At 32.0% G+C, this 144179-nt stretch overlaps 2 protein-coding genes and 1 long non-coding RNA gene across 12 annotated transcripts; 2 read left to right on the plus strand and 1 right to left on the minus strand.

Annotated features, from left to right (window-relative positions):
- The first annotated feature begins 33120 nt into the window (after window positions 1-33120).
- On the plus strand, window positions 33121-39675 carry LOC148284793 (uncharacterized). 9 transcript variants are annotated; one of them, XR_015823782.1, is made up of 5 exons: window positions 33121-33822; window positions 35432-35552; window positions 36558-37156; window positions 37365-37485; window positions 38475-38743. It is a non-coding gene; the product is annotated as an uncharacterized LOC148284793 (long non-coding RNA). The 9 variants fall into 9 exon arrangements; XR_015823773.1 differs by adding an exon at window positions 39473-39675 and having other exon boundaries at window positions 35432-37485; window positions 38475-38655; XR_015823779.1 differs by having other exon boundaries at window positions 35432-37156.
- Window positions 39676-42999: 3324 nt separating this feature from the next.
- AcCoAS (acetyl coenzyme A synthase) lies at window positions 43000-116070 on the plus strand. Its single transcript, XM_088234524.1, has 9 exons — window positions 43000-43400; window positions 91432-91627; window positions 99331-99561; window positions 100080-100195; window positions 106063-106255; window positions 108241-108374; window positions 109384-109573; window positions 114116-114305; window positions 115450-116070. Exons 1-9 carry the CDS (start codon window positions 43087-43089, stop codon window positions 115887-115889), a joined length of 2004 nt encoding a protein of 667 aa, XP_088090650.1. The 5' UTR covers window positions 43000-43086; the 3' UTR covers window positions 115890-116070.
- A 6556-nt stretch (window positions 116071-122626) lies between these two features.
- On the minus strand, window positions 122627-142223 carry Mcad (Medium-chain acyl-CoA dehydrogenase). Of its 2 annotated transcripts, XM_088234507.1 has the most exons (9): window positions 142000-142223; window positions 141808-141904; window positions 136034-136201; window positions 134379-134479; window positions 132836-132916; window positions 128850-129089; window positions 125921-126061; window positions 124576-124765; window positions 122627-123144 (listed from the first exon to the last, which is right to left on the minus strand). In XM_088234507.1, exons 1-9 carry the CDS (start codon window positions 142015-142017, stop codon window positions 122912-122914), a joined length of 1269 nt encoding a protein of 422 aa, XP_088090633.1. In that variant the 5' UTR covers window positions 142018-142223; the 3' UTR covers window positions 122627-122911. The 2 variants fall into 2 exon arrangements, with proteins under 2 accessions (XP_088090633.1, XP_088090641.1); XM_088234515.1 differs by lacking the exons at window positions 122627-123144; window positions 124576-124765; window positions 125921-126061; window positions 128850-129089 and adding an exon at window positions 132235-132452.
- Window positions 142224-144179: the final 1956 nt, after the last annotated feature.

Raw genomic sequence — 144179 nt, forward strand, 5'->3', positions numbered from 1 at the left:
TTTTATTAGTAGTAACTTGTTAAACATTGCATACTTGTTTAAAATAAATTCACGGTTTATTTAAATATTACTACATTACTTAAAAGTATGCATTAATCATAAATGTTATTTATTTGTCTTGAAAATGAGGACTTTTGTTTCAACAGATAAACAAGTCAATCTAGAAGTATTGTTTACTTAATTATTGTTGTTTTTTCCACAATAAACAAAGGTGGATCCTATTTAATTTGAATGTAAAAATTATGCTTAATTGAAATTTTCATTATATAATATTAATGGCAGCCAGCATGCATTAAAAAAGGTGCCTTAAAAGCATTAATTCTAAATGACTTATTACTGCTTTCATTTTCCAATATTTTATATGCCATTCTGCATGATAACGAAGTTTTAATATCAATTGCGATTCCATACCATACCATAGGCCTTATCTATAAACCTGGTACAAAGTTATGCCTAGGCTTATAAGTAAAGACCCATAAGTTTAGTCGTTTTAAAGAGAAAACAACTACTTACAAAACAAGTAGTCTTCTGATTTATTCTATAGTCGAATGATTTACGTTAAGTTGAAATTCCTTAGTGTTTTGTACCCAATATATTTATAAAATTATGTGCATGTTAAGCTTTTAAAATAATAGTTAAGGATTTTTTAGATTTTTATTAATTTACCATTTCTATCCTCAGTTTGGCTGTAAACTTAAATATATTTAAGCAGTATTTTTCAGTTAATATTATTAACATATTCCGATAATTGTATCAAACTTTTCAATTAATTCAATTCAGTATTTGGAAATACTCAAAGTATTATAGATGAGTTTATTTTAATTATTTTAAAAAGTATTATTTGAGATCAAAATGTATGGATTATTATAAAAATGTGAATAATTGCACAAAGACTGAGAGTTCTTTATTTAAACAAATTTAACTAATATTCGGAGAAAAAAAAACTTTTGATAGAAATGAATGTCGAAAGTCATCTTACAATTTAATTCTGTGATATTTTGGTGTATGTACATAATTATATTTAAAAAAAAACAAGTTTTATATAAATGAAATAAATTGTGTTTGTGATGTGTTTTATATATATATATCTTGGTAAAACTCCGCCACAATTTTAACTGGTTTTTAAGTATCAATCAGATGCCCTTGTTTTTACCATTTCTTCATTGACTACCTACTTACGCAGGTAGAAACTTGTGAAAGTAACTTTTTTTCCTTTTTTATGTGAACAGTTTACCGATAATATGTAATACCTGCGAAATGCCTGCTTGGCTGAAAACTCATCGGAAAGAATAAAACTAAGGACTTTGATTTATGCTTTGCTCAAAATTTTTAGCATTGTATTTATACAAAGAGTATTAGCATAATGTGACCTACCATTACCTACCAGTGGAGCATTTTGAATGTCCTTATTGATCGAATCAAAAATTAGAGTTGAGTGGAGGTAGAATATTTTTAATAATTTGAAATTGAATTTAAAATGCAGGAGATGCCCTAAATCAGCGGTCTCAAACTTCAAATTTGTGCATTCTGCAAAATATGTCAATTTTAAACTACAGTATAGTTAAATTTTGCGAAAGATAACAAAAATCTGCCTATTTATCTATGCCCTTAAATGTATACATTCATGGAGTGCAATATACATGGTTAATTCTCATTGCCATTTTTTACATTGAATAAATTTGAGTTAATATTCAAAGTGCATTGCGTAGTATGAATCAGGGTTCTTAACCAAAAATTACAAATATCAGTTTACTAAGGAATATTTTATTTAAATTCTTTAAAATAAAATAAAGTAACATTTACATTTCTTTAGAAGTATGTACATACATGCCTAGTTTAAGAATTTTTTGATCAAAGACTGCAAACCATATTAGAAATACTTTAGACCAGAATATTTTTGCATGATGGTATGAGCAGATGATAAACATTCCAATTGAGTACATATTTCCATTTTTCTCTATTTAAAAGGTAGAAAAAACTTATATTATACTTAATTTAATGTTTTACCAGTCATATGGTTTAATGCTCACTTTGTTATAACAAGTGATTTTTAGATTATTTTATAGCACTAGAAGCATCAGTCAATCATTTGTGATTTAGATTGAATCAACTATATCTATGGTGAAAGGCTCAAACTCAATATATCTTAATCTCGTTATAGTAATGGAAAGTCACTGTTGTTGTATTTTTAGTTGTTTTATTTTACCTGATAACTAATACTGCGAAGTGTTTTTTATTATTAGAATTATAGAATGAATAATTTTGTCGTTATTTCGAGAATAATTATAACGCAAATAGAAGATCTAGTAGAGAAAAGCGTATATTTTTTATTGTTTTCTGATACCGTAATAATCAAAAATCATTTTTTATCTGTATCATATATCACTATGGAGATTTTTATGCTATAAATGCCAAAGAAAAACTCGTAAAAGTGACCGTTAAAATGAAATGCTACACATGCCGAAGATCGTAAAATCAATAAAGATGAAGACGTATCGCTTACGATGTCTACAAATAGTCAAGTGATGATATTATTTTGCATAAAGAAGTTAGTCGAGTAATTAAATATTTACGTTTTTGATCTCGAATATGTTTTAAAACATTGCATGAACACCATTCGATGTTATTCACTTTGTATATGTTAAACTTTACACTTTAAATGTCTCATGTGAGTTCAAAATTTTAGTTTTAATATTCACGGAAAATACTTAAACAGCTATTAAAAAATTCAGCGTCTTATTTTAGAAAATGTGTAATATAGATTTAAGGAAATCACCTATCATAATGTGCAATAACTTTATTTAACATTATACGAGGGGGGCATCCAGAATATAGCGAACTTGTATATTTTTTAAATATTTCATTAATAATTTTACAAAAAAACCTGTAATTCCCTTTAAAGGACTCTCCATTGGACCGAATCCACTTGTCCAATCTTTTATTCCATCGTTGGAAACATTTGGTACTGCAAAAACTCTACTTACCACAACGATTAGTTCAGTTTCTTTTGGGTACCCCCCCCTCCACTTATGCGGTGAATATTTTTTGTATTATTTTCTATATGTTTTGTTTTGGCAATGTGTCTCAAATTTTTCATCTTTTATAAATATAAGATGAAAAATTGGAATATTGGAATATTCTCAATACAATATTGTAAATTTGGCTACGCGATTTATTATTCTCGGCTTAGCATTGCATTGTAAATATTCTGTATGCGAGAGGTAAACTACGTTAACTCCAAATGTGATGAAATTGAGTTATTACTATCTCGAAATAAAAATTTTCACCCTCTATTAAATGGTCAATGGCATTAACTCCTAATTTATTGATTGATTTGGTGTTTATTTTGTAGAACTCCATATTTAAACTTATAATTAGAAATCAAACAATGATTTGAGTCTACTGAACACTTTATTTTATTTTTACAAATATAAACATATAAAGATAGAAACTTCGTGACAATTGTTTCGCCTTATTAGGGCATTTTCAAACGAATGTGAAGATTATTTGGATTGAATGTCCAACAATTGTCACAATGTTTTTATTTTTATATGTTTATATTTGTAAAAATAAAATAAAGTGTTCAGTAGACTCAAATCAGTGTTTGGTTTCTAATTATAAACTCCCAATTTCTTTAATAACAAAGATAGTTGAATTGTAAAAGTTCTAACTCCACGCCAGATTAGAGAGGTTAAGGACAGTGAAAACATACAGTACTCCCGAAGATATTTTAAATGCGTATTTTTGTAATGCGAATCAATAGTAAAACCACGTCTTACGTTCCTCGATTTTACGTTTTCCCCTTTTCACACCGAAATATTTAGGTCCATTTTTTTTTCCATACATTCTCATTAAAATATACCCCCAATTAACGTTTTTTACGTTTTTCTTAACCCCGCTTTTTCATAACTCATTCGATCCGTCAAAAGACGAGTCGCGCGCCGCCATGTGAATGGAGAATAAAATCGAGGTAAATAAAAAAATACATAAATTTTTGTCTCAAACTAAATTCAAAGTAGGTGCAGTGTAATTGACCATTTTGTTTGAGTGTCTAATTTTGTCATTTTACTAAATAGTGGCATGCGGTTGACGCATGCTCAGGAAGAATAAAGTATTCACATCAATAAATTATGGTGCAGAAAGTTAAAAATTGGCAACAGAAATTTCGTGGTGCCATACTAAAAAAGGTGATCCCATATAAATAAAAATTCCCAATATTGAGAGAAAAAATCGTTGTATGCATTTTATGATGGTTGAAATTTTAATTTTCGCGTTTTTAAGGTTAAGTACCCACATAAAATTATTCATGCATGCATTTTTTTTATACAATAAAAAATGCACATTGCAGTATTGTTTGAAAAAATACAAAATATTTCTAATTATAATATCATTGGTAAATATGAATAATCCCCAATCGTGACAGTCCTTACAATTTTTCTGCAGTATATTTAGCTTAGTCTTATACAATTAGTATATTTTGATGAAATTTCATTTTTTCCATACATTTTTCATTTCCTCACTTTAAAGTTTGCCTCGGGTTTACACTTTTTTAGTTGCTCTCTTGAAAAACGTAAAACAGGGGTTTTACTGTACTTCAGAAAACCAGTTTACTTCAAAAGCCTCTCATCGAAAAATACAACGTATGAAAAATCACCTATCGGTCTCTCCTGAAAAGTTGGGTTTTTTGAGATACTGTAAACCTCTTGCATACAGAATTATTTTTCAGGCAAAATAAAATGCCTGTGATTTTTATACACATCCACTACACAGTGAGAGATTTGTAAGGTAATTTGATTTCTTTTTCCCTTAATAAAATAAACATTTCTACCTTTTATTTTTATCTATAATTAGGAAGTTCAGTGCTACGGGGAATTCGTTCCAAAAAATGTTTTCTTACGTGCGGTAAAAATTAGAGCATTAAATTGTACGATGAAGTTTCTTAAAAATGTATGGAAAAAAAATTAACTACTTCGAACGACGTCACTAATTCTTCCGAATTTACCATAGATAGGGTGTTGTGGTAGATTTCCGGTTTACGGAAAGCCAATTCACCAATCAGCATAACTCGCCTAAAAGAACTTGCGACGGCACACATGGAATAATTTTAAATTACAAAATTAAGCGCTGATAGGTAATACAATACACAAAAACGTTTTTTTTTTAGATTTGGCTAAGTTTAATAGTCTAGTAAAAAATAATAAAACCACTGAACTTCCTCATTGCGAAAGCACTACAATCAATCATATAAAGCATAAATATGTACGTCGAGATCCTTAATTAATACCTTGTTAGTAACCATGGAAAGGGTTGTCCCTGGTCGTAGGATGTTAAAAATTAATGTGCCGCATAAAATTATTGTAAATATTATGACCAAGGCGTTATTTCAATTTTTCATAAAGATATTTGTTATTAACTTTATAAGAAAATAAAATTTGTGATTTTGTTAATTTGTTGTTTTTTCATTTTATTTCCAAACTTTTCAACTTCATCGTTGTACAAAACAAATACAGACGCGTCGCAAGTTTTTGACAGAATGAAATTTAATAGAGATGATGAACCCCTTTCGGGAAAGGTAATATGGAAGTTTAGACATTTAAAGGGCTTATGATCTGTCATCGGCCGATCAAAATCACTTTATTGACAATTCTGCCTGTGTTTGAATACATCGATTGCCTAAAAATCCATATAACTGTCTGAAAAGAGTTCTCAATCTCATTAAAATCACTGATAAGAGGTTAAATTATTCATCATAAATGTCAATATGACCGATTGACCCAAACTAATTCAACCACCCTAAGCCGGAGTAAACGAGCGGCAGACATCATTGCGCCTTCTGAGTTCAATGTTCTTGTTTACGAGGCTTTCTGCGAGGATGACTGCAGCCCCTTCGTCGTGGCGGGTCCTGCTGGCGATGATGTTATTTCTCTCAGGACTGAGATGAAGACAAAACATCCGTCTAAAATGAGAGATAGGAAACACGTGTGACCATGATCCATCGGGAATTTGTGTTCCCAATCTTGGAGGAGCATTTCGGGGAGGGTAGATGCGATTACAGTATAGACTATGTTGGTAAAAATTTTAACCTGATAAACAAATTTGTCTTCAGTGTACTGTCACTATTATTTACTTCTAGTATAAAATTGTCGATATTTACATACAAGGAATTTCCATCCTTATATTTTTCTGAATATTGGACACAATTTCTCCAGTTTTCAATGGTAATAAAATCCACGTATTGTGTCACGAGTTCTTCGACATTGTTTCCACCCTTGTGTTTCATTGAGCGACCTTCGGTTTTGCAAAAGCATGTATTAATTACTTTTATGGGATTTAGGTAACTGTGATAAAATCACAGTGTTACCATCTTTCTCCTTTATGAGTATTTAATATATAGGTGAAAATTGGGACGCTAGCCAACATTAACTGAGAAGGCTCCCTTAATAATGAATCAAAAGGAATGTTAATTTATAGCATCTAATATTTAACACTTCAGTGCCTGGGTTCGGTCACAGCGACCGCATTATGGCTGCAGAGTTTGTGTTACCTCCCTATTGCCCTTTCCTACTTTTGAATTATCATCACTTCAGTACTAGTAAATAAAAAAATATTGTCGTTTTAAATTCGCGGGCTGTCTCTGTGACCGCACCTGAGTTAAAAATTTAATTTCATCACGTTACTAAATTTGGATTTTACTTCTTTTAGTTTCGTTTTGTAAATGGACCCCACAGATGAAAAAGAGCCAATGCCAACGCCAACGGTTACAATCATGGCACTTTATAAGTTATCGTTATCCGTAAAAATAAAAAACATATTATGTTATTTAGGACACAAATGAATTATTATAGAAATGTAGAAATGTTTGTCCGCCTCGTCGCGTAATGGCCAGCGCGTTAGCCTACCATGCGAGAGGTCTCAGGTTCGATTCCCGAGATAGTTGATATGAAATATTTATTTAAAAGGTGTTGTTCACACTAGAATATTTCATAGTCCCCGGACCGGTACCTGAAGCGTAAGACCGATCATCTTACCTTTTAGTAACAAACAAATATTAATATACGCTGCGATTGGTGTACTGGTGCAGTGCCCTATGCACCATTAGGTGTGGAAAGGGAAGGATGATTATGATGATATTTGAACATGAAGCATTTAAAGGAATTTTAAAAAACGAGTATCAACAAAATATAACATTTTGGGCTATTATTAAATGTTACCTGGAAATTGAAAAATACTGCCGGTAAAAAGAATTCAGAGATACATTTATTATAGTAATAATAATACATTATATATTTATATATATATTTGGATAATTTGTAAAGCGCCGTTTTTGTGAAAATCACCTCAAGGGCTCTGTACATTAAATAAATATCCCACCACGTCTTGCAGCTACAGAGCGCATAGATAATAAGAAATCTAGCCCCTATTTACAAGTTAAGAGATTTAGTGATATTTAAAAAAAAATATATATTACAAACAAATTTATAAACATTGAAGTTAGATAACAACAAGTCTTGCAGCTACCGAGCGCATGGACGGTTGAAATTCTAGACCTCATTAACTAAATTTGTATATTTGATAGTTGATAACATTTACCTATTGAAGCTAGATTACTAATCGTCTGGCAGCTACAAAGTGCATGGACGAGTGAAATTCTGGCAACTTAAAATTATCAATAAATTTACAAAAACAAACATTGAGCATAATAGTCAATTTGTAAGGTGTTCGTGCTAAAAAGTAAACAATAAAAAACTAAACAGATAAAGCACTTCAACACTATGGATGACAGACCGGTAAAAATATCCGAAGGGTAGCCCTCGTAGATGTTCGGTAGTCACTAGTCACTGTTGCAGTATCGCACATGTGCAAACACATGTTTATTCTAAATTCCTAGAAGATGGTCCGGTCCACGTGTAGTTGCCGAAGGGGGGAAAGAAGTTTATTGTTCCAACGACTTTGTATCCATTTCAGTCTGTATTATTTCGTTTTATAATGAGAATGAAATTCCCGCTCAATTTTATTTATTTTTTACATTATTATTAGACAAACGGGTGTATGAGAGTGGTTCGAGGATTGACGTATCATTTTGTGTGTACGAGCATATTGGAAAGAATATTTTAAATCTATTGAGTATTTATCAATAAGTTCACTTTTGGTAGCACTGTTGTAATTCATCGTGGGAGGTAGTATTCTAGATAGTTAAATCTTGGTACATTCGCATCGCAAATTAATACATTCTTAAACGATTTCAATGGGTTCGTGTACTTTTCTATGATTTTAAAGTAGGCGCACTGTTGTTTGAAAGTTTCCGTTATTCACTACTTGTCACATATTTTAGTAAGAAAAAAGCGCAAAATAATGCTTTAAAATGAATAGTCTTCTTTTTCCACTTTTGTTTACACACCGACCACTTATAAACACTAACACAATGTTTGTTTAGCAGTTTACAATTTAATTTCGAATTTTAAGCTAAGATTGGAGAGATAAACTATAATTCACGCCCAGCCGGTGCGGAGGCTGAGCGCGAAGTGTCTCTCATAAATCTTAAATTTATAATTTATCACTATGGTAAATATTGCGACCCAGAAAATAATAATCATGGTCAGTATGCCAGGACGAAGAAGCAGAGGCAGAGCTGCAGCTCGATGAATCGACTAGGTGAAAAGGCGACCCCGCATGGAGCTGCGGAGAGGGCACAGAGCCGTGAAGGGTGGAAACGCATTGTCAATGGAATGGCTAGAGAAAGTACCGACGATCACGACCCTCAGAATCGAAGAACGACAGAGAAGATGAAATATTGTAATATCAATACAAATATAGAGAGAATGACTATTTATCTCTCGGCACATTGCACGGTTAACATAAACTGGTTAATAAGTAAAAAGGGTCAACTCATCTGTCAAACTATTCAATTGAAGTCTCAACTTTTTCGTATTGATAATTTATTTAAATATCCATTCTAAGAGTCTTAGCTTACGGGGATTAAATTATTATGCGGATAATGTGCGGGTATTCACATTTTTTCAAAGCAGATTTTTAATGCAAATGGAAAAAAATATCTTATAAAATGTAAAAATCAACGATGGGCCTCTAGCCTTAAATGAATAACTGACCAAATTAATAAGTTATTCCACAATCAGATTGATATTTTAAGTTTTTAACATTTTTTCATTTGTTATTTTTTCTATTTGAATTATTTATCTTCGAAAGTAATATTTCAATCGCTATTTGTTTTAAGTTACTTTATAGTTTTTATGCTAATTATTATGGTTTAACACGGGCTCAGCATAAAAAACCGTAAAAGGTTAGTGAATATGTACCCATGTTAACGACTGTAATTATTGAATCGACTAACTGGTAAAAGAAGAGGAGTATAAAAATAGGACAATTGTTTTCAGGCGTTGCCTAGTAGGTGGTGAATCGGCTCAGCCGGGTGAATCAGACCCACACGATAAAGGTTTCAGCTCTTTAACTTCACATAGGTGGAAGAGTACCGAATAGAGTAAACGTGGAAGTTCAAACATAGGCAGAATGGTGAGTGATACACAGTGTGTAAAGTGGCCACTTAAACCAGCCAATGACAGGTCATAAGCCATGTTGATGCCTAGACTTCCATATTCCCTTCTCAAAAATGTTTTCCCTCTCTGTTGCAACAAAGTTAGATATTTTGCACTTCCGAATAATAAAATTGAATGAAAATAAAATTCATTTCCATTGCTTTCGATCTTTTTAATAATAGAATATTTCGATTATTTTAATTCGATTATGCCCACCGACGGCGACGGTTAGAGTATAATTTGACATTTGAGCGCTGCAATCAGTGTTTCGTCAGTCGCCTGGTTCGTCTGTAGGCCTGTCGTTTCGAAGCAGATTTTTAACTTTCAATTTTTCTTCATTTACCAATAATTAGATTTTTCATATTTACGAAAAAATCCGTTGGTTGCCCGCCCAGGTCGCTTCGGTATTTTACAGGTAAATACATTCGTCACTGTAATTTACTTTAACCGTGTTAATATTGTGCTTTTTAAATTTTGTTTCAAAAATACAATGATGGTTATCTGTCGGTTTTATGGTGTGATTCTAAAAAGCGTATAATGTGTTTGTTATTTCTACGAGCCGACGAAAGGGCATCGAGTCCTTTTAAGGGACAACCATTCTTCAAACTCGTTTTCGATAATATTTTCTTGGGAAATGTTGTCTGTCTGCGCCACGAGGCAGCTCAACAGGTCTTCAGCTATGTTTCAGGTTTTCAGTTTTAAAGTTTGGTTATCGGCTCCAATGATTGCCACGTTGTCCGCTGGTGTTTAATACTTTCAGCTAGGTGTAGTGTTATTGTAATCAGTCAAAGAAGTTATTTTCTAAAATAATGATTAAATACTATTATAACTACCTCGAATGATTGTGTATTTAAAATATTTTTTCTGTTGTACTTAAAGACGTGGAAATAACGTGAGAAATTAGATATTTAGACGGTGACGGTCTCTTAGGCGTATCTGATGACGTACACATGATTCGTCTATGTGCCTAGGAGAAGAGAGAGAAAACAAGGATTGCAAGTGTTCATTTGAAGAATAAATAGCGTTTTCGGAACCTTTTTCTCAGCCACTATTCAATTTGTTTTCAGCTTTTGACGAATTGGACTAGAATTTAAAATGAATTCTTCCAAAGAAAGCAAGCCCAAGAAGATTCCGAGTAGACCCGACAGTATTATGGAAGGACCCTCCTCGGTTTGTATAACAATACTTTTTTCAAACAATGCACCTAATGCATGGTCTCAAAAATGTGAAAATCTTTCGATTTTTTAAAATAATTATTCAAAATGATGAGAATGTGTTTCTGCGAGTACCTATGCTAGAATTTTTTTGCACTTTCATAAAGGAAAATGTCACAAAAATGTATGTGATTTAAAACGCTTGTATTTCTTTTCAAAAACGAAAAATTAACATTTGGCCGCCGCCACTTTCATGTTTAATTATTATCTTCAAATTATTAAGACAAATTTTAGTTCAATACTCAGTTTTTATTGAGATCCCAGATACCTAAGTTCATTTTAATTTTGAAATGGCGTAATCTGCCGGTCATAAAGTTATTATATTTAAACCTTTAAAAAAAATGTTTTTATCTAATTCGTATTTTTATATTTTTTTATTATTGCGCGTTAAAAAAAAACATTCGTTTTAAAATGGAAAAATCGTGTGATTTTCTAATTTTGCGTTCGTTTTACCAGACTTCAGCCTTAAGCAATATCTCATTGTTAATTGGGGATTGTCAGGATTAACCACGCGACCAATATAAAAATATAAATATTTAAAAAATCAAATGACCTCAAAAATAATTTCAAGAAATAAAATTTAACAGTGTTTTGAGTATGTCCAAATGTTTGCTGACAGGCTGGATTTATCTTCTCAAAAATGTTCTCCCTCTATGTAGCAACAAATTTAAATAAAATTTATGCCACACCACACCACTGATTTTTTTAAATGTCAAGTATAATTTATTATTTGTCTCGATTGTCAATTCGTTTTCCTGAAACCGGTACATCTTAGTATGATTCAGTTGTATGTAAAAATAAAGTTATTTTTAATTATATGTGTTATAGGTTTTATTTTTACCAATTTATAGTTGAAACCGTGCACGTGTGAAAATATTGAGCAGTGTGTTTATTAAGGTTTAACTAAAGATTGTAATTTTAAATGGGATGTACATATTAGAAAATTGTGTAAGCGATTAAGAGCAATGAGTAATAGAATGTACATATTAAAATATTATGTCCCCGTTAATAATTTACGAATTATTTATTTATCTCTCTCTGAATCAATTATACGATACGCCATAACTTCCTGGGGGTTATCAAGTGAAACTAATCTTAATTTTATTCAAACCTTGCAAAATTCTATGATCAAATCTCTACTACATAAAGATGTATACCGCCGGAGACACGATATTTCAATATCATTGATGTATAAATCTGTAAATAAATTATGTGTTAAGGCTCTACTTTGGTACAAATTAATTTCTCAGCATGCGTCGCACTCCGAGTATAAACACAAGTTGGTACATGATTACAACACCAGGTTTAATAGTGTGGAAGGGCTAGCCGTTCCTAGATATTGCAATAAATATGGCAAAAGGACACTGCAATACAGGATACCTAAAATATTTAACATGTTACCAAACAATATTAAAAATGCTGCAAATGAGTTAAATGCAGGAGTGAGACGTTTGCTCAAATTATGGTTATTAGAAAAAAGTTTTTTGTATTAGTAATAGTTTTTAATTTTTCATAATGTAATATGTAATTGTTTTTCAAGTAAAATTATTGTTAATGTAGGTTAAGTGTAAATAATCGATGTAATTTATAAGAACCTGCTGACGAGTTGTATGTATGCAACTCAGCGGGACTTTAATTTTTGACTATTTTGTAAATATTTTTGAAAAATAAATTTAAAAAAACAATTTGTAGGTATGTTCGTTCATATTTAGTATTTCATTTTCAGTATTCATATTCAGTGTTTAATCATGTCAATAAGGTTAAAAATGATTTTAGTATGATTTGACATGATTTTTTATTAGTTTTTTTCTCTCTTATAATATGATGCATTTATGTGTTCATTACTTAGGTATCTATTTTGTTTCAGTCGCAGCCCACCAAGTCGCAACCACCGAGTTATGGAATCCACTCTGAAAACGTACGGTTTATTTTTTACTCAAACTAATCTCTGAATGTATTCTTGGTGCATTGGACAATGCATTAATACATCAATATTGCGGCTATCTTGATAAATGCAAAATTGTCAAGCCAGGGCTGGGCGTTTATTGAATATTGCAACAAAAAAACCCAATTCAAATCATTATTATTTCATGGCCACAAAAAATAATATGGTAGCAAATGTTGTATCCATTTCAGTTTAAATATAATTTAGTAAATTGGTACAATTTAATTTTCAGGTATATCTTCAAAGACGAGCTTTAGAACTGAAAAGACAAATTAATGAAAGAGAAGAGGAACTATCGCAGCTTCGTATTTTAGAACATGAAGTTTTGAAAGGTAAAATGAAACCTACAACCCATAGTCTTCCTTCTCAGAAAAAGACTTCTCACAAAACAGACTTAAGTGACAGTGATGATTATGAACTTTACAGCCATTCTGCCGTAGTGAAAGATAATTCACATTCTATTAAAAACCGTTCTGAACACAAAAAATATATCGACACTAAAAAAATAAAATCAACACCGAGTTTAGACCATAATGCGGATAATTTTTTCTTAAGAGCTCCGTCGGCACCAAAAAAGTCTGAAGAAAGGACAAAAAGAAAAGAGAAAATGCCTCGTCCGCAATCCCGTTGCTATCCGTGCTACCAACCACAGAATGATAGCAATATTGATGCTTATGACTTAGCCAGTTCTTGCTGCGAGCCCCGTCACTTAACCACGCATAGAAAATATACGAAACGTCCAGAATGTACGAATAAGTCCCGCTGTCTTAAAAGAGAATATGTAAAAAAAAGCTGTGATGAATCATGTGATTCCAACCCAGGTGTATGGGGTGTACATCGACGCTACATGGCTATAGACATGTTTGGAAACACAGAATGCATAGCCGAATCGTTCACTTCAAGTGAAAAAATTAACCGCAATTGTGAAGGAAGTTCATCCTCTTACAGCACCGACAAACTATTTATCGAAGACCCTCCGAAAACCAAAGTTGTACAGCACAAGAGATCGTCCGGTTTAACAAAATCATCCAAGTCATCCAAGATCATCCAAGTCCTAACAAAATCATCCAAAGGTACGAACACAGAGCACCACTCGCACCACCCTACTAAATCTACTGAGAATCTGTTGGTAAATGCGGAATATCAGGACCTCGATGTGTCTAACCCCAGTGTCTCGTACGATTGCTTAAGTAACATCCACATGAAATCGTTTATCAAGCGAGGAGGAGAAAAGTACCACTTGGCTGATGGTGGGGCGGAATCTTTCAATCACTCGTCTAGACCAAAAATTGTTCTTAAGAGCTTTAGAAAAAGGCGCTCTTACAGTGCTGAAGCCATGCGAAATTGAAATTTAAGTTCAAATGGGCTCATGTTTATTTTGCAAATTATGAGCAAGACAAGTCAGATATAAATTACATTGGTAGTGATTTTGTGGCGATAAATCTAGTATTTAACTGATTTGGCTTCTACTCGGACATTCTTATAATACTGAATATTTAATTTTTTTAAATCTTGAATTTCATTAAAGTATGTGGAAACACTTTCCTATTTTTTACCCAAACTGAAGACTCTTCATTTGGAACATTTTTTATTAGTAGTAACTTGTTAAACATCGCATACTTGTTTAAAATAAATTCACGGTTTATTTAATATTACTACATTACTTAAAAGTATGCATTAATCATAAATGTTATTTATTTGTCTTGAAAATGAGGACTTTTGTTTCAACAGATAAACAAGTCAATCTAGAAGTATTGTTTACTTGATTATTGTTGTTTTTTTCCACAATAAACAAAGGTGGATCCTATTTAATTTGAATGTAAAAATTATGCTTAATTGAAATTTTTATTATATAATATTAATGGCAGCCAGCATGCATTAAAAAAGGTGCCTTAAAAGCATTAATTCTAAATGACTTATTACTGCTTTCATTTTCCAATATTTCATATGCCATTCTGCATGATAACGAAGTTTTAATATCAAGTGCGATTCCATACCATAACATAGGCCTTATCTATAAACCTGGTACAAAGTTATGCCTAGGCTTATAAGTAAAGCCCCATTAGTTTAGTCGTTTTAAAGAAAAAACAACTACTTTCAAAACAACTAGTCTTCAGATTTATTCTATAGTCGAATGATTTACGTTAAGTTGAAATTCCTTAGTGTTTTGTACCCAATATATTTATAAAATTATGTGCATGTTAAGCTTTTAAAATAATAGTATAGGATTTTTTAGATTTTTATTAGTTTGCCATTTCTATCCTCAGTTTGGCAGTAAACTTAAATATATTTAACCAGTATTTTTCAATTAATATTATCAAGTGATGACATTATTTTGCATAAAGAAGTTAGTCGAGTAATTAAATATTTACGTTTTTGATCTCGAATATGTTTTAAAACATTGCATGAACACCATTCGATGTTATTCACTCTGTATATGTTAAACTTTACACTTTAAATGTCTCATGTGAGTTCAAAATTTTAGTTTTAATATTCACGGAAAATACTTAAACAGCTATTAAAAAATTCAGCGTCTTATTTTAGAAAATGTGTAATATAGATTTAAGGAAATCACCTATCATAATGTGCAATAACTTTATTTAACATTATACGAGGGGGGCATCCAGAATATAGCGAACTTGTATATGTTTTAAATATTTCATTAATAATTTTACAAAAAAACCTGTAATTCCCTTTAAAGGACTCTCCATTGGACCGAATCCACTTGTCCAATCTTTTATTCCATCGTTGGAAACATTTGGTACTGCAAAAACTCTACTTACCACAACGATTAGTTCAGTTTCTTTTGGGTACCCCCCCCCTCCACTTATGCGGTGAATATTTTTTGTATTATTTTCTATATGTTTTGTTTTGGCAATGTGTCTCAAATTTTTCATCTTATATAAATATAAGATGAAAAATTGGAATATTGGAATATTCTCAATACAATATTGTAAATTTGGCTACGCGATTTATTATTCTCGGCTTAGCATTGCATTGTAAATATTCTGTATGCGAGAGGTAAACTACGTTAACTCCAAATGTGATGAAATTGAGTTATTACTATCTCGAAATAAAAATTTTCACCCTCTATTAAATGGTAAATGGCATTAACTCCTAATTTATTGATTGATTTGGTGTTTATTTTGTAGAACTCCATATTTAAACTTATAATTAGAAATCAAACAATGATTTGAGTCTACTGAACACTTTCTTTTATTTTTACAAATATAAACATATAAAGATAGAAACTTCGTGACAATTGTTTCGCCTTATTAGGGCATTTTCAAACGAATGTGAAGATTATTTGGATTGAATGTCCAACAATTGTCACAATGTTTTTATTTTTATATGTTTATATTTGTAAAAATAAAATAAAGTGTTCAGTAGACTCAAATCAGTGTTTGATTTCTAATTATAAACTCCTAATTTCTTTAATAACAAAGATAGTTGAATTGTAAAAATTCTAACTCCACGCCAGATTAGAGAGGTTTTTTTTTTTTATATGGGAGTTGCTTTATTATTTACCTTGCTTATAATATACAAGGTTAATATTTCAAAAAGTGGATTTTTCTGCAATTATTTCTTGGTGCCATACTAAAAAAGGTGATCCCATATAAATAAATTTTCCCAATATTGAGGGAAAAAATTGTTGTATGCATTTTATGATAGTTGAAATTTTAATTTTCGCGTTTTTAAGGTTAAGTACCCACATAAAATTATTCATGCATGCATTTTTTTTTATACAATAAAAAAAACACATTGCAGTATTGTTTGAAAAAATATAAAATATTTTTAAATTTAAAAGTATATATGAATAATCCCCAATCGTGACAGTCCTTACAATTTTTCTGCAGTATATTTTGCTTAGTCTTATACGATTAGTATATTTTGATGAAATTTCATTTTTTCCATACATTTTTCATTTCCTCACTTTAAAGTTTTCCTCGGTTTTACACTTTTTTAGTTGCTCTCTTGAAAAACGTAAAACAGGGGTTTTACTGTACTTCAGAAAACCAGTTTACTTCAAAAGCCTCTCATCGAAAAATACAACGTATGAAAAATCACCTATCGGTCTCTCCTGAAAAGTTGGGTTTTTTGAGATACTGTAAACCTCTTGCATACGGAATTATTTTTCAGGCAGAATAAAATGCCTGTGATTTTTATACACGTCCACTACACCGTGAGAGATTTGTAAGGTAATTTGATTTCTTTTTCCCTAAATATAATAAGCATTTCTACCTTTCATTTTTATCTATAAATAGGAAGTTAAGTGCTACGGGGAATTCGTTCCAAAAAATGTTTTCTTACGTGCGGTAAAAATTAGAGCATTAAATTGTACGATGAAGTTTCTTAAAAATGTATGGAAAAAAATTAACTACTTCGAACGACGTCACTAGTTCTTCCGAATTTACCATAGATAGGGTGTTGTGGTAGATTTCCGGTTGACGGAAAGCCATTTCACCAATCAGCGTAACTCGCCTAAAAGAACTTGCGACGGCACACATGGAATAATTTTAAATTACAAAATTAAGCGCTGATAGGTAATACAATACACAAAAACGTTTTTTTTTTAGATTTGGCTAAGTTTAATAGTCTAGTAACAAATAATAAAACCACTGAACTTCCTCATTGCGAAAGCACTACAATCAATCATATAAAGTATAAATATGTACGTCGAGATCCTTAATTAATACCTTGTTAGTAACCATGGAAAGGGTTGTCCCTGGTCGTAGGATGTTAAAAATTAATGTGCCGCATAAAATTATTGTAAATATTATGACCAAGGCGTTATTTCGATTTTTCATAAAGATATTTGTTATTAACTTTATAAGAAAATAAAATTTGTGATTTTGTTAATTTGTTGTTTTTTCATTTTATTTCCAAAAGTTTTCAACTTCATCATTTTTCATTTTCAACAAAATCACTTTATTAACAATACACCGATTGCCTAAAAATCCATACAACTGTCTGAAAAGAGTTCTCAATCTCATTAAAATCACTGATAAGAGGTTAAATTATTCATCATAAATGTCAATATGACCGATTGACCCAAACTAATTCAACCACCCTAAGCCGGAGTAAACGAGCGGCAGACATCATTGCGCCTTCTGAGTTCAATGTTCTTGTTTACGAGGCTTTCTGCGAGGATGACTGCAGCCCCTTCGTCGTGGCGGGTCCTGCTAGCGATGATGTTATTTCTCTCAGGACTGAGATGAAGACAAAACATCCGTCTAAAATGAGAGATAGGAAACACGTGTGACCATGATCCATCGGGAATTTGTGTTCCCAATCTCGGAGGAGCATTTCGGGGAGGGTAGATGCGATTACAGTATAGAATATGTTGGTAAAAATTTTAACCTGATAAACAAATTTGTCTTCAGTGTACTGTCACTATTATTTACTTCTAGTATAAAATTATCGATATTTACATACAAGGAATTTCCATCCTTATATTTTTCTGAATATTGGACACAATTTCTCCAGTTTTCAATGGTAATAAAATCCACGTATTGTGTCATGAGTTCTTCGACATTGTTTCCACCCTTGTGTTTCATTGAGCGACCTTCGGTTTCGCAAAAGCATGTATTAATTACTTTTATGGGATTTAGGTAACTGTGATAAAATCACAGTGTTACCATCTTTCTCCTTTATGAGTATTTAATATATAGGTGAAAATTGGGACGCTAGCCAACATTAACTGAGAAGGCTCCCTTAATAATGAATCAAAAGGAATGTTAATTTATAGCATCTAATATTTAACACTTCAGTGCCTGGGTTCGGTCACAGCGACCGCATTATGGCTGCAGAGTTTGTGTTTCACTATGTCAGAAATGTGTTACCTCCCTATTGCCCTTTCCTACTTTTGAATTATCATCACTTCAGTACTAGTAAATAAAAAAATATTGTCGTTTTAAATTCGCGAGCTGTCTCTGTGACCGCACCTGAGTTAAAAATTTAATTTCATCACGTTACTATATTTGGGTTTTACTTCTTTTAGTTTCGTTTTGTAAATGGACCCCACAGATGAAAAAGAGCCAATGCCAACGGTTACAATCCTGGCACTTTATAAGTTATCGTTATCCGTAAAAATAAAAGACATATTATGTTATTTAGGACACAAATGAATTATTTTCGAAATGTATAAATGTTTGTCCGCCTCGTCGCGTAATGGCCAGCGCGTTAGCCTACCATGCGAGAGGTCTCAGGTTCGATTCCCGAGATAGTTGACATGAAATATTTATTTAAAAGGTGTTGTTCACACTAGAATATTTCATAGTCCCCGGACCGGTACCTGAAGCGTAAGACCGATCATCTTACCTTTTAGTAACAAACAAATATGAATATACGCTGCGATTGGTGTACTGACGCAGTGCCCTATGCACCATTAGGTGCGGAAAGGGAATGATGATTATGATGATTTTTGAACATGAAGCATTTACAGGAATTTTAAAATACGAGTATCAACAAAATATAACATTTTGGGCTATTATTAAATGTTACCTCGAAATTGAAAAATACTGCCGGTAAAAAGAATTCAGAGATACATTTATTATAGTAATAATAATACATTATATATTTGGATAATTTATATAGCGCCGTTTTTGTGAAAATCACCTCAAGGGCGCTGTACAGTAAATAAATATCCCACCACGTCTTGCAGCTACAGAGCGCATGGACGGTTGGGATTCTTGTTCCTCGTCTCCAATTATGATATACAGGAGCTAGATTACAGCACGTCTTGCAGCTACAGAGCGCATAGATAATAAGAAATCTAGCCCCTATTTACAAGTTAAGAGATTTAGTGATGTTTAAAAATATGTATTACAAACAAATTTATAAAAATAGAAGTTAGATAACAACAAGTCTTGCAGCTACTGAGCGCATGGACGGTTGGAATTCTGGACCTCATTAACTAAATTTGTATATTTGATAGTTGATAACATTTACCTATTGAAGCTAGATTACTAATCGTCTGGCAGCTACAAAGTGCATGGACGAGTGAAATTCTGGCAACTTAAAATTATCAATAAATTTACAAAAACAAACATTGAGCATAATAGTCAATTTGTAAGGTGTTCGTGCTAAAAAGTAAACAATAAAAAACTAAACAGATAAAACACTTCAACACTATGGATGACATAACAGATGAAAATATCCGAAGGGTAGCCCTCGTAGATGTTCGGTAGTCACTAGTCACTGTTGCAGTATCGCACATGTGCAAACACATGTTTTTTCTAAATTCCTAGAAGATGGTCCGGTCCACGTGTAGTTGCCGAAGGGGGGAAAGAAGTTTATTGTTCCAACGACTTTGTATCCATTTCAGTCTGTATTATTTCGTTTTATAATGAGAATGAAATTCCCGCTCAATTTTATTTATTTTTTACATTATTATTGGACAAACGGGTGTATGAGAGTGGTTCGAGGATTGACGCATCATTTTGTATGTACGAGCATATTGGAAAGAATATTTTTAATCTATTGAGTATTTATCAATAAGTTCACTTTTGGTAGCACTGTTGTTGTAATTCATCGTGGGAGGTAGTATTCTATTCTATAATACATTCTTAGACGATTTCAATGGGTTCGTGTACTTTTCTATGATTTTAAAGTAGGCGCACTGTTGTTTGAAAGTTTCCGTTATTCACTACTTGTCACATATTTTAGTAAGAAAAAAGCGCAAAATAATGCTTTAAAATGAATAGTCTTCTTTTTCCACTTTTTGTTTACACACCGACCACTTATAAACACTAACACAATGTTTGTTTAGCAGTTTACAATTTAATTTCGAATTTTAAGCTAAGATTGGAGAGATAAACTATAATTCACGCCCAGCCGGTGCGGAGGCTGAGCGCGAAGTGTCTCTCATAAATCTTAAATTTATAATTTATCACTATGGTAAATATTGCGACCCAGAAAATAATAATCATGGTCAGTATGCCAGGACGAAGAAGCAGAGGCAGAGCTGCAGCTCGATGAATCGACTAGGTGAAAAGGCGACCCCGCATGGAGCTGCGGAGAGGGCACAGAGCCGTGAAGGGTGGAAACGCATTATCAATGGAATGGCTAGAGAAAGTACCGACGATCACGACCCTCAGAATCGAAGAACGACAGAGAAGATGAAATATTGTAATATCAATACAAATATAGAGAGAATGACTATTTATCTCTCGGCACATTGCACGGTTAACATAAACTGGTTAATAAGTAAAAAGGGTCAACTCATCTGTCAAACTATTCAATTGAAGTCTCAACTTTTTCGTATTGATAATTTATTTAAATATCCATTCTAAGAGTCTTAGCTTACGGGGATTAAATTATTATGCGGATAATGTGCGGGTATTCACATTTTTTCAAAGCAGATTTTTAATGCAAATGGAAAAAAATATCTTAATAAAATGTAAAAATCAACGATGGGCCTCTAGCCTCAAATGAATAACTGACCAAATTAACAAGTTATTCCACAATCAGATTAATATTTTAAGTTTTTAACATTTATTTATTTGTTATTTTTTCTATTTGAATTATTAATCTTCGATAGTAATATTTCAATCGCTATTTGTTTTAAGTTACTTTATGGTTTTTATGCTTATTATTATGGTTTAACACGGGCTCAGCATAAAAAAGCGTAAAAGGTTAGTGAATATGTACCCATGTTAACGACTGTAATTATTGAATCAACTAACTGGTAAAAGAAGAGGAGTATAAAAATTGGACAATTGTTTTCAGGCGTTGCCTAGTAGGTGGTGAATCGGCTCAGCCGGGTGAATCAGACCCACACGATAAAGGTTTCAGCTCTTTAACTTCACATAGGTGGAAGAGTACCGAATAGAGTAAACGTGGAAGTTCAATCATAGGCAGAATGGTGAGTGATACACAGTGTGTAAAGTGGCCACTTAAACCAGCCAATGACAGGTCATAAGCCATGTTAATGCCTAGACTTCCATATTCCCTTCTCAAAAATGTTTTCCCTCTCTGTTGCAACAAAGTTAGATATTTTGCACTTCCGAATAATAAAATTGAATGAAAATAAAATTCATTTCCATTACTTTCGATCTTTTTAATAAAAGAATATGTCGATTATTTTAATTCGATTATGCCCACCGATGGTTAGAGTATAATTTGACATTTGAGCGCTGCAATCAGTGTTTCGTCAGTCGCCTGGTTCGTCTGTAGGCCTGTCGTTTCGAAGCAGATTTTTAACTTTCAATTTTTCTTCATTTACCAATAATTAGATTTTTCATATTTACGAAAAAATCCGTTGGTTGCCCGCCCAGGTCGCTTCGGTATTTTACAGGTAAATACATTCGTCACTGTAATTTACTTTAACCGTGTTAATATTGTGCTTTTTAAATTTTGTTTCAAAAATACAATGATGGTTATCTGTCGGTTTTATGGTGTGATTCTAAAAAGCGTATAATGTGTTTGTTATTTCTACAGTCCTTTTAAGGGACAACCATTCTTCAAACTCGTTTTCGATAATATTTTCTTGGGAAATGTTGTCTGTCTGCGCCACGAGGCAGCTCAACAGGTCTTCAGCTATGTTTCAGGTTTTCAGTTTTAAAGTTTGGTTATCGGCTCCAATGATTGCCACGTTGTCCGCTGGTGTTTAATACTTTCAGCTAGGTGTAGTGTTATTGTAATCAGTCAAAGAAGTTATTTTCTAAAATAATGATTAAATACTATTATAACTACCTCGAATGATTGTGTATTTAAAATATTTTTTCTGTTGTACTTAAAGACGTGGAAATAACGTGAGAAATTAGATATTTAGACGGTGACGGTCTCTTAGGCGTATCTGATGACGTACACATGATTCGTCTATGTGCCTAGGAGAAGAGAGAGAAAACGAGGATTGCAAGTGTTCATTTGAAGAATCAATAGCGTTTTCGGAACTTATTTCTCAGCCACTATTCAATTTGTTTTCAGCTTTTGACGAATTGGACTAGAATTTAAAATGAATTCTTCCAAATCATGTTACGAGCCAGCAGAAAGCAAGCCCAAGAAGATTCCGAGTAGACCCGACAGTATTATGGAAGGACCCTCCTCGGTTTGTATAACAATACTTTTTTCAAACAATGCACCTAATGCATGGTCTCAAAAATGTGAAAATCTTTCGATTTTTAAAAATAATTATCCAAAATGATGAGAATGTGTTTCTGCGAGTACCTATGCTAGTTTTTTTTTGCACTTTCATAAAGGAAAATGTCACAAAAATGTATGTGATTTAAAACGCTTGTATTTCTTTTCAAAAACGAAAAATTAACATTTGGCCGCCGCCACTTTCATGTTTAATTATTATCTTCAAATTATTAAGACAAATTTTAGTTCAATACTCAGTCTTTATTGAGATCCCAGATACCTAAGTTCATTTAAATTTTGAAATGGCGTAATCTGCCGGTCTAAAAGTTATTATATTTAAACCTTTAAAAAAAATGTTTTTATGTAATTCATATTTTTATATTTTTTTATTATTGCGCGTTAAAAAAAAAATTCGTTTTAAAATGGAAAAGTCGTATGATTTCCTAATTTTGCGTTCGTTTTACCAGACTTCAGCCTTAAGCAATATCTCATTGTTAATTGGGGATTGTCAGGATTAACAACGCGACCAATATTAAAATATAAATATTTAAAAAATCAAATGACCTCAAATATAATTTCAAGAAATAAAATTTAACAGTGTTTTGAGTATGTCCAAATGTTTGCTGACAGGCTGGATTTATCTTCTCAAAAATGTTCTCCCTCTATGTAGCAACAAATTTAAATAAAATTTATGCCACACCACACCACTGATTTTTTTAAATGTCAAGTATAATTTATTATTTGTCTCGATTGTCAATTCGTTTTCCTGAAACCGGTACATCTTAGTATGATTCAGTTGTATGTAAAAATAAAGTTATTTTTAATTATATGTGTTATAGGTTTTATTTTTACCAATTTATAGTTGAAACCGTGCACGTGTGAAAATATTGAGCAGTGTGTTTATTAAGGTTTAACTATAGATTGTAATTTTAAACGGGATGTACATATTAGAAAATTGTGTAAGCGATTAAGAGCAATAAGTTATAGAATGTACATATTAAAATATTATGTCCCCGTTAATAATTTACGAATTATTTATTTATCTCTCTCTGAATCAATTATACGATACGCCATAACTTCCTGGGGGTTATCAAGTGAAACTAATCTTAATTTTATTCAAACCTTGCAAAATTCTATGATCAAATCTCTACTACATAAAGATGTATACCGCCGGAGACACGATATTTCAATATCATTGATGTATAAATCTGTAAATAAATTATGTGTTAAGGCTCTACTTTGGTACAAATTAATTTCTCAGCATGCGTCGCACTCCGAGTATAAACACAAGTTGGTACATGATTACAACACCGGGTTTAATAGTATGGAAGGGCTAGCCGTTCCTAGATATTGCAATAAATATGGCAAAAGGACACTGCAATACAGTATACCTAAAATATTTAACATGTTACTTTGTTTAATTTAAGACTATTTTGTAAATATTTTTGAAAAATAAATTTAAAATAACAATTTGTAGGTATGTTCGTTCATATTTAGTATTTCATTTTCAGTATTCATATTCAGTGTTTAATCATGTCAATAAGGTTAAAAATGATTTTAGTATGATTTGACATGATTTTTTATTAGTTTTTTTCTCTCTTATAATATGATGCATTTATGTGTTCATTACTTAGGTATCTATTTTGTTTCAGTCGCAGCCCACCAAGTCGCAACCACCGAGTTATGGAATCCACTCTGAAAACGTACGGTTTATTTTTTACTCAAACTAATTTCCATGTTTTCGTAATATGCGAATCTGATACAAATATCGTCATGATCATAGAACAACGACGCATATGATTTTCTTCTTAATTTTTCTTTTACACTTGTATGTCACAACTCAATAAGTACAAAAGCATGTATTTTTATTGACAAAATGGACTGCTTTTACGATACAAAACTGACTGAATTAAATTCATAATGATCTTTATCAATCTCGCATTTGAAATATTTTCATAAATAAAAAAAATGTTCTATAATATAATTAAAATTATAATAAATTTGATTGATTTATTTCTCCACTCGTGAAATCGTTAACGTTTACAATTTATACAAAGTAAGAAATAAGATTTGACCGGTTTTTGCTTTTCATAATAATGTATTCTTGGTGCATTGGACAATGCATTAATACATCAATATTGCGGCTATCTTGATAAATGCAAAATTGTCAAGCCAGGGCTGGGCGTTTATTGAATATTGCAACAAAAAAACCCAATTCAAATCATTATTATTTCATGGACACAAAAAATAGTATGGTAGAAAATGTTGTATCCAATTCAGTTCAAACATAATTAATTAAATTGTTGTCATTCAATTTTCAGGTAAATCATCAAAGACGAGCTTACGGACCGAAGAGACAAATCAATGAAAGAGTGGAGGAACTATCGCAGCTGTGTCACTTAAATGTCCACAGTAAATCTAAGAAAAATACAGAATTAACAAAAAAGTCCGGTCTAGATTTTACCACGGTCGCATTTGGAGGATTTGGCTCCATTAGTCACACCCACAATCCGAAAGTCGTTACAAAATCTACTGAGAATCTGTCGGTAAATGCGGAATATCAGGACCTCGACGTATCTAACCCCAGTGTCTCGTACGGTTGCTTGAATAACATCCGCATAAAATCTTTCGCTAAGCGAGGAGAAAAATACCACTTGGCTGATGGTGGAGCGGAATCGTTCAATCGCTCGTCTAGGCCAAAAATCGTTCTTAAGAGCTTCAGGAAAAGGCGCTCTTACAGTGCTGAAGCCATGCGAAATTGAAATTTAAGTTCAAATGCGAAATAATTGGGCGATAACACATTGTTTTTTTTATTTTTTAAATTTCATTATATAACATTAATGGCAGCCAGCATGCATTCAAAAAGGTGCCTTTATTTTTAAATATTTCATATCCCATTCTGCATGATAACGAGTAAGCTTTTAAAATAATAGTTAAGTATTTTTAAGATGTTTATTACTTTACCATTTCTATCCTCAGTTTGGCAGTAAACTTAAATATTTTTAAGCAGTTGTATACATGCAGTTGTTTTGTATACATTCATTGAGTGCAATATACATGGTTAATTCTCATTGCCATTTTTTTACATTTAATGAATTTGAGTTAGTACATTACGTAGTATGAATCAGGGTTATTAACCAAAAATTACAAATATCAGTTTACTAAGGAATATTTTATTTAAATTCTTTAAAATAAAATAAAGTAACATTTACATTTCTTTAAAAGTATGTACATACATGCCTAGTTTAAGAATTTTTTGATCAAAGACTGCAAACCATATTAGAAATACTTTAGACTAGAATATGTTTGCATGATGGTATGAGCAGATGATAAACATTACAATTGAGTACATATTTCCATTTGGCTCTATTTAAAAGGTAGAAAAAACTTAGATTATGCTTAATTTAATGTTTTACCGGTGATATGGTTTACTGCTCACTTTGTTGTAACAAGTGATTTTTGGATTAATTTATAGCACTAGAAGCATCAGTCAATCATTTGTGATTTAGATTGAATCAACTTTGTCCATGGTGAAAGGCTCAAACTCAATATATCTTAATCTCGTTATAGTAATGGAAAGTCACTGCTGTTGTATTTTTAGTTGTATTATTTTACCTGATAACTAATACTGCGGAGTGATTTTTATTATTAGAATTATAGAATGAATAATTTTGTTGTTATTTCGAGTATAATTATAACGCAAATAGAAGATCTAGTAGAGAAAAGCGTATATTTTTTATTGTTTTCTGATACCGTAATAATCAAAAATCATTTATTATCTATATCATATATCACTATGGAGATTTTTATGCTTTAAATGCCAAAGAAAAACTCGTAAAAGTGACAGTGAGGAAATCTGTGATTACAGTAAGTAATGAAGATGTAATGCCTTGCATGGTTACATTTACATACTTATAGAACAGCAGTTGGAAAATTATCCAAACAATGTGAAAATTGAGCAATACTCAATAGTACAATATGTAAAGTGGTGGTCAGAAAATAATATCTGAAATTTGAACACATCTGAAAGAGCCCTCCAAATATATAAACATTTCTGTTAAATCCAGAAATTAAAATTATTAGTCGTTAAAATGAAATGCTACACATGCCGAAGATCGTAAAATCAAAATACAAAATATTTTTAATTATAATATCCTTGGTAAATATGAATAATCCCCAATCGTGACAGTCCTTACAGTTTTTCTGCAGTATATTTAGCTTAGTCTTGTACAATTAGTATATTTTGATGAAATTTCATTTTTTCTATACATTTTTCATTTCCTTACTTTGAAGTTTTCCTCAGTTTTACACTTTTTTTGTTGCTCCCTTGAAAAACGAAAAAAAGGGGTTTTACTGTACTTCAGAAAACCAATTTACTTCAAAAGCCTCTTATCGAAAAATACAACGTATGAAAAATCACCTATCGGTCTCTCCTGAAAAGTTGGGTTTTTTGAGATACTGTAAACCTCTTGCATACAGAATTATTTTTCAAGCAGAATAAAATGCCTCTGATTTTTATACACATCCACTACACCGTGAGAGATTTGTAAGGTAATTTGATTTCTTTTTCCCTAAATAAAATAAACATTTCTACCTTTTATTTTTATCTATAATTAGGAAGTTCAGTGCTACGGGGAATTCGTTCTAAAAAATGTTTTTTTACGTGCGGTAAAAATTCGAGCATTAAATTGTACGATGAAGTTTCTTAAAAATGTATGAAAAAAAAATTAACTACTTCGAACGACGTCACTAGTTCTTCCGAATTTACCATAGATAGGGTGTTGTGGTCGATTTCCGGTTTACGGAAAGCCAATTCACCAATCAGCATAACTCGCCTAAAAGAACTTGCGACGGCACACATGGAATAATTTTAAATTACAAAATTTAGCGCTGATAGGTAATACAATACACAAAAACGTTTTTTTTTTTAGATTTGGCTAAGTTTAATAGTCTAGTAACAAATAATAAAACCACTGAACTTCCTCATTGCGAAAGCACTACAATCAATCATATAAAGCATAAATATGTACGTCGAGATCCTTAATTAATACCTTGTTAGTAACCATGGAAAGGGTTGTCCCTGGTCGTAGGATGTTAAAAATTAATGTGCCGCATAAAATTATTGTAAATATTATGTCCAAGGCGTTATTTCGATTTTTCATAAAGATATTTGTTATTAACTTTATAAGAAAATAAAATTTGTGATTTTGTTAATTTGTTGTTTTTTCATTTTATTTCCAAAAGTTTTCAACTTCATCAATTTTCATTTTCAACAAAATCACTTTATTAACAATACACCGATTGCCTAAAAATCCATATAACTGTCTGAAAAGAGTTCTCAATCTCATTAAAATCACTGATAAGAGGTTAAATTATTCATCATAAATGTCAATATGACCGATTGACCCAAACTAATTCAACCACCCTAAGCCGGAGTAAACGAGCGGCAGACATCATTGCGCCTTCTGAGTTCAATGTTCTTGTTTACGAGGCTTTCTGCGAGGATGACTGCAGCCCCTTCGTCGTGGCGGGTCCTGCTGGCGATGATGTTATTTCTCTCAGGACTGAGATGAAGACAAAACATCCGTCTAAAATGAGAGATAGGAAACACGTGTGACCATGATCCATCGGGAATTTGTGTTCCCAATCTTGGAGGAGCATTTCGGGGAGGGTAGATGCGATTACAGTATAGACTATGTTGGTAAAAATTTTAACCTGATAAACAAATTTGTCTTCAGTGTACTGTCACTATTATTTACTTCTAGTATAAAATTGTCGATATTTACATACAAGGAATTTCCATCCTTATATTTTTCTGAATATTGGACACAATTTCTCCAGTTTTCAATGGTAATAAAATCCACGTATTGTGTCATGAGTTCTTCGACATTGTTTCCACCCTTGTGTTTCATTGAGCGACCTTCGGTTTCGCAAAAGCATGTATTAATTACTTTTATGGGATTTAGGTAACTGTGATAAAATAACAGTGTTACCATATTTCTCCTTTATGAGTATTTAATATATAGGTGAAAATTGGGACGCTAGCCAACATTAACTGAGAAGGCTCCCTTAATAATGAATCAAAAGGAATGTTAATTTATGGCATTGAATATTTAACACTTCAGTGCCTGGGTTCGGTCACAGCGACCGCATTATGGCTGCAGAGTTTGTGTTTCACTATGTCAGAAATGTGTTGCCTCCCTATTGCCCTTTCCTACTTTTGAATTATCATCACTTCAGTACTAGTAAATAAAAAAATATTGTCGTTTTAAATTCGCGGGCTGTCTCTGTGACCGCACCTGAGTTAAAAATTTAATTTCATCACGTTACTAAATTTGGATTTTACTTCTTTTAAGCTAGGGTTTCCTAGGACAGCGGTGCCCGTATCTTTACGGCCGTAGTGAACGGCGATGCGGTGGACAGCTGTCGTAGAGGTGGCTAGAGAGTGGTTTTATTTTTTAACGGTGTTATCAACACCGTTTTCCTAGGAAACAACTCTCTAGTCACCGTTACGACGGCTGTCCACCGCATCACCGTTCACTACGGCCGTTAAGATACGGACACCGCTGTCCTAGGAAACCCTAGCTTTAGTTTCGTTTTGTAAATGGACCCCACAGATGAAAAAGAGCTAATGCCAACGCCAACGGCTACAATCCTGGCACTTTATAAGTTATCGTTATCCGTAAAAATAAAAGACATATTATGTTATTTAGGACACAAATGAATTATTTTAGAAATGTAGAAATGTTTGTCCGCCTCGTCGCGTAATGGCCAGCGCGTTAGCCTACCATGCGAGAGGTCTCAGGTTCGATTCCCGAGATAGTTGATATGAAATATTTATTTAAAAGGTGTTGTTCACACTAGAATATTTCATAGTCCCCGGACCGGTACCTGAAGCGTAAGACCGATCATCTTACCTTTTAGTAACAAACAAATATGAATATACGCTGCGATTGGTGTACTGACGCAGTGCCCTATGCACCATTAGGTGCGGAAAGGGAATGATGATTATGATGATATTTGAACATGAAGCATTTGAAGGAATTTTAAAATACGAGTCTCAACAAAATATAACATTTTGGGCTATTATTAAATGTTACCTCGAAATTGAAAAATACTGCCGGTAAAAAGAATTCAGAGATACATTTATTATAGTAATAATAATACATTATATATTTGGATAATTTATATAGCGCCGTTTTTGTGAAAATCACCTCAAGGGCGCTGTACAGTAAATAAATATCCCACCACGTCTTGCAGCTACAGAGCGCATGGACGGTTGGGATTCTTGTTCCTCGTCTCCAATTATGATATACAGGAGCTAGATTACAGCACGTCTTGCAGCTACAGAGCGCATAGATAATAAGAAATCTAGCCCCTATTTACAAGTTAAGAGATTTAGTGATGTTTAAAAATATGTATTACAAACAAATTTATAAAAATAGAAGTTAGATAACAACAAGTCTTGCAGCTACTGAGCGCATGGACGGTTGGAATTCTGGACCTCATTAACTAAATTTGTATATTTGATAGTTGATAACATTTACCTATTGAAGCTAGATTACTAATCGTCTGGCAGCTACAAAGTGCATGGACGAGTGAAATTCTGGCAACTTAAAATTATCAATAAATTTACGAAAACAAACATTGAGCATAATAGTCAATTTGTAAGGTGTTCGTGCTAAAAAGTAAACAATAAAAAACTAAACAGATAAAGCACTTCAACACTATGGATGACATAACAGATAAAAATATCCGAAGGGTAGCCCTCGTAGATGTTCGGTAGTCACTAGTCACTGTTGCAGTATCGCACATGTGCAAACACATGTTTTTTCTAAATTCCTAGAAGATGGTCCGGTCCACGTGTAGTTGCCGAAGGGGGGAAAGAAGTTTATTGTTCCAACGACTTTGTATCCATTTCAGTCTGTATTATTTCGTTTTATAATGAGAATGAAATTCCCGCTCAATTTTATTTATTTTTTACATTATTATTAGACAAACGGATGTATGAGAGTGGTTCGAGGATTGACGTATCATTTTGTGTGTACGAGCATATTGGAAAGAATATTTTAAATCTATTGAGTATTTATCAATAAGTTCACTTTTGGTAGCACTGTTGTAATTCGTCGTGGGAGGTAGTATTCTAGATAGTTAAATCTTGGTACATTCGCATCGCAAATTAATACATTCTTAAACGATTTCAATGGGTTCATGTACTTTTCTATGATTTTAAAGTAGGCGCACTGTTGTTTGAAAGTTTCCGTTATTCACTACTTGTCACATATTTTTTTAGCAAGAAAAAAGCGCAAAATAATGATTAAAAATTAATAGTCTTCATTTTCCACTTTTTGTTTACACACCGACCACTTATAAACACTAACACAATGTTTGTTTAGCAGTTTACAATTTCATTTCAAATTTTAAGCTACGATTGGAGAGAGAAACTATAATTCACGCCCAGCCGGTACGGAGGCTGAGCGCGAAGTGTCTCTCATAAATCTTAAATTTATAATTTATCACTATGGTAAATATTGCGACCCAGAAAATAATAATCATGGTCAGTATGCCAGGACGAAGAAGCAGAGGCAGAGCTGCAGCTCGATGAATCGACAAGGTGAAAAGGCGACCCCGCATGGAGCTGAGGAGAGGGCACAGAGCCGTGAAGGGTGGAAACGCATTGTCAATGGAATGGCTAGAGAAAGTACCGACGATCACGACCCTCAGAATCGAAGAACGACAGAGAAGATGAAATATTGTAATAACAATACAAATATAGAGAGAATTATTATTTATCGGTTAAAGTGTAGGGGAGACCGGGTCTAGTAGGTGATCTTTTAGTGTTTTTGTTAATAAAAATAAATTATAAAGATGGAGAATATGGAATTGGTTTACTCGCCCAATCACTTGGGAGTATTTCTACATGTAAAAAAAGTACTTATTCATTTTATTTAAGATTTTATGGATGTTTAAGTAAAGTAATTGGAGTTCGCCTACTTACCCCATGCCAGGGGTTAGTTGGCGAACGGTATGGGGCAAGTAGGCGAGAACATTTGGGGTCTAATCTAAAGTATGATTTATTGCAAGAAAAAACATTTATTAAAAAAAGTTAATTACAAAGGTTTAATTGTTATACTAACATCTAATAAAACAGGTAAATAAGAAGCTAAAATCAGAAATATGGAAGAATTAATAAGTGAGATAAAACAAAAAATCACATTCTCTGTGGGCCCACATTTTGCAGCTCATGCACTGAATTCAGTTTTCTCCAGATCTACTGCAGCTAAAAGTAGCCATGCAAACTAAGCAAAAAGTATCTTCTTCGTCATTTTCAGACTCAGAAGTTTTACGAGATTTTTTAGTGGTTTCTCTTTCTTTTAAGCTTTTTGGGACAACTCTTTTGACATTCCTTTTTTGTTCCATTAAGGCTTTTTTTTCTGGGGTGTCGGTATAAATAGCAGAATTTCGTTTCCTCTTACTAACAGCGGTTTTCCGTGGCCCTGCTTTGGGAAATGGACGAATTACTTCCGGACATTGAATAATGGGGATATTCTGGATCCCCGATGGTCCTGCAGCTTCACTCGTCTCAGGCACAAATGTTTGTAGTGCCCTTGTTGGATTAAGTGTATCTTCATTCAAATGTTGTTGCATATTATTGTCGTCGACTGCATTAATTTCCTGTAAAGGAAGCGGTCAATCTGTTACATACCCAGCCATAAACTCACTTTCAGGAAATATATCAGGGTTAAGAGGACAAATTCCCGAAATCCTGAATCCCGACGTGATGTTATTTGGATTAGTCGCAAGTGGCAATGCAACTCGAAAGATTCCAGGAATATCATAAATACACATAATTTTCCCTGGATCGTTCGTCATCCATGCATCACAGCCTGTATTGACATATTTTTTTAGCGGACAAAGGCTGAAGCTTGTGAGAACAATGCGGCGGAAAGGATAGAATAGTGACTCCGTTTTCTTTGCAGTGGTCCAATTCTTTAATCGACAAATGAGAATCATGGTTATCCAGTAACAGAAGGTTTGGGCGATCTTTTGAGCACTTCGTGAGTTTAACGAAGTGTTTAAGAAAAATTACGAAATTGTCCTCTTTCATCCACCCTGGAGGATTACTTGACCCAGCGCAACCTGGAGGTCCATCAGAGATAAAATAATCTCTAAAATGTACTCTGGGGAAAACAAAGAATGGTGGAACTGTATTCCCTGTTGCTTACACTGCTAATTCCATTGTCACTAGAGTACCTCTTTCTTGTGAAGTTATTCTTCCAACTTGTCTGTAACCTCTTCTGGCTACGACTTTATTCGGTTTCTGCAGTGGTATTCTGATCACTCTCGACACCCACGAGATGATCTCGACTTTCGGACGAGAATATAACGTGGTGTAATTTAGGGATTTTTATTTTTTGAACGCGGTTAAACTTGGTTTTCTATATGGCAATTCTGATGATTACATGTCAAATTACGTAAATGAATTCGAACACATAAAACCAAAAATAATGATTTTCAATAGAAACATTATTGTGACCTTAAGAATGACCCAAAATACTTAATTATGTTGAATTTACCAAACCTCAATCGTTATTTCTCGTTATTTAGACGGTTTTATAATTGACATTTCATAGTTCGATATCTAACCGCAAAAGCGTGAGTGTCGAAAATGAGAAAAAATACTCGTGCGCATGCGTCACTGACGAGATGAATATACCTATTACAAAATATAACGCTTTTGCTATCCTGATGAAAAATTATAACGTTTGCCATATGGGGTATTTATTTTTTCTACACGTCAAACTGTACTTTTTATATTGCAACAATGCAAAACATAAACAAACATACAGTGACAGTTCAACTACTTTTGTAAATGATAAGTATGCCCCGGATCTACATGTCCTTAGGGATTTTGTTTATTTTTATAGAACCTCTGTGAAATACCTACTGTACTCTATAGAAACTTGCATACGAACCACAGCGTCCCTAAATGTACATCTTGCGCGACAACAGGAATCATCATTTGAAGGTATGTTTATCTAATTCGGTATTTTAATCAAACTTATATATTGTGTACAGTTTAAACCTACCATACGAGTTTTTTCTCAAGTTGTTAATCATTATAATATTTATAAATTGTAAAAGGTTAAGAATAAGCTAGTGTTAGTAAAAGATAAACAAACCACCAAGCCGTTTTCCCGGGGACAGCCAGAGGATATACAACACACATGCGTTTGCAGTCATACAAAATCTCATGCATGTGTGCTGATTTTTCCAACTTTTGAAGTATTACCATATCCGCAGTGGTACTGCAATACCGCTACTGCGAACTGTTAGTTTTAATTGTTGATATTCGTAATGTAAATAATAATTATGTATGTAAATACTTATCGTTTCAGCGGTATTTTTGTTTGGTTAAAATTGCAAGTAATATATTAACAGCTTTTATGTTCCCCTTTATTTTTTTTTTGATAATTAGGCTTCCCGCCCACTAGGCAGCCAGGCTGCCGCAGTCAAAATTTTGCGCAGCCAGTTAAAGCAGCCAGCCTGACGGCCAGTCCAAATAAAATGGATGTGGAAGATGTTTTTGTTTACATTTCATCTCGTAAGAAACGCAATCCAAAAAGAAGATATTGAATTCATCCTTTACTTGAAAGGGTTCATTTCAAAATTATTTTATGGATCTTCTGTATCGAAAGTCATTGCAAATTCGTTTCATAAAATACCTCTGGCTGCTACAACAAGTGCGCGGAGACTGAAGCAGTCACATACATTTGCTTTGTCTCGTTCTGGCTGCAGGCAGCCAGTTGGCTGCCGTGCACGTCAAACGCGTTCTAATGGCTGCCGCAGCCAGGAATTCTTGGCTGCCTAGTGTGCGGTATCTAATAAGCCGTCATATGTAGTATTAGCTGCCGCAGCCAGGCTGCCTAGTGGGAGGGGAGCCTTACAAAGTATTGCCGTACCGCCCGTACCACTGATGAGATCCTTCTCAAACAATTTGTTGGGTTCGGTCATGCCATCTCTTTCTTGGTCTTCTTTGTTCATTAGTCTTCCTCATAATTAATATTTATTTTATTAGTGGTTTAGTGGTGGTATTTCAATTTTATTTATTCATATATATGTACATTACAAAATAGAACATCTTAATTTACACATATAGAAATAATGAAAATAAAAAGGTAAAATTAGGTATTTATAAAAATAACACAGGTATACATAATATCCAGAAAATAATATTTTAAAAAAGTAAGAGAATCTTGTAGTGACAAACTCCCTCAGAGACGTGAAAAATTACAAATGTTTATTAAGGAATAATGAAAGACAATTGGACATGCATACACATAAGATATTTAATTTTGCTAAACCCATCACCCTTTATAATATCTCACAGCATGTGTTATAAAAAGGATACAATATTATTAACGTTATTGTAATATAATATAATTTATGTTATGAATAGTGGTGTTTAAATATACCTTTGTACTAAAACAAATATTGTATCAATATTAATAATAATAGTAGTAAATAGTAAGCTCTATAAATGTCTAGACTTTTAATGATATTATCTTCTAAAAAAAATCTCATTCTCTTTTAGAACATCTGTAAATAATTTAACCTTTAGAAGTGTATTTTTTCAGATTATATTAAACCAGTAAAGCGGATCCTTCGAAGGGATGATATCGATTGGCTCTTTAAATTTATGCTGTAATGGAATATATGGATATTAAACTATAGGATATATTCGTCATCTGCTTGGAGGTGGGACACGTTGTTTATTAAGTAATTCAAGTTTTTTTGCACTCTTGAAAATTCTCATTTTAAATTGTAATTTACTAAAAAATGAATCAGTAGCAAGATTCGTCGCTACACCTTTATGACTGATATCTTTATTATAAAGATAAATCTAAATAAAAAAGGATACAATACTTCAGTTATTATTATATAAATTGTAATATATATATTTTTATAGTTAAGATACCAGTCTGGGTATTAAAGATGTTGTAAAAACAATGAAATATCACTACCTACACAGTTATTATACATTTGTATATTTAAATATCAATCATAAATTATTTCTATATTAAACTATTTATTAGATTTGCTTTAAATAATACCCAATTTGTTATTTTTTCAAATGTTTTTTTATTACCAAACAGATTAAGAGCCAAAGTACATAAGAATTTTTTTAAAATAAAGTAAGTACTATTAAAATATCTTGTATTAGTTTAAAATTCATATTATATTAAATATTTTCTCTACAGCTCACGTTGGCATGTCCTAACAAAAGGAAATTTGTCACCATATGGAAAATACAAAGTTATACCATTACATATGACACCGCTTATATCATTTTGAATATTTAGAATTAATCAGCTTACACATATTTGAATTGCAATATCATAATCACAATACCTACAGACAACTTTAAAAATATTACCTTTACTGCATAATAATTTGCTCTGAGAAATAAAACATATAAATCACAAAATATAGCCTTCAAAGTTTTCTTTTTAAAAGGTTTAACAATATGCAGAATAATTAAGGTGTTTGATTCTTGTGTGTACTGATGAACTTTTGTACAATATACAAAAATATGTATATTGGCAGGTTTATTGCAATACCTGATGAATAACTTCCAACTTACCTAAATAAGATATATTTTACTATTTTAAGTGCTTATTTTAGTATGTCATTTTGTACTAAATATAAATGTAATTAAAAATGTATTGTAAATTATATAATTTTTTGTTTTTTTATTTTTAGCAAAGAGGAAATATCAAAGGTTGCAATTTGGTGTCAATTTTTAACCGGTGTGCGGTATTTAATAAGCTGTTATATGTAGTATTAGCTGCCGCGGCCTGGCTGCCTAGTGGGCGGGGAGCCTTACGTAGTATTGCCGTACCGCCCGTACCACTGATGAGATCCTTCTCAAACAATTTGTTGGGTTCGGTCACGCCATGTCTTTCTTGGTCTTCTTTGTTCATTAGTCTTCCTCATAATGAATATTTATGTATTTATTTTATTAGTGGTGGTATTTCAATTTTATTTATTCATAAATATGTGCATTACAAAATAGAATATTTTAATTCACACATAAAAAATAATGAATATAAAAAGGTAAAATTAGGTATTTATAAATATAACACAGGTATACATAATATCCAGGAAATAATATGTTTAAAAAGTAAGAGAATCTTGTAACGACAAACTCCCTCAGAGACGTGAAAAATTACAAATGTTTATTAAGGAATAATGAAAGACAATTGGACATGCATACACAAAAGATATTTAATTTTGCTAAACCCATCACCCTTTATAATAGCTCACAGCATGTGTTATAAAAAGGATACAATATTATTAAGGTTATTGTAATATAATATAATTTATGTTATGAATAGTGGTGTTTAAATATACCTTTGTACTAAAACAAATATTATATCAATAATAATAATAGTAAAGAGTTAACTCTATAAATGTCTAGACTTTTAATAATATTATCTTCTAAAAAAAATCTCATTCTCTTTTAGAACATCTGTAAATAATTTAACCTTTAGAAGTGTATTTTTTCAGATTATATTAAACCAGTAAAGCGGATCCTTCAAAGGGATGATGTCGATTGGCTCTTTAAATTTATGCTGTAATGGAATATGTGGATATCAAACTATAGGATATATTCATCATCTGCTTGCAGGTGGGACACGTTTATTAAGTAATTCAAGTTTTTTTTGCACTCTTGAAAATTACATTTGTATATTTAAATGTCAATCATCATTTATTTCTATATTAAACTATTTATTAGATTTGCTTTAAATAATACCCAATTTGTTATTTTTTCAAATGTTTTTTACCACAAAACAGATTAATACCTGTATGCAGAGACAAACCTTAAGGTGAGGAGAGTACATTCTATTGTCTTCACCTGCGGGTTATTCTCTGCATTTGAAATTAGAATGTACTTTCCTCACCTTAAGTTTTGTGGGGAGAGTACATTCTATTGTCTTTACCTGCGGGTTATTCTCTGCATTTGAAATTAGAATGTACTTTCCTCACCTTAAGTTTTGTCTCTGCATACGGGTATAAGAGTCGAAGTACATTAGAATTTTTTTATAATAAAGTACTATTAAAATATCTTGTATTAGTTTAAAATTCATATTATATTAAATATTTTCTCTACAGCTTACGTTGGCATGTCCTAACAAAAGGAAATTTGTCACCATATGGAAAATACAAAGTTATACCATTACATATGACACCGCTTATATCATTTTGAATATTTAGAATTAATCAGCTTACACATATTTGAATTGCAATATCATAATCACAATACCTACAGACAACTTAAAAAATATTACCTTTACTGCATAATAATTTGCTCCGAGAAATAAAACATATAAATCACAAAATATAGCCTTCAAAGTTTTCTTCTTAAAAGGTTCAAATTGTTCAAATTATTGCGGAATAATTAAGGTGTTTGATTCTTGCGTGTACTGATGAACTTTTGTACAATATACAAAAATATGTATATTGGCAGGTTTATTGCAATACCTGATGAATAACTTCCAACTAACCTAAATAAGATATATTTTACTATTTTAAGTGCTTATTTTAGTATGTCATTTTGTAATAAATGTTATTAAAAATGTATTGTAAATTATATAATTTTTTGTTTTTTTATTTTAGCAAAGAGGAAATATCAAATGTTGCAATTTGGTGTCAATTTTTAGCACCTTTTCGATCATCTGAGAAAATGGGAGCAAATATGTGGCAGAGCAGAAAAGCGGACTACAGAAATGAGTCTACAACAACTACATTAACCACTCAAACCTTTTCTCACAAATGTAGAGCATTAGCTAAAATTCTAGTTAGTTTTTTGTAGTCCTTTTTTATTATTTTATACCTAAAGACTTTTACATATGAACTACAGTGCAATTACTGTTATTGAAAAAATATTTTGGTGTTTTAGTTTCCTTTTCACACGTAATTAAAATATAGTCATATCTCACACATAAATATTTAAACACATATTTCAAATATAAGGAACCTTAATGTGATCACTTTCATCGGAAGAAATAATGGCTTTGGCCAAGAATTGTATTTACTTTAGTTTTAGTTATTTAGTTTTACGAACATTTAAAATTGTATTTTCACACCCTCTCAACGCGTTTGCTTATCATGCAAGAGGTCTCAGGTTCAGTTCCTGACATGTTAGACATAAAATATTTATTTTAAAGGGTGATTTTACAGTACAATATTTCATAGTCCCTCGACTGGCACATAAAGTGTACGATTGATCATCTTTTCTTTAAGTAACAAAAATATCAAGATACGCTGCGATTGGTGTACCAATGCAGTGCCCTATGCAATTAGGTGCGGAATTTAAACGATGATGATGATTACCTACATTTATTTATTCTACGGTACAAAAATTCACTATATATTTATATATTTTTTTAAAAGAGATTTGTGTTCTTATGATTTACTTAAAAATTTAATTTTGAGGGCCATTTTCGACGAGTTGTAAATAACTCTCTATTAGAAAATAGGAATCAAGTTGGGATGGAGTGGGATTCGAACCACGAACCTTTGAGCCGTGAGTCTGTGACACTAGCCATAGGATCACAACCCGATTTAACTCAATTGATTAACAGTTTACATATTAATGTACTATTTTTTTTTAGGCTGTTGCCGTGTTATGCCATAAAAATTAGCATAGGAGAAAAAATCAAGTAAAATTAAAAAAACAATATTGAAGTCCAAAAAAAAAAGTGAAATACACATAAAAAATATAAAAAGTTACAAAAATTAAATTTAGTTGATTAAAAAAAGAGTTTTTTTTTTACTTCTTTATTAATTATTTGTGCATGTTGTGTTCACACTTAATTCATGAACAATTTCTAAACATAACAAATTGTGATTATTTTACCAATTTATTGTATTGTTCATTATTTGTAAGCCATAAAAAATAAAATAAAAACAATCTCAACTGTTAATATGCATATTCAACATAAACTTTTAATAAAAATAATACAGACTTTATGGATATGGTACCATAGTGAAAATAAATAAAACAATCTTATGAGTACGTGCAAATACTTGCGGACTGGCTGGATTTCCTCCCTAGGGATGAATAATTTAATAAAAATTTTTTTTTTGCAACAGAGAGGGAAAACATTTTTGAGAAGGGAATATGGAAGTATATGCATTTACAGAGCTTATGACCTGTCATTCATATCATCCGGCTGAACCAAATTCCCTACTAGGCAGCACCTAAAAAAACAATTTTCCAATTCTTATTTTATTTTATTTTTATTTTATTTTATTTAGAAAACATACAGTCATACAAAATAAGTACTAAAAACAACAATTTTTAACATAAAAAGACCAATTAAGTATACTTATACTTCTTCTTTTACCAGTTAGTTATTCAACAATGTTTTGAGAATTTTGCGGACTGGCTGGATTTCCTACCTAGGGAGTTATTCCAATCTAAATTTGTTGCTGGATGGATAAATCTCACCTGCATGATAAAGGTTTCAGCTCTTTTACTTCACAAAAGTCAACAGATGGAAGAGTTGAGGAAATGTGGGTGTTTAAACATAGGCAGAATGGTGAATGTTACAAAATAATTCAAGTGGCCGCTTAAACCAGCCAATGACAGGTCATAAGCCCTGTAAATGCCCATACTTCCATATTCCCTTCTCAAAAATGTTTTCCCTCTCTGTTGCAAAAAATTTAGAATAAGTTGATTAAATATATTATGCTCTATTATTCCTTTATGGCAACCAACAATGAACTCAAATTTTGGGAAACATAATATTGCATACCCTTTGTCCGTGTCCAAGCTGACAAAGGAAACAGTTCTGTTTGAGAAATGAAAGCAGAACCCTGGGCGAGCGTTTTCGGCTTTATGTCAACTCTTATGTAAATCCTGGAAAAGGAAATTGGGTAGAGATATGTCTGCCTCGTAAGGTAGTAGTCGGAGCGTTCGCCGACCGTGCTTGAGGTCTCAAGTTCGATTCCTGGCAGGATCAACAGAAAATTTTCTTTTTTTCACTTCAGGTGCTATTTCAGTCCCTGGAATAGCACCTGAAGTGTAAGATTGATCACCTTACCTTCATGTAACTGATGATGAAATATGCTGCATTTGATGCGCCACATGGTGAGGATAGGGAAATGATGAGATACCTTACACAACCTTAATGAAAATAATTAGTTACTTTATTTTTTGGTTTGACACCTTTTAGTAATTGAGAATGTCAGAAGAATAAGTATATTTCAACAATATGGGATCAAACAAACAGATCTTGCACAGGTTCATTTTGTACTCACACATTCAGAGATTGTGACATCAAATCTGAAAATAAGGATTTAAAATTTATATGCATTTTGATTTGATATTTAAACCTTACAGCTACAATTGTAATTTGAGCAAAAATTGTTCTTGCATGTAATTGTTCTTCCTTCCATTAACTGTGTATTTCATTTACCAGTTGTTGCAATTAAGCATTCATTTGACAGAGGTTCTGAGTGATATTCAATTAACTCATTAACATCTTCATTGTTGAAGTCCTATACTATATCATCTGTGATAGCTTCCAGAGTTTCTTCAAAATTCATAAAATCCATCGTTTGCGGGCATTATTGTTTACAGGAACCTTTCATTTTTTATTTCATCCCACAAGTATCCAATATTGCTTATTGCATTCCATATATTATAATTCTACTGAAATTGTCTTAATGTAGGCACACCTTCCTTGTCAGTTTCCTTAATGACCTGATTCATTATTTTCCTCATAACATATTATCTTAACATAGTTATCACTAGTTAACCGAGGGAGCACCTGCATGCAAGCGAATAATTTTAGCATTATTGATAAAAATCTGTAAAAAACATAATTTATTTAAATGCCTGAAATAGTGAATTACGCAAAAGTAGAAAGTGCAAAAGCCGACGGCCGACCGTATGTCTTAGGGAATACTAAACAATCAATCAATGCATCGTCTTGTCATTCAATTAGCTTCAATATGGCAATCTTTAGGAACCTTTATAGCATGATTAAGATGCATTAAATGTGTATCCCGAGTTCCCTTTGATAATGTATGTATATTTATAAATTAATAATTAATATAAATTAGAAACGAATTTAGTGTTGAAATATAATCAACACCGACTGACATACTCGAACTGTGCCAGATCTAGATCGAGGAAAAAAGACCTCAAATCGATCTGACTAATATTTTGACAATATATTACGTGTTTAAATTGATTAAATTTTATTAATTGCGATTACTTACCTGTATTAACTCCGTTATTTTTGACAAAGACTAAAAATGTCCCGACAAATTAAAAAAAACTTACGAACCTCCAATTTATGAGCACAAATGGATTTGTCGTAATTTGTATAATGGCGTCTTTTGAGTTTTTACAGATGACGCAATATATTTAATTGCCAATTTAGTAGCTCACAATAAAAAATAAACATACATTTTTAAAAACGAAACATCTCGCGGGTCGCATGTTTGACGTTTGCCAGATTTACAAGGTTAGTTTATTTGTATGCTGTGCGCATGCGTGGTTTTAACGATACCTATTACGAGATTCGTTCAGGGCTGGTATTCCGAACGCGTTTTCAGCGCGCTATAATGCGTATTTAGTACGTAAAAACGCGCTATACCGCGCTATAATTTCGTTTGGAATACCAGCCCAGGATACCAAAATGATTTTAACATGGTAGAGGCCCACGAGAGTGGTTCAGAATACCACCCCTGGGCCGCGATTATGAACGGCTATCTTTATCGGTATATACTGAGACGGTATAAGCTAAAATCGATATTTATGTAAGAAAGTGTGTATATTTGTATGAAAATTCAAAGTATCTTTGTCGGTAACCGGTCATTTAACATGTTAATACAGAAAAATTGTAAAAATATTTTATTTTTCATAGAGAAAACTTAGTTTTACTTTGTAGATAATATTGAAGATAAACTTTAACTTCCCATCAGAATACGTACCCTGGAGATACCAACTGAGGCATTATTATTCAACATGTATTTGACGATTTGAAATCGACATTATTTGACTCAACTTCGGTTGAGAATTTTCAGTTGGTAGACGTATATTTATTTCCCCGCAAAGGTGGTTGCCTTGTTCATTTCCACGTATTTCAAGTCCTACCGACGAATACGAGATTCGCGCGCCGTATTTCATTTTCATTCCGCTTGTCGCATTCGCCGCGTGAGCACGTCGCGTGGCTTTCCGTTCATTTCGGTACGTTTTCCGTTGGCTTTCGACATGCCGTCCGACGTAGGGTATGTTTTCAAACCAGACCCTTTGGTAACTAAAAGTTCGTACATAACGTCCATGAAGCAGTACGAGGATATGCACCAGAAAAGCATGCAGGACCCTGAAGGTTTTTGGGGGGAGATTGCGGACCAGTTTCACTGGGAAAAGCCGATGGAAGCTGGGAAAATTTGTTCCTATAATTTCGACATCTCAAAAGGACCTGTTTTTGTAAATTGGATGAAAGGTTCCAAAACCAACATTTGCTACAACGTCCTGGACAGGAACATTAGGGATGGTAACGGAAATAAAGTAGCCTTTTACTGGTAAGTCAAAACTTCATTTTTAAACTTCCTGTTTTAATTTTTTCGTTTCGGTTTTTAAAACGGATTTAATGAATAAAAACTCTTTTAAATTGGGGCGTATTTATAAGATTTCTGGGGCGCGTTAAGTTGTGTAAAATCATTCAATACATTTGACTGAGGCAATGATGTTTTTGTTTAACTGCTGTGTTTTGTTTTTTGGCACTAAAATACACTTCCCTTACTCTAATCAATACAAGATTATAGGTCATGGATGCAGAGGGAAAGAGAAAGAATACTTCTGCCCACCTACAACTTTACTGTATATTGATCCAATCCCGAGATGGTTTTAGGAAATACTCCAAGTTTTCACAAATCACGAGATTTCAAAATGTACATTTATCACGCGAAACGTTCCACTAAATTAATATTACACAGTAGATACTCTTTTTGGCAAATCGCGTTTAAACTATCGTTCGTTTATAACGTTGTAAACATTCATTTATGAAAAATGTGCATGCCTAGCTTTTTTTATATCTTTTCCATGAATATACATAGTTTGTACATGCACTTTAATTTCCGTTCGCTCGTGATCTATTTTCGGGAGTTATTGTAATAATCGGGCGGTCCCGCGGTGCAATGGTTGAGACGCTTGCCTCGCGCACGGAGTGTTCCGGGTTCGATTCTCGGGGAGATAAAAAAAACTCGATACTGGGTGTTCTGTGCGGTAATTCACCACTGTGGTTGGGGCATGTTGTGCAAAAAAAACAAATTAGGTTTGTCAAATCTGAAACGTAAAAAATAAAAAAGTTGAACTTGAAAAACCTAAGTTATTCGAAAGCAAATTTGTTGTAACAAAGAGAAAGCATTTTTGAGGAGGGAATGTGGAAGTCTAGGCGTTTACAGGGCTTATGACCTGTCATTGGCCGGTTTAAGTGGCCACTTTACACATTGTGTAACACAAACCATTATGTCTATGTTTAAACTTCTACACATGGTAGTGAAATATTGGCGTTTTAACAACCTTCAAAATCGATATTTCGTGTCCTGCCGGGAATCGAACCCAGAACCTCAAGAATGATAAGCTAACTCGCAAACCGCTACGCAACGAGGCGGACTTATCTCCACTTGATATCCTCATTCTGGGCTTTAACCTGAAAGCAGCAATACAAAAAACTCATTATCATCATATCTCTGTCCGCGCCCGATAGTGCACTGCATTAGTCCATTAAATGCAGCGTACATTTATCACATGTTATCTGAAGGAACATGAAATATTGCAATGTAGAACCACCTTTTAAATCAATATTTTATATCAACCATCCCAGGAATCGAACCCGGGACCTCAAGCGTGTTAGGCGAACGCATCACCCACTACACAACGAGACGGACTCATCTCCGCTCGATTTCTTTATTCAGAATTTTTACCCGAGAGCAGCCATACAAAAATAAAACCTGTATTATAATCCAATAAAAATATTATCACTAGCAGGCTACAGGCCCCTGTTGCCGACTGTTACATGCTCGAAAATTCGGCGCTCCGGGCTTCGTTTTATCGGCCCTACGAGCCTCAGTTGATCGGCCCTTCGGGCCTCGGTTGATTTATTGGTAAATATTATTGTTATACACGAATAGAGAGATTATTATTATTATTTTATATCTCTCCGCTGCGTACACCCGACCGGATGCACGTACAAAAATGGCCAATAAGTAAAAAGGTCAACACATCTTTTAAATTTTTCAATTCACATTTTCAACATTTTAGCTTAAACCTTTATTTCACTATCCTTTCTCTGAGTTTGAGGTAACGGGGGGCAAATGCGCATGCTTGAAAGAGACACGAATCACCAAATAAAAAAATCCTGGAAGAAATCATACAAAAAATGGACCTATTGCATTATTCGTGTGAAGCAAAGCGTCATGTTCTAACTCCATTAAACTTCTGTCTCGTGCCAGGCAGCTGGAGGGCAAAATAAATGCACTAAATTAACATAAAATCAAAAGAATGCTTTACAAATATTTCAACAAAGAAACATAAAGCTTTAAGAATATGAGGAAGTCTAGACACACAGGACCTGTCATTGGCTGGTTAAACTGATAAATGTATGCACTACATAACATTCATAATATGTTTGAACACAATTATTTTGTTATTTATTATGAAGTAAAAAAGCTGAAACTGAAACACTTAGTTGACAACGCCTGAAAAATGTTAATTATATGTCCGGGTGGATGGAGAATACATGTCTGTTTGTAAAATAGAACTAGAATCCTGGAGTTGTGTTTTCGACTCTATGACTTCTCTCAGGTAAAAATCCTTAAAAAAGACATTGCGCGGAGATTTGTCCGCCTCGTGGTTGTCGTGTTCGCCTTGTTCGAGGCTCCGGGTTCTCTTGGCAAGGTCGACACAAAATATAAGTTTAAGAGGCGGATTACATCAGCCCTTAGGACTTTTCATACCATGGTAATAATTCACATGTCACGATAAAATAACATACTATAGGGTATTTACTGTATATAATTTATGTCGGTGTCATGATTCAATGGTCCACGCGTTTGCCTACCACGCAAGAGGTCTCAGATTCGATTCTCGACATGGTTAATATGAAATATTTATTTAAAAATGTGTTTTCACACTAGAATATTTTATAGTCCCTGGACTGGTACCTGAAGCGTAAAACTGATCTGACTGATAAAAACTATCACGATACGCTGCGATTGGTGTACCAATGCAGTGCCCTATGCACCATTAGGTGCGGAAAGGGAACGATAATGAATTATGTATTTGCTTTTAAGTATAATATCCACTTGATTTCTTTTTGCAGAAATTTTACCTAAAATTAGTCGCTGAATAATTTTTTTATAAATATAAAATAATATAATCAATGTCAAGCCACCCTACTTTTACCGTGCCGTGTGGATTCGTACGATGGGTAAATGAGGGATTTTATCTTGTATCCATATTTTGAATCTCCTGTGCGTTAATAATATCAAATATCCTTCTTTCGTGAGAGAATACGTGGTGTTTCAGAAATTTTATCGATAGGTATTTATTTAAGTTTTTCCGTCACTCTTCTGCGAGAGACGCATCTGCATGCCTCCCCGATATTGAGTGAAAAATACAAGTGCACGTTGGACTGATTATGCCAAACTAAAATCGAACTGAACAAAAACTGAACCAATTAGATTTTTTTTTAAAAAGAAAATCGTATCATCATAGAATTACGAATAGTCCAGAAACCGCATACGCACATCAAACAGAAGGCGACTCAACTACTCATAAATGAGTAGGTTTACGTTTTGACTCATTAGTTTCTTTGTAGACGTCGCTCAGTACGCAACTCCTGATTCGAATTTAACCATGCCGTGTTGTGTCCTTTTAAAGTGGAGAAATATTGCTAGGATCTTAAAGAAACAGGATGCAATCACATTTCATGTGTAATTATCAAATAAATGTGATTGTCACAAATGCATTTCGTAAAAATTGAATTATTTTTCCATCTCTCAGATTGTCGAACTAACAAAATGGAATTTTCGTTAGTGTTGCCTGGGTAAAAAAAATGTGACCCTACTTTACTCATATAATAAAAAAAATAATGAAAATTGAACCTCTGATTAAACAACGCCGTAGTGGACATTTGGCCGACATTATCTTTAAAACATAAAATATTATTTAACAAGATATAAAAATATCCGTTTTATGTCAAATAAAATTTGTTTTATATTTTAAATTCAAAGTTCATTAATTCAATTACTCCTATTAAATGACCCTTTACTTATCTACTCTGTTGTGTCAATCAATGTTTCCGGGTGCACAATAAAATTTTAGAAAAATTAACTAATTGTTTTTTTTTACCTTACATTTGTGTTATGGTTATATTCTTCACGTTCTGACAATATTATTCGGTGACTTCAGGTATGCGCGCGGCGAAAGTGTGTCTAATTGGGGAACTTATTGGACACAGTCCGATGTATTCAAATATGATTCTACGCTTCTTATGGACTATTTTTAATTCTATGCGTATCAGAATGAAATTTTCTGTGTCGGTACTTTTTCAGTTTTAAAAAAATATTTGTCATATTTGTTAGCCCTAATCCAAAACGAAATAAAAAAGAACACAAAAACCAAGGTGAGAAACTTCACAACGTCAATAAAGGAGGGTTGGCTAACTAAAAACATATTTCAAAAAATAAAAATCAAGTTTATAAAAAAATATTTAAAGAAAGAAATAACAGTCAACTTGTAACCGAACTAAAAGATATTCAAAAAGATTTAAGCAATGAAATCAGAAAATCAAAAAAACAATATTACCAGAATTATATAAAATCAGCAGAAGGCAGCAGCAATAAACTTTGGAAAATAATAAAAAATATCAAGTCTGGATAAAAATTACAGTCAGCTAATATAAAAGAAATAAACATAAAAGATGGGATTCCCACAAATGATGAAGAAGAAATATTAAATATTATCAATGAATAATACTCTAATGTTACCTTGCAAGTAAATTAGATGGACCATGTCTAAACATATCAGAAAAACGAAGAAGAAAAATAAATAGTACCTTTTTTCTTAGACCAACAACGACAAAAGAAGTGTGTAAAATAATTGACAATCTTTAAAAAAATGCATCGCCAGGATATGATAAAATCAAACCTTCACTCAAAGATATTTTAAGCCCGGTCATATCAAAATTAATTAACATGCGTATAAAGTTAGGAATCTACCCGGAAGAATTAAAGACTGCAAGAATAACTCCTATATTTAAAGGTGGAGATCGAACGGAACCGAATAACTATAGACCTTTATATAGCAAATTTAACTGTATTTAATAAAATCTTTGAAAAATATATTCATAAACGATTAATGGGACATATAAAAAATCTCAATATAATATGCTTAAACCAACATAGTTTTCAAGAAAAAAAAGGAACTGGAACCGCTCTAGTAAATTTAATTAATTATATTCAAACAAATATGGATGCTAAAATTCTAACCACAGAAGTAATATTAGATTTTAAAAAATCTTTTGATTGAGAGTAAAATCTCAAGAATGCAAACTATTAAAATCATACTTAACAAATCGGAAGCAGTATACCTTTGTAAATGAAAAAACAAGTAAAATACAAACAGTAAATTTTGGAGTCCCACAAGGATCTATTTTGGGTCCACTATTATATATTTTATATATTAATGACTTATCACTGTATAATTTTAAAGGGAAAATTATTATGTATGCCGACGACTTTGGACTATTCTATAAAAATCAAACAGACGTATTAACAAACAATGACATAAACGAAGACCTTACTATGCTGACTAAATGGACAAACACAAACTTACTTACACTTAATGAAAAAAAATGCAATATTATCCATTTTGAATCTAGAAAAAAATGTCACAAAGTAGATGCTTACGTAAATAATGAACGACTAACTGAAATTGAACATGTTAAATACTTAGGACTAACAATAGACAGACAATTGACATGGACAATTCATATCAACAATTTAATTAGCAAAGTGGCGACTTTATCGAGTCTATTTTTTTAAATCAAAAACTATGTTCCAATAAAGGGAAAAAAAATGTATGAAGCCTATGTAAAAACTAAAATATGTTATATGCAACTACTATGGGGAACAGGAAATCAAAATGACATAAACAGACTACAAAGACAGCAAAATAAAATATTAAAGTTAGTATATGACCTTCCCTATCTAACAGCAACTAAAGAACCTTTTGAACAAACTAAACAATTGTAACTGAACTCTTTAAACTAGAATCTTTAAAATTTATTCATAAATTAGCCACTGATGTAATTGTAGACGGAAGAATTAAAACTTGAAAAAAACTGTAGTAAACATGAACACAATACGAGAATATCAGAAAAATATCATATACAATCTTTTAAAACGAGAAAAGAACAATCGAGACTAATAAACCATGGACTGAAATTATACAATAAACTACCAGACAAAACTAAACAAAAGACTCAGACAACCTTTACAAAAGATGTTAAAAATATTATTATTAACAGTAGAATGTGAATTTTAAAAGTGAAAATATTTTGTTAAATGTATGTAACCCGTAAGGGTTTATCAATGAAATTTAAATTTTTTTAAAAAATCCCGGTGAGAACACAAAAATTAAAATGTGATTTTTCTCAAGCCTGGGTGTTCTGTGATGTAATTCACCACTATAATTGGGCCTACTGGCCTGTTGTGGTGCAAAAAAATCAAATGAAATATTGTGTGCTAAAAATCACTGCGCTAGCGGCAAAACCCTTTATAAAAATACGGAAATACGTCTGTATAAAGAAAAGTTAGACCGCGTTTCCTCTTTTTCAACGTAAAAAATATGAATAAATCTTATACTAAATGTTATTAAATATTTGTATAAAACCACTTACCGACTTTTCTATATCTACCGGTTTCGAGACGTACCCGTCTCTTCGTCAGGACACCAAACAAACCAACATGCTATCCAACATGCAAAACCTAGACATAGAAAAGTCGGTAAGTGGTTTTATACAAATATTTAATAACATTTAGTAAAATGTTTGACCACAAAGTTAATGCTTTAAATATTAATAAAAATAATTATTTGATTAAGATTCTCGCCTCGCACACGGAGGGTCCTTGGTTCAATTGAGATCACAGTGAGTGACAAAAAAATAATGTGATTTTTCTCAAACCTTGTTGCTCGGTACTGAAATTCACAACTTTTGACCCCACAATAATTATTGTTCAAAAACCTGAGTAAGAACTTGCACAAGATCTTGTACCATTTTATATCCAAATCAAAACGGCCTTCAGTACAGGTAAACGTCGTTTGGTGCTGGTTCGATTTACGCCGATTTACAATTACGCCGGTTGGTCCAGCGTGGGATTCCGGGTGTAGCGGCCTCCGTGGTGTAGTGGTCAAGACGCTTGACTCACGCACGGAAGGTTCCGGGTTCGATTCGCGGTGAGAACACAAAAAATTAAAATGTGATTTTTCTCAAGCCTGGGTGCTCTGTGATGTAATTCACCACTGTAATTAGACCTCCTGGCCTGTTGTGGTGCAAAAAAAAATAAAAATATTTAAGAATATTTTAAAATTCCCCGGTTCGCCGACACCAGACGACAGTTGGTGCCGCGATTCTAAAAGCAGTCACTTTTACACGTTGTTTTCTTTTAATACCGTGTACTTGAGCAGCCTATTGTATGTGTGAAATTGTTTCCGAGTTAGTTTTCATTTTGTTTTTTAAAAAAATAAAAATGTATGTTCATATTTTTTATTTCATTTTTATTAAAATTAAGAGAATATTGAAATATTTGTAGTTTTATGATTCTGCAAGAAAGAAAGCAAATAAAGTTGGATGCTTTTTTCAAAAAAGTGTGGAAATTTAATTTAGCATCGACGAACTGGTGAGTTATAAAAAAGTTATTGCCATAAAAAAAATCTTTATTTATTTCAAGATATTATTATTTATTTTGTAAACTAATTTAAACTGTATTTATATAATACATGTATAATTTATTTTGAATTTTCATTGGATAAAAATAAATAAACAGGTTAGATTATTCTTAGAATTTTGACACGGAACCTAACCTTATATTTTTTATTTTTTTTACAATATACATAAGAGTAAAACAGAGTATTAAAAAATAAAGGATAAATACATACCAATGAATTACATATTAATAGTAAAAATAGTGAACAAAAATATCCCACAAAGGCATAGCCTGTTCGTGGGTATATAAGAAAGAGAAAATAAAATATTCTGTAAAAGATTATTTGGTATTTTTTTTGTAATTTAAAAAGGAAATAAAAAATATATAAAAACATAAAAATATTCCTAACTATAATATCTTCTATTATATTTGTGTTCATTTTACGCCGGTGTATCTTAAAACGCAACCCCGGCGTAAAACGACGTTTGCCTGTACTTTTTTTTTCGTTATTTTTAGCCACTTTAAAAAATATTTTTTTTGGACTTCAAAGGTCTTCCTTTGTAAATTTCACAATTTTTAAAAATTGTATTTAAAAGGAGGTTAGAAATTACATTATAGTACTAACTTGTGCTCCTGAGTTCCCTTAAGAATTATGTAATTTTACAATCACGAAACTCGCCATTGTTGTAGCTCCAAGCAACCTGGCAACAGTGCGGAGGAATAGTTTTTCTAGAAATATTAGAAATTACTATGACATGAATTTGAAATATCTTGACGTTACATGATTGATTTGTTGAATGTGCCCTTGGATGATAGGAACTGACTACTTACATTGAATATTCAACACAACTTTTCATGTTCGATATACATACATACAAATTTTTTGACCTCTTATTCGTTATATCGACCCCGCGAAGAAATATGAAAAATTATTTCTTGGCCCGTATTGCGATGAGAGGGTAAGAAATTTATCGATATTTGACGAAACAGCAAACCCAAATTTTTCGTAGGAAAATTATTTTTAACTAAATGTGGATAAAACCAAATATATTACGTTTAGTATTGGATACAGATCATCACCTGAATCTCATCTTGATCTAGAAATAAAATTCGATTGTTTTGCCAGATTTTAAAACCAGTTGAGGACATTAAATATCTGGGAATAATTATTGACGAAAATCTACGATGGGAGGTTCAGGTCCAATCGCTGGGTTCCAGAGTAAGAAAGGTGTGTCATGCATTCTGCTTACTTAGAAATTTCTTGGACAATGGCTCTCTCAGAACTATGAATATTGCTCTTTTCCAGTCAGTGGGAACCTATGGTAAAGTGGGCTGGGGAGGTTGCACTGCGTCTTTCATGAACGTACAAAAATTACTACTAAGAGTGATGCTGCGTTGTCCCCCCACTTTCCCATCTGAGACATTGCTCCGATTCCTGAAGGTACTTGACATTAGACTTTCTTTTTTAAAACAGTCATTGACACATTTCTGGTCATGCGGCTACAAGAGTAGATCCCATCAGAATGCTCGTGCGAGGTATTCTTGTAAGTTGAATTATTTAATTCCAAAATCTCGTACGACGTTTGCTCAGAGGAATTTCTCTTTTGTGGCCCCAAGAGTGTTCACTGTCTTGGATGAACATTTTAAGTTCTCCAAAACGAAATCCATTTTCAGTAGGAGTGTACAAGTCTTAATGATGTCTAAGGGAAGAGACCATTGCAGGAGACTGCTGCGAGATATTGCATAGATTTATATACTATTAAGCGTGTTGTCCAGATGTCCTTTAAAATGTATGAATGTTTATGTAATAATATTTCATTTATATTTTTTACTATCATTTAATTATGTCCGTGCTTCCACTTTCCATCATGTTGTATCCCAACTATGGATGTTAAATTACGTAATTTTACCAAAAGTCGCGATAAAATACCGTAATTTACGGTATTTTACGGTAATTTTCGGTTAGAAATGAATTTGACGTACTTATTTTTATTTTTGAAAGATATTACAAGTAGCTTTGTTTTACGACGCTTTACATGACTGCAAAAACCAGGATTAGATCCATCTGGTGGTTGTCGAGATTTATTAGAAGTATGGGTACGTTCAAGGTCATTCGGTGTGTATTTTTTTCACTTTTTTTTATAAAAAGGGTTATTATGTTCTGAAACTTAACAGGATCGGTGGACATAAGGTCCTTGGTAAAACCTTAAGTTTGTTACCTTAAACGACCACCGCTTATGCTGCGATTTTGAAAAAATGGTGCTTAAAATCAGTTTTTTGGGTATAATTACGTCCCTGAAGATTTTATAGAAAAAAAATGTTCAAACGTGTATCTTGGAAAGTATTGATCCAACGAAAAATAATACGATAGTACGATTTTTAAGTAAATTTTATTTTCTCAGACTTTCATTTTTTTTTTCCATATAACCTTCAGGGACGTAATTATACACAAAAAAACTGATTTAAGCACCAATTTTTTAAAATCGCGGCATGAGCGGTGGTCGTTCAAGGTCACAAACTTAAGGTTTAACCAAGGACCCTATGTCCACCGATCCTGTTAAGTTTCAAAACATAATAACCCTTTTTATAAAAAAAAGTGAAAAAAGTACATACCGAATGACCTTAAACGTCCCATACTTCTAATAAATCTCGACAACCACCGGATGGATCTAAACCTGGTTTTTGCAGTCATGTAAAGTGTCGTAAAACAAAGCTACTCGAGTTTGTAATATCTTTCAAAAATAAAAATAAGTACGTCAAATTCGTTTCTCTCCGAAAATTACCGTAAAATACCAAAAAATACCGTATTTTACCAAAATCTGGTAAAATTCCCGTAAAATACCGCGGTAATTTTACCGCCTTGCATCTCTAATCCCAACTCAACACAGGGCCCTTGGACTCATAGAGTTTGGGATACGTTGTTATTGTATTTTTTTGTAATATGTTTGTATCTGTATGAATAAAAATAATAAAAAAATATTAAAAAATAAAAAAATATCGGGTTCCTTACTTTTACTATATAAATGACAAAGGAAACATTTTTTTATGCAAGCATTTTAATTTATAAACGCGAGCGCTCTATATCTACAAACGTCGATAAACTTAAATGTATTCTTCGGCACGGGATGTCCCAGTGAGTATAGTAGAGAATACATTATTACCAAATCGTATTATATTCGTAACTGAGAAATACTTCATCATCGTCATACCCTTATCCGCATCTGTTGGTGCATAGGGCACTTCATTGGTTAAAAAATGTGGCGTATCTCGATCATGTCGGTGATCAGTCTTACGCTTCAGGTGCCAGTCGATGCTTTTGTTGCGACAAAAATACTGCAGTAAAAACAATCCTTCCACATACCGAAAACCGTTTTAAAAACCGCAAGTCTTTCGACCAGTTTCAATAATACTATAAAAAAAAAATTTTGTCCATTAGGAAGTTCAGTGTTTTTTTTTATTTTTTTTATTTGTCAATAAACTATTAAACTTAATTAAATATATAAAAAATCGTTATCGTTTTATCAGCGCTTGAATCGAATCCGAGAAGCTTGGTATGTACATTATTGAACAGACTTATCTTCACTCGATTTACCTTTTCAGGATTTTTACCTGCAAGTAGTCTTCGTACTAAATAAATAAATGCCTGCTAAATATTCGCTGTCACATGTCATGTTTTTATTTACAAATATGTTGTTGGCAATCAATTAAATTTGAATACTAAACTCTTTGATCCCTCCTGAGCATAGATTTAGTAGAGTTTTGGATCTTTTGGTTTTTATTTTCAAATTATGTTATTTATAATAAAATAAATAAAACAACTTTGTTTTTAACCACAAATTTTTTTTTCGCCGACCGGTTTCAAAGCAAAAAAGCTTCTTCGTCAAGGTTTACGTAACTAAAAATATAACGTAAGGTTTTTTAGGTTAACGTAAAAAAATGAATAAATAAATTTAAAAAATTATATATTATTTATAGCTTGAAAACGATTATTATTTTTTCCTATTTTTTTAGACGCCATAAAAAAAAAGTTGTTTAAATTTACATCGTCGGGGATTTGCAATAAAGAAAGTTGTTATTTGGTAGATACGATGTATTTAAAAAAAAACATTTTAAAAACCGACATCAAAATCAAACTACAATTATGATAAATATTGCAAAAAAGAACTTAGTTGTCATCGTAATTATAATATTGAAGTTTGTAAAGGGGTAGTAATTTTACACAACTAAACGGGTGACAGCTCTACGCAAAACTGATCCCCTGGGCCTCGATTATGATGGGTAGATAAAGACACCTTCACCTTGACGGTATAGTTAGAGATAAATTCCTTCTAGCGATTATAAAGATATCATACCGACCCCCCACCTTCAATTTTTGGGTGGGTACATCGATATGAATCAAGCCGAAGCGTACGTCACGGTACACATATCTACGCTCTAAAATGACATAGCTTCAGTATGACGTCATAGTTGAAGATAAAAGTCTCCCGACCGACTACAAAGGTATAGTACCGATACCCCCCACCATCAAGTTTTCAAGGGTCTAGAACCCGTCTATACGTTTATCTATTAATAGTGTCAAAAAATTTGTTCTACCGAGGAAATTTTCCTTTAATTATGATTCATTAAAACTTTAATCGTTTTGAGGTTGGCCATTTTTTCCTTAAAAGCCTATTAAAAATATGAGAGATAAATAAATAAGTTTTGAAGTGGAATTAAATTGCGACATAACTGTCACTGTAATAAAACAAATGCCTAGATGTGAAAATAATGCCGCTAGATTCTCTTCTATCAACAAATAAAAGTATCTAGACGTCAGACACAGATTATATGCGTCAGAAAGTTACCACTCTAACAAAAATCATTTAGTTATTTTATTTTTTCCATCTGTTTTACTATCTTTCCGAGTGTATGTATCGAGACGTAATAGGAGCCGGCTTTGTAGTCGATCGGTAGATACATACCGACGATCGTTAAGCGTACCGTCTAGGCGATTTCCAAGTCATGCTAGCGCATGTTCAAGCAAGCATTTTTTGCTTGAATTATTATTTATTAAAGTTTATAATCGCTTTGAAGTGAACACGTTTTACTACAGAAGCCTATTTAAAATATAAATAAGAACTATTTTAAATGTTATTGACGTAAGGAACGCGGACTAATTGTTTGCGGTCATTCCATTGGCTTGTTTCGATCATATGATGTCGATATGACAAATAGGTAGAACATACCGAAGTAAGATACAGAGTGTACAGAAGTTAAGTATACCGTCTCGTTATATACAGATAAAGATAGCGTTCATAATCGAGGCACAGGGGTGCAATTTGTAAATATTTATTTTTTCCATGCTACTAATTTTTACTTCATATATGGCCACATTGATGATTAAACGGTTAAGCATTACCAAAAACACTAAATAAGGTTGAATTGACCGAACCGTATTAGTTTTATTTCCGTTTTTGAAATACACAATTTGACGTTTAATTTCTGTCGCATCAAAAAAATTAAAATCTACAGATCAAACGCTCACTAGGGGGGTAGAGATGATTTAGAATACCACCACAGGAGTCTTTTTTAAACAAATTACTTTAAAATCGCCGCAACAATTAAAAAATGACTAAATGTGTCCCGACAGCAATTAGCAACATCAAATGCATTCTCTTAATAAACGGGTTTTCAGGGCCAGACCACGAAATTTCAGTGGAACATTCCTCATGGTAAGCTTTGAAAAAAATCCTGATAAAATTTTTCCAAAAAAACATTTAAAAAAAAAATTATGATCTCAAAATGGAGTAAATATACCCCTCCCCGACAAAAAAAATGCGATAAAAACGTATTTGACCAACGAGCGATACGCACCAGACGCAGACAAGGGAAGCGGGTGGGTAGGAGAAGGGTAGGGATTTGTGAAGGGACTGCTTGTCCGAGAAATTAAGAATTTATTTCATTTTAAGATTACACTAATTTTTTTTAATGACTTTTTAGAAAAACATTATTAAGATTTTTTTTAAAGCTTACCGTGAAGAATGTTCCTCTGAAGTTTCGCTGTCTGGCCCTAAAACCCGTGTTTATGATATAAATGAGTTATTTTACACCAGGACAAATTTGTACCGTCAAGAAACAAAGGGTCAATACCCGCGTTTGTAAGTCACAATGATGTATTTACATATTTGTTGTTCGTCTTTAAAATGTTAAAATTTGTTCGTTTTATAAATTGTATTTCTAATATGTTTGATTTTTACGCGAATCTGCACGGCATTATCTTTTAGGCTTAGGTTAATAAGCGAGATAATATCGAATTTCTGTCGAAATGGGTCGAAAGCATTAAGTGACGTCACGAAGTTAGTTTTTTTTTTTATGGGAGTGGCATATTTTTTGCCTTGCTTATTATGTACAAGGCTTATATTAAAGCAAAAGGTATCTTCCTTTTAATTATTCTATCTGTAAGGATCAGTGGCTCAATCACAAATAACTATCGACGTGCGCGTGATAACAATTTCTCCTGCTGCACAAAATCACATATTTAAATTTTACACGTGTAAATATGGAAAATATTCCAAAACTGCTATTTTCATTTATTTATTTATTATTGATCATGCCATTTATTACATTTAGCCTGCGGTTGGCTAACAAAATGTCAAGAAAAGCAGTCGCCATTGTAATTTAATTTTTATTTTTTTGTATTACATACTCCTTATTTTTTTGCAAGTGCATTATAATGTTTTATTTTTTATAGTTAACGCCGATTTTTCGGCAATGAACTGTATTTATTTACGAGGGAAACAAAAAAACAAACCGAAACGAGCCTTGACTTGGAGATTACACACGCGTTGACTTACGACTGCGATAACTTAAACATGTTCACTGTGATCGCTCAAATGCTAAGCATGTTTTTAAGCACGTCGATAGTTATTTGTGATTGAGCTTCTGGTGGGATAATCGGCTGTGGCCTTGTAAAGGGACTTCTCCGCATTTGCTTTAAGAAGAGGAAATTCAGGAGAAGCCGGACTATTGACGGACATCAACAGACCTTCCGATAGGGCTTTGTTGTACGAGGACTCACCTTGCGAGAATTGGTGTCTTTGACTCCCCCATTTGCAATTGTCGTTTCGAAGAAGAAGATCTCAACCACTTATTCTTTGTTTGCCCAATAAATGACCAAATGCCAACCTGTTTCGAGACTTTGGCTCCACTCATTTCCCTTCCTACAAATATCCAGCTCATCTTAGCGAGCAGGAATCCATCTTTATACAACATTTTGCTTATTTTTTTTTTAAATAACGGAATCGATTTGTAGTGCTCGACTGGGGCCTGGGCTGGTATTCCGAATGCGTTTACAGCGCGCTATAATGCGAATTTAGTACGTAAAAACGCGCTATACCGCGCTATAATTTCGTTTGGAATACCAGCCCTGTTATTGGATCGATGACGGTAGCATGAGTATGGGTGGAGGATCGATCGTTTGGTGGAGGGATTCTCTTTTTTAGTTTTTAAACGAGAAAGGAGAGATCTTTCTCGGAACTGATAGACTTCCCTATGTCTATGTTGCTTGCGGACCCGACGGTTGGGCCAGCCTAGTTGGGTTGCTGGTTGCGTACTGCAAACCAGTTTGTTAATAAAATAATTCAAAATGACATTGGCATACAATTTATTATGCAACGCCATTTTTTTATTTTTTTTAAACAGACCTTCCGTTCCACTTTGACAGAGTTCGACATTTTGTGTCCTATGTTTATTTATTTCGACAATTACCTTTACTATTTTTACCATGCGTGATGAGTCCTTATGACTTGTTACTGTTACGATATCTTCCAGATCCTCATACAGACTTCTATGTCGCGCATGAAGTTAGTTCGTGTGTGTATTTAGCACTTGCACAAGACGAGAACAACAATAAAATAATTTAATGTACATGCTCAGAACGCTATAAAAACAATACTAAACTGGCCATTTACGACATGCAGTTTTCGTAAATAAAATTAAAATTAACATAACGTCTGTGAGAAGTGCCGTATTGACGACTGCTCACCTGCTGATAAAAATAGCGAAATTACTGCTTCGATGCCGACGTTACTATTGAGCTAGATAATAATAACATGTGTAATAGGGTGAACCGATATTTGTTTTTCAGAATTTCGAAATGAATGAGGGGTCTAAAAAGTTGCCTCTTGGATTACTCGCAATGCAGAAAATATTAAAAAAAAATTGGATAATACTTTTGGCCCTCAACCAGAGCTTGAAGTTTTCGAAAAATACGATTTTTGCGCTAAACCGGCTGTCATTTTGTATTTAAGTAAGAAAATCAGTCCAATAAAATTTTATAATTAATAAGCATCTAAGGGCGTGAGTTGCACTCTGTTTTGTAAAAAATGGGTAGCATTGTTTTAATGAGTACTGGTTTTCGTCAATATTAGCAAGGCGCTCAACGGAATCAGTTCCGCGGAGTGTAAACTTTTTGCATTTCGGAAGTTTTAAAACGTTTTCAAATTTGTAATTTTATTAAATTATTTCTTTACTAACAAAAACGTAATTTTATCAATATAGATAATTACAAAATGTTCAAACAGTTGTAAACTTCAAACCTCGGTTGAAGGTTAAAAATAGTATGGAATATTTTTTTTAATAATCCTTACGTTCAATGTGATCCAAAATGAAACTTTTTAGACCCCTTTTACTTTGATGTCTAAAAAATAAAAAACTTCAAACATCATCGGCCCACTCTAATGTATAATCACCTGATTCTTTTTTTTAAATTAATTTAAATAATACATTTGTACAAACCAATTTAATTTTGAATTGTACGTCGACCGATTTCGAGATTATTGTCTCATCACCCAGATTTATAATTAATGTTACATTAATGAATGAATTAAAATTACACGCATTACTAATTATTACATTCTAAAATATCGGGGGAGGGGCTATTAAATCATGTGTTTAATTTAAATCCTCTTAAAATATATTTCCATTATGATTCACATGTCTTATTTCTTTCTCTCTTCCGTTTTCTTTTTACAAGCATTTCGTAACAATTATCTGATTTACTAAATGAATCACTTCACCGTTATCGTTCGAGGACGAAGCTTCACTTTTGTTTGCTCACCTTTAAAAGAAAATCTTTTAGACTCGTTAATTTGAGTCATTATATTTTTTATTAACATTCTGAAATCCCGTATGTTAAGGGGAAATCCCCAGTCCCCACATTTTACTATCTCTTGGTAAATAAAATTTTCCTTCTGTTCTGTAAAACTGGCTAAAATACTTTTAAGGATGTTTAGCTTTGTATTATTTATTGTGTAGTGTTTCAAATAATATTTGGTAATGGTTGGAAGCAGCTCAAATTTTTATAACAGCTTTTCCTAGTATTTGAGCAAAATATTTTTTTGTAGGCCCTGTTTCAAAACTTTTAATAATGAGTTCGAATCATGTCGCTCGCAAAAAAAAGATGCATGTAAAATGATTGATTTCAGCTCATTTTAGAAAACTTCTTATTATTCGTTAAATAAAAATTAAAATATGAAAACAATCATAATAATGTATACTCGGTGATATAAATACCAGTGATGTCTAGACAATGCAAATTACACAAAATTACTTTTATCATTAAATAAATAGTCTATCACTAAATAAAAATAAAAAAATAGCTTGTCGATTCTTACTTCAAATAAAGTTATATAACAATTGCATTTTTTTTTTTTTTTTAAAAAGGAATAACCCGCTAAGCCTCTATTTTGAGGCTTGTCAGCAGGTGGGATAGAGGTGATATGGAAGGAGGTAATGAAAAATACACTACTACAACACCCAGACCAATTGAGAAAAAAAACTCTTTCTTGGATTTTTTTCTTGCAACTGGCGGGAATCGAACCCGCGACGCCAGTTTCACAGTTGACCGTCTAACCAACTGCGCCACGGCGCGGCGCCTGTCAAAATTTAAAGCGTATTCCGTATTACCATAAAAAAAACAGTTAAAATTGTCCGAAATTTATTAATGATCAGAAGTTATAGAGATAAATATAAACAATATATCCGCAGATCAAAGTCGCCTTACGATTTAAATGTCGCCCCATTTTAGGGTCGCCATTTATTTCAAGGTTGGCTAAAGAGGGGGAAAAATCATAAACAACAATACGCGTCGCTTGAATTTCTTTTCGGTACTACCAACATTTCAAACAAATTCACGATTCGTGGTGTACTGTTGGGTGAATTTGGATGATCGAATTAATTACCAACCGAATAAAATAGCTTTTCAGAGATCTTGAAAATAGTAAACGAAATTTATGAATGAAATTATTAATTATTGGAGCTTTTACGAACACTAAAAGAGTCTTTGAGTAATCCTTTATATGTGCAACATGTTAAATCCGATATTCCTCCCGGCTGATAATACAGTATTAATTTTATTGCCGAGTTTTGTAAATATTGAATTTTTTAATGTTGGTTTTACAAGGAACGCCCCAACTGGTAATACCATACCTAATAATTGATTCCGCTAATGATTGATAAATAAGTCTTAATATTTTTAAGGTACAAAATATTTTATTCTAAACATGCTGCCTATAACTGTCCTTAATCTTTTACATAATTTGGTAATATGTTTATCCCATTAAATAAAAATTATCAATAGTAATGCCCATATTCATTAACTACACCAATGTTTTCACTTTTACATAATATGACAATACCACACATAACTGTACGTATTCTTTATCCGCCTGGACTCGGAATAAATTAGTTTGTATTTTTTGCACACACCCACATTACGTCAATAAATGAGTCTTGTAGTGGTAGTACGACTCGCTTCAATTAATGTCAGCGTTAAATGAAGTAATATGGCGGTTGGTGATAATATGGATAATTCTCATAATCGGTCAATTGTAGTTAATAATTGTTAATGTAGCCTGTTTCTACATCACATTGTCATAAACAATATTTACCTTTCCATCGTCAACCGTGATTTGAAATAATATATATATTATGTATTCTAGTAGGTGTGCCACATTTTTGGTGGTCGTCTTTATGTACCTAACTGCCCTCACTAATCATTTGAACTGTATTAGGTATTCATTATTTTATTTATTTAAATCTTCAACTACAAAGAATAAGTACTTTGGCGGTCTTCTTGCTGAAAGCAGTATCTTCCAATCAACCAGAAAAACAGACTGGTCAAAAAAAGAGTTGATAAAAAACGGAAATTCGTATGAAAAGAAAAATTAAAAAATATATATTTATAAATAGCAATCATGAAGTTTCGCATTATATTAGGTAAATTGTCTATGTTTTATGAATGTACGTATGTGTATGCACATGGGTGTATGTATCTATATATATATATGTGTGTGTATATATATATATAAACATATACAGGTGTTCTTTAAACCCTGTCACATCTGAAACCACGATGATCAGTACGAACAAGAAGACATATTGGCATATATAGTTTTTCGTATTTTTTTATTTTCTCTCATTGGGAGTACCACAGGGATCAGTTTTTGGCCCTATACTATTTATTATTTACATTAATGACTTGGTGAAAATTCTTAAATACTGTAAAATAAGATTACTTGCGGATGATGCCCTGGTATATATTGCAGGAGTAGATTATAAATCCATAGCACATCAACTAAAATATGACCTTAAAAATATCGAAATATGGTTGAAAAAGAATAAACTTAAGCTGAATACAGATAAAACTAAGTTTATGAACATAGGAAATAAAAAAATCCTATTTCACCAACAATAATGATGGATGAAGAAATATTAAAGGAAGTGAAAGAGATAAAATATTTGGGGATTATAATAGATTCTAGATTGACTTTTTCCCAGAATACAAGATATGTGAAAAATAAGATAGCAAGGAAGGTTTCTCTTATGGGAAGAATCAGAAGATATATAACTGCAGATTCGTGCAGGATGATTTATAACTCCATAATTGTGCCTCGTATAAATTATTGAAATAGTATTTTGTTTTTGGCAACTGAAGGGGAAAAAATAAACTTACTGTTCTGCAGAATGGCTATGAGAGTAATTTTGAGAAAAAATAAATACACCAGAATAAAGTTGATGCTGAAACAAGCAAAAATTATGACAGTACGTCAACTAATATATTTTAATGTAATGTTTTTTGTTCATAAAATGATTAATGGTTATACCTCAAAAGAGTTGACTCAAAAGGTTTTTTCTAATCAATGTGAACATGTATATAAAACAAGAAATAAACATGAAGTAAGACTACCATTTCGTAGGAAAACAACTACACAGAACTCATTGATGCACCGAGCCGTACAGTTATATTATAAGGAAATACCATTAAAAATAAGAGAGGAAAAAAATATTATTTCGTTTAAATGTCAATTAAAAAAACATGTGTTTAGCAGATAAGTTTTAAAAAAGTAATCTTATTCATGTTAGCTTTATAGAAGTTTTCTTTTTAAGTGTACGTATATCGTTTGAAAAATGTTAATAATTAGTATATGTTTTTAATAATAATTAGATATAAGTTAATATTAGGACATTCATTTATTATGTTTGTACTATTTAAAGATAAAATAAAGAAAATAAAAAAATAAAAATATTAAACACAACAAATGGTTGCTGATTTCTGCAGAGGAGAAGCGAGGGGAGCGCAGCCGCGCATTTTTAGCGTATCAGACTTCCCCTCCCCCCCTACTTGCAGAAGTCAGAAACCATTTGCTTTTTCTGATATTATATTTTTTTAAATTTTATTATTTCTAAAAATTTATTTTTATTTTATTTTTTATTTTATTTTATTTTTGCACCACAACTGGCTAAGAGGGCCAATTACAGCGGTGAATTACATCACAGAACACCCAGGCTTGAGAAAAATCACATTTAATTTTTGTGTTCTCACCGGGAATCGAACCCGGAACCTTCCGTCTGTGAGTCAAGCGTCTTGACCACTACACCACGGAGGCCGCTGCTATTATTATTTATTCTTAATTAAATCTACTCCCATAACTCAGATAACATACTCGCCACATTCCACGCCCTTTATTCCACATACCACGACTCCAAACTCACAAAACAATAACAACATGAACACAAATAATGTCATCTGTACATATTCTCATTACTTTCTTCTTAGAAATTTGTATTTCATACCGTGTTGTGTACGTAATTGGTGCGGTATTTAGGTTTATGTTTTTTGTAATAATTTATATATATATATATATATAAAATACATTTACATATATAGATTTACAAAACCAACATAACACTGTGTGCACAACAATAATTTTAATTAAAATATTTTTAAAAAAACGTTTCCAGCGTACACATTATTAAGTCAGGATTTCGTTAGTTGTAGACAAAAATCCATGCCATGCACAATATGTACATTGTACATGCTAGAAAATTACAAAATAAAATAATTTTCTATTGAGAGCATGGCTGCAATCTAATTGTGTAATAATGCAGAATTGTTTGGTTGGAAAAATAAGCTTTTCGATCGACTGAATGAATTCGTAATGACTCTCGACCTTACTGGGCATAACTACCTGAGTTGAATTATTTCCTCGATTTCAAACAAAGTCCAAGTTCACCTTCAATGGAGTTAGACCAGTGTAGAGTTTTAGCAACGTAAGTTGAGACTGACGGACACAGTAAAATATACGTTATCTGTATAGGCTTCTAAAGGGTACAATAGTATGTGTCATAGCTCATAGCGAGGCGTGCATCAATTTCACAAGAATACAAGAACATGAGATAAGAATTCCATAATGCAGATAAAGGTGATGTTTTTTTTTAAATATGTGTTTTTTCGTTTTATTTACTGGGAGATACAATAAAATATTAACCAATGGATTGTATCAAATGTTCGCAAATGCCGCTACTATCACCACCAATATCCCACAATGGTAAAATAATTAAACGCCTCGCGATTTTGTAAACTTTTCACATAGCCTGGCCAATTACAATAAAAATGTAAAAAAATAGATGGTTCTGTCTATGTCCGGGCTGAAAGATGAAGCGTATAGCTCTGTTTGTGAAATAAAACCAGAAACCAGGGCTATTTTTGTCTCAATGGCTACTTTCAGGTAAAAATTCTAAATAAGAAAACATGTGGAGATTATTCCGCCTCGTAATGTAGTGGTTGGCGAATTAGCCTGCCATGATAATGCTGATGACGACGAGGAGGAAGACGACGGTGTAGGTGACGATTACGGTGATGATGACGGAATATGAATTTAATGGATAAGCCTAACTTAGGAATGCGACCAAAAACTTTATACAAATATTGAAATTTTTAGTAAAAATTTCGACGACAACCATCGGAAAATCTATTGAACCTTCTTATTGTAGGTTTTAATGTCATAGCGTGTTCCACGTCGCATGTTTTATAAATAAATGGACGGCATTAAACATAAATATAAAAAACAGAATTAACTTCCTCATTTTTGTCGTTTTGTGTCTTACTTCGTGATATCTCCCTGCCTCGTGTAAAATCTGTAAAAACATTGCCATTAAAAAACTAATTTCGCCAAAATGCCGATCTACTGATAAACGGACATTCAGTAATAACGAATTTATTCATGGCTTTAAGTCGGTAGTTTGAAATCAAAAGCAACTGCTTCTATGCAACTTTGCAGTGACCTTCAGACCTATTGTTGTCTCGGTACAAAAGATTGCGACTAGATCAGATCTCCTTGATTTTTCTATCAGTTAATCTCACGAAGCGATCCATTCATAGAAAAGTCTCCACTGTACGACAGAGACCAAAAAAAATGGCCTAGAATCAATGTGGTGCTTAATATATTAAATATTACATATTAATTCTAAAGAGTTTTAAAGTACATAGAGAAAACAGCGCCATGTTGAGTATCCGTCTAGTAAAATTTCAATCTACATACTTCCATTTATTACCGCTTTACGTGCTTTAATAAATGTATGTATATCTATAAACAGATCGATATACTTATTCAACTTCTAATTTTTTTTTAAATCATACAATTTTTTTTGTACTCACAGTAGTTACAACGAACTCATTTTGGGACATAATAATATTTGCATAAAGGTATGGTAATAATAATAATATAGTAATAAGTAATAATATGTACATAAAACTGAAATAAGATAGCAAGCAAGTATATAATACAAAGAAATTAAAAGAATTCATAATAAAAGTTCATATTAAACATTTGCATATAGTCAGAAAGAAATATCCGAGGAAAAAGAATTTGATGCACCACAGAGAGAAAACATATTTGGAAAGGTAATATGGAAATCTAGGAATTTACAGGGCTTATGACCTGTCATTGGGTGGTTAAAGTAGCCATTTTACACAGTGTAACATTCACCATTATGCTTATGTTTTAATATCCACATTTCCCTAACACTTACATATGTTGACTTTTGTGAAGTAAAATATTAATTTGAATATAGGCAGAATGGTGAATGTTACACAGCGTGTGAAGTGGTCAATGACAAGCTATAAGCCGTGTAGATGACTAAACTTCAATATTCCCTTCTCAAAAATGTTTTCCCTCTCTGTTACAACAAATTTGGATTCCAATAACTCCCAAGGGAGAAAATCCAGCCTAGTACAAACATTAAGAAGAAATTTTAAGCCATCATCATTATAAAGTGGGTAATATATGCATAATATGTTATCAAACACTATTAGCAAAGTTTTATGTTAATATTCTGTTTATACGAAAAGTACGCCGAAAACTTTCCATTGATAAATACACTAGAGTCCTTAAAATATAGCTTGAGTAGAATGACAGTTGTAAGCAAAAGTGACGACATAACTTTGTAGTAACATCTAAAGAATGATTTATATTGATACACAAAAAATCATTCATGTTAATTTATTTTTTCAATACAATGCTTGACATATAAATCAACATAAATGTATAAAATCAGATTAAAACTAAAAAAAAAACTAAAATAAACCGAATTATTAACGACGTTCTTTCAAGGTTAAATCATTTTGCAAAAATGTAAGAAATGAGACAGCGCTACAGTTTTTCAAAGTTTTGTATTTCTGTAGCTCAATCACAAATAACTATCGACGTGCTTATAAGCGACGTGATAACAATTTCTCACCATGGTTGTCTATCGTATTCGCGATCACAATGCAACATCCGTAAACACCCAATATTAAATGGCAAAATATTTACGTTTAGCGACGTATAATCCTGCTGCACAATCACATATTTGAATTTCACCGGTGTAAATATGGAAATGTTGCGAGACGAGACCCCACAAGATGACCTCTAAAGTTTTGAAATAGAGGCCTTGGGAGAATAAGCAAGGCGTCGGAAGACCTCAAAAAAGATGGTCAGACGACATAGCTGCTGAAGGGGGTAAACATTGGCTGCAAGCAGCAACCGACCGAAAAAAATGGAAGAAGCCTATATCTAACAGTGGAGAACAGAAGGCTGAAGAAGAAGAAGAAAAAGAAAAAATATGGAAAATATTCCAAAACAGCTATTTTCATTTATTTATTCTTTATCATGCTATAAATTGCATTTAGCCGGCGGTTGGCAAGCCAAATATCAAGAAAAGCTGTTGCAATAGTAATTTTAATTTAATTTTCACTATTTTGTATTTTGTATTACTCCTTACTATTTTTTAAATGCAATATATTGTTTTTTTTTTTATAGTAAACGCAGATTTTTCGCCAATAAACTGTATTTATTTACGAGAAAAACAAAAAACAAAACGACATGAGCGTTGACTTAGAGATTACAGACGCGTTGACTTATGACTGCGATAACTTCACCATGTTCATTATTCTTCATTGTGATCGCTCAAACTCTTAGCATGTTTTTAAGCACGTCGATAATTATTTGTGATTGAGCTACTGAAATTACTCCGCGTGTGACGTCTCAAGTTCTCATCAGCTTCTTTTCGGTCAATTCTGCCGGTTGGTCAGTTGGCGGTTAGTAAACCGGAAATCTTTCACAGCCTCATTTCATTCGTTGATTCATGTGAACTAGTGACGTCATTCAAAGTAGTTTTTTACTCAAATATATTTTTTATTATTTTTTGTACATTTTCAAGAAACTTTACACTACAATTTAATGCTCTATTTTTTACCGCCCGTAAGAAAACATTTTTCTATCCAATTCCTAAAGAAATAAACTGAGATAATTTTATGAGTATGTTACCTATCATGCCCAAAATATCCTGTAAAAACTTTTGTAGAGTGATTTTTCTCAATATCGTCAATAATGCTTTTGAGGGTTTAAGTGGTTTTTCCAGTATTCCGACGATATTTGATATTCCGAAAAATATGAATGAAACATTGGGTTTACTTGTTAGATGTTTTTTGAAAATGGCAAAATGTTAAGTTTTTTACCATTCCGTGCCTTTTACCAAACATTGTGTCACTGCTTGTTAAAAAGACACATTGTAAATAAAGTTAAATTCAATATTTCGAATTGCGGATTAAAGTTTTGAGAAAAACTTTGGACGGACGTTCGCTAGTAGTATTATATAATATATTGCAAATATGTTTACATTATAAATACGCATGCGCTGTAATGACGTGATAATACGAAGTACCGATGACAACAATAATACTTAACAATAGCTACCTGGCTAACTAAGTGGTTCGACGAGGTTTTCATGCCAAACGTCTATTACGAATATTCGATCAATCTAATTCGTTTTATTCTCATTTTACGTAAAACATTCAGAAGCTATAAAAAGATTCTTTATCTTAATACTTTTTACCTCACGTTTGAAAACGCTCGAGTGGTCAAATAATAATGTGGTCGCCTTGTGACGAGTCGTTAAATAACTCTTACCAATTTTTAACTAAATCGATCGTATCAGTACCTCACACAATAGGGGGAATTTCAATTCGGTTATAAACGACCTAGTTTATTACATTTAATTTGCATACAAATAATGATTAGAAGTGAAAAAAAAACACTTTTATTTAAAAGGCGTGTATATTATCACTTTGCTCTTTCTGATCCAATGTATATAAATATATACTTATTCTATGTTATTTTTTTTTTATTTTACTGTTTTTAATCAATGGCTTATATAACACGTGTTTCCAGTTTTACTGTACAGGTGTAATTTTTTAACAGATACGCAGTTTGATAAAAAAAAAAAAGATTTTATTTCTATTAAGGAATAAATGAATCGGGTTGCGATCCCGTGGCAAGAAGTGTTGCGGACTCACGGATCAAGGTTCGAACTGAATTTCCATTTTCTAATTGTGAGTTTTTGTTGAAAATGGCCACAAAAACTCGTTGAAAATGGCCACAAAAATTTTAATGCCTTTTGTAAACTATAAACTGCGGCTGAATTTTCGTATTGTCCCAGTGTTCTGTCCTGCGCAGTCAAGGCTGTTCACGGAACTGGGACAAGACAATATTGCCATATCTATTGTATTGTCCATGTGTAAACGATTTTATTGCTTCTATGGCAAAAATAATTTTTAGAATTAGTTTCTAATTTAGCAAACAAATGTTGTTTTAGGTTATTTTTAGTACGTATTTCAATTTTAAAACAAATTTCAAAATGCATATTTAATTTGTTTAAACTTTTGGACACCATTTTTCAATAATTGAGATTAATTTTTAAATGTTTAACTACCGACTTTCGTGAACGTGCTTTTCATTTGAATGGTTTTTGTTCTATATATTTTTTAATACCTGCGAAAGTTTGTAGGCTAAATTAAGTCACATAACATACTACTCATATTTCAAGTAAGTACCTCAGGTAAATGAATGATAAACTTATTTTAAGATATTGAATATCGTTTACTTTTGGCTTATTTGATCACCTTGAAACTATCGAATTCAGGTCATTTTTTACCCATTTACATATTGGATTATCAAGTCATTTTTCAGTTGCAATGATATTAATTTAAAACTATCGTTTTTTAACAAATTACAATAGGGATAGAGAATACCTTCAAGAAGGGAATATTTAAGTCTAGTCATTTACAAGATTTATGACCTTTCATTAGCTGATTTAAGTGGCCAATTTACACACTGTGTAACATGCACCATGTTTGAAGATCCATATTTTTTCCATTTGTTGATTTTAGTGAAGTCAAAGAGCTGAAACCTTTTTTGTTGTGAAGAGATTCATCTGACTGAATTATTTCACATACTAAGCAACGCCTGAAAACAATTTTCCATTCCATTTTTTAAACTTCTTCTTGGACCATTTGGTTTTATTACAATATTTGAGTTTGTCCAAATGTTTGTAGACAAGAGACTGAACTTCACCCCCTCGGGAGTCATTAAGATTAACAAATTACCACAGGAATGGAGAATATCTATCTTTTTTGTTTCTCCGATTTCTGCCAAGTATTTTTTTAAAAATAATTTAGAAGCTTCTTTCAGCTTATTTTAAAACTACATTTTTTATGTATTTCTCATAACCTGCTTGTGTCTTTGTTGCGAATTAAAAAAATATATATTTGTTGATACGTGTTATTCCGTAACTAACGTGCGTCATATCTTACGTGACTTCCACTCATCTTAATGAAAAGAAGCCCTTAAGAAAAACGCAAATTGTTTTCCAGAGACTTAATTATCTTTCTCCCCTTTGAATTTTCATTGGGCACATACTTCAATCGGGGGTTTCTCATTGATTATTTTTTGGTCAGAAAAAAACAAAGTTACCCAACAAACAAAAGAGTTCTTGAGTGTGGACCTCCATACAAATGAATATAGAATAAAAGCTGAATTATTTGCTTTTTTGATAAATTAAGGTACCCATACAGAAAAATTCATTCTTTTTTGGCAGAACGAAATTTTTTTTACACGTTTGATGGTCAAAAAGACTTCAAAATCACAAATAAAAATATTTTGTTTGTTTTAATCAAAATTTATTATGAATTTTGATAATGTAGTCAGGAATGAAAAATATGATAGAGCAGTTTTGACCAAATGCTGTTTCACTTGTTTTTAAATTCACGAAAAAAAATGGGATCATATATTATGCATCCTAAAGGATACATTACTAAGAAAAGGGTTTAAAAAAACAGCAAAATCTGTTCAGTTTTGAGGTGCGAAAAATGAGACAGCGAAACGTCGATTTTAGTTGTCTTTATTGCACAATAGAGAGAAGCGAGAGAGTGTCAGAAAAACAATGTTTAAATACCATTCAAAAAAATTGTCTAGCACCCCATATCCTCTTATTCATGTGTCAATCATTAATAAAATTGTGTTTTCCTTGTAGTTTTAACGCAATATATAACACGTCAGGTTATATTTCAAAAATATTTTTTGATTAAGTTTATTCATTTTGATTAAATTAATGATTCATAAATGTAAAAGTATAATGCAGTGTAGTGATGAGAACAAGTGTAAATTTATAAATAAAATTGAAAACATAAAATATTTAGGAGTAACCATAGATTCGCATTTAGACTGGGCTACTCAAATCGACAATTTAACAACAAAAATTTTTAAAAACTTGTGATTGTTTTAAACTCTCTAAGAAATATTCTGGACAAAAAAACGTTGAAAAAAATGTATTTCTTATTACGTCAAAGTCTAATTGATTATGGCATAATTGCGTGGGGTGGGGCCAGTAAAATGCTATTCAAGCATTAGAAATTGCACAAAAGTGTGTTCTCAGGGCTCTACTCGAGGTCTCTATCACGATACCCACAGTGAAGGTGTTTGAACGAGTAGGTGCTCTAAACGTCAGGCAATCTCGTTCGCACTCATAAACATGGTGGAAATAAAATTTACAATACTAGCTATGAAACGCGTCTTAAAACAAAACAACTATACATGGCACCTAAAAGGACAACATCATTTGGTCAAGGGAGTAAAATATACCTTGCTCCAAGAATATATAACAATATACAATTTTCCACAAAAGTAGATAAAAATCTTGAGCAATTTAAATTATTTGTAAAAAAATGGCTACTTAATTTGGGTCCCGAGAACTGTCTTGAGATGGTCACCCCACCAAAGCAGTAGACTTGTTTATTACCGGGAGCTGACAGTAGCTTGTTACTTGACTGCACAGTAGTTTAGTATGTGAGCTGTACTAATAATATAATTTTGTTTTCTTTATCTTCTTTTTTTTTCTTGCTATTATTTATGTATATGTGTGGAATGAATATGTATTTTATGTATATTTTTTAAACGCCATAAGTATATATTAAATCATGTAAATGAATGCCTCGACACGGGTTGTGCCCAGTGAGGTATTCATTTTTTTTAAGTATGTAAAACGTGAAATAAAAATAAATATTTTAAAAACACAGTACAAGCACTAGAGAATCATAGAAATACAATATCATTGATTACACGGGTTGACCAGCACTGACTTTACATATTGAGAGGCGGCGGAGTTATTGTTTCAAGACACGTGGTTGATTTATGGTTCCGGGTGGCCAAAACCCATGGTGCTTAGGACAGCCGAGCTATCTTTTCCTATAATTTTAACAAAGGGACTACTTTAAATGATGTCATAAGTTCTTCTAAATCAACCACCAATGATAGAGTGTTATGATAGATTTCTGGTTTCCGGGAAACCAACCCACCGATCGGGACAACTCACCAAAGAGAAGTTGTGACATCACAGACGGAGATTTTTAAAAATCCCAAATTTCAAAAATTACAGTGCTGATAATACGATACATAAAAAAAAAAAATATATATTTTAGGTTGATAGTCTATTAACCGACATTACTAGATCGTCAAGATCGTTCATTCATTTTGAATGCTTTATAGCTTATTGCATCCAGATATATATATTTTTTTGAAATGAGCTTGAATTTCTAGGTTTAAAAAAAAAGTAGGTATTTATTATCTAAGTTGTAAATAAAATGGTATTTGCGGTATTTGAAAACAGTAGCCGATATTTTTTTTTTAATTTTACGAGAAATATAACAAATTTAGTTTTGTGAACTCCGGGTCTGAGGTTTGAGTGAAGTCACTACCCATTTTAATACAAAAAAAACGTGAAAAATGGGTAATATGAATAATAATAAATCATAAATGTGTACATAGATTACTAAAGGCATTGTTATAAATATAAACATTTTTAATTTATGATGAAGAATACATTTCTGTTTGTGAAATAAAACGTAAAAGTGTTTTTGGACAGTTAAATATTGCACTGTGAAACCACCTTTAACTCTTAAAAGACTATGGTAAGTAATTCCTTTGCGTGCGGTGATGTAACATCGTGTTACCACAAGCACAAGACGGAATATTCTAATGTTCAAAAATTTGAAGAAAAATAAACGTATAATGTAGCCCTGTTAGAGCAAAATAAATTAAAACAAATACGCCGGACATCGTACATGCGTGCGCCTCCCATCACTATCAATCACCTACTGAATCTGTTTCACAAAAACATTGGACGCAGAACAGTGTATCTCTCTTCCTTGTTATGAGTTTTATCTTCCTGCTCTCTCTTATACAGATGTTTAGCTGTATTGGCGTCACATTCGTTCTTCGCGTAGCAAGGATAAGTATTTTTTGTATTAAAATCCAGCATAGATATACAAATTTTACTTTTCAAATTTGATGTGAAAATGTCCATTTGAAGACTACAAAAAATACGAGTTCATTGTTTAAATTAATAGGAGATATATTTCAAGTTGTATCCTAAGTAGACTATCGTGACATCACAAGAGTTTAAACAAATATTTTATTTCGACTTTGCCCGGAATGGAACCCGAGACCACAGGCATGAAAGAAAGACACTCGTCCGGGATACTACTTTTATTTTATACACTCTTATTTGACATTAATATTTATTCCACCCGGACTAATCTAAACCAGCTGTGCACAACACCTAGAAGTAAACGACTCGACCACTTTCAAATTTCAATGTTTCGTGATATCATTTTACCGATAAGAGTCCGCTTTGTCTACTCCAGTAAACATCATTGAATATAATAGACATTCTAATATGTTAAATTTAGCCGTCTACACAATCCCGTCCTTCGGTAGCTCCATTTCTTGACCTTCTCCAGGTCAGCAAATGGAAATACGATTTCAAATTCGAGACAAACGACAGCGTGGTACCGATATTTAGAAAGAAAATGGCAATCAACAGCAAATGGGCTGGTTTTCTGACTGGTGATGTCATTTAAATGGAACCATGAATATATCTAATATGTAATTTAACATATTACAACAGAGATGAAGAACATTTTAGAGAAGGTAATAAAAAAGTCTAGGCATCTACAGGGCTTATGACCTGTCATTGGCTGGTTTAAGTGGCCACTTTACACACTGTGTAACATTCACCATTCTGCTCATATTTTAACATCTACATAATTTCTCTTATTTTTTTCTGAATTATATTGTTATGGTATGTGTTACAATTAATAAAGTGTAAAGTTTCCGCAAACCGAATTTTGTAAAATTTTAATTGAAAATAAACGTAAAAAATAGAATTTTTCAATAAAATTTATAAAAGCGCCATCTATGAATAATTGGTTTCATATTTTCGTTTAGAATAACTTCAAATACCCCTTCATTAAACAGCAATTTTTGTTGGTATCTTGTAAATATTTAAGTTAGTTTGATGATGTCACGTGTCACGTGTATTTAAAAAATATATAAGTAGAAATAAATCCAAACATATTACAACAGAGGTGAAGAACATTTAAGAGAAGGTAATATAGATGTCTAGGCATCTACAGGGCTTATGACCAGTCATTGGCTGGTTTAAGTGGCCACTTTACACACTGTGTGACATTCACCATTCTGCCTATATTAGAACATCTATATTCCTTCAATTCTTTCATCTGTTGATATTTGTGAAGAGTGAAATATGGGCATCCATCAAACACAACTTATAATATTACTTTAAATGTAAATGTTATACATATTATTAAAAATATATCTATTTTTCAATATTGGTTGCACATTGTAATATACATATATTACAACTATAGTTGACCATCCAGTGTACATTTATTATGTGCCTACATACAGAACCGCAGATAACCTGCATAATATAGGCTGCGGATTCAAGGCGCAACATCATAAAATGATTTATTTCTTTTAAAAGTAGGCAAGCGTGGTTAAGTCTCTAAGGAGGCATCCTCAGTATATGGCACAGCCAACCGTATGACAGTAGTCACCAGAGTTTGCTGCGTCCGTTCTTTTATTACTTTATTCCTCACAAAGTCAAACCATCGCATAGCCAAGATTCTACTGAGACACCTATTCTCAAAACTCAGTATTTTGCTGTTTTTGGCCCTAGTGAGGTGCCACGATTCGCATCCGTAGAGGAGAATAGGTGTTATGCAGGCGTTATATAGGCGGCATTCGGTTTTCACTGAGTACATATCCGATCTTCATACAGCCTTCATACTGTTGAATGTGGCACCTGCAATTCCTTGCCGCACTCCCAGTTAATTTTGAAAGCTTAATTGGTATTACTTCTTTAAATTGTTTTCTTGTACCTTGTGCTGTTCATTAAAAATACTATGATTTCTATAATAAATAAATAAAATTCTGTAATAATTTTGATAACCACTGTATTTTATTTTAATACACCTTACCTGCATTTACTTATATTGTTATCGTACATCTAAATCAAAATCTTATAGCGATATTATTAGTTCATTATGCTGCTAAAAATTCTAAATAACTTAGACCCACTATCAGAAATTATCGTCAAAAAATTTACGTTTCAATTCCTGTGAAATGAGTGGAAGTATTTTTATATAGGGACATTTTTCAAAACACGAATGCAAGTCACGAAAGGGACGCGGGAGACCAACTTGATGAAAGAGGGGAAGAATTCAGTGGTTTTGTTAAATTTTCAATGACCAACTGACTGACTCAGTCTACAATGTTCACAAACATGGCTGACAAGACTATTCAACGGTTAGGTTAGGTTAGGTTAGGTTAGGTTAGGTTAGGTTCTTTAAAAGAAGCATGAATTTTTAATGTGGACCTTCAGCTTACTTTAGGAACTCTTTTCTTACGCGCGGTAAAAAAATGAGCATTAAATAATTATACCAAAGTTTCTTGAAAATGTACGAAAAAAAATATCAAAAAATATTTTGAAGAAAACGGACTACTTTGAGCGGCGTCACTAGTTCATATGAATCAACCAATGATAAGAGAGACGTGCAAGATGTTCGGTTTGCTTACCATCAACGAACTAATCGGCAGTACTGAGCGAGAGGAAGCGGAAGAGAATTTGAAACGTCACACGCGGAGTAGTTCCAGAAATACAAAAAATTAAAAAGTCATTGCGCTGATAATACGATACATTAAAAATTCAGAAAAAATGGCCTAGTTTAATTGTCAATTAACAAATATAAAAAATATATATAAAACACTCTGAACCTCCTCATTCCGCGAACGCCACCTATATTTTTATATTTGTTTAAATATCTTAATTTCATTACATTATTCAATTTATTATTTTTAGGTATTAAAGTAACAAACTGTCTTCCCTCATCGATAAAAAATTTAATTTCATAACCTCTTTCTTTACCTTATCGACTTATCAGAGCAATAACGCGCTACTGCTTATAGAGCCGCCGCCCGTACGTTTTTATCAATCTTGATTTTAGCTACAGTTTGCAGCAAAACAATGGACCATAGGTACTCAGGTTGTGAATGGCCAAATCGGTAATAATTTTATTTGTAAATATATATATAATATAAATATACCTATGTTTATTATTATTCTATGATACCTATTTCCTCAATATTTACGAGCAAAGCCAAGCACAGCGACAAAACCGTACGTTCCACGTCTGTTGTTAAACCAAAAATTTGCATCGCTTTTTTTCTATGCAATAAAATTAAATGGCTTCTCTATATGCGGGTAGCACGTTGTTACTCTGAGATCGAATACTTTTTAAATTTATTTTTTTATGATTCGCACAAATAAATATATGTTTTTGCATATTTTAAACAAGTAGTAAATAACTCACTATTAGAAAACGTAGTAGTTGTAGAGCGGGGTTCAAATCTCAGACATCTGATCCGTGATTATGCGTCACTATCACGGGACCATAACTCTGTTCCAAAAATGCATTTTTTTCTTCTCACTTCATTTTTTTTCCTTTTTATATAGGTACCATTTTTTTCTCCAAATTTAGTATTTATATTTGATTTTACTATTTACCTGAAAAGATATTATTTGTTTCCTTTTCTTTATAATTATTTTTACTTAAGTCGAAATCCTACCAATACTTTCAATAAAAAAAATTAATGTAATTTACTCTTTCAATAAAAAAAAATACGTTAAAACTCTGCAAAGATTTAAGGATAATTATTTTTCGTATTACCATTAAAATTTCAAAATTCATGTTTTAGTAAGCGAAAACAACAATAAAGTATTACCGAGAAATGTAATACAATGAGACGGTCAACGATTTATCGATATCCATCGATAATAATATTTAACAATTTTCCATACGCATTGGCTCTATTACCAAATGGTCACCTTCTTCAATACATTAGCCCGCTCATTATTTTCCCTTTAATATTCAACTGATCTTTAGCGAGCAAAAGTCACTTTTTGATCATTAGTATGATCTTTAAATTCAGTATTTAAATAATAACGCAATTGATTTGTATTCTGGGGCCTGTTAAGATATCGGCGGTAGGCAAATAGATAACGGGATATAAGGATTCCATTTTTTAAAGTTAAATGATAGAGAATTAAATTTTTACTAAGTATCTTGTAGGTCATGATTAAGAGGTAATGGGGTCGGTGGCGGTGGCGGTGAAAAAACAAAAAAAAAGGGAGGAAGCAGATTATTTTGGCTTAAACTTCCAGCTGCTTGAAAATGACCGACTGGCTGGGGAGCCAGGGGTGATTGCTGTTGAGGACTCTGTACTAGTATGTAGGATTGGGTTTTCATATTGCGATACTGATAGTCTTTCAACAAATAAAAAAATATTTAAAAACCACTGAACTTCCTCATCCCATAATTATTATGCCAATATCACATAATTATTAATTAAATTACCACTTAGCCGCATGCAGCGGCAAACCAATTTATGATACGGTTAAAGTATATGTATTATATGTATTATGTTTTGTGCTTCGCAATGATAATTAAATCTTGTATTTTTAAAAAATCGAATGAGGATTCAATGATTATTTTGATATGGAGTACGTATTTTATTTTTGTAATTTTGTTTGTATTTCTTCTTCTTCTTCCGGTGTCTTGTCAGGTTCCCCCGACGTTGGCGATCACTACAGCAAAAGCATATCGGTCCTGCGCTACGCTTGTATTCCGCAGCCAGGACAAATGCTTATTAAATGTACTCGCTATAGTGATTCCTGGGAAAAGATGACCAGAGTGGTTTTCCGTTGCCTTCTCTGGTGGATTTTTCTGTCGGTGTTATCATCCCATAGCTGGAAAGTTCTGGTTGAAGGTGCCAGAAACTTGCCTTTCATCCCCTCGTTACCTGCTGTGATCACACCATTGTGAATGTGATCCCATTGCCCGGGGTTCGCGACGTGGACGCTAACGAGTTAGACTAGTCAGTAGTGTTGCCGGTGGAATGCAACTGGGCGTTCGCAGCATTTTATAGAATGACACATGTGACTCACTGCGAACCTACTGACAGTTTGAACCCTATGTTTGTATTTATATATATAATAATGTGTATAATTATATATTACGTTATTATATACATGTAAAAGTCGTACGAGCGTAAATACATACTCGTAAATGAAAATGAATACGTATTGATAATTTGAGATCATTATATCGACGTCGATGAATTTACCGTCCCCTTGAAATCCGAAAACCTGGTAAACCCAGAAGAATGAATTGTTTTTCCGTTAAGGGGTTATCCTTATCGCCATAATAAATTGTTGCCGTTCTACAATTTTCATTTGTTTATTTCTTATGGCGTGGGTATGTAATTACGTCAGAAGATAGATTAATCAAATTTCCTATTTGTAAAGTTATCACTATTCAAATCAAAACATCGCAACGTAGTATAGTGAACTCCGACATTTAGAGATATTACAGTGTGGTAAGTATTTTTAGAAATATATTTTTTTAAGTATGGTTCATTTCATTAGGGGTAGGAAAGAAATCGTACTTTTTTTATATCTGTTCGTTTAAAGAATAATGAAATATACAATGTCTTACAAATAGGCTTAATTAGTCCAAAGACACAAGACATTGGTACGCCAAAGTAGCGATTAGTTCTCTCTCTGAAATAAGTAGTGGAGGCATAGAATTAAGAATAGTCCAGAAGGAGCGTAGAATCATATTTGAATAGATCGGACTGTGTCCAATAATTCCCCCACTTAGACACACTTTCGCCGCGCGCATACTTGAAGTTACCGAGTAATATTGCCAGACGCGAAGAATAAAACCAAAACACAAATGTAAAGTAAAAAAAAAAACAATTCGTTAATTTTTCTAAAATTTTATTGTGCACTCGGAAACATTGATTGACACAACAGAGTAGATAAGTAAAGGGTCATTTAATAAGTGTAATTGAAATTGCCATAAAACGGATATTTTTATATCATGTTGAATAATATTTTATGTTTTAAAGAAAGTGTCGGCCAAACGTCCACCACGGCGTTGTTTAATCCGAGGTTCAATTTTCATTATTTCTCTTATTATATGAGCAAAGTAGAGTAAAAAAATTTACTACCCTGGCAACACTTACGAAATTTCCAATTTGTTTTTTTGACAATCTGACAATGCATTTGTTACATATACATAAATTTGCTAATTACACATGAAATGTGATTGCATCCTGTTTCTTTAAGATCCTAGCAGTATTTCTACACTTTAAAAGGACAAAACACGGCATGGTTAAATCCGAATCAGGAGTTGCGTACTGAGCGACGTCAACATTAATACTAAATTCACCCTTGTACGAGCATTACTACTACCCATTCTAGATTACGCTGATGCTTCCATGACTGGTTTAAGCTGTGAGCAACTCGATAAACTTAAACGACTTCAGAATACATGCATAAGGTACATTTTTGGTCTTAGAAAATATGACCACATTTCTGATTATCGTAGGCAACTGAAATGGCTCAAAATTAGACAGCGGAGAGACTATCACTCCCTCTCACTTCTGTTCAATGTACTTCATAGTCCTTACGCTCCTATATACCTGCGTGAAAATTTTCAACGCTTATCAGTTCATGGTTTACCTCTCCGTTCTAATACTCAAGGCACTCTTTTAATACCCATCCACAATTCCTCTTTCTTCTCTAACTCATATAGTGTCCATGCGGCTCGACTGTTGAATCATCTCCCATCCACCATCAAAGATGTTACCACATTATCTCTGTTTAAATCACGTCTGAAGAAACATCTCCTTTCTCTTCCTTAATCTCCCCTCCTTTCCTTTTTTCTCTTTTTTCCTTTTTCCCATTGAGTAATAGTTTTGATTTAAGTTAATTTATAAACAAATACGTTTATTTATATTTTTATAAATCTTTAGCTTTTTAATCTTTTTTTTTCTATTGAATATGTTCTGTAACTTAAATTATAAAAATATAACTTTTATTTTATTGGTTGGTTGGAAGAGATTGCCATTTGGCAATAAGCCTGCCAATGTATAAATAACATTGTGTACAAAAGTTAAATAAATAAGTACAAAGATACTAATGGGTCAAAACGTAAACCTACTCATTTATGAGTAGTTGAGTCGCCTTCTGTTTGATGTGCGTATGCGGTTTCTGGACTATTTTTAATTCTATGAGTGGAGGTATACCGAATAACGAATAGCTTAAAGAAAAAAAAAACTAATTATAATGAAATTGTCTATTCTAAGTATAACACATTTAAATATTTATGAATGTAGTGATGAACATAAAATGTCATCGAAATATTAAAATGTCATAATTTTAAACAAAAATTAAAACATTACAAAAACATACTGTAAAAATAGTGCTCCGAATTTGAGATACTCAGATTTTTTAATGTTGCATCCAATAATCACATATGAAATAATTATATATTCGTGCCTTTTTTCAAAATGTCATTTTTTTAGTATTTGTAACTGTACATACTCACGCAGAACAATTGCAAATGTACGCTAAAATTATGCATGATTAATTAATACATGATGGAATAAGCTTAGTGCATAAGTAGTAAATGAAATATGTAAGTAACGTTTTTATACCAGGTGTAAATAAGTAAAGTTATTGATTAGTTTAAGCTTGGTATAAGGAAATCTAAGAAGTAAGGCCATTAAAATTATTAAAAATACTTCCTTATCTTCGCAATCTACCTACATTACATTACATAACATAACAATTTTTGTATACGAATAAATAACCAATTGAAAGTGGATATGGTAAATTATATTACAAAAATGGCGCTATATAATTTACCCATAAAAATAGTTAAAAGCATATTATTGTTTACGTTATTGAGAATATTTCCTTTTTTTTTCGAAATGTGTAGCGCTGAATCGGGTCGTGGTCCCGGAACAGAAATATGTGTGTAAATAAAAAAAAAGTATAACTTATTAAAAATGTACTCGTATAATGTAAATATTACATTCAAGAGAATTTATAAATGAAAATATACGTACAGAAAAAAGGAACAACTTACCCCTTTTAAATATTTATATGGCTAGATATTCGAGATCCCGGAATTGACAGCCCGATAATTTATAACCTCAAAATTGGCAAACATAACTGTTCGCGTATTGCAGAATTCATTAAATTGAGAAACATTATTTAATGTTATTGAATTGAATGATTGAAATTTTACAATGAGACATTAAACGGTGTATAGTTACAAATTGAAGCAAAATAGTTTATATTACTAAATTTTTTCGATTTTTTCAACATTTTTAGACATTTCATTGGTATGACTTTTGACATTTCATTGGAGTTATAAGCGAGAAATTGACACTTCTTTCTCCCTCATACACAGCGTTTAGACGATGCAATACCGAATAAGCTTTAAACGCCAAATTTTATCAGATGAAAATAAGTCCGATTTACCTAAAGGAAAGAGGTCAAATTCCTATCCGCCGATTAAGTCGAACGTTCAACATAGCACGGCACCATGAAATAACATCATCATCATCATTCCCTTTCCGCACCTAATAGTGTATAGGGCGCTGCATTGTTATAGCAATCGCAGCGCATCTTTATCATTTTTGTTACATGAAGACAAGATGATCAGTCTTATACTTCTAATACCAGTTCAGGGACTATGAAATATTCAAGTGTGAAAAACCCTTTCAATAAATATTTCATATCAACCATGTCATAAATCGAACCCGAGACATTTTGCATGGTACCACGAGGCCAACAATTAAAATTAAAATTAAAAATTAATTTTGTAATTATTTTATTTTTTAATAGGTAGGTAAACACACAAAACAGTACTCGTACACCATGAGGCCGGCTAATCTTCACTCGATTTCTTTTAGCAAAATGTTCACCCGTGAGTATAAACTAAATTAATAAAACCAAAAAATAAAAACAACCAATAAGTATTTACCCACCCTAATTTTACCGAACCCAGTGGATTGACACGATACGTGTGAATCGAGCCCGTACATGACAAACACAATCAATCATTTTTAGAATAATACTTCCACAAGTTTGCAGATATAAGATTAAGAATAGGGTGATTCCCACAAATGTCTAATTTACGAATGTTTTAAAGAAATCAAGACAAAAAAACAAAGGATACGGACATTACATTTTACAAAACGGAGATTTTTACATAAAACACGCTAAAGTCTGATGCTTTTTCATATAACAAAAGGAATTATGTATTTTTCTAAAGCTTTTTTTTAAATGACCATATTTAAAAAAACTAAATAGTTCCTTGGTTATGTGCTTCGTACATTACAAAAAGCCTTTGATAGTCCGCATATACCTACACTCTAGAAAATACTTAAAGCATATGGGATGCTCATAAAACTAATCGAATTTATTAGCCCTTCACTCAAGTAGCGAATACTGAATCAGAATTAACGATGTTGTCACAGATTGGTTTGAGGTCACCACCGGAGTTCACCGAGGTTGCGTCCTTGCACCGTTTCTTTTTATAATCCTTATGGACTTCATCCTTAGAACGTCAATTCCACTAGACCGAGAAATATCCATCTCTCCCTTCCAAAAACTCTGCGACCTAGAGTATGTCGACGATGCGGTTATAATTGACGATTCAGTCGGGGGTCTTCAGGTCACTGTAGATAACCTTAACAGGTACTTTGCATGCATGGGTTTAAAAATCAAAATTGCAAAAACCCAAGTACTGTGTAATACTTCGTGCCTTGATGCTCAAAATCCCCTGACTCGAGGAAGGGTCGCTCGGTTGAAACAAATTTAATGACATTTACAGACTTTATTACGGCTGCATTAGATGCAGGACATCAGGTTGTCTGTTCATATAACGACTTTGCCAAAGCCTTTGACACAGTCGATCATGATGTTATGTTAAACAAGCTGAGTGAGATCAGCTTCTCAGATAAAATGCTAAAATTAATGGCGAGCTACTTTCTAAACTGAAATCAATACGTTTCACATGGCTTGTTTGCATCAAAAAAAAAATACTTACTCAGGTGTCCCCCGGGGATCCAACCTGGGCCCATTGCTGTTCTCTATTTTTATCAATGATATTAAAAAAGTTGTAGTCAAATCGCAAATTTTTTATTATTAAACCATGAAGCAAACTTTTTAACTTTCCTTTTAAAGCACTTCCTTTTTTTTACTTCCTTTTTTTAAAAACTGCTATTTTCTTTTATAAATGTAAATATTTATATTTGTTACAGATGTAATATTTCTTTTTTATATATAAATACTGTTTACCATTGTATACTTTTCTCGATGTTTTTGTTCTTTTTTTAATATTATGTTATTTTTTGTTGCATTTTTTTTTCACTGGTTTTATTGTAATTATGTAAAAGGTTCATGGAATCGTAAATAAATAAATGAAAAATAAAAAAACTTGTACAAAAGTTTATTAAAAAATACCACGATGACATTCAGCTGATATTTCCATTATGATTGAAGTGTCAAAACACTGGCCGATTCATTTAAAAATGAATAATGCCAAAAACGGCCACTACAAACGCCACGTGTCTTCTGTAATACACAATATGTCAACGGTATCATATCAAAGGAAAATAGTCCTTTGGAAATAATGTTCGAAATACTAGTTTCCAAATAGAAAATCTTCAAAAAGTATTTGTAATTTGCAAGTTTGTTTTAGTACTGAAAAGATACGACTGGGTTAAAAATGTAAAATAAAGTGTACTTTTTTGCATATAAAAATAAGCTGAAGTAATCGGCTAGTTAATTTTCAGGTGACAGATTCACATGAGAATCCATTCGGTTTCTAATTCGATAATTACGACTATTTTCTGAATATTTTTTATTTTTTAATTAAATGTATAAAATATTATTTTGCACTAATATAAGCGTCTATTCAAAGTCCAGCTACTCAACCATAAATGGATCTCTATAATATTTAATATATTATGTTACATACAAAAATTCTAGTTTTCCAAGTCTTATTAAGTATAGATGAATGGGTGAAAGCTAAAGTTAGAGCATGCAGGCATGCATCATGACTTGTTAAAAAAGGTAAAACGTGCTGAATTTTATATTAAATGTTAATATGTAAAGTTAACTTTAGTTGACTTATTCAGTATGTCTCGTCTTTTTTATGGTAACATTATGAAAGTTGTCAAATCGTTTCATAGCAGTAGTAAATTTTAAAATAAAAAAATACGTTTAGTTTTAGTTACAAAAATCGGCTCAAAATGCAAATCTAATAACATTTTAACAAAAACTAAATAAACGAAAAAATCCGAACATGACAAGGAAGGTACTATCTGTGTTAGTTGATCATATTTACAGGAAGATGTTGGTGACATTTACATTTCATGCACTCCCAATTTTTATTTCCACCGACTTTGCCTCCGAATGTGGGTCATGTGAAGGCCTCTAAGGTCTCGACTAAATTTAGGGGATTAGCAAATCAATTTTACTTTACGATTGCAGTGACAAATAACAAGCAATGTGTACACGAGAAAAATTAACTTGATTTTTTTCCGTAACTCCCAAGACGCTTTTGTATCATAGATTTCAGACTAAATATTAATGGGACATTTGTTGGAAGTAACTGTTTTCTTTTTTGTAGACTCTATCTCGCCATCGTCTGCCCCTCGTATTTACTGCGTATTGATTATTATGTATACAACAAACCATTCAATATCTCCAACGAATTGCAGAACAAGCAGACTGTTTTTTATTCAACTAAAGAGAAGAGATCACAGCGGCGCTAAGTGGCCTAAATTTATTTATCCTTGATTTTTAATTTTTCCCGATTTAAAAAATAATAGATAATTAAAATTTAATTATGATTTAGTTGTTCTGGTTTACGAAACTAGAGATTAAAATACTCTTATTGTGTTAAATAATATTGGAGATTGGAGACCAGCAGCGATGAATATTATGCTGCTAAGTCCTTCTTACATAATGTATGATATTTCAAGGTAGAGAGCATCATAAACACGAAGATAATTCAAATGCCCCATGAACTCTCATACATTATGACGCTTTGAATAATTTGTAATATTTGTTTACGTTTTACTTGGTCATTATCTAATCTTGTAAATAAATATTATGATTCTTTAAATTGAGAGTGACGTACTTTCTCGTTTGTATTGACACTTCAATCACATTCATTTACAAATTAACTGTGCATGTTTTGAAAATCAGCACATTTCGTGCGAAAATATGGTAGCTTAGCGTATTTTTGTTTATTTATATAAATGCCAAAAATACGCATAATTGTAAAAATGTATAGTGTAATATTTACTTAATGAAGTACATTTTTTACTTAACTTATCTTGGACTTTATTTTAGATAAGAAACTTTATCAGTTAAAATCAAACACGGATTTAGAGAATGTCTGTCAAATCAGAGTATAAAAGAAAAGGTGCCGCTGTTGTTTAACCCTTATACTGCTAAACAACGATATATCGTTGTTGTTAATCCCTATCATAAAGTTCTAACTAGACTGATGCTGACGTCATAATCCCCAAAAGGGTAAATGAATTCGGGAACTGCTTGTTGCACTTAACCGTCAGTGGTATAAAACATTTTCAAAACATAAAAATTACTATTCGACGGGTTATTATTTAGTTTCGTACCTATTTCAGGCCTAAGGAAAATTTAATACATAAAATATTTTCTTACGCGCAGTAAAAATTTAAGCATTAAATTGTGCAGCAAAGTTTCTTGAAAATGAATAAAAAATAATTTAAAATATTTTAATGAAAACGAACAACTTTGAACGACGTCACTTGTTCATATGAATCAACCAATGATAAGAGGGTTGTTTAAGATATCCGGTTTGCTAATCGTCAATGGACCAATCAACAGAACTAACTGAAAGGAAGCGGAAGAGACCTTGTGACGTCACACGTGGATTAATGTCAGAAATACAAAACTTTAAAAGATCGTAGCGCTGATAATACGATACATAAAAATTGAAAAAAAAAGCTTTGTCTATTAACATTTTTTTTTTAAAACCACTAAACATCCTCATTATAAATTTACTTATGATGTTTAAATTCGCAGTGCTTTTAAGAAAAAAGAAACGAATAAACACAGGAAACTTCTAGCTAGTCGGGACCTGAAACAGTGAACTTTTTTACATTCCAGAAACAGTGAAATAAAAAATATATCAATGTTAATAGTAAGATTTTTAATCACTTATATGACATTTGAGGAAAATAATTATATTCGGTGTTTTCCCCGCTATTAAACCTGATTCAGTGATTACGAAAATATTGATGTACTTCCGTAATGAATAACTAATTGAATACTTTACTTTTAATATAAAAACTCTTATCTAGCTTTATCACCGGAAAACCCCATAATTAAGAATATAAACAAATAAGTAAAGAGTCATAAAACATAAAAATAATTCACCATGGAACCTAATGATTGTCAATTAGGACGTTTGAATATTAAAAAAAATCATTTGTTAATTTATCATAATGGGTACCCACAGTAATGGAAAATCAAAATGTTTTAGCTGTTCATTGGGTAGTAATTATTACTCTACTAGCAAAACGTAATTATTACTATACAAACTCTATTCTACAAACAAAACGTAAATGAGGTATATCAGCTCGATATTGATCCAAAAATACTTCAGAAAAAGCTTCTTCGATTTCGTGATCTTCGTAAGAGTCATATTATTAATTATTATCACTATCACTTAAAAAAATATCGTTATTGTCTAATTCACTTTCGGAATAGGTTCAGCTGCTAAGCCTCCGAGTTTCTCGGCGAGGTACTATTATTTCTTTATCACTTTCACTATCCGTTATCATTTTGAATGATATGTTTTGTAAATTTATTCATAATAAAAAGGACGCTTTGCAGAGTTAAATTGTTAGTTAGAGTAACAAAGTAAGATTAAAAATATATATAAATGTAAAAAATATGTAATTTACCTCAGCTGTTTGTAATTTCGGCAACTATTGTCTATCTCGCTCAATTCATTATGCGTGAACTAGCTATTAGTAAAACGGAATATTTTTCTTAGAAGATATATCAATTTGTGAAACAGTTGTATAAAAACATTATTTTTTTAAATTAAAATTATATTACAACAACTACCAAGAAATAATATCACTTCTTAGTACATTTACCGGTTACCTTTAAGTTTCAATCTAAATAACTCCCTACAAACATTTGGACACACTCAAAATATTGTTGATTAAAATAACTTGCATAAAAATAGTATTTTTAGGCATAACCTAGGAGGTAAAATAATTTATCCAGATGAAACTCACCGACATCAATAAAGGTTTCAGCTCTTTTAGTTTGCAAAAGTCAACAGATGGAAGAGTTGAGGTAATGTAAAAATAATCATGAATGTGGATGTGTAAACATACCCAGAATAGTGAATATTTCGCAGTGTGTAAAGTGGTCATTTGAACCTGTAAATGCCTAGACTTCCTGTGTCCTGTAAATGCCTAGACTTCCATATTCCCTTGGCAAAAATGTTTTCCCTCTCTATTGCAACAAATTTCAAGATATATTTTACTTAATTTTTGTTTAGCATGCATTGATGGAAGTGGTAGGTTTGATAATATATAACAGAGCACTTTGCCCCGCAATCAACAAAAAAACTATCATAATTATTTCGTTTCAATAATAACAATGCGCCTTGAGATTGCAGTACGAGATCAGTTTTGTTTGTTTTTATTTTCAATTTAGAAAGGGTTTACAACCGCTGTACAAAAATTGTCTATTTGCGGCACGAATTTTCTATCTTGCTCACTCCATTGGGTTTGAATTAGATATTTATGGAATGGAAGATTTTTCCTGGAGTTGCTATTAATTGATAAAACAGTAGTGTGTTTGGAAAACAACGTATTCGATAAAATATTTTTGAAATGTATAAATAAGAGGATTTCTGATTAGATTCTTGAAAAACTGCGTAGCAGCGTAAGGGTTAAATAACATGACTAAAAAGCACACGGTCGAATTCTAAAACTGTGTAACCTACAATTTTCTGAAAAAATCAAAAAAACATAAAAGTGCCAGTAATATTTTTTCATTGTAATATGCATTGATTCTTCAATTCTGCATCTATTCATCCCAAAATTGCAATTGCGTAATAAACCTTTGCAATCTTATGTTTACACAATGTAGCTCTGATAAATTAAAGTTTTCGAGGGGAAAAAAACCCGGAGTTTTGAACTGGGTATGAATGTTTGTTATAACATACTAAAAGTCCCCTTGGGTGGGGGTCCGTTGAGAATAGGGGGGGGGGGTTAATTGTTGCTTTACCCGGTTTTTTTATCTCCAAAACTATCAGTTCTAGCGAAAAATATTGTGAGAATAAATTGAAGTAATTAAAATTATCTATTTGTATTATATTTTTATGATTTTTTAAAGGAGAAATATTTTCGGAGATACAAGACACACAATACGAAAATTTAAAGAAAAATAAAAAAAAATAGATTTTTTGGCCTAGTATACGGCTAAAAAATACTTTTTACATCAAACAGTAGATTTACATAAACTAGCAGGCAACACTAGACTAAACTAGCAGGTTACAAACTAGGAAATTCGACCGTTCGGGCCTCACTTTGTCGGCCCTGCGGGCCTCAGTTGATTAATTAGAATCTCGAGCACTGTGAAATTTCACCCTTTTAAGTATTTATTTTTTGCCGTTAGAAGCAATTTAAATATAATAATGAACCGGGCTGTGGTCCCGTGGCTAGTGTCACGGACCCGGGGATCAGAGGTCCGAGCTTCGAGCCCCGCTCCACCACAACTTGGTTCTCATTTTCTAAAAAATAAATAGTTTGGGTAAATTATAAGAACACTAATATTAATTTTGAAAAAAATAAAAAAAGAGCAATCTGTTACTCAGAAAAACGCTACCTAAACCATACAGTTATAATATATTAAATATCTCAGCGGTCTCCGTGGTGTAGTGGTTAAAAAGCTCGACTCACGCATGGAAGGTTCCGGGTTCGATTTTTGGTGAGAACACAAAAATTAAACGTGATTTTGGGTGAAATCTACCGATCATAAATTAATAAATCAAAAACACACTTTTTCCTGTTTTCTTAGAAAGGTTTTTTTTCTGCCTGTCAGTTATTTTTTTTTTTTAATTACACCACAAACCATATACTCAATTTTTTATGTTTTCTTAGAAAGCTAGTTTTTTTGCCAGTCTGTTATTATTATTATATTATTTTTTTATTACACTACAACAGACCACGAGGCCCAATTACAGCGGTGAATTGTAGCACAGAATAGTCAGGCTTGATAAAAATCACATTTTGAATTTTTGTATTCTCACCGGAAATCGAACCCGGAACCTCCCGTTCATGAGTTAAGCGTCTTAACAACTACACCACGGAGGCCGCCTATTATGTTATATATTACGCCTATATATTATGCCTATATTATTTAAATAATATTATTATGAATACTACTTATCCCTCGGGCGTACATAGTAGATACGTTCATTTGTTCGTATTAAATTATGTCATAGTTTCTATTTTATTAAATGGAAGAATAAAATTAACATGTTTGAACATACCTTAATTTGTTTAAATATGGCCACAGTTCACTATATATTCACGTCATAAACAAACTAACACTAAGTAATATCATAACCTCCAATATTTGACATGACAGCTTGCTCGATCGGACGCATGTGTATTCCACCAATCCGGTGATGAAAGAGAGAGACAGCGCTCTACAAAACAATTAAGGACGCATGTTTATTTCCTTTACAAAACGACGTATGTGTTTTACTGTCACTGGCATGTTTAACATTGTACTGAACAACCAAATAACATAGGGTGGATTCATTAATAATATATTTTTTGATTATTTCATTTATCAATAGGCAGGTAAAAACACGAAACAGTACACCATGAGGCCAACTAATCTCCACTCGATTTCTTTTAGCGAAATTTTCACTCATGAGTAGAAACTAAATAAATGAAACCAAAAAGAAAAAATAATAAATATGTGTCCACCCAGCCTAATTTTACCGGACCGAGTAAATTAGCGCGATACGTGTGAAACGGACCCGTACATGACAGACGCAATCAGTCATTTTTAGAATATTCATATATAAGGTACTTGAATCGTGTAGGCCAATGCTCAATGACATTATGATTGAGAGCAAGTTCAGTGCTACGAGAAATTTGATATAATTTATTTTTTTTATTTGCGGTAAAAAATAGAGCATTTTATCATATGGCGAAGATTTTCGAAAATGAGAAAAAAATTCAAGTTCTTTGGAATCAACCAATGGTAGAGTGTTGTGAAAGATTTACGGTTTCCGGGAAGCCAACTCACCAGTCAGCAGAACTCACCGACTAGAACTTGTGACGTCACTGGTGGAATAATTTCAAAATTACCAATCTAAAAAATCATAGCGCTGATAATACGAGACATAAAAACATTATTTTTTTTAAATTTAATTTGGCTTAGTTTGAAAATAAATATAATGATTAAAATAATTAAAATAAATAAATGAAATAAATGAAATAAATAAACTAAATAAACTAAATAAACTAAATAAAATAAATAAATAAAATAAATAAAATAAATAAAATAAATAAAATAAATAAAATAAATAAAATAAATAAAATAAATAAAATAAATAAAATAAATAAAATAAATAAAATAAATAAAATAAATAAAATAAATAAAATAAATAAAATAAATAAAATAAAAATAAAAAAAAATAAATAAAATAAATCAAATAAATCAAATAAATAAAATAAATAAAATAAATAAAATAAATAAAATAAATAAAATAAATAAAATAAAAAAAATAAATAAAATAAATAAAATAAATAAAATAAATAAAATAAATAAAATAAATAAAATAAATAAAATAAATAAAATAAATAAAATAAATATAATAAATTAAATAAATTAAATAAATTAAATATTTGAAATAAATGAAATAAATGAAATAAATGAAATAAATGAAATTAATAAAATTAAATTAAAATACCCCCCTTAATTTATTTTAATTCTTAATTGACTATACAATTAGAGTTCTACAAAATATACACCATGTTTATCAATATTTTATATTTTTACAAATTTTCACTCATAAAAGACAATCAATTATGTTAATGGAAAGAATAAATAATAATAGTAAATATTTTAGATATTTAAATATGAAATTTATGTCTTGTTTTAGGGAGGGAAATCACCCGAATGATCACAGCAGCATTACGTATCGCAAGTTGCTGGAAGAGGTTTGTCGGTTCTCCAATGTCCTGAAGAGCCATGGCATCTCTAAAGGAGACCGTGTTGCCATCTACATGCCCATGATCCTCGAACTTGTCGTGGCTATGCTCGCTTGCTCGAGAATTGGAGCTGTGCACACCATCATTGTGAGTATCACACTAAACACACCAAAAACGAAGTCAACTCGTATTTAAATTGCTATTAAATTGTTTATGAAGTAAAAACTTCTTTGGGCACATTGCGTACTTTCGCTGATTTAAAAAAGGGAGCGGTCATAAACGCACGCACAGTGATTCACCGAGAACAAGCTAGGTGGACAAAAACATTTTATTCTACAATTTGATTGTTCTGGTTTTTATTAATAATATTTTGTTATTTTCTTTAACAATTACGCATTATTTGATAATTTAGGAGCTTTAGAAATATTTTTATTAAAAAAAAAACTCAAGTATGTAATTAAAATTGTATAAAAAAAATCGTATTTTTATAACAAGAAAATTATGTACACAATTAAATACAACACAAATTAAAAAATAAAATTTACTGATACTATAGTAGTATTCTGGTTTTGGAACAAAAGAATTCTAATTCGGTCAGATTAATGTCATACTCGCAGGATAGCTTTGTTTATAAAATACTAAACTTTTAAATTAAATTAACATCTAATCCTGTAATCTCTCCACTTAGTTCCGGATTCATAAAAAACCTGCGTGCCGTGTTCCCATCATTTGTGTTTCAATAACCAGGTGTTGGTTTGTCTACAATAAGCCCCATCTGGTTTGATCGCCATCTAGATCGCACACTAGATTAATCGTCATCACCTCTAGTTTGCATTTTTTTATCTCCAAACGATAGCTAACGTGTAACAAGCACTCAAAAAAATGAATCCACGCATGTAAAGTAGACACACCGAAACCGCAATGTTCTTTTTTAACAACTACGTATCTCTCAAAATGATGAATGGTGAATGAAATTCACCATTCATCATTTTGAGAGTAGCACCACAGATGTAACATTTTTGTACGGAACGTGTGTCAGTCAAAGCATAACATACTTTACCGTCTACCCATTGTGAGTAAAAGGTCGTGTTTACAGTAATTTGAGATCCACCAACACTACAAGGTGTTGGAAGAAGTTGCGATACTTCTTCTAAAACTTTGTTGGTTTCTGTTATCGTAAATTCAATTGTTTCCGTTGAAAAAATAAACTTAATTGATCAGTATTAGAGTGAGGATGATAGCCGCGGATTTTGCCAAAAAATATTTTGGCCGTCACTTAACCTTAAAACGGAACAAATGCAAATACAAACAGAAACTCATCAGTGGCATCGAAGTTTTCAAATATCTGTTAATAAGTACTTTGACCAGAGTTCCCGTCACATCCTCATTTGCTAATTAATGTGAATGACAAATTAGAAGGTACATTTTTTAGAATTTGAATTAGAATTTCACTTTGCGCTTTAATTAAACGTTCAGTAGTTTTATCCAGTATGGCTTGAAGTTTAATTTCATAGCGCGTTTCTGTCTCAGAAATATGTTCATCTTGAATTCTTTTTTGATGCATTTGCAAGGGTAATACAACTTTTTGAACTTACAAAGACTATGATAAGATGGAAACACTTGATATCCCGCCTACATTGACCCCTTTCGCGACTGTTTGTAAGAGTAACAGGTGCATTTAGAGTCCACGTTATAAGCTAATGCCTCGTCACTATTCAACTGCCTGCCACCATAAATAACATCACCAGATTTACTCTTTTCTGCAGATTCTTAATCAAAATAGCTACGTTTTTATGACCCGACATACGATTTGCTACTTCAGCAGCTATGGTTAACTCACTGGCACTTCGAGATCGTTTTTAAGCTTTAAAAGACGAGTCTTCAAAGCTCTTTTTGGGCCAACGTTGAGGCCGACTTCCTCCATATGATGAAGAAGCACAGGACTGTTCCTCACTTTTAAATTTTATATCTGCACCCTCTAACAAAATTTTATTTTTATTTAAAAAACTGTCCTTGACATCGGCTGCAGCTCACTTTTCAGAGAATTTTGATGAAAAACTTGAAATTTTTAACTGTTAATACCTTGGTAAATCCAAAATCACATCCGTGGACTAAATTTTTGCATAATAAAATCCATTAGACGAAAAGTTTCGTCTTTCTCTCATATATTTCCGCCATTCTTCAAATAATTCCAATTTTAAAAGGGAGCACCCACGATCTGAAATTTTTTTTTTTTTTTAAAAAGCTGTAAAATGCGGTAGGTAATTATGTATCATTATAAAGCTAAGGATTGCCGCTATATAATGTTAAAAAAATAGCTTGGATACAGGTAGATACAAAAAGTTGTATACTCGTACGTTTAAAATTTTAAAAATAAAAAAAATATTACAATGTTTGCGTAGTTTTTCAAAACCTGTTTTAACTCACATTGTCTTTTATTTTAATCAAATTTTAAATTAAATAAAAAAATCCTTACCATCTTCAGCAAAATCCATCAGAGCGATAGTAATATTCTTCACTTCAAGTCGTGTTAGATGTTATTGAAAGCACCGCGAAATCGCAACAACATTGTTTACATAAAAGGAATTACCTTATCACTTCATTTCAACTGCTTATGCCTCATCACTACGGAATATTTGCCATAATTATTACCTCAAATTGTGCCTAATGGGATACAACTTTTTGTCATGGAATCATCAATTAGTCGATTCTTTGAATTGACTTTTGTCTCGCTGGCTTGTTCTGGGCGAATCACTGTGCGACGTGATATAATTAGAGTTGGTTGATTTTATAATTGTTTATAAAAATAAGTATTTAGTGGTTACCTTCCGATTAAAACCCGGCATCCTGAATTGAGTAGAGTTTATGAGAGCTTCATGGTTTGCTGTTTAGAGCGTTTGCCTGCCATTAAATAAATAATAATTATAATACAGTAAATATCAACCCATGTGATTATTGTTTTGGGTGCGTTTATTCATATATTTGGGCATCAGAATATCCCAAGATAAAGACCCAGATGCTCAAGGGCAGAGATTATAAGTACAGTCCAACTGGCAAGAGTTGCTTTCAACAATAAATCCAAGATCTTTTGAATATCCTAACATTGACATAAATGTTAGAAATAATTTAGTTAAAATTCTAATCTGGAGTGTGCTGCTGTATGGCAGCGAAAGGTGGACCGTCAACTAGAACGAGTCCGGGCGTCTAGCTGCCGTCGAGGCGTGGCGCTATAGGCGCATGGCGCGGATTCTTTGGTCAAATCACATTCGAAACGATGAGCTATTGAGCAGGGCAGCGAAACAAGGCACCTCCTAAATAGAGTTACCCGAAAACGATCCAATTCTATAGCCTCAGACGCCGGGGTCTGTTCTTTACCATCGTCGAGGAAATTGTCATAGCGGCTACCCTAGACATGGCTACATAGACCAGGGCCTCAATTATGAACGAAATCTTCATCTGTATACAGGGTGTTCTTTAAACCCTGTCACATCCAAAACCACGATGATCAGTATGGGCAAGAAGACATATTAGCATATTAAAAAAAAAAAATTAGAACAAAGAAAATTTGTAAAAATAAAATATTGAAAAGAACAAATGGTTACTTACTTTTGCAGGGGAGAATCGAGGGGGGCGCGGCCGCGCGGTTAACGGTGCGTCAGAATCCCCTCTCCCCCCTCACCGTTTCTCCCCTGCAGAAGTTAACAACCATTTGTTTTTTTAAATATATATTTTTTAAATTTTATTCATTCTAAAAATTTATTTTAATGTGCCAATGTGTCTTCTTGCTTATACTGATCATCGTGGTCTCGGATGTGACGGGGTTTAAAGAACTGTATCTGTATCTTTCTCGGTGTGCTCTACCTACTTGCCATATCGACATCATATGATCGAAACGAACCAATGAGTGACCGCAACAATTAGTCCGCGTTCTTTACTTCATTAATATTTCAAACATTTCTCATTAATATTTTAAATAAGCTTCTGTGATAGAAAGTGCCCACTTCAAGGTGATTATAAACTCCAATAAATCCCAATTCAAGCAAAAATGCTCGCTTGAACATGATTTTAAGAGACTTTTGACACATGCCAAGACGATATGCTTTTATCGTCTGTATTTATCTACTGAACGACTACAAAGTCGGCTCTTTTAACGTCTCGATACGTTCACTCCGGAAGATAGTAAAACAGACGGAAAAAATATAATAACTAATTATTTTTTTATAGTGACAAATTTCTTATGCCTAGGTTACTCTAATATGTTTTTGGCCAGAATCTAGCGACATAATTTTTTGCATCTAGCCACTTGTATCGGAACTGACAGCTATGTCAGAATTTAATTCGACTTTGAAACTTACTTATTTCTCTCTTATATTTTTAATAGGCTTTTAAGAAAAACAGTGCCAACCTCAAAACGATTAAAAATTGAAATAAATCGCAATTAAAGGAAATATTGCTCGGTGGAACAACATTTTTGTCATTTTTGATGCATAGATAAACGTTTCGAGGGATTCTAAACCCGTCGGTATAAACCGATGTACTTACTTCAAAACTTTATTGTGGAGGGATCGGTAGTGTATCTTTGTAGTCGGTCGGGAGATTTTTATCTTCAACTATGACGTCAACTGAAGCTATGTCATTTCAGTGCGTAGATATGTGTACCGTGACGTACGCTTCCCCTTGTTTCATAGCGATGTACCTACCCAACACTTGAAGGTGGAGGGTCGGTAGTGTATCTTCGTAATCGCTAGAGAGAATTTATCTTTAACTATACCGCCAAGGTGAAGGTATGACGTCTTTATCTTCCCATCATAATCGAGGCCCAGGTGGTCGGGCATGTGCGCTGTAGCGGCCGTCGGGAGATGAAGAGGCTGGCAGGTAACAGAGACGGGTGGATTGATCGAGTGCTTGGTGCAGACCAATCCTAGGATTGTAACCCAGAAGATGAAGATAAATCCGTGAATTGATCTTGCTTAAAAGTAAAACATTATCTCTAGTAAAGTGGAGGGAGGCAAATTTAACCGATTAAATTACAATAGCCACAGAAGTTTTCACTTCAGTCGTGCCGGTCGTGCGGTCCTATTATTTCAACACACACGAATAACGCGCAATATTGTATATAATTCGTTGGGTGCATAGACTGCATAAGTACTGCGTGCAACCCAGCTAATGCGTTCTCTATATATTTCATTGCAAATGTTATATTATATTTTGGTATTCCATTGTATTTTTCTTTTGAACCCATGTCACATGATTCCATGTCATTAGGCCTCATCGCTATATTTTTTATATTTTTGTATTAAAATTTCTGTTGCAAAATTTTTGCAAAAAGCGTTTTGCATTGAAATGGTGGCGAATTAAAAAAAATATATGTAAAGGGTACAGGATATAAAAAATGGATGTCAATTTTAAAATGAGACATCAAGGCTGTAGGTACTTTTTAAGATACCTGAACAAGAAAAAAATACATACAACGGATAAAGGATGGATATCAGTTAAATACTGGAAATAAAATAATAATTTTAATTATTTGAAAACCATTTTAGATGGTATAAAAAAGTATATGCAATTTTCACTAAGTAGGTTCCTTCCAATTTTCACTAAAGGTTTGAAAACTTAAAAACGTAATATTTCAGAACACAATTTTTCGACATTTATCCTTTATATCCTGCACCCTTTAAATATGCTCCATAAAATATAACAATTTATGCATTATGATTACTTGTAAATGAAACTTGTTTACAAATTGGGAAATCAGTTTACTACCCAGAATCTCGAATTGAATGTTTTTTTTTTTTTATTTCCGTAATCAATAGTTCTGTAATTAATCCAAAGGAGTAAATTTTTCTTTTCAAACAAAAAGAATTTGCTCTTCAAATGTTAACCGTTTTTTTATAATTTTGCTTAATTCTTCTCAACTTTTTCCACTATTTAAAAACAAAATCTTTTGACAAATATTTTTTCTTATTTTATTTTTTACTTTTTAAAAAAATACTACACCAAACATAAAAAATATTTTTACAATAATCTTAGATAATGGGAAAGCAATGTAAGTAGTCAATTCACAACCCAAATGGAAAAGTATGCCGAATTTTGGTTTTAGAATTAGCAAAAATTCCATAGTTTTTTTCCCACCATCTAGGTGAAATCTGTGGATATGTAATTTCCAATTCACTAATAACTTTATTCATGATAATATGACTGATTGATAAATCAATGCTCTTAACATAGTTATTGTTTCCATTGTCGTGCAAACTTGTGGTTAGCATTGAACAATTACTTCAAATGAAATTAATCATTAAGAAATTTTTAATAATTAATAATTTTAAATAATTGCGATTTCAGTGTTCATTAAGTTTTTCTGAGTTGTAGTGCCGTTTGTGTAACCTTATGTACCTACTTAGGATTAAAGCCATGTAACCGTATAACCCACAATAACTCAATGTGCTGCCTTTTAAAAAAACGCTTATGCTTTCATGAATACTGGAAAAAATATAAAATCTCTTAAATATTTTTAATCGGTATCAATTGGAAAAAATAACAGCAAAAATTCAATCAATAACCATTTTAAAATTATAGTTCCTTTTCCTAATTAATTATGTATTATTATTTTTAAAAAAGAAAAAATTGTTTCCAAAAAAATTCATGTGTTTTATTGAATTCATATTGATGAATATCGTTATATTTATTTTTTATGTGTACAAGCTTTAAAAGGGTTGTTACAAATTCAATGTTTTTCTTTTACATTAAAAAATATACATATTTTTGCTTATTTTTTTGTATTACTTATATATAGATATCATACGAGTATTTACATTATACATAATTCTTGACTTGGGCGTAAAAACTCACTTAAAACAGAGAGATGCAAAAACAGTTTGGCGTAGAAATGTTGACAAGTGTATATCAAACCTGCATTGCGTGAAATTTATGTATGTAAAACTCTGCCCATTCATATGTTTGCATCACTTATCAATTTACATGTTGACGTGTTAACAAAATATGTTCCAGCGTTTATTATATCCATGGTACATTTTTATATTTCCCATTTGTCAATAAGACCGCCAACGTACGATAAATGTAAATTTGGAAGCGAAAAAAATACGTTATGTATTTGTGCAGAAAAATGCATTGGTCTCTTACGTCTAAATGGTATGTATGCAAAACCAATGACAGACTTTTTTGTTTATTTTAATTTTGCTTGTACATGCCTGGTTCTTATTTACATCTTACTTACACCTCTTTAAAAATCTATGTTTTATTTTTTAATTTTGTATTTGAGTTGCAATAAATATGTATGGGCATCAGCTATCACAAAAAGTGAGATGGGTGCGGCGCGGCGTTGCCAACTTCGATCAAGCAAAAAACAACGGATTCTGAAAAATAAGATATAAATTTTATATAAAGAAATGTTTAAAAACCGGTAGAATCTCCATCGAATTCGGTAGATTGCTCCCAAATTTGGTACACAGGTAAGGTTGGCAACACTGGATGTGAGTTAGTTTTTAATTATTTCCTTATTTTTTATTAGATCAGAACAGTAAAATATCATTTTTTACTACATGCTGGTAACAATATAGATTTTTTGTCAATTTACCTTAACATTATCAAACAAAAATGTATCTCATGATGTGACCAAAGTGATCTAGTTTCGTCACAAAAAATAAAAGAAGGTGGCGTCAGTCGCCATTTCTAAATCTATTGTGCTGGATACCCCTGTGCAGAGGATCTTTTAAATGCGTCTATATTATGTATATATGTATCCACAGCTCTTCCTTTATTCCACAGTAAAATAAAAACACTGTTATTCGCTTTGCGTTGATTACAATACAAACAATTGTTTTGGTGGTTAGTTTGCAGGGTTTTCATCGGATTCGCTGGCAGAGCGCATGTCTGACTGCCAGTCCAAGTTGCTGATAACTGCCAATGGGGCCTGGCGCGGGGAGAAACTCTTGGCCCTGAAGGCCATCTGCGATGAAGCCATGCAAAAGGCTATCAGCAAATATGAGCACAAGGTGGAATCTTGCATTGTGGTAGCTCATTTCAACCGAGCTACAGAGTGCGCCGATGCCTCTGGTTTTATGGTAATGTATATCGTTCATCAAGAACCAAATGCATAGTATCAACAATATAATGCTTCACCAAATAAACATTTGTTAATTTAAAATCAAAGAATATTTTTTTATACGAGGCATATCCAGAAAGTAAGAGTACTCAATTTTTGTATTAAAAAAATAATTACAGTACATTGTTTGTACATATTACTTATTTTTCCACGTAGTCACCTTCCCGTTCGATGCAGGTTGTAAGTCGTGGCACAAGATTTTTGATCGCTCGCCATCGTGGATTCTCAAAATTTAGAGCTCGGTTAATTTTGTTTATTTAGTGTTTTCATATGATTGTTTTGTTATATAATTTGTGAAAGATAAAACGTTAATTTTATCTTTGAACCTTGACATTTCGACAGTCACTTTTGCTGAAAAAAATAGAAAACAACAAATTTTATCGATTTCTCCACCTTAAAATTATTCTTTTATATTTTTACTCGATACTTTCTTTTATGGAAAATAGTAAACCAAAGATGAATTTATTCATTTTTCAGACGCCGTGGAATGATGGGCGGGATTTTTGGTGGCACGAAGAAATGGAAGATGCTAATACTGCCTGCTCACCCGAGTGGATGGATGCGGAGGACCCTCTCTTCATGCTTTACACAAGGTACAGTAAATAAAGGTGAAATTATTAGCCCGGAAGGTTTTAAAAACATATTGTTACCGATGTACAAGTCATTTTTCGAGTTAAATGGCAATTTATATGAATTTGAATGTAAAAAATAATGGAATTATTTGAACAAAATCAATAGTAGAAATTGATTTTAAAAATAATAGAAAAGGGTTTAATTGTACTTTTTTATTCAGTTCATCAAATATTCCACGATGATTTATTGTTTGGCAACTACGCAAAATTTAACAAATAATCATTAAGAAGTTAAAACAGTAAATGTGACATCAGCACACAAAATAAGAATATATATTAGTTTAATAGAAATAAAGCTGTAGAGAATATAGAAGTCTAGGCATTTACAGAGATTATCATCGACTGGGTTAAGTGATAATATGGAAGTCAACTACCTATGGGCAGAATGGTGAATGTTTCACATTCTGTAAAGTGAGGGGAAAAATCCACAATTTGTCTACAGAGATTTAGACATAGCATATATTATTATAAGTAGGTACCATGTATTATTATAAGGTACCTGCTTTGGTAATTTATATAAATTTCATTCGGCGTACAATTTCATGTTAATGACATGAAATAAATTACTCATCTATTTAAGACAGTATATTTTTTTTATAATTTCAATGATAAATGAGTTGATAAATATCAAACGCCAGTGTGTCCACGATAAGTGAAAAGGAGATAATGAAGCATTTTAATTTTACTCACTAATGACCATATTACCTAGGCATTCGGATTAATTTTACCTTGTTTGGTGATTACGCATGCCTAGAAACATTTTTTCAACGTGAGGTATCACTAGAGAAAACCCTCGGAATAGTTAAAACTGGTATGGACATACAAGGTTTTAAACAACATCAGTGGACTTACATAGTTTAAATATATATATATATTTTTTATTAATAACCCTACAGAGATGAGGTAGAATTTTTTCAAATTCAGGATTATGGATATTCGAGCGTTTACAGGGCTTATGACCTGTCATTGGCTGGGTTAAGTGGCCACTTTACGTACTACAACATTCCCCATTCCGCTTATTAGCGAATATCGACACAGGTAACATTTTTGTATGAACAAAATATGTACATTTGTGTATGTACAAAATACACGTACCAAAAATAATGTTATATATACATATATATAGCTAGACTTACTTGATTTTGATCCAGAACTGTCATTGACTGACGCTAGGGGTTGAACTCAGGAAAAAAAAAGATAAAAACACGGTCGTTATGTTTTATTCCACTTGTAATGTTTTATTCCAATAATAAAAAGCAGTAAAACCGAGTTTTTTATTTTATTTTTATTAATTGAAAACTTGATTGTTTTATTAACAGCATTAAATCACAATAATATGAATAGCTGAAAAATGAATTTTTAATGTTTTATGTAAAACGGTCATTTATTATTGATTAGTTTCAAATTTAAGTTTTTAAATAATTTTATGATGTTTATAAAACTAAAATAATAACTAGATAAAGTGCGTTTACTGCCGTTTCGATTTTGTTTCGAATGTTTGATAAACCTGTGGTAATGTGTCAGTAAAATAAACATTCAATTGAGGACCGTTTTAACATAGCGAAATACCTACAAAACGTAAATTTTTCAGGAGAAGGTTTTTTCATGTTAAAAATAAAACTATTACGATTTCAAATAAAATAAAAATTACATTTTTTGGGTGTATAAAATCCTTACACATGTACTAAATATCAACAATGTAGAATCAGTAAAATTATTTATAAAAATGTTCTAAATTCACGAATTTTCACAAAAAATAAATATCTACATATTTTTGTGATAGGAATGGATGGAAAATTGATTTATGTTGGGAATTAAATAAGTTTACTTTTGTATGAAATTATTGTAAACTGATTTTTTGTAAAATTATATGTCTACTGACATATCTAAGTACCCATGTAAATATACACATTTAGGTATTTACCTCCAATATATTTTTTACATACATAATAGCACAAATAAAGTGATAATATATTTCAAATAACATTATTTTATTATTATTATTATACTTCTTTTTTAATGGCCGAAATCATGTTTAGTTTGTGATTTTTTTTCTATTTTAAAAAACTTAACACCCCAAAAAAATATGTAGATATTTTGCTTTGTGAAAACTTTATGTACTGTCAAACGTGACAATTTTGCCCAGTTTTAACAAACTTTTACAATATCATAATTTTTTGTATAGGACTACTCCTATTCATTTTGTTGAATAGTAATACTAATTATTCTGAGCATTTTTACAAGTAAAAAACGTTTGCTTTTTTTTATTTGTGCAATTTTAGAAGACAAAACATGCTGGGCAAAATTATCTCTACTTGTTGACAATTTTGCCCACTTGGTAATTGACTGTTATTTTTGGTTTTATCATCCTTATCATACGGTTTATTACTACTTTTTGGGCGAAAAAAACTGTTTCAGTTTAAACAATAGCATCATTGAGGCATCACCATTATAAAATCAATGAAAAAACCGGGTGGGCAAAATTGTCAACTATTTCCTCAATTTTTCTATAAAATGTGGATTTGTGGGCCAGGGTTAGAACATAATTGGATTTTTAACAAAACCAAAGGAGTTTATCTCTAATCCTTTTAATTTGTTCGTGTTTGACTATACATAAGCCAATTATTTTTTTATACAAACCATTTCAGTTCTGATGCGATTTTCGTAATTAAGGGAGCTTGCCCCCAAAACGATTTTTCTTTAAATGTGTATGTAGAAAAAAAAACTATCTTGATTTTTTTGTACAGCAGTGCAATTAATTGCTAGATTACCTATACTTTGAAATTGTATTTTTGTACAGAATTCATAATATTTTGTATGTTTTATTTTCTTCTTTAGACTGTTAAAAATATTTATACAAAAAACATTTAAAATGAAAAATAAGTCTTCATAATTTCACAAAAAACTGGCAAATTTAATAAATAAAACTTTCTAAAATTTGGTCGGATATTCTTACATTTTTTTTAATGGTTTAAATTATTTTTGAATGGTAAAAATTAAAATTGGGTTTTGTACAACAATTTTTAATTTACTCTCATAAAATGGCTCAATCTTGCAGTTTGTAAGATTTACATTGAATTTATGAAAACCTTGACGCAAGATTACAGGTTCAGGTAAAGATTTCATTATGTTCTAATTAAATACATCAGCAATATCCTCAACTCGAGATCACACAAAGCTCCATTACGTTTGCGTCTTACAAATGACATAACAATATAAAAATTGTGGTAGTTGATGCGCTGATAACTTAACCGACATAATATTTGTTATTTTTCGTATCAACAGTGTTAAACTTTACTAAAACCAAAGCGACTTCTTCACCGTTATTAATTTCAAGCGGATTTTCGTTTTCCTCGGCCGAAGATTCGGAGGCACGTTGTTCATATTCGTCGTAATGACTTATGATAAATGTCTCGAAATCTGTTGATTCATCAACTGAGTAGGCATCAAAGTCTGTTGTTTCCGTGTCACTATGACATTTTTTCAATGTTCTCCTCTATAAGGTGTAGGTATCTTTTGATCCTGATGACAGAGAAAAATCGGATGGATTGTTTACCAATTGCTGTGTGATATAAAAAGTTTAAATGAACAGAATACTTAACTGGCTCGTCATTTTCAGCGTGTATTTGAGTTGAAACCCCCATAAGATTTTAAAATCTTATTTGTTAAATCTTTGGCAAAAAAACGGATTTATGGGCCAGTTTGAACAAAACATCCCGTTACCTCGTTTAAAATCATGTTTTTGCCGTTTACTTCATTTTCTTTTATATTTTCTACTTTGTTTTTTTCTACTTTCTTGGATAATGTTTTTTTAATGTAGTATGTAGCGACAACCCTAGACGTGGGCAAAATTGTAAAACACTATCTAAGAAATCTAAGACAATTTTGCCCACTTAAATATCTATTGTGTTTGTTCAAATAGATATACAGAAATGAGTTATATAGCGTCTTTATTATGTATGCAATGAAATGTATAAAACTTACTTTCCTCCTTTTAACACAAACTCCGCAACAACAAAAGTTTTGACAATATTTGTAGATATACACAAACAGACCTTCAAGTTTAACTTCAAATTTCAAGTGATCAACTGAAGCTGGCGGTAAACTAAATATTTAGTTTTGCCATGGAACTATCAAAATATACTTACCAATTGTAATTTTTATGATACCAGTAACTTTTCTTACTTTAAAACTTGATTTTGTTAAGGATTTCGGCAGTGGGCAAAATTGTCATGTTTGACGGTAGTGTAGTTATTTCGTTTTGTAAAAATTCACGATATTTGAACCGCTACAACTTCGCATATATATCCTTTTGTTAAAGTTTTATTTCACCAATCGATAAATCTTACATGGAAGAACCCATTTCAATAAAAAAACGCATTTGGTTTTTTTTGTAAAAATTTCACTTTGTGAAAACGGTCATCAATTTTTGTTCGTGTAAGCACGCACATTTGAATTATTTATATGAAATCTTATTTTTAACATAATTTTAATTGACTGAACCATGTGTGTATTTAATTATATTATAGTAATATTTAGCCTGTAAACGTCTATTGCTGGGCACAGCCCTCCCCTCAATTATTGTAATAAATAAAATTGAAAACAAAAACCAGTACCCCGGAATGAAATCACCCAACGCGAGTTCGACCCTGACAAAGCCCTAACTTTAAAATAAAAATATTAGTAGCAAAGTCGTTCACTTACAATTTCTGCTTCTTCTCGGCTTTCTTTCGCTGTGTTTTTGTATTGTTCCTTTTTCTAGCTTTACTGGGGTCAACATTTTCCAAATTAGGGCTCATTTTGCCTGTTTTAGGCTATTTAAAACGAATAAAAATCACAACCTTTACCACATAGACAACACTGTCAAAATCATGATGGCCGCCATAACGGCCAACTTCTGATTGGCTTGTACCTTGACGCCACGTACCAAACTTTCTAATTTTGCCCGCTTTTTTACAATTATGTTAGTTTTAAAAAAAAAAATGTATCCTATGCTTTACTTTTTCATTTCTACGAATGACCTATTTAGTCATTGAATTTACAATTGTAATTTCAGTAATAGATAAATATTCTTCTTTCATCCAGAAAACCCAGAGAATAAATTCCATTTGTCAGCAACAAGATCAAAAAACTTTGTGATCAGATTGGCTTGTTGTTCTGACTCTGACACATCCAAAAAAGGATTTAGAATCCTTATTTTTCAGTTTCTATCTCCAGCAACCTTTATTGGAGAGTAAAAAAAAACTTAAGACCCACTTGTTCTTTAAATAATTTGAATAAATCCACAGCTTGTGATAGCAAAATATATTTTTTTGCTTGAACTAAAAAATTTAAATATTAAATAAAAATTTAATGAGTATTCATTAAATCACTTTGTAAAAGCGCCCTTGAGATGTTATATTTTGAAAACGGCTTTTTCTAAGTTAGCCATGATAATAATACTACCGATGAATGGACTGTTTCAATTTCTTCGACAATCTTCTGAATGTAAAAAAAATACCGTAAATCATTATTTGTAAAGGCATTGTCCACAAATGAATTACTGCAATGAATCCATTGATTTTACCTCAGTTGTTAGAATATTTTCTTCTCTTCCTTGGAGACACTACTTTTATCTGCTTCAAAGCGCACAAATACCACAAATTGCGCACAATCTAAAATATCAGTTGAATGATCAAATTGCTGGGAAAAATAATGGTTTTTATTAATTCTTTTGAATAATTGTTCTCAAATTAATTGCATTAGATGTACAAGTATCAGCTTTAAGCTGCTAGTGTAGTATTAAATAATAATAATGTATAATCATAAATATTATTAAATAATTTCAGCGGGTCAACTGGAAAACCCAAGGGGGTTCTTCACACCACAGCGGGCTACTTGATTTATGCAGCCACTACATTCAAGTATGTGTTTGATTATCGCCCTGAGGATGTGTACTGGTGCACAGCTGATATTGGTTGGATCACAGGGCACACATATGTCACTTATGGCCCACTGGCTAACTGTGCCACTTCTGTGATGGTAAAATATACACTTTTGCTTTTAAAGGGTACATGGCAAAAATAGGCTCATTGTGTTTTTTTGGTTTTCGAGATGGTAATGCCCTTTTTTCTCTTAAATGAGTTCAATAGAGTGAAATATTCCAAACGAACAAACTGTGGATCCTTGTCTGTCTGATAAATAGTATTTAAAAAATATTGGGCCATGGCTAGCAAAACAGTAAAAAATGGGATCATTACTGGAATGTGTTAGTTTTTGTATCTAAATTTATTGCAACACAGAGGGAAAGCATTTTGAGAAGGGAATTTATTTATTTTATTTTATGTCACATAAACCTTTTTATTTTCTATGAACACCTCACTAGGCATAACCCATGTTGAGACATTCATTTATATTATTTTATAATATGTTCTAGTTACGGTAGTTGGTATTTATAATAATATATACATAAACATATACACATAAATGTATGCATAGATGTACACATACATCATACATATATAAATAGATAGTTAAATCAATAATAATAATAACAGAGAAATCATAATAGTAGTAATATAAGAAATGTAATACACAGAGGTACTGTGCAGATATCGAGCCGAGAAGCAAGCCACCGTAACAGGCTATTTGGCTCCTGTACACTCATACGACAATGTTTTATATGTTATTCAAAAACACTGTATGGATATAAACATAAATTATAAATAGCAGACATGCAACAATAATTTGGAGTTCAAATAAAGTACTGTTTTGGTGGGGTGATCATCTCACGACAGTTTTCAGGACCCAAATCCAGAAGACATTTTTAATCAATTATTTTAATTGCTGTTAATTTGCATTTAATTTTAAATCAATACGTACAGTGTTGTAAATTTTGGGAGCAGGGTACATGTGACTCCTCTGACCAAATTATGTTGTCATTTGAGGTGGCACAAATAGTTGTGCCTTTTGTAATCTTGTTTCATCGATTATATTATGTTAACTCTTACCATTTTTATGTGTGTGAATGAGAATTGCCCTAGCGTACAGTTGCCTGCTGTCCAGAACACCTACTCCTTCAAACACCTCCGTTGTGGGTGTTCTGATAGGGACCTCGAGTAGAGCCTTGAGTACATATTTTTGTGCTTTTTCCAAGGTATGCATACTTTTGCTGGCTCCGCCCCATACCATTATTCCGTAGTCTATAATGGTTTGATACATTGAGTAGTAAACTTGATTTAACGTTTTTTGTCAAAAATGTTTCTTACAGTATTCAATGTATAAACAAGTTTTTTGACCTCAGCTGAAACAGCATTATCTATGTGACTTGTCCAGTCCAAGGTACAATAGATTTTGATTCCTAGATATCTTATATTTTTTACATTGTTTATAAATTTACATGTGCATTTGACACTATCCAGATCAGTTTTATTGCATTAACGAATCATTAATCTATCTAATTGTATTTGTTAAAAGATATCTTCATTTTATGATAATCCAAACTTGTTTTATTTATCGTTTTGGGCTGTTCACATCTAGGTTTGTCTGCATTTATTTTTATGTTTATCATTATCATGTGATGATCTGTAAAAGATGATTAATTTATATAATATTTGTGTGAGCATTTTAGTTTCTTTGAGCTAGCTTCAAGGGAGTGGTTGGGCCAAGGTAATTAATCCTTTCCGCTGATCGCGTCTGTATATTTTGCTGTGTCCTGACTTTATCTAAAGATTTCCAGAAGTTCACAAGCGCCTCTTATATATGAACTGAGTGTCCATTTTTATTCTTATTTTTGTTCTCCTGTAAAATTCATTATTAATTTGTTATAGAGCTTGTTTTTGCCATGTACCCTTCAAATGTGTTACTATAAAATATCTTATAAAGCATTCTAATCGGTGAAATTTATTGATAGATGGTAATGATATTTTACTGATAATGCCAATACTTCACATTCGAATTAAGAGATTAATGTAGCTTATCTGAATTATTAATGATGCGCTTAATGTTGTTTGTTTGTTTCTGTACAGTTTGAGGGTACTCCATTCTATCCAGACAATGACCGTTTCTGGGTAATTGTTGACAAATACAAAGTTACCCAATTTTACACAGCCCCTACTGCTATCAGATCATTGATGAAGTTTGGTGACGAAATAGTAAAAAGGTAAACATTATTTCTTATTACAGTCAACAACCATCCAGACTAGTGTTCTTAGAGATTTGAGATTTAAGATCTCGATATAAATGGCAATTTGATATTGAGTATCTTTAATTTTTTAAGTTATGGATATTTATTTATTTACATTTTACAAAATTATTCTAATAAAATAACAGCAGTGAAAAAATTATAATAAGTACATGGTTATTAGTAAAAAAGTATCATTAAAAATATAATCAATGTTTTGAGTGTGACCAAATGTCAAAAAGACAGACTGGATTTCCTCCCTAGGGAGATATTAAGATCTGAATCTGTTACAACAGAGAGGAAAAACCTTTTTGAGAGGGGAACAATATGGATTTCTGGGCATTTACAATGCTTATGACATGTAATTGGCGGGTTTAATATTTTATTTAAAAATAATCAACAGATGGAAGAGTTAAAGAAACACAGTGTGTAAAGTGACCTCTTAAACTACCCAGTGACAGTTCATCAGCCCTGTAAATGACTAGACATCCATTAATCCATCTCAAAACTGTTTTCCCTCTCTATTCCAACAAATTAAATTTAAATTAATGGTAAGTTAAATAAAACGACAGTAATAGTTACATAGTTAAATAAAACGACAGTAATAGTTATATAGTTAGAGGAAAAAAAACTTAAAAGGAATGTTTGAAAGTTAAGTTACTTGTAGTTTGGGTAGTTTGAAATGTACCTAAAATTATTTTGGTTGTTCAATAGTTTCGGATAAGGTTTCAGTGGTGAATTTCTTTAATAATGAGAAAGCAAGGGAAAATTAAAATAATAACAATATTGAGGGTTTACCTATATTTGTAATGGCAAAGAAGCATGCCGAGTTTGATTTCCGGCGAGATCACCACAGCCTGTGGGCCCGAGCCTTCTCCGTATTGTAAATCTTATATGATTAGGCCCCTTGGCCCATTTGATGCAAAGAAACAGTGCAACTTGATGCGAAATTTATAAAAAATATAATAATAAGTAAAATGAATTTCAGGCACAGTTTGAATTCCCTTCGTATCCTGGGGAGTGTGGGAGAACCGATAAACCCTGAGGCCTGGCTGTGGTACAGGAAGTTAGTTGGGCACAACCTTTGCTCTATTGTGGACACATTTTGGCAAACCGAAACGGGAGGTCATGTACTCACTCCACTTCCCGGAGCCACTCCCATGAAACCTGGGGCAGCGGTAACTATATACTTTTAAAAAAATAATCATGTGAAGGTGTTACAGGTGAAGTGAACTAACTGACATTTTAAAGGTGAAGTAAACTCATTCTGTAATCAAAAACCTTTTTTTCCGATTATTTATGATCAAAACTTCCATGTCAATAAAAAACATCAAAGCAGTTTAGTAAAAAAGTTGGCAAAAAGCTCATAAAAACATTGAATACAAAAGTTTTACCATTTTGTCAGTTGGTTCACTTCACATTAAGATTTGAAAATTAAGAATGGACAAAATAATAATCCTGTAAATTACTGTGAAATTTCCTTGCTGAGTGCTACTCTGAAACTGCTAACAAGTATAATCAAAATGAAATCTAAATTTCTCAGTTCTTTCCTTTTTAACATTATTATACATAAAGTAATGGAGGAGGTGAGTTCTTTGGGCCTACAAAATAAACTAATCAACATAGTATGTTATGCAGACGACCCTGCAATATTAACAGAAAATGAAGACGATCTTCAGAAAATGCAGGCAGAACTCTTAGGGATCGGATCAAAAGTGAAACGATTAGGTCTGTCTGTGGCGTTGACAAAATAACAATTATTTATTCAGTTTTCATTATGTACTTACGCGTGCCTGATGATGCATATGAGCATCATGAGATTGATACATAAAATTCAATGTATCTTAATCATCTGTTACATGATCAATCTTACGCTTGATATCACTTAAGGGGGAATGGAACCCAGAGTCTTAAGCATTGTAGGAGAACACCCGTGTCTTCACTACAAGGCGGATTTGTCTCCGTTTGCTTTGTCTGCCATGTTTGAGGTCCTAGATTCAATTCCTAGCAGGATTGTGGACAGGAAATATTTTATTTAAAGGTGGTCTTATGCTGCAATATTTCATTTTTCCGGGACCGGCATCTGAAGCGTTATACTGATCACCGGATCAGTATACTTATAAATTGTGTTAACAACTGGACTGTCATCGAATGTGCATGTGATCTTAGTATTCTCAGCGCGATGGCTAACAAGTTATTTTAGTTATAAATAAGTCATTCCATTCACTGTGTCATGTTATCGCATGCATCATTAATCAAGATAACAACAAGTCCCTAGTTGACTACAGGACATCTGATAGAGCCTGCCGCGAGATAAGTTTGAACATTAAGGTTGAAGGAATCCCATTACAAGGTGGGTAATAGCATTAATTTGTATTAGGGTTCGGTAGAAAAGCATATGAAGGTAATGCAATTGCAACTACAAAATCTGCCAACCAGCAAAACCCGCATATTTCGAGCGCTTATTTACTATCTGGCGAGTGGCGTGATCACCTTCCAAGTAACAAAAATGATCAAGAAATGCTTCAGTTGGAGTACCAATGAGGTGCCCTATGAACCATTGGGTGGCGGATAGGGAAGTGAAGAATGACTAGGTGGCGCCACTTCTGCTTCTCGCACCTTCAATTTAACATTTTTATATCAAAATACACGCGGCCTTAATTCTAAATGTATAGATTTCTACAATGAAGTGGTCGGGTGTGAATTTGATATAATATGTTTGACAGAGACATGGCTCAGTGCCAGCGTTTTAAGCTCGGAACTTTTTACTCCTGACTTTGTAGTGTTTCGGAGAGATCGTGTCACTTCTAGTAGTGCTCACAGGCAGGGTGGGGGGTGTTTGTTGGCCGTGAGACACAGAGAAGCGATGAATATTCAGCGGTTTTCTGAGTTGGAAACAACCAATGAAGACTTGTGGCTTAAGCTAACCTACAATGACACGATTATTTTTATCTGTGTGGTTTATTTTCCACCACAAAGTACTGTAGAATCTTTTAAATTATTTTTTGATAAATTGTTATGTAATTTACATTTACTTGTTGATAAGCGTGTCATTGTGTTGGGTGATTTTAATTTGTACTCTGCACGAGGGGGGGAGGTGGATACTGACCTTTCTTTCCTCTGCTCTGTGCTGAAACTCACTCAATACAATGGCATTCTTAACAATAAGGAACGAACGCTAGATTTAATTTTCTCAACAGTTCCGATATCCATTTTTCGAAGCGAGTCTCCTCTCACTAAGGAGGATGCTTATCATCCTGCTTTGCTTTTTAAGTACAAAGTTGAATCTCTAAACACACGCACCGCCGTTCCCATAACGCATATAACATCGGAAAGGGGATGGGATTTTACTAAAGGTGATTTCCGCTCCCTTTACGACTCCTTTTTTAATGCTGATTGGGACGGCATAATAGATTTAACTGATGTTAATGAGGCTGTTCATTATTTTTATAACACTGTTTACAATTGTTTAGATGAGTGCTTTCCGAGGAAACCCCCGGCTGTGAGTAACAGGAGATATCCGAGGTGGTTCTCTCGTGATATTATCAGTGACATCAGAAAAAAACACGGATACCACAAAAAGTGGAAGTCTTCTGGTGATCCATACTACTACTCTCTTTTTAGTAATCTTCGAACCGAGGTAAAACAGAAAAGAAATGCAGCCTTTGACTTTTATATTTCCGATATCGAATCAAATATCTTGCGAAATCCCAGTGACTTTTGGAGATATATTGGCTCTAAGCGCCGGGATGGAGGGATCATGGACTCCATGACCTGGAAATGTCAAGACGTTCGAAATGTGGATATTGTGAATGCTTTTGCTAGTAATTTTAAATCTGTTTACTGTTCTACTCCGAATAAAGAGGTGCATCTAAATAAACAAAGTTCGTCTCAAGGCTCGCAAAATATTTCAATAGATTATTTCAGCGAAACTGATGTCTTCAAATCTATTAGTTCTTTAAAGAACACTTGTTCACTTGGTCCCGATTTTGTTCCAACCGCTGTGCTGAAGAGTTGTGTACACATTTTCAAAAAACCACTAACTGTTATTTTCAATCTGTCCTTAAAAACAGGTGTCTTTCCGGAGTTATGGAAGATCTCCAAAATTTCTCCAGTGTTTAAAAAAGGGAATAAAACATGTATCGAAAACTATAGGCCGGTGGCAATTTTATCTGCTCCTGCAAAGGCATTTGAATGGTTGATATATCATTTTGTCAATCCCCAATTAGAACCATTCATATCAAACGAACAACATGGATTTCGGCCTGGGCGTTCAACCAATACAAATTTGATGGTGTTTACGAATTTTGTCACTAAGTCACTCGACAAAGGTGCTCAAGTAGACTGTTCGTACAACGATTTTTCCAAAGCGTTTGATAAGGTAGATCACCAACTTTTGCTTCTGAAACTTCAGAGGATTGGCTTTAGCGACATTCTTCTGAAGCTATTCACAAATTATCTTACAGATCGTAAGCAATATGTGTCATATGGACTGTATCAATCTGAAACATTTTAATACCTCTTCAGGGGTTCCTCAAGGATCTAATTTGGGACCATTGTTATTTTTAATCTTTATAAATGATATTGGTAAAGTCATAAAATTTTGTAATTTTCTCTTATTTGCTGACGACCTAAAAATTTTTTGTGAAATACTGACTTCTTCAGATTGTATTAAACTTCAGTGTGACATTCAAAATATTATTCAATGGAGCAAACAAAACAAATTGTTCTTCAATGTTTCCAAATGTTTTGTAATGGCATACACAAGAGCATCCAAAACAATATACTATCGTTATCTCATGGACGGAGTAAGACTTGAAAGGGTTTCAACGTCCAGAGATCTCGGGGTGTTGTTTGATGCTCAGTTATCTTTTAATCTTCATATAGTTAATCTATGTAATGACTCCCTTAAAATGCTTGGTTTTGTTCTTAGAAATGCCAAGATCTTTTCTAACACTCAGATTTTGAGGACATTGTATAATTCCTTGGTAAGAAGTCGTTTGGAGTTTAGTTCCATTATTTGGTCGCCACATGAGACTCGATACTCTTTGATGGTGGAGAGAGTGCAGAAAAAATTTCTGCGCTATCTGTACCTTAAAGAGTGTGGATATTATCCTTGGCTCTTTCCAACTGACTTTTTACTGGGAATGCTAGGCTATCAGTCATTATGGAGGAGGAGGGACGTTCATTTGGGTGTTCACTTTTTCCAGGTGATCGGTGGTCGCATACATAACTCAGAAATTCTGATGGATGTGGGTCTGTTCGTACCTGATAACTATCTTCGACAAAGACAGCATCGATTGTTTTACCTACCGCGATGCAGAACCAACCTGCCAATGGTTATGCCGGTTGGTAGAGCAATCTTGCTACTTAATCGCATCGCCTCGGATGTCGACATATTTCACGACAGTGGGCCTTCCCTTAGGAAAGCACTTTCTAACATTTAATTTTTCTTTTTACATTTTGTTATATTATTTTAATAACATAATTATCTACTGTAATTTGTGATCTATTATTGTATTTAGAATGAATTGGGTATTTTTCTGTAATGTTCTAAATATCTGAATAAAATAAATGAAAATTTATTTATTTATTATCTAAGTGATGATGAATATTGTCTAATATGAATTATGAATGAACATTCAAAACCAGATGGTTCTTTGGGTGATATGGCAAATATGCGATATGAAATATTTTAGAATAAATGCATTTGTTTTCAGTCTTTCCCGTTCTTTGGAGTAGACCCGGTGTTGCTGGATGATAATGGAAGTGTTATTGAAGGCCCCGGGGAAGGTTACCTGGTGTTTTCCCGTCCTTGGCCTGGTATGATGAGGACTCTGTACAATAACCACCCCAGATTTGAGTCTACGTACTTTGCCAAGTTTCCTGGATATTACTGTACTGGTGATGGTGAGGCATTCATTTCTACTAACACAATTTGGCATGCAACAGAGCACAAGTAAAATTAAATCTAAAATAATGTAAATACTTTTGAAATAATAATATGAATCATTTTGTCTTATTTTCTAATTTTGTTTGCTTATGATTTTTTTGATTTAAAAGAACTTGTCAACTTACTTGAATATTGGTTAAATTCTTGAAATTGACAAATGTTTAGTACACTTATACTATAATATCATGTAATAAATGAAATCAACTATTCTATCCCCTCAATTCTCCTCTTTTTAGTGTGTTTTTCGTTTCTATTCATCTTCACTTTATTTCCTTTTTCTATAATTAATTACATATTTGATGATTAATGATGATTTTATTTTGTGTTATCTGCTATAATACTTTATCTACTATTTAACTGTATATTGTTGGAGCGTTTATTAAATTAATAAATCAGAAATCAATCAGTGCTTGCTAATTCAATAGTTGTTCTTGACCTTTATCTGTTCACACATTTCAATCTTTCATGTCATGTGACCATTGATTTGTGTATTCCCAAAATAGTTGTATGTTTACTAAAAAAATTTAAAAAACATTTATTTTTTAATACTTCATTAATTTATCACAAGCATTAATCAACAGATAAACTAGTGATGAAACGGACATCCGGTAACTATATGCCACCTGGCAAAACGTTATGTGTGTCATTTGTCATTCAAAATATGCATATTTTAAACCTTTGTAAAAAAAATCTTTAACATGGAAAAATTATGGCTTATTTTTTTTTAAAAGTAATAAAAAAATACAAAAAGAACTTATTAACCGGCCTTGTTTGTTTTTTTTTGTGTTTTAAACTTGATGGCTGCTCTCAGGTAAAAATCCTGAATAAGGAAATCGAGTGGAGTCTGTCTCGTTGTGTAGTGGTTGGCACGTTTGCCTTCCATTCTTGAGGTCCTGAGTTTGATTCCTCGCAGGGTGGATGCGAAATATTGATTTTGAGGGTTTGACGCTGGCACCTAAAGTGTAGGACTGATCACCTTATCTTTATGTAACTGATGATCGAAATACGCGGCATTTGGTTTACCAATGCAGTGCCCTTTGCACGGAATGATGATGCTTGATTTTCTAATAAAATTAAAGTAAATTAAATTCCATTTTTTAGGAGCTTCTAGAGATGAAGATGGATATCTTTGGGTCACAGGTCGTGTAGATGACATGTTGAATGTGTCTGGCCATCTGATGTCTACTGCAGAAGTAGAAGGAGTACTTACCGAGCACCCTGACGTTGCTGAGTCTGCAGTTGTGTCCAAGCCTCATCCCATCAAAGGAGAATGTCTCTACTGCTTCATAACTCCAAACGAAAATTCTGTTTTCAACAAAGCGCTGACTGACCAGCTGAAGAAAAAGGTTCGTGAAAGAATTGGCCCATTCGCGATGCCTGACGTCATCCAACATGCCCCCGGACTTCCAAAAACTCGCTCCGGTAAAATAATGCGTAGAATCTTACGCAAAGTTGCTATGGGAGATACAGATGTTGGAGACATTTCCACTCTAGCTGATGAGAGCATTGTCAAACATTTGTTTGCTAACAGACCAATGTAGGCTCGACCTTTATTCTTAATATTTATTCTGAATGTTATTTCATTATAGGTGGTTTAATACGTAATGTGTAGTTACAACCTGCAAGTACTTTTGATAAAGAACTTAACATTACTACTCTGCACCTTGTAAAAAACTGTCAGCACAAAAGGAGAATAAAAATAAAGTAACCGAGATAGTACTCAAACCAAAATATTCCATTTAAAAAATATTATAAGATTGTTGTATACTTTAAGTCCATTTTTTTTTTAACATTTATCTTTTATTTATTTTATAATATGTAGTTAGGTTTATTTTTATATTAGTGTTTGCATTTTGTTTTTCTTTAATATAATAATTAAGTTGTTTGCCTAGCTTATACAATCTACCAAATTGACATTTAACTAGATACACACAGTTTAAAGAAAGTAACAATATACAATCTAAAATTTATATTGATCTACAATATTAGTAGCTGGAAGAAACCAAACATTTATTTAAATTCAAATTATTATTGACCCCCATATTTTTTATTTTATTTTTGTGGATAAATACACTATCTATATTTAACTCAGCTGTACTACGTTAATAAGTAATGTTTTTTTTTATTTAAAAAAGAAATATTTGGTTCATGCTTGTGCGTTTAATGTGGTAAAGACAATTTTAATTTGTATTGAATGTTTCATATAAATAAGGTTCAAATATTTTCTTGTATAATGTGTACAAAAACTACAACTGTAGAGTAATAATTATACTGCTTTTTGAAAAACCGACTAGATCAAACTTGATCTTGTTAGATGCATATCATGGCTTTGGTAATATTTATATCTATTTTCTTGGACACATCATCAGCTTTACATGAAATTTTACCAAATAAACACTATTTCAACCAACCTTATGAACGCTAGGCAGAAACACACTAGGCGACATTTCTATGTCAACACTATTTATACAACTTGTCATTTAATAGCTACAATTATGTCGACTTTTGACTTGGAGTTTTTTTGAATGTATGCTACTGTAATTAATATTCTAATGAAGAAGTTTATTGGAATCTAAAATCGTTTATAAAAATTCATATCTTTGAAATATCATAATGATCTTAAAAAATTACACAAAATAAACCATTTGGCTTAGTTTCGCGGGAGGTGAAATTAGCAGTTCACCATAGAGTCCTGACCCTTATTTATGGAATTAAAGTATGGAATTGGAAAAACAGGGATGAAAGTAGGCTAAATGCAGTCAAATTGAGATCTCTCGGACGAATGAATGGTAAAACTATCTATGGTACACACAAATGTCAAAATCCATACAATATGCTGAAACAAGCATTATCAAGAAAACCAAAAAAGGAGTGCTCCATTGGTTTGGACATGAAGAGTGAATGGATTTACGATACGAATGTTGATGGATGTACAAAACAGGTAAAACTGAGAAGCGCTTGGCATAATCAAATCCAACAAATACTTGAAGATGAACATGTCAAAGGTCAGTATTCTCGTTGTGTGCATGAGAAAATCTATGAATGTAGAGATGAAGAAGAGTGATTGGTATGTACGGTCGGTACAGAGTGGTGTAATATTGCATATTCTCTGCCTGCCCGTGATGGTTTGTTTTATGAAAAAATAATGTCAAAATGGCAAGTTTTCTTGTTAGTGAATGCATACAATATAAAATTGATTCTTCTGGTTTCACTTGATTGATTTTAATTCAATGCTCAAATTCCAACTCTGCATAAAGATTTTTACTTTAACGCTAAAATAAAACTAAATTTATTATATTTACTACATTTTAGCTACAATTTTATGCTTCGAAAAGGCTGCTGGTATTTGACAAAAGTGATATGTTTTTAATGAATGTTGAAAATTTTCATGGGAAAAATATTTTAACCATATTTTTGGAGAATATATTATTTTTAATAATCTCATTTTAAGAAAAAATGTAATATTAAACTGTTAATTATATTGGATTACATAAGTAATATATTTCTAAGCCTGCAAACCATTGTAATTCTCAATTCGCGATCTGAACTTATACAATAATTTGAAATATCAACTTGCTGATTCTATTAAAATTTAATTTACTTTGAATTTCTGTCTAATATGCATTGCATAAAATGCTTTTCATGTACATAAGTGTGCCATCTTTGTTATAAAATAACTGGGTACTTAAATTATAATCAATATAAATATAGGGTCTTTCAATAGCTGTGATAGATCATGCTTCAAGTGTCAATACTGTCATTCTTTGATGTTTTGTATTGTGACCTAGTCACTATTTAACCATGGAATGCAATACCATTCAACAATCCGTCAAAAACATTAGCAGCAAAGTGCACTTTTGGTTGAATAGCTTTGTGAACCAACAAAATTGTCAAGATCCACGAGAGACTATGCAATGCCTTTGCATATCAACAGTCAACCTGTGAGGTAGAGCCTAACTTAAGTGCCAGAGACAAAAAATTCAGCCTCCTGGATTACCATAGTCAAACAAAGCTGCAGGGAGTATTTAATTGTATTGATATTCAAAACATTATGGTATTGAATGCTCTTCACCTTGAAATAAAAAGATCCACTATATCTAAAATTCAACTTGTTTTATTTAAATTTAAATTTTTTACCAATACTCTTATTGAAATACCCTATATTGAATTTTTTTTTTAAAAAAGCTTAAATGTATTAAATACATTTAATTTAGAATAAAAACTGTTTGCGTAATTAAAATTACAGAACACTTCCTGTAAAGTCATATAATATGTATATCTTAATGTGATGAGTAGGGGTTAGTAAACTCGTGCATCTGAATGCATAACGATACATATCAATGTTAGTGAAATTGCTAAGTTATTAATGTTGCTTACTAAAAATAAATCTTATTGTTAAAACCACGGGGTAGTTATGTTTGATTTTAGTAGACACCAAAAACCTATCCTTGATAGACACGTAGTTCTATTTAGATGTTAATAATTTATTTAAAAAACGCCCAGAGGGGTCTTACAATATACAGTTGAAAGTACATAAAGCATTTTAGAAAATAACATAAAATAAAATCATAACTGTTAAACTAAACATGTAATTAATTCTAAAATAAAGAAAGAAATAAAGAAAATAAAGTAAAGATGAGTAGAGAAACACATTAAAAAGAGGCGAATTGAGGGGATGGCCAATCGATGGATAGGATAGATGATTTTATTGCAGCAAGAGTGGTGTGGAGCAAGTCCAATGAGGAACTTCAGCCCTACAGGAAATTAGATACAAAAAATGTTTTCTTGCGCGGGGTAAAAATTAAAGCATTAAATTGTACGGCAAAGTTTCTTGAAAATATGCGAAAAAAATAATAAAAAATATTTAGATAAAAACACACTACTTTGCATGACGTCACTGGTTCATGTGAATCAACCTATGATCTGAGAGCTATGGAAGATTTCCGGTCTGCTTGTCGTTTCTGGACCAATGGGAAGAACTGAATGAGAATAAGCAGAAATGAACCTCTGACGTAACACGCGGAGTTATTTCAGAAATACAAAACTTTAAAAAATCGTAGCGCTGATAATACGATATATAAACATTAAAAATTATATTTTTGACTTAGTTTAATAGTCTATTAACAAATAAAAAAACCACTGAACTTCCTCATTATTAGCAATTCTGTGGATGTGTGTCAAGGGAGAATGGTGGGTGAAGTTTGTCCTATTGTACTCACACTGGAACATGTGTTGGGAGTCTGGTGGTCCTTGTGGGTACACGAAAGTTTACCAGGGACAATAATTTTGGGCAATCTATTAGGGTGCATATCACTTTGTGCATTAGAGTGAGGTCAATTGTCCTTCTAGTGGAGAGCAATGGTAACTTTTACTCAGACATCAAAGTTTGGAAGCAAATATCATCTGTAGATTTACCCTTTTTGAACTAAATGAAATAGTAAAAAAAGTTCTCGATTGTAAAAAATGTAAATTGACAAAATTAAAACCCATTAAACGTATTTTGAATTAAAATTATCCAAATTAAAAACGAAATATTCACACAGTTTTTCTGTTTTCTACGTCGATTTTCCCGCGCCCGAACCTCAGAATTCCGTGAAATACCTTTTAGGAGTCGCTCGTCTAGACAAAGTGATAATAATATTACAGAATTGGAAATTTGTCAGATTAGTTCAAAGTCTTATACTAATAACTAAATATCCATTTCTCCGAAGGGGTAGGCAGAGAGGATAGAACGCCACACCACTGTTTCCTGGCACACTTTCCACGCACGCCGATTAAAAAAATTCCATAAAACTAAATATGCTTTTAACAATAAAAATTCCTTTTCATTAAATAAAAGACCACTAAAACTTCTCTTCATTTGGGCAATTGCAATTACTTTCCTGATTAGCAACGTGGTTAAGTTTACATTTATTGCTTCCCTGGGCGGCCATATTAGGGATTATGAGTTGAAAAGACAAATCAATAACTAAAAATGAAAAAAACAAAAATAATAATTCAGACCGCGATTTTGGAGGTAAAAATGTAAAAGTTATCGCGATTAGCTATTTTATACGTGAAAAAAAAACGCTAAACTCAAAAATTATTTTAAACAAGGTTGTTTGGGTAAGGTATTATAAAAACCGGAAGTCAATATTGTTTTAGTGAAAAAACATCTAAAGTCCCAACAACGCTGTTTTACATTAAAGAAAATATAAATATTATAATTAGGTAATTATTGTTTTTTTACAAATTGAAATACTCATTTGGTTACCTACATAATTATGATGTTTTGAAAATCATATTCACAAAATCCTGTTTCTTGAATATTTTACTCAATGTACCTTTAGTTTACAAATTCAATTATAAACATAACAAATGCTGAATACGAAAAGAATCTCAAAAATAATTTATCATTACTTAGTAGGTAATCTTGTTCTCCATATAAATGCGAATTACTCTCGTAAGGTATGGGGGTTGTTGCTGATTTTTGGAGTGATTACGTTTCATAATTACGTAAATAATCTATAATTTAAATACTTGATGTTTTTTTTATTTTAAATCTTGAAATAGGGCACACATAAACATATTCTTTTGTGATTTCATTTACAAGTTATGTACCTACATATTTTTTCAGTATTAAAGGCATGCGCCGCATTTATCGCATGTATTGGAGGATAGACTATCGGACCATTTTTCTAATGCCGGTATTTTTTCAATATTACAATTTCAAATATCGGAAACCAGGTATGTATTTCGATACTTTCTGATATTTTTGCTAAATATTTAATAAATACACAGTATTCAGTTTTTATGTTGAAATCGTTCATCGAAATCGGTCATCGAAAAAAAAAAATGAAAATCCTGAAAATAAATGTGTTTTAAAGTAAATCAACAATAATTATTTAGATTCAATGTTTATTTTCGAGGTCTTCAACTTCACTTTAAATTGAAAGCTTAAGCTTAGGTAGGTACATGTATTTTATATTCGACAGTAACATCTTTAACCTAACAAATCCATACATTTCTTAAAACACACTATACTGTTTTTTTAACAAATTCAACCATAAAATAAGCAAACAAACAATACAAAAATTAGGAACATTTAAGCAAGTCTGTAAGCATTAAATAAAATCTAGGTTGGTGGGCATGGCTTGTAATGTTAACCAACTAAAACATCTAGGAAGCTACTGTCGCTACTGACGGAGTTTGAACGAAATCAACATTCTAATTTCTGATTGGGAATGGCGTATGGCATGACAAAACTCATGTCTGCACTTTGAAACTTTAAAATGAGACAAAATAAAAACAACTCATTTAATTCTGAAATCCTGGTAATAGGGAAGTTAATATTGGTGTTTTCAATATTGTGTTTTTGGTCGGATATTCCGGTTTTTGGCTATTATCGAAAACCGGTATCTATGGTTTATGTATGTTATGTTCTCCAATGAGTCATTTTGCTGTTGGTTAAAATATAGCAGACCCGTTTTCTGAACCTTACATTTTATTGTTCAAATAATTTATGGTAAGTAACCCCCACCCCGAATTATGTATCTTTATTATTATTTGATCTCTATTTGATACGACTCGTATTGGCCATTTACATACAGTCTGTTCGGTACCATTTTTTTTATAGAAGAGTAGCATCATAGCATGGTTGCTTGGTTTGCAAAGGGGCAATCTATATATAAAAAGAGAGCAGTCTCTCAATTTACCTTCCTTAGAACAGCAGGACAGATACCTTATGATTACTAGATGTCTCCTACTTAGATGTCCCTTCTCTGTTGTAATACATTTGTTTTAGTGTTTTTAACTGTGATATTATATTAGAAGTCAATTTTTTATTCGTAAAATCTCCAAAAAGCAACTATGGTTTTCTGCTTCAACTTTCTGCGTTTGTTGTTAAGATGGCCGCCAGCAGAATGAAGTTGGCCCAAATAAAAATTTTAAATAAAGTTTTAATCTAATAAAATTCAGTGATATGATGTCTGGTAAGTGGTAACGCACACATTGTTACTCTAAGATTGGTATGCATTTCTAACCTAATAAAAATAACAATAAAAACAACAGATTTTTTTTATAAAAACAATATATATTTCCAACGATAATCAAATATATACACATATAAAATCCTGTAAATTACTTTTGGAAATATTTGTGAAAATCATTACCAGTCTATTAACATCCACATTCGTTTGACACCAATATACAATACAAAAAATGATTTCTTAAATATAACAATTTTTAGAAATTATTTTTAAGTAGCAATGTTACCTGAACAATACATATTTTCAACTTCTTTTTCTTTTACATATATTGGAACTACATACAAAGAGAAATAAAAATACAACGTATAAAAATATCTTTAAAAGTGCATCTGTTTATGTCCCTAAAATTGATTTCTCGGAAAAGCATTCATATAATTTAATTCTGAAAAAAGGACACCTGCATTAAGAGAATTCCTTACCCTAAAATGAATTAAAGATTGTAAATATAACCCTTGTTGCTACCTTAATGATATTACAGACAATATTATGATGATGTTGATAAAATATTAAAAGCGTGACACGTGCGAAGTGAATTTTTACTGTTTCTGCTTTTGCCTTTCGAATAATTCTCTTGAAATAATGAGACGTTGGATTTGAGAGGTTCCTTCATAGATTTGGTAGATCTTGGCGTCCCTCATTAGCTTCTCAACCGGGTAGTCAGTGTTAAATCCATTTCCGCCAAATACTTGGACTGCGTCAGATGCAATCTTGTTAGCGATCTCGGAAGCATGCAGCTTGGCCACAGAAGCCAATAAAGTATTCTTACGACCTAAAAACACATTACAATAATATTAATGTTTCTACAACTAAAAAAATAGTTAAAAATATGATTTGTTTATAAATTCTGCCTATGTTTAAACATCCACACTTCCTCAACTCTTCCATTCGTTAACTTTTGTGAAGAAAAAGAGCTAAATATTAATATGCTGTTGAAAAATTACCTAATGCATTTTACACCTAGAAACCTTCCTGTTTTGTAACTACTAAAAAACTGTCACAAAAGATATAGACATTTTATTCTAGAAAATTAGTCTCACTAAAAAAACATGTTTTACACTCAAAACTTAAAATAGCGATTTTGTCAGATATTTCATTTTGCAATGGAAATGATCGTATAAAAATATAAGTTGCTAACATATTTTTATTTTATTTTACTAACATAAACGGCAAATCTGCCTGTCACTAAAATTTATAATACTAACATATTTGGCTTAATATTTTTTTTTTTTTTTTAAACTTAAATTTCTTTATACCCAAGATTTATAAAAAAAATTAAACCTAAAAATTCTACAAGATTTATATTTAAAAAATTAACCTAAAAATTATACAGCATATTCAGTAGAAAGTTAAAATAAAAATTATAATCTAATTAACCCGGTGGATATATACAATTTGTAAAAGAAAGAAAACCAAATTTCTGGTGTACAAAAACCAATGAACAGAGAAAGTCTTCAATCTGTTGGTGGTGGCTGTATAGTAGAACACCTAATACAGGCAGTACTGCCACTGAGTTAGTCACTTCTTTAGAAATAAGGTTGAAAAGATTGAAAAAATAAATAGAGCACTTTTCACATATTATTTGTTGGCTTATATATGAGTCACTGCTCCGGAATATCTACGAGAACTATGCATTCCAGACGAACTAGCTGACATACGTTTTACACTTATATCAGCTACATCTACGGCGACAGGAAAAGTCAGTTTACCTGCACGCAGTCGGTGAGCTAATATCGGTGAATGCGCGTTGTTGCAGGCCCCATGGCACGGAATGCTCTCCCAGCACAAGTGCAAAACCGTGAAAGAAGTGTTAGGGAAAAACTTGAAACCTGCTTGTTCTCTTAATCATCCGAATAAATCCGTAGCATGTGATGACAAAATAAATTGTTTTAATTGAGACTTACTTTAATTCGAGACAGGACCTGGACTTTTTTGATGTAGGTTTTTGCAGATTTAAACAATCACTAAAATAGATTAGATCTCGTCTCGAGGTTCTTATTTTTTCTTCTGACCTAGCTTTATTTTTTTAGTGGTATTTGATTTTAATCGCACCTGTACTCACATGTGTAAAAAAAAAAGATTTTTGTAGTAACCAAATGGACTGAATACGTCCATAAATAGAATCAGTTTATAAAGCTCCCTTGAGGTTATATTTTATGGGTTATCCATTATATAAGTAAATACAAAAATAACATAATATTACCATTGTCGACTTCCCAAGCAGACTTCTGCCAAGCAAGGCGAGCAGTCTCCACACCTGTGGCCATATCTGCAAGGAGGAAGGCAACTCCCTGATGATGGGCAATCGGTACTCCAAAAGTCTTCCTCTCCAGAGCATACTTGGTAGCTTCATCCAGAGCCCGCTGCGCCAACCCAGTGGCACCAGCTGCTACCTATAATTAAAATAAGATTTTGAGATTTAAAATGAGTTACGAAATTTCTTAGATACTTAAAATGTCTCCACCTCTCGAAATAAAACCTAAAATAATTGTTGTACCATTTTAAATTAACCACTCTGAGGTTAACATCACAAGAGGAGACTTGATATAAATACACATGTATTATACAAGATCCTGAACTGCAAAAATTATTGCCCCCTGCAAAACATGCATCAACTTAACCTGAGCATTCATTTGAGATGAAATCGCTCAAAGATCAATCGTAACCAATTCCACCTCAAAAAAACTTTCTCTCTAATAGAGTAGTTCTAGACTAAAATAAATTGTCAAATATATTGATTTCACTACAGTCAATCAAAATGGGCTTTCATATAATCCAATCATAATATTCATTATATATCCAATCATAATATGCATTATATATCCAACAGTAATATGCATTCACCAGATATAATATCGTCGCCATTCAGGCAAAAGTCACTAACCTTCAAAAATTCCATTTTAAGTCATTCATAGCCTAAAATTATGTTATTTAACCAAGGTTACCTAAGTTGGAAAAAAGTTGAGTAGCAAAAAACAGCGGTTGACTTTCGATAAAACCTCAACAAGCATAAATCACTAAAGGCAGATAGATTTATTGCCAGTTTAGGCAGATTTTTATTATTTTTTTTAATATGACAGTTTTCTTCTTAAACACAACATTTTGTTTGTGTTCAGGTATTTGTATAATAAAACAAAGAAACACTTTAAAAAAAATCTGTCTACACAAAATGGATTTTTAACCACAAATTATTATAATTTTTTGTATTTTTTTTTTCCTTTCAATTCTTTTGGCTTACATTGTCTAGATTATAGACAAGCAAAATTCAATATATCAAGTTTTAGCCACCTTGCCACATAAAAAACCTTCCAGATATTTAAAAATGTATCTTATATATATATACCCTTTTTATTAATGGAATTTGTTAAAGACATCAAGGAATTATGTTTACATAAAATTCCTAAAACACAAAAATCTGATTTTTCCTTGGTCTACAAACTTTTAATTTCTCAAAATTGTGTTTTTTAGCTTTTAGCGATAATATAAATAATAATAAAACACCTGTAAAGAAAAATAGTTTTTATTTTAAAATATTAGGTTTCACTTACTGGGGGCCTAGTCTTGTCGAATGCACCCATGGCAATTTTGAAGCCGGCACCTTCACCAATCAAAACATTTTCTTTTTTTACCACGACATCTTCAAATGTAATGCCACGGGTATCAGATGCTCTCTGTCCCATGTTGATTTCCTTAAGCAAAAACATCTTGTGGTTAGGGAATAATACATTTTAATCTAGACCCTTTAATGATGGGACCAGGCTTGTCTTTTTAAGAAACCAAATAATTAACGACATTACTATACTTAAAAATCAGGAAATTATTCATACTAAAAATGCTTTCTTGAACATAATAGTACAAACATTTACTTTTAGGGCCAAACTTCTCTGAAATATACAAAAACAGTCAATCATCATCATTCATAAATAATTTTGCCAATCATAAATCTGCGCTTCAAAAAACCCTGATTTTGTAAAACTCGGTCAAAAGGGTGATTATTACAAGTAAAAATTAAAGCATAGATTTCAAATGGTTAGTGAAACCTTTACTTAAAAACTATTTTGTAAAATTTGAATAAAAATAAACGCCACTATGTGGCACTGGACTGAACTGAAAAAATCTCATTATTGAAAAACGCAAACATCAAATTCTTTTGGCTTTAACAGTACAATAATCATTATTTTATTTATTTTATTTTATTTTATTTGGGATTTTTACAGCTATTACATAAACAAAATAATTAGAAAAATCTTAACAATACTAAAGCCAATTAAAAAAATCCACTGTAAATATAATGACACATAATATTTAAGAAAAGAAGTTTAGTAATTGTATTTGTGTGACGTTTGTATTCATGTGTATGTGAATGTGTGTATGCGTAAATGAATAAGGGAGAGGATACATGTGCGTGTGGGAATGAATGAGGGAGAGGGTGCGTAAGTATGAAAAAAATAATAATTGTTTAAAACTTGTAAATTATATTAAAAATGGTACAATAAAGAGCTTAGTAAAAAGTTAGAAACCTTTTTGTTAAAATTCAAATGACGAAATGATATAAATTGTATTTTTTTTTAAAGTATGTTAAATTTCAAAACCGTATTCTGAAGAAAAAAAAAAAAGCATTTTATTTTAAAATTTAACTGATACACATCGAATGAATAATGTGCGACGAGTCCTATACAATACGGTAGGTAACCACAAAATGCAGTAAATACGAAATAATGACAACAATAAAATAAGGTTTGACAATACGCGAACGTTGATTCAAAACGAACAGACAAATGCATATTATTTGCACCTACATAAAATATAAATAAGAATAACATATAAGTTTAATAGAAATGATTCGGATTATAAAAATCAGGTGTCAAAAACAGTTGGCCCGCAGTACGGGGATACATAATTATATTAAAAGATCTTCTCTCTATAAAACTTATATTTGTTCAGGGATAGAGAGCAACGGAGAGGAGGACGCGGACAAAGACAACTTATTACCTATGGAAGTTTTGATAAATTTAATATTTTTGGTAAATATATCTATTTCGTTAAATTTTCTGTTATACGTATCCATAATACGGTTAATCGTAGCGTTTTTTGACAAATTTGTTCTGCATTTAGGTATGTGGAAAAGTTGTGTATAACGCGTTTGTCTCTGTGGTACCTTAAGATGAATGCGGGTAACCAATTCGGGGGAATCTATTTTATCAGATATTATGTTGGTGAGTAACACTATATCAGCTGTGGTTCGTCTATCAGCGAGAGTTTGAATATTATGAAAAACGCACGCTTGGCGATAATCTGGAAAATTGAGATGTAGTCTACTGTTTAAGTTTTTTATAAACATTTTTTGAATTCTTTCAATTTTGCAGGAATGAATTTTATAATAAGGAGACCAGACAGGTGAAGAAAATTCAAGTAAACTACGAACATAAGAAAAATATAATTTTTTAAGAGTATCGGTATTTTGAAATGGTTTGCCTGTGCGTAGTATAAATCCTAGTGTTCTAAAAGATTTTTCAGTGATACTATCGATGTGACAATTAAAAGTTAATTTTTCATCTAAGAGGATACCTAAATCACGGACGGTTTCGACAGATTTAATATTCGTATTATTTCATTTGTAATTAAAATCGATGGCACGGGTCTTTCTTTTGAATGTTATTTTTAGGCATTATCATCATAATTTCCCTATCCGCACCCAGTGGTGCACAGGGCACTCTAATCGCAGCCTATCTAGATCATTTTTGTTACATGGAAGGTAAGGTAATCAATCTTACGCTTCAGGGCCGCATTTATAAACGGCTATCTTCATCGGTATATACTTAGACAGTATAAACTACTATCGATATTTATGTACAAAAGTGTGTATATTTTGATGAAAATTCAAGTTATCTTCGTCGATAACCAGTAATTAAACATGTTTAGAATAAAAAATTGGAAACATATTATATTTTTCATACAGAAAACTTAATTTTATTTTGAAGATAAAATTGAAGATAAATTTTAACTTCCCATCAGAATACGTACCCAGGTACCAGCCCAGGGACAGTGAAATATTGTAGTGAAAAACCACCATTAAAATAAATATTTCACGTCCACCCTACCAGAAATCAAACCCAGGAGCTTGAGGATGTTAGGCGAATGCGCCAACCACTACACTCAATTTCCTTTTTCAAGATTATTATCTGAGAGTAACTGTTCGGACCAATTCTCAATCTAATCTTTACCTACTTAACCTTCCTTCCCATTTCCTGTCATGCTCCATGTGTCCACTTACTAAATGTTCCTCCTAGGACGAGGTATTCTTCACACCTCGTCCACTCCTCAACAGTAACTATCGAGTGGAAAGTGCTCGTCCAGGATTCTGGTTCTATTTCATACACAGAAGGGCATTCTTCACCCGCCTGGACACGGAAGTTAAATTTAATTCTTTAAAAATATTAAATTTTTCCATCGCATGCAATTTATAGTGTTTGTTACCTTTCTTCCCGGGTTGACTCCGGGAGTGTCTCTCTCCACGATGAAGCCAGTAAACGCCTTGCTGGCGGGTGTCTTGGGATCGGTGGCCGTACGAGCTAACACGAAGTACCAGTTGGCCACACCTCCATTAGTAATCCACATCTTCTGCCCATTGATGACCCAATCATCTCCTTTCTTCTCTGCTCGGGTCTTCACTCCGTTCACATCAGATCCTGCACCCGGCTCCGTCACGCAATAAGCCTGGATACATTAAACATGACCTTTTATTATTTTTTACTGTAGAAATAAAAGGAGTGAAATTTTTGTGCGCAACAACAGGCCAAGATAACCGGCGAGGTAGCTTGAGAAAAATCACTAACTAATATACGTTACCTCACTGGGAATTGGACCCGGAATCCCCATGTGTGAGGCAAGCGTCTTAATATGGGCCACCGATTCAATTTAGAAGTAATGGTAGTCGTAAACATGGTAGATTACTAGATTTCAACATACCCTTCCCATAATAGCTATTCATTTCTGTTGAGATTCTATTTTTATTTATACTAATACTATTTTGATAGCCTAGTTCTATAGGGAAACAACTTAAAAATTTTAGGTTTTGAGTTAATGGTGCTAGATGGTAAAGAAACTCATTCATATTTCAATTAATGAAATTTCATTTAATCAGCACATTATTAGTTCAATAGGGAAACATTCGACATGTTTCTCTATTGAACTCTTTAATCTCTTACTTTATACTAAAACCTTTAGGAATTCTGAAGAAACAAATCAAACTTCAGAATTGATCGGATTAGTAGTTCATCGAGCAAACAAATCAATATGTTTTTTGACATCATCTTTGATTGTTTAAAAATCTGATTCTTTAAAATGATTTCCATTCTTATCTTCTTCTAGAATACCTTCTGAAGAGACCTTTTTTGACATTATTTAAAAATAAATTTATCATTTACATCTAAAGTTTAGGTAAAATACTTTTTAAAATCTTTAATAACATCATTTTTGCAATTTTGAAATTTTACATTATATTCAATGAACAATTACTATTTTCTTCAGAGAAACGAAATTTTGGTTTTGTTTGAGATTTGCTTCAATACAAACTCACAGCATCAAATAATATTATCAATTCTTCAAAAATTCTCAAATATAACTTAAGAACACTTGAATCTGCATGAGGTTTCGTATTTTTAGCTTCAAGTCTACATCAGAAGCATTGACTAAACTTTTCCCTTGGTTAAATACTTTTTATAAAAATATTTTTTGCCCTTGTACTCTCTTTTGGACAGAGAAGGGTAGGCCTCGTGGTGTAGTGGTCAGCGTGTTTGCCTACCATGCAAGAGGTCTCAAGTTTGATTCTTTTTTGAAAACTTTTATATCAGAGTGTCATAAATCATTATGGATTGATAAATATCAATTAATATCATAGGTTGATAAATTACTTACATGTTGGGTCTAACAAGAAATAGAGTTTTAAAATACCTTTACATTGTAGTGAGATATTTAATGTATATTTTCAAATGCAGTTTTCTCAAAACGAGGTATTTTGAATTAATTCCCTATTGGAGGGCGGGTATGGATTTGATGCAGTAAATTATAACCAATTATTTAAGATATAATTATTGTACTCAACCCATCACTGCTTAGGTTGTTTTTTTTAACTGGCAGGTAAAAAAACATTTGATTTATTTAAATACATTAAAAAATATTTTGAAGTTATGAAAAAAAAATTACTAATAAGTTTCTTTGCCATCCACCGGGGGATTAAGTAGATTTTATTTTTAAATGAGCATACGTAATAATACTTCTATATTAACTGTCAACTTGTATCAACTGATAATATCTTAAATTGATGCAGGCAACAGAATTGATAGATTTATATTTCTAAAGCAGGTTTTCCTTTAGTGGCAATTTAGGAGTAGGTTCACCGAAAATACTAATCTTATAAGTTCACCAGCCAAGGCAAGAATGAAATTATTCAATTTTAAAAAGTTCAAGTGGATTAGATTGTTATCTAATAAAAAAATTAATTACCTTTAAAGTTTGTCCCACGTATCTTGAAGGAAAAAAGGAATTCGGATATTATTTCACCAGGAAAGCGAGACAAAACAAAGATGTTTGAAAATCAGCACACTATGATTTTAGAAAGTCGGACCGTTTTCAATTTAAGGTAGGACAAATAATTATTTTATTTTCCATTTCAACAAGTCTCATTTGTGAATTGTTTTCTTAAAGTTTATTCTAGGGAAAATATTAACTTTGTGTAATATAAACATTTTACTAAAAATCAATAAGCACTTCCTTGTCCATAATCTCCTCGAGGCAAAGTGAGGATATTCTGGATGAACACTGTTAAAACAACACAGAAGTTATATGTCATATACAAATGTTACGCACATTTTGTAGAATCGCCGCACATAATAAATAAATCAAATAATCATTATCAAAGAGCAAAAGATACACAAAACACATACACAAAATCACTTTTACGCAAAATATGTAAAAAAAAAAATTTAAACTTTATATAACAACATTTTTAGCATGAATAATAAATCTTAATAAAAAGATAATGTTTGAGAAGCATTTTTTTTATCAATAAATATTTATATGACCTATAACACAAATTAAACTGGTATTAAGCAAAAACGTTAATTTAAAAAAATGATTTTTTTATGTATTTTTAAATGAATAAACCCAATTAAGTTAATCCATCAAATGAAAATAGTTGTAGTTATTTATATAAGTTCATTTCAACAGATTTTTTATGTCAAAATGTAAGCAAAAAAAAAAGTAGAATTACTAATAGAAACATAATAATAATTGTGATGCAATGATTATTTAGATAAACGAAAGGCACATTTTAAGATAACGAAAATTTGCTAGCCGTGATAACTTAAATAAAGTCAATTTAATTGACACTAGATAAGAAAACGCCTGAAATGCAATGGCATTTCAAGTCAGAAACGTAAAAAAATAAACATAATTAATTCGCATTTAAATTGAAATATTGTGACTTATCTTTTCAACGTATGAAAGGCATTTATCGCATCATAATTGTACTTTATTTAATTTAAGGTATGGAAGAATTGAAACACAAACACTTTATTGCAAAATTCTACAGAAAAAAATTGTAACTGTACAGTGAATAAATTCTTATAGAAAAATACATACAGATTATATTTTTTTTAATCTTAAAAGATTAAGAAAAAAAGGTTAGTATAAATAATTTACAACCTAGCTTTGCTGATGTATTTGTGACTCAAATCAACCAACTTATAAAATATAACTTACAAAACAAGATAAAAAAATAAAAAAATGATCAACGCATATTGTACACAATATAAAAATTAACAACTTTTTTCAAGATTTGCTATATATTTGTACAACTTACTGTTTTAAATCTCTGCTATCTTCATGTAATAATAACGATCTTCTTATTTCTTGAACTAAACTTTCAGTCACCAATGGAATTACAGTTGTTTAAAATAGGCAGCTGAATTGAGAAAATTATAATATCTGATGTAACTCAACATCATTCGATGATGTCAAAAATACAATTTTTTTAACTGGTCCGACGTTCTTAATCATTTTTCAAACTGTGCTGGTCAGCTAGAAATCATTAGAATTTAAATTAGTTCAATATTTCACTAATTTACTTGAACTAATAAATACCGCTTAGTAAATAAATGCAAGAAAAAAGCTGACTTTTATCATTAGAAATAAGTAGATCTTAATATAGTCTGCGGAATCGTACAGATTCTGATGATTGAAATAATAAATTATAATTAAATTACATAACTAAAACAAATGATTTGATGTTTTGGTGATAAACATTTGTTTAAATATACACATGAAATTATCTTAAAAATGTTTCAAAAAACTTCTCAACAATCCTGGTGATTTCTAGCTAATTCAGTAATGAACACCATACACTTCATAAATTACATTTTAATGATGAGATAAATAAATGTGAAATATAAATGATATCTTACAGCAACCAGAGGTTCTTCAATAAGACGGCCGAGGTATTTTTTCTGCTGTTCCTTGTTGCCGCAGATAATAACCGGAGTTTGCTGAAAATTTAAATGGAAATTGTAAGAACTGAACTATGTCATAAAACAAAGAACTCTTTCCCTCTTTTTTTATTAAATATTTTTACTAATTTCATAAATAGAAAAATTCATATTACAGACCAAAATTGTATTTTAACTTTTAAAGTAAAATTTCAGTGATTACAAAGAAAGACAAAAAGGAAATATCACATACTATGAATACCAAAAAAATATGTGAAATGAATTTAGAAAAAATTATTGTATTTTTAAATCAACATGGATATTGTGGAGAAATGTTTTCATACATAACTTTTAAAATCAAATTGTTAAAAAATATGTTTGTACCAAACCGCGACATGTTTGGCCTTGACAATTGTGACGTCAAGATTCTAGATGATGTTCTATTTAAATTTAAACGGCCACAAAGTTAAAAATTGACATATTAGGGGCGTGGCTAATACAATAGACAGTTTTTGCGGGAATTTTAAATTATAAATCAAAAAATATTTTTTATGCTTCGTACTAAACATAAAAAATAATTCTTTTTTTACTTGACAGTATTTCATAGATCCTATCAATTTAAAATTGTAAAAAAAAAGTGACACATCCGTATTGCATGATACAAAAAATTAATTACTTCTACTGTATTCATCATCATTCCCTTTCCACACCTAATGGCGCATAGGGCACTGCATTGGTACACCAATCGCAGCGTATCTTGATCATTTTTGTTACATGAAGGTAAGATGATCAGGCATACGCTCCAGGTGCCAGTCCAAGGACTATGAAATTAAAACACCTTTTTAAATAAACATTTCATATCCACCATGTCGGGAATCGAACCCGGGACCCCTTGCATGGTAGGAAAACGCGCTGACAATTACACTAAAAACATATACTTTATGGTTCTAGGACGTAAAATGAATAAAGCATTCATTATTAGAGTTAGCACAATAAATTTAATAAACTGAATAAATTAATGAATATAAACTTTTTTTTATGCAATGATTTGTTGGTTCTTTAGGCTCTAATTCCATTATCTTATTAAAAACCTAAGTATGCAGTAATTATATAAGATTTATGTAATTATGACCTACATATTTTTAGTCTTACTAATGACTAGACTTTATTGAATGCATATCACAAATATAGATTAACACTTTACATATGAAAAGAATTTAAAATTCTTATTTAATTATAAACAGTACTGAAAAAAAAGCAAATGGCAATTAATAGGTGAAGAGTAAAAACATACATACTGGTTTACATATAATCTAACAGATGTGATATTCATATATTCATTTATACATAGAACCGAAGTAAGTTGATATAAGCTTATGCAGAGACGCAAATATCAAATAACTCTCTTTTCCGAGTTAAATAACAAAGATAACTAATATTTCCCAACTTATAGGGATATTTATGTACTTAAAATGTTCTCTTTCACTCAGATTCACAAACTACAGAAAAAGAAGACACTCACACCAAGTCCACTAGCTTCCATAGCTGTCATGATTCCAGTACAACCATAAGCCAACTCTTCAGCTATTAAACAGCCATCAAAGACACCCAAATCCAAACCACCTGGAAAATAGCAGACACAAAAAAACATAAAACAATTCAGTGGCATTTAAGTAAAGAGGTACATTTTTCATAAAATTTAAAAAGTGTATTGAGTGTGAAGAGATACGAGTTGAGGAAAATGTATTTATTTAAATGTTTTCTTATATATATTTCAGTATTTCAATAATAAAATTGGTTAATGCCGTATAATTCTAAAGTACTATTAGGTAAATAAATACATGTAACGTGTTTCAAAATTGCCTTTAACAAAATGTAAATATAAAATATGAGTACATGACTAGTACCGCTTCACATAATTTAAAATTTGTCCTATGACAAGCACACAAAGTTGGAACATTAAATGACTCTCCTGCAGAATAGGCTAAAAGTGGCTTACCTCTTTACCTAAATGTAACGGAAATTGAGTACTTAATTCCTCAAGTGGCAACGATTTCAGAAAACTCTATTCTTATAATTTTCACAAAATAAAAATTGGGTACATTATATTCTAGAAACGTAATAAAAGTAACATTTCCAAAATGTCTACATTACGATGTTAAATATTAAAAACAATATAGCCACAAGATGTGAACCTTAAGGGACACCAGATGTGGCTTAAGTAAAATTGATAAATTTTATCAAAAATTATTTCACTGAAACTAATGGTCATACATTTTAAAAGCAAACTGGCAATTAATTGAAACTACCCCAAAAACATGCTTTAACTGTATGATTTTTAAAAATGTTTGATGGCATAAAACACCATGGAATTTTTTGAGATGATTACCACTTTCGCAAGCATTAAACGCAAGGATTGATAGGCTGGACATTGTTATATAGAAAACATAATAATATATTCATGATGACCCGGAACATATGAGCGGTGTAATCACTTACACCTAAACTAGTGGACCTGATGGCTCCTGTAATTCCAGTACATCCATAACACAGTTCTTCATCCAGTATACATCCATCGAAGATACTCATTTCTAAACCACCTATTAAACAATTTCACGGTGAAAATAAAAAAAATGACTTGAAAATAGACTTAGAAAATAGAATAGACCCAAAATACTTTTATCTTTAGTTTGGACATTTTTCAATCAGTTTCATGGGTAAGTAAGTATGCATGCAGTTCAAACAAAGCAGTAAAAATACACCTATCAAATAAATAATCATTTGTATTTATGTAATTTTTACAATAAATATTCCAACACGTTGAGACGTGTTGGAATATCATTGAGATGACGTCGATGTTGCCAGGAATTGAACCTGCGACCCCAGACATGGTTGGTGCAAACGTTCCAACCACCAGACCATGTGGCAGACTAATCTCCAATTCCATTTTCAGGATTTGTACTAGATAGCCACTGAGTCTATAACATTTGTCCGAGGTTCTGTATCCACGTCACAGAATTGAAAAGAAAAAGTAAAATAATGATTTACTAAATTCTTCTACCCATAAGAATTGTAAATTCTTTTTGTGCTACACTGTTGTGATAAATTCAGCTTTAAAAGATGCATTTTTAATTAATCACAAAAATGTATAAGTTTTACAAAAATAACACCACATACCGCAGTGCGCAGGAACGTGACCATTCATGAGTCCGAGACCCCAAGCCTTCTTCACAATGTCCCATGGAAAAGCTCCACTGCGGTCATATTCGGCAGCCCGAGGAATGATATCTTCCCTGGCAAACTTCTTAGCTAGATCTTGAAGAGCTTTTTGATCTTCACTATAATCTGTAAAATAAACATGTCATCCATTAAAAAAAAAGCTCAACCAACTTTTTCCTTATGTAAAATATTATTTTATAAACTATGTTATAATTTTGATTCATCTATTTTTAAATGTTTGCCAATTTATGTTCATTCAAATAATAATATACACTAATATAAGCTACCTATTTTTTATACCAATGAGTCTAATAAAGGGCTTTTTGATAGAATAATATTTTTCTTTACTTAAATACAGTCTAACTTGGTTATTATACGAGGAAACCGTTGAATTTTTAATAAATAACTCGTTTTACCAGAGAAAGATTTTTTAAATCCAATCGCCATTGCATATTGTCACTGTAAACAAATAACTATACGTATAGTTCATACAGAGAATTAAAAAAATAAAACTTAAGGAAAATTATAATAAATGCTTAAATACTACTTTTGAAACTTAACATGTAGATAAACAAACATTCTTATTTTTCTAAAATAATTACACTGTGGATAAGAAGGTTTTTCACACACCTCAAGATTTTTCACGCCACATTCTATTTCACAAATAATTGAGAATTGAGAAACACTTCCTCTTGTTAGTAGACATTTTTATAATTCAAAGGTTAGTTTTTAACTGATCTGACATCACCCACCATCTTTGATTAATTTTAATATAGAATGTTGCCAGTGAAAACACCAATTAGGTACTTAGACACTTACATAGTGTCATAAACGTCATCTGATTCCGATGTCCAGCACATCAGTGCTAAGTTAGCCGCCCATTTAGATTTTATTACTCAGGTTCTTATTTTAAAAATTATGTTTTTAAACGATTGAAGAGTTTTCGCTCAACTGTTCACGATATTATTGTTTGGTATGTCTGAGAAGTGAATAAATGTATGGAGAATGTTATAAAAGTGAATAAATGTATGGAGAAAACCACAAACTAAAATGTCGATGAATGCTTCATCGTTACATCAGAGATCTCAGTATTTCCGTGATCGTTGTAACCAGGTTCGACTGTAAATTTCTTTCACTTTCACATAATAGTGATATTTTTTCATTAGATTTACAAATGACAAAACAAACAAACCATCACGCCGTTTCCCCGTAAGGGTAGGCAGAGAGGATAGAACGCCACAACTCTCTATCTTTGCATACAGATCTCGCTTCCTCTACATTCATACATCTTCTCATGCACGCGCGCCGATTATTCCGACTTTTGACATGTCCATCTTTAAGTATTTGTTGGATTTGGTCATGCCATGTCTTTCTCGGTCTTCCTCTATTTCTGCATCCATCAACATTCGCATTGTAAATATTCTTAGCCGTTCTCTCGCTGTCCATTCATTTGTTCTACATGTCCAAACCAGCCCAGAGCTCCTTTCTTGATTTTGTCGATAATGCTTGTTTTAGCCTTACATAATGTACGGATCTCAACATTTGTGCATCTATCGTACATAGTTTTACCACACATTCGCCTGAGAGATCGCAAAATGACCCAAACAAAATAATTCATGTTTAATGTTAAAAGACATCTTTTTAGAATTAAAACTAAATACTTAACTAAAAAACAAATTTACACACATAGACTCTGAATCAGGGGTTTGAGGTAAAAATTAGAATACATATTTTGTACTTGTACATATTTGGTGATAAAAGTAAATATTATGCATATATATATTATTTCAATGTATTGATTTACGAGAAGTGTTGTCAGTGATATTATTTTAATATTGGCCACTAACTAAAATAACTCTTGAAATGATAGAAAACGATACAAATAATATTTCTTTCCAGCCAAACAAATTAAAGGGCGGGAACAAAAGAGGTTGTGTAATTTATTTATTATTTGAAAAAGATGGAAACCATTAAGAAATAGAAAAACCAAGTAAAATATTATCTACTATTGTTCTCAGAAAATAGTCAGTTTAGATAATGAAATGGAACAATCTGTCTAGATATCAACATATTTATTACAAAGTTCAAAGTATAATTATTACATACTAACAAAAACATAACTATAGTATGGAGATTAGACTTTGCTTTTATAATCATAGCAAGATTATCAGGTGATGAGCAATAAAAAGGAAAAATTAACTAATTATGAATCATGACTAGCAGTAAATTGAAGAATTGAAGCATGACTTTCAGAATATTACAAACAAAAGCATGTACACAAACCAGGTAGTGGTCCCGTGGTAGAGTTGTGGAATAACGAGTCAAATGTCCGAAATTAAAATCCCACTCTGCTATAACTCAAACTTACATTAAAAATTCAGAAGTTTGGTGTTTTGAGCTTTAGTAAGGTACCAGAATTCGCACTCATAAGAGAGTACTTACATTGAACAAGAGTTAAATAATCAGCATTTCGTTTTTACCCAGTATAAACTAGAGTTCCAGAGTTAAAAGTGTCTCCAGCAATGTCAAGGCGGGTTGCGAGCTCTTTGTGCATGCCACTAGTTATGTTAACTCCCAAATATGGTGGCCTCCGTGGTGTAGTGGTCAAGACACTTGACTCACAGACGGAAGGTTGCGGGTTCGATTCCCGGTGAGAACACAAAAAATTGAAATGTGAATTTTCTCAAGCCTGGGTATTCTGTGATGCAATTCACCACTGTAATTGGGCCTCCTGGCCATATTTCAAGCTGTTAGCTTTCTCCATCCTCTGCCCATTATTAAAGAGGCTAATCAGGATCAGGACAGGATTTGTTGCACATTATTCTTGTCTTTTTGGTATTAATATTGAGAACCGGGTGAGCTGAGTTTGCCTGCAGTGTGCCGACAATTTCCTGAAGATCACAAATAGACTTTCCGAGAAGAACCGCATAGTCTGCATACTCCGAGTTGCACAACTTTAGGGGAAGTTCACTTCTACACCTCGATCAGGTGGAATTGATTTATTTTATATAAAATCCATCAATATGATGAATAAGAACGTTGTGAAGATGCAGCCTTGCCTTACTCTAAATGAAATGTGAAATTCCAATTGTAATTCGAGGTCGGCCTCGTGGTGTAATGGTCAGTGCTTTTGCCTAGCATGCAAGAGGTCTCGGGTTCGATTCCCGACATGGTTGATATGGAAAAAATATGTAAAAGGCTATTTTCAGAGTTTTCAGACTAGAATATGTCATAGTCCTTGGACTGGTACCTGAAGCGTAAGACTGATCATCTTACCTTCGTGTAACAATAATGATCATACGCTGCTATTGGTGTAACAACGCAGTGCCCTATGCACCATTGGTTGCGGAAAGGGAACGATGATGATGACGATGATGACGATGATGAATTCGAGGAATATTTTCACACTAAGGTGTAAACAAAAAAGGTGACGCATTTTCTAGTATGAAAATTAGTATTTTAAAGTATACGTATACAGTTTATGACCTATTTGGTAAAATGCATTGTCCTTAAGAAAATATCCACAGACAAGTATGATACAATTACAGGTAAAATACAGGGCTATTGGTAACTCGACATATTCCCGGCAGGACGAGGTAGGAGTTTACAAATGCAAGAAATTTTAGTACTTCAATTTATGGCCGAATGTGAATAGTTTCGGAGATATTTGGAATTCAGCGATTTTATGAAAATTATAATGTAAAAATTATCAATGAAATAAAAAACATTTTTAGTCGTAGTAGTCACGCTTGAAATGTTTTTGGGTATTTTATTGCTTGTAAAGCTTTGTTACTACAGTGGCGGCATGCTATGATGGGATTTTTGACGTTTACACCCAACTCCGCGCTCATGAAGTATTGTAAATATTGACAACTACCGGTCGATAAACGAATGCGGTACTTCATTGTGGAGTCGCTTTAATAATGACGTACCACCACAAAACTTCAGTATCGATTTACAATATCGACATTGTGCTAGTTTTTTTTTTGAAAATCGCAATACTAGATTTAAATTTAAACGACGACAATATTAACGTTAATCTTTCCGCACAGCCGTCAAAAAGTCTTGGCTAGCCGCTATTAATGTTTAATATCATATTTATTAGTATTGGGCAGTGCAGTATTGTTGAATTTATTTTTATTACTTTTTTGGGGAATTCGCTTCCATTAATGACTTTTTTGGCATTACCAAAATTTATTGAAAATTAATATATTCCTTTAAATTGTGAAGCGTTCTCGGTAGGTCTCTCCGGTAGGCTTTAATTATGTTTTCGTGACTTGGTTTCAAACATAATTTCTATTAATTTTAAAATGCAATTCTTTTTCGCGTTTTTATTTTAACAACCTTTTATATATATTTCCTCATGAAATTTTATTATTATTTTATTTTAATAAGATTTTTATTACAATTTTGTGCTTTTTATCAACTCTACATAAATTTGGCGAATCTATAATTTAAAAAAATTTGAAATGCTATTGCACTTTTCTGTTATTAGATACCTTATCATGGATCATTAATTTTTCCAGATTTATAAAAAAAATATTATTTCTTTAATTGGTCTAGGTAGTGTGAAGTGTTTTCATAAACTCCTTACATATCTCACCATAAATAAAAAAAAATGTTTTGTGTCATATTTTTCTAACCGAATAAATTAATAAAGAAATTTCCAATATAATAATAAAAGTAATGGGATTTTCTAAAACGCATTATTAGAATGCACTTAGGGAATTTACTATTATGTATTAATTTAATGTCAAAAAATTCCAAGAAACTTTAACCAGCCAATATTATGTTTATGAGCTTTCAGTTCAGATAAGGGTAATTAGTGGATAATTTAGCAAATAAAGGATTAAAAAGGAAAACATTGCAACATATATTATTTTATAAGCTAATGTGTATTTATTTAAATAAAAAAACATTCCGTTATTGCTTTGCAAAATATTTCGAACTTCCTCATTACTATTTTTATCTTTAAAAAATCTTTTGTATAAAGCTGTTTAGTCGTATATATGAAAACCTGGTTCTATTCACGCTATTTCACAAATTATTTGAAAATAAAAAATCCATATCGTAATAAAGACTGCCACAACACTATTTTCAACTGTCAAAAATACCTTCCAGGATTGATTGAACAAACAAAATATTTCAATGGCATTTAACTAGCCATTTTTTTTTTTTTTTCACTAACGCTCAAAAATTGGTATTTTTCATAAAATCGCTAAATATTCACATTTGGCCATACATTAGAGCACTAAAATTTCTTGCATTTGTTAACCCCGGCCTCGTCCTGCCAGGAAGACGTTGAGTTACCAACAACTCTTTATGTTCTAATGCCCGTCTTACATATTCTTATTTTATTGTAGCCGTTGAGTAGTTACAGATGCTGTGCAGGAGAGTGTGGTGTATACTGATTCATTATCATTATGTTGATAGAAACATTATCTTTATTTGTATATATTAATTGTTTATAATAAAAATAGCTATCGAGTTTATTGATTACAGTTTATACACGTTACGTCACATATGTATGTGAAAAAGATGAGAAATACAAGGAGTCGCATAAAGAAAGCAAGCCTCCTCTTTTAAACAATATTACAATATTTGACCCATGGAAATTGGTGGAAAACATATAAGGGAATACTAAAATATGTTAAGTTTTACTCCAATTAATATAAGTTTGAGAATACATTATGGCTTATGACACGCAGAATATTGACAATTTGACAACTTACCAAACCACATTCCACCCGTTCGAGTTTCTTGAGACGAACTTAACACAGAATTGGTGCTGAATGTTCGCATCGCAGAGCGCGGAATAAACTTGGAAAGCTAGAATATAAAAACAAAATTAATGAGAATTGAAATAATTTCAAAGCATAAAAAGATCCAGTAGGTGAGAAGATAAACAAGTGAAAAATAATTACCTTAGTCATTGAAGCCATTTTGAAGAAGTGTAATAACTGCTTGTCAGAAAAGCCAAATAGCAACTGCTTATAATTCTATACAATCTCTCGAATATAATGATAGCAATATTTAATCGGAAGGTGCAAAGTCCATTAGTTTATTCCACAGGGGAAACCGACAATCCACAACGGCGGACACGAGCGCACGCGCACAAGCAACAAGCACTAAACCACAGACACAGACTACAGAATCTGTACAGATATCTTCACTAAACTAAACACAACTACCGATGAATGTAGTCGACTACATTCGATGGGTAAATGTAGTCGACTGAAATCCCGAATGCAGTAATGTAGTCGAATGAATTCACTCGGAATATTGGGTAGCCTCCTCCCAAGCCAAGGGTAAACATCTTTTCCAACTGAAACTAAATGTAACAGAAAAGCCTTGGTTTTCCCAAGTGATTCTGAACAAGTTTGAGACATCCTCCATATGCAGAATGCGCATTGGGCACTGCTGCAATGGTTCTCACCTGTTCAGAATCCATGTCCGGGACTCTGCCATTTGCGAATGTCGGCTAGATGAGGAAGATTTTAAACATTTTTTTTTTGGATTCCCCATAAATGATTGTTATCCTGATTTCCTATCCGACCTCTCTGATATCCCATTCCCTATTCATATTCTTACTCTCGTGTCCCCCCCAATAAACGTGTATTTAAAATCCTATGTAAATATCTAGTTGTAAATGGTGTAAAGCTGTAAATATGTTTTATTATTATATGTATATATTATATTAAATACTAACATACTAACTTGAACATATTATATTACGAACACATGTTTATAAATATTTAAAAAAAAAACAAAAATACTCAACACTAGCCAGAACACCCATGTTGAAATGTAAAAAGGCCATGAAAATACGAAGAAGAAGAATGAATTCACTCGACTACAAATAGACCAATGGGCGAGCTTTACGCCAACTATCGAATGAATTAGTAATTTCCAACTAATGAATTCACTCGACTACAAATAGACCAATAGGCGTGCGTTAAATTCATTTGACTACAAATGGACCAATGAGCGAGCTTTACGCCGACTACTTTCATGTTATATATTGATATTTATTGTACAATATCAATACAAAATCGCTTAATTAAATACAAGTATTAGCACGCAATTTAGTTTTTCTGTCTTGTATTTAAAAAAACAATTTTATATTGCTATTGCACAATAAATTTATTATGGAATAGGAATACACAAATAAAATTTAAAAAAAAACATTTTTAATAGTTTTATTTTACTGTTAAAATAAATCCCTCAATCCTATTATATGCGTCAGAAAGAATCGGGAAAGAAAACTGACACTCGTAAAATAATATTATATACATGTGTGGTTAGTATATTGAATTATCAAAAAAAACAATTGAGTATTATTTAAAAATTGTGCAGCATTGTGATCAGCATTGGATCCCTGCTATTCCTGGATGAAAAATATTTTCTTCGTGTAGATTAAAAGCCATGGCATCAACAATCACCATTCTGAAACAAAAGAATATTATTAATGGTGGATAATTTATTTTATTTCACATTGACATTTGTAGGCTGCTGCTTAGGAATAAAACAGGAAGGAAGCACTTATAAGCTTATTAAGTAATGAAATGAAGTGCTAATATGGCAGGTAAGAAGAAAAGGGTATGCATGTATCTACTCTATTGTCTGCGCTTCTTATTCTTAAGTCTTTTATTTTAACACTTTCTAGCTTGTAATTTGAGAGGATCAACAATGCAAGACTCTAATTTTTTTCGCCCAGTTAATAGAAAGTTCATTTGTTTACACCAAGAAAAAATATATAATCGTAATACTAAGTAAACAATAAAATCAAAAAGATGGCCTCTATGTGCTGGACAAGATAAACATGCTGAATTTAATTTAGATAGTACTATTTCCTTCAAAATCGACATAACATGAAACTTATGGCAAATAATCGGTAAATTATTTTTGTAGTGATTGACAATGGTATTAAAAACTTTATAGATTTTGATTGTTGGGTGGATTAAAGTATTTGGACCACATGCCCTAGAAGTTATTAAACTATGCCCCGGTAACTGTATTTCAGATTTAAGATCCAGTCTACATTCACAACAAGATCCAAATTTAGATAAAGCCCGTTTTGCCACATAACCAGCTATATATTTAC

This window comes from Micrasema longulum, unplaced genomic scaffold (assembly GCF_059751315.1).
Source record: "Micrasema longulum isolate JH-2025_06_02 unplaced genomic scaffold, ASM5975131v1 h1tg000087l, whole genome shotgun sequence".
Lineage (NCBI taxonomy): Eukaryota > Metazoa > Arthropoda > Insecta > Trichoptera > Brachycentridae > Micrasema > Micrasema longulum.

Bases quoted from the DNA above. Each gene is read 5' to 3' on its own strand.
- AcCoAS (XM_088234524.1), top strand. From the start codon at position 43,087: ATGCCGTCCGACGTAGGGTATGTTTTCAAACCAGACCCTTTGGTAACT. The intron at 91,628-99,330 runs GTGAGTATCACA...TTTGGTGGTTAG, and splicing joins GAGCTGTGCACACCATCATT to TTTGCAGGGTTTTCATCGGA. The intron at 114,306-115,449 runs GTGAGGCATTCA...TCCATTTTTTAG, and splicing joins ATATTACTGTACTGGTGATG to GAGCTTCTAGAGATGAAGAT.
- Mcad (XM_088234507.1), bottom strand. The intron at 134,480-136,033 runs GTATGTGGTGTT...GCTATTTTCCAG, and splicing joins TCACGTTCCTGCGCACTGCG to GTGGTTTGGATTTGGGTGTC. The intron at 126,062-128,849 runs GTAACAAACACT...TTTTTGCTTAAG, and splicing joins GAGTCAACCCGGGAAGAAAG to GAAATCAACATGGGACAGAG.